The sequence below is a fragment of the Suncus etruscus genome, chromosome 1 (assembly GCF_024139225.1).
Source record: "Suncus etruscus isolate mSunEtr1 chromosome 1, mSunEtr1.pri.cur, whole genome shotgun sequence".
Classification (NCBI taxonomy): domain Eukaryota; kingdom Metazoa; phylum Chordata; class Mammalia; order Eulipotyphla; family Soricidae; genus Suncus; species Suncus etruscus.
In genome coordinates this window covers 162,937,011-163,081,189 of record NC_064848.1, presented here as the reverse complement: position 1 = coordinate 163,081,189, position 144,179 = coordinate 162,937,011, and the positions used below count along the sequence as shown (strand labels likewise).

The 144,179-nt window shown below is 43.6% G+C and overlaps 1 protein-coding gene across 3 annotated transcripts; it reads left to right on the top strand.

Annotated features, from left to right (window-relative positions):
• Nucleotides 1–24,559: 24,559 nt before the first annotated feature.
• RHOT1 (ras homolog family member T1) lies at nucleotides 24,560–105,855 on the top strand. Of its 3 annotated transcripts, none has more exons than XM_049771588.1 (20): nucleotides 24,560–24,636; nucleotides 52,764–52,822; nucleotides 56,383–56,464; nucleotides 60,272–60,315; nucleotides 60,994–61,047; nucleotides 61,184–61,236; nucleotides 64,814–64,922; nucleotides 65,416–65,517; nucleotides 69,242–69,340; nucleotides 70,699–70,807; nucleotides 71,503–71,623; nucleotides 74,875–74,959; nucleotides 75,290–75,435; nucleotides 78,778–78,878; nucleotides 79,844–79,974; nucleotides 82,397–82,480; nucleotides 85,211–85,330; nucleotides 87,977–88,179; nucleotides 91,484–91,606; nucleotides 104,772–105,855. In XM_049771588.1, the coding sequence occupies exons 1-20, from the start codon at nucleotides 24,561–24,563 to the stop codon at nucleotides 104,887–104,889; spliced, it is 2,019 nt and encodes a 672-aa protein (XP_049627545.1). In that variant the 5' UTR covers nucleotide 24,560; the 3' UTR covers nucleotides 104,890–105,855. The 3 variants fall into 3 exon arrangements, with proteins under 3 accessions (XP_049627545.1, XP_049627556.1, XP_049627565.1); XM_049771599.1 differs by lacking the exon at nucleotides 104,772–105,855 and adding an exon at nucleotides 94,149–94,241; XM_049771608.1 differs by lacking the exon at nucleotides 91,484–91,606.
• Nucleotides 105,856–144,179: the final 38,324 nt, after the last annotated feature.

Below are 144,179 nucleotides of genomic sequence, written 5' to 3'. Positions count from 1 at the left end.
TTCCAGCCCGCCAGCCCCTGTTCAAGCAATTCTTTAATTGTAGTCTTACTATATATATTTTATATATGTTTATAAATATATTTGGGGGGAACCACACGCGGTGATGCTCAGGAGTTACTCCTGGCTATGCGCTCAGAAATTGCTCCTGGCTTGAGGAACCATATGGGACGCTGGGGGAATGAAACCGCAGTCCATCCTAGGTCAGCCGTGTGCAAGGCAAACACCTTTCTGCTGCGTTACTGTTCCGGCCCCTAGTCTTACAAAATTATTAACCACCCTCTTAAGATTTCTGTAATATGCAAAACCTAGCTTTGCTGCTAACCTATGTGCAGCCATACTAAGAGTTAATATTACAAATTCAGCTCAATGAATGAACTGAAACAAGGCCAAAAATAACAAACCCCAGTCTCTGGAACCTGACCTTACAAGCACATACTAGATCCAGATGGCCAAATACAAAGTGCAGAGTGGCCTCAGAGGGCAGAAGAACATATGAACTGAAAACTTTCTTGAGTCTGTAAAGATGACATTTTCTTTTTCTTTTCTTTTTTCTTTGTTTCTTTTTTTTTTGGGGGGGGGGGTCACACCTGGCAGCACTCAGGGGTTCCTCCTGGCTCTACACTTAAAAATCACTTCTGGCAGGCTCAGGGAACCATATGGGATGCCGAGATTCTAATCACCATTCTTCTGCATGCAAGGCAAACGCCTTACCTCCATGCTATCTCTCCAGTCCCGATATATTTTTTTTACTAAACATACAGCTTAACCTACAATTTTGTCTGATAACAGTATGAGAACTAATAGTTTTAAAGGTCAATTATGGGGGGCCAGAGAGATAGCACAGCGGTAGGGTGTTTGCCTTGCACGCAGACAGGTGATGGTTCGAATCCTGGCCTCCCATATGGTCCCCCAAGCCTGCCAGGAGCGATTTCTGAGCACAGAGCCAGGAGTAATCCCTGAGCGTTTCTGTGTATGACCCAAAAATAAATAAATAAATAAATAAAGGTCAATTATGATTCTGAAAACCCCCCTAGACCTCCATTGAAAATGAGTTGTGAGGAGGCCGGAGAGATAGCATGGAGGTAAGGTGTTTGCCTTGCCTGCAGAAGGTCGGTGGTTCAAATCCCGGCTCCCAATATGGTTCCCCGAGCCTGCCAGGAGCGATTCCTGAGCATAGAGCCAGAAAAGCATAGAGCCAGAAGTAACTCCTGAGCACTGCCAGGTGTGACCTCCCAAAAAAATAATAATAATGTTTCTAAAAATAATGATAGTAATAATTTTGGGCCCAGAGAGATAGCACAGTGGTGTTTGCCTTGCAAGCAGCCGATCCAGGACCAAAGGTGGTTGGTTCGAATCCCGGTGTCCCATATGGTCCCCCGTGCCTGCCAGGAGCTATTTCTGAGCAGATAGCCAGGAGTAACCCCTGAGCAATGCTGGGTGTGGTCCAAAAACAAACAAACAAAAATATATATATATATATATATATGAGTTATGAGGGGCTGGAGCAATAGCACAGCAGTTGGGCATTTGACTTGCATAAGGCTGACCTGGGATTGACCCACGTTTGACCCTGGCATCCCATATGGTCCCCTGAGCCTGCCAGGAGTGATATTTGAGCATAAAGCCAGGAGTAACCCCTGAGTGCCACTGGGTGTGGTCCCCCAAACTAAAAATGACTTGTGAACTATTGGGGTCATTTCCATGTTTTGTTTGTTTATGGGCCACTCCCGTTGATGCTCAGGGGTTTACTTCTGGCTATGTCCTCAGAAATCGCTCCTGGCTTGGGAGACCAGATGGGACGCTGGGGATCAAACCAAGGTCCTTCCTGGCTCAGATGAGTGCAAGGCAAACACCCTACCTCTGTGTTATCACTCAGGCCCCATTGGAGTCATTTCCTAATGAAGGGCAACCCCAACATTCTGGTAAATAAAGGGACTCATATTCCATATCATTTCTGAGTGTCTGGTCTCTGTCCCATCGCCAACTCCTGCACCCACCTTTCTTAAGGGGACCCAATGAATTCCCTTAGTGCCACCTGCTCAGACAGCCTGTGACATCTAGCACCCAACAGTTGCAGCTCAATGGAAGGTAAACTGTCATTCTGTTTCTTTGCTTTATTAATTTTTTTTTAGATGCCTGGATCAGACCTCATTTAGGGTGCCCAGGACCCCTTGGTAAAGAAAGACGAATTAAGACAATGAGAAGGTATATGAGTAAAAATGGGACAAAGCTGCTCTAGGGGACAAATTCTAATGTTTTGAAGTTCATGTTAAGAACTAGGGGATCTAAAATTAGTCAGCAACAATTGCAGGAATTTTAAAACTTTGTGCAGAAAGTCAGCCCCTGGTTCACCGAGGCAGGCAGTTTAAACTTAGAGGACTGGAAAAAAGACCAGACTGGAAAAAAGTAGACAAAGACATCCGTACGTTTTACCAGCAAAACGGACCCAAGGAAGTTTCCATTATTGTCTTTCTAGTTGGGACACAGGTCAGAGATATTATGGGTGATAGGACTGAGCTAGAGTGCTTAGCTCAGAAAACTAGGTCAGAGGAGCAGCCTCTATTACAGAGGTCAATTAAGATTTACGACACGGTGCTTGAGAGGGACCCTGCAGAAAGCACTCAGGAATGGCTAAAAGATCAGGACGATGAGGAATTGGAGGCCCTTAAATATTATGATGATCTATTTACCAGGGCCTCTGCTCCTCCCACATACCCCCTTATGCAAAAGACTCATTCCACTGTGGACCTGCTGCCAAAGACTTAATATTATTACGCCCTTTTTCGGCACAGTTCAAGAGGCTCATAGGACAGGTGATTTGGAGTTTTGTTTTGCATTACTATGGGGGTATGAAGAGGAGGACCCTACGTGGAATCCTTTGCCCTTAAAAATACTGAAAGAGGGGCTGGAGAGATAGCATGGACGTAAGCTGTTTGCCTTTCATGCGGAAGGACGGTGGTTTGAATCCCGGCATCCCATATGGTCCCCTGTGCCTGCCAGGGGCGATTTTCTGAGCATGGAGCCAGGAGTAACCCATGAGCGCTGCAAAAAAAAAAAAAAAATACTGAAAGAGGGGCTGGAGAGATAGCATGGAGGCAGGGCATTTGCCTTGCATGAAGAAGGACAATAGTTCAAATCCTGGCATCCCATATGGTCCCCTGAGCCTGCCAGGAGCTATTTCTGAGCATAGAGCCAGGAGTAACCCCTGAGCACTGCCGAGTGTAACCCCCCCCCCAAAATACTGAAAGAGCTTGAACAAGCAGTTAAAAATGTTGGGCCTTCCTCCCCATATGCCACAAAATATAGAAAATGTAGGATGCAGATGGATGACCCTTTAGCAAATGGCTAAGTTTGTGCTGGCCCCTGTGCAATATATATTATGAAGAACTGAGTATGAGAATCAAGCCCGAGCACTACTTCAACAAAATCTGACAGGAACCGAGTTGAAGAAATAACACTCTCTGCCCTTTTAGGAAGAGATGATTATGACATCCCCCAGAAACAAATAAAACCAGGAAAGCTTGTCTTGTGAGAGATTTCAAAATTGGCCGTAGTGTCCTGGAGAAAAATACCATCTCCAGATGCAAAAGGCACTGTCTTGGCAGGAATTAGGCAGAAAGCCGATGAACCCTATGAGACATTCATGGCTAGACTACAGAGAAGCCAGAGAGCATGTGGGCCTGTCTCTGAGGCTTCTGATTTACTGCTAAAGCATTTGGCTTTTGAAAATGCTAACCCTTCCTGGGGCTGGAGAGATAGCATGGAGGTAGGGCGTTTGCCTTTCATGCAGAAGGTCATAGGTTCGAATCCCGGAGTCCCATAAGGTCCCCTGTGCCTGCCAGGAGCAATTTCTGAGCATGGAGCCAGGAGTAACCCCTGAACACTGCTAGGTGTGACCCAAAAACCACACACACAAAAAAAGAAAATGCTAACTCGTATTGTCAGTCCCTCATATGTCCTATATTCCTATTCATAGGACTAGGAGACTTTGAGATTATGTTAGAGCCTACATGGATGCCAGTCTCTCTATTTTAAAGGAAGTAGTTTTTGAGCAATATGTCAAATGAATGAAAGGCGGTGAGGGAGGGTCTAGGTGTTACTCTTATGAGCAGGTTGGTCATTTTATCAGGGAATGCCCAGAAAAGGAAAATTTGGCTCCAAAAAGTAGTTATGAGCAGGAACCTCCTGGGCCTTGCCCTCGCTGCATGAAAGGGAAACATTGGGAGAGAGATTGCCAATCTAAAATTCATAAGGATGGCATGACTCTGAGAGGAAAGAGGCAAAAAACTAATCTTGGAGCCATCCCCAGGCCCTAAGACAAAAAAAGGGGAATCCACCTCCAGAGCCCACCCTCCACCCCCCAGTAATTCTTCCTCAGAACCTCTTTCTTCTGTAGATAGGGAAGCAGCAACAGCAGGCAGAGGGAAACAGAACAGAAACTCCCCATGGAAACTTTTTGACTTGCCCCATGCTTTGCCCAACATCATGCTTTAGACCTGTCCACAAGCCAGGATTACATCGTTCCTGCTGACTCCCAAGTAAGACTGAGACAGGAGTTTTAAGTCCTTTTACCATAGGGAACTTTAGGACTCATTCTAGGGCAAAGCTTTGCCTCTATAAGGGGTCTTCAAATTATACTGGGAGTTAACGATTCGGACTTCCTTGGAAAAATTAAAGTTATGGTGCAGTCCTTATCTAAGACTCATAATCCAGATTCATAAGGGGCAGTGAATAGCTCAATTATTGTTATTGCCATATTTTTTTTTTTTTTTTTGGTTTTTGGGCCACACCCGGCAATGCTCAGGGGTTACTCCTGGCTGTCTGCTCAGAAATAGCTCCTGGCAGGCACGGGGGACCATGTGGGACACCGGGATTTGAACCAACCACCTTAGATCCTGGATCGGCTGCTTGCAAGGCAAACACCGCTGTGCTATCTCTCCGGGCCCGCCATATTTCAATATACCTAACCCCACCCTTAAGGAAAAAAGAGGAGAGGTGCTGTGACCCCTATCAATTTCCTCATTTCCCTGAGTATCTCATGGTGATTGTAAATACAGGCAGCCAAGGCCTCTCAAGCTTAGTACCCTCCCTTAGCCGAGGTCTCTGGGCTAGAGTCCCTTACACAGGGGTCATGGCATTATCTATGGAAAATTTACAGGCAGTAGAACAATTGATGTCACTGTGCTGCCTTGGAGGTCATTTGTTAACAAAGCCATGGAGGGTGGAATAGATACAAGTCTGGCTGGACTATTGTGAAAGTGTGTGTGTTGGGGGGGGGGGATGATATAGAGATCCATTTTGAGATGCCACCTTTGAAGGTAGCTTTTCAAAGAGGCCATTTTGGCAGTTAGGAAGTGGTGTGAGGAAAAAGAAAGGTAAATCTAAACTGCCTTCTCTGCAACTTGCCTGCTATGATAAATCTGTGCTATTTCTGACTGTCCCTAGCACCTAGCACAGAGCCTCCCACATGGTGAATACAAGAAAAACTTGTTAAATGACTGAATAAGCATGATGGCCTACATAATGTCGCATGTAAACAATTCTGTAGGACTGGGGATATACCTTAGCAGTATAGCTCATATCTTACATGTGTGAGACTCTGTGATCAATGCCCAGCACTAGAAAAACAAAACAAATAAGCAACAGAACTCCTTTTTATTTTTGGGCGGGGGGCTTATACCCAGCTGCACTCAGGGGTTACTCCTGGCTCCACACTCAGAAATTCCTCCTGGCAGGTTCAGGGGACCATATGGGATGCCTGGATTCGAACCACTGTCCTTCAATATGCAAGGCAAATGCCTTACTTCCATGCTATCTCTCCGCCCCCCCCCCCTTTTTTTTTGTTTTTTTTGGTCACATCCGGCAGCGCTCAGGGGTTACTCCTGGCTCTACGCTCAGAAATCGCCCCTGGTGGGCTTCGGGGACCATATGGGATGCCGGGATTCAAACTACCGTCCTTCTGCATGTAAGACAAATGCCCTCCCTCCATGCTATCTCTTCGGCCCCAACAAAAGAACTCTTATTTTCTACTTTTTTAAATATTTCTATTACCGTGGATGACTTTTTTTTCCCTGTATACAGGTATTTGGGCTACACAAGCAGTGTTCATGGCTTGCTCTTGGTTCTATGCTCAGGGATCACTAATGGCAGTGCTTGAGTAACCCTATGTAGTGCTGTGAATTGAACCAGGTTTGGCCTCATGGAAGGAAAGGACTTTAATCACTGTAAAGTCTCCTTTGCTCCAGCTGACATTTGTTGTTGTTGTTGTTGTTTTGTTTTTTTTTGGGTCACACTCTGCAGCGCTCAGGGGTTACTCCTAGCTCTACATTCAGAAATTGTTTCTAGCTGGCTCGGGGGACCATATGGGACGCCGGGAGTCAAACCATCGACCTTCTGCATGTGAGGCAAACGCCTTACCTCCATGTAATCTCTCCAGCCCCTAACTTTTTTTTTCTTTGTTTTTGGGCCACACCCGGTGGCTATGCGCTCAGAAGTCACTCCTGGCTTGGGGGACCGTATGGGACGCCGGGGGGTATTGAACCGCAGTCCGTCCTAGGCTAGCGCTGGCAAGGCAGGGACCTTACCTCTAGCGCTACCGCGCCAGCCCTTTGACTTTTTTTTAAATGTGGCACAAGAAATCAAACTCGGAACCTCATTCATGGAAGGAATCCCCTCCTCCATCTATTTTATTTAAAAGAAATAATTATTAAATTAACTCTGACACTATACAAAATATGGTCCTGCTTAAATTCATTCACTTTATAATGTTTTACATTTTAATTTTATTTGCATTGTTTTCTAGTTTCTGGGCAATACCCAGGGATGCTCAGGGGTTACTCCTGGCTCTGCACTCAAGAATCATTCTTGGTGGTGCTTGGGGGCCACATGGGATGCTGGGGATTCAATTCTGGTCTACCATACGCAAGGCAAGTACCCTATTCATTGTATTGTTGTTCTGGTCCTATTCTTTGTATTCTTATCTAATATTGACCCATTAAATTTGGGAGTTTTTTGGGGGGAAGTCATACCCGGTGGCACTCAGTGGTTACTCCAGGCTCTGCACTCAGAAATCGCTCCTGGCAGGCTCAGGGGACCACATGGGCTGCCGGCGATCAAACCCAGCTCAGTCCTAGGTTTGCCACGTGCAAGGCAAACACCCTACTGATGTGCTATCACTTCAGCCTTGATCGATTAATTTTTACTCAATTAAAAACCTCACAAACCCTCTTTTCTGTTGAGCCTGCCTAGACACTCCAAGATCTATAATCTCTCCAGGACCCACACCCGGTAAGATGTCTCCACCCAACGCATGTGGGGCCAATTCCTGCCGTGTGATTGGGTACCCAGAGACTTATAAAGCACTGTGGGCCTGCGCTCCGCTTCACTCTCCAGCCTCGCTCATCTTGTAACCCCTGAATTCCATTTCTGCACTGTTGTGTATGTAAATATTTTGGGGGATTACTATGTTGCTCACCCTAATCTGATTAGGTGATTGTGCCCTACCCTAGGGTGTGACCTGGCATTCTGCCCCCACCCCAGGGTAGGACCTGATTCTGCTTCCACCATTGGTTTGTATCTGATCCCACCATTGGGTGGGACCTGACTCTGGACTATAAGAGCAAGGGTCTGTGGAAGGCGAGAGGCTTTTTGCTGGCTGGAACTGAATCGGAGTCTTTGGACTTCAGTTTTGTCCATCCGAATAAAGCAAATATTTCCACGAGCCTGATTGTCTGCGAGCTGTTTACCCGCCGTTTCACCTCAGAACCGTGGGCTAGACAGGGTGGCAGACACGTGCTCCGAGCTGGAAGAAAAGGGCCTCATTCTCCATCCCTCCATCAGTCAACCTCTTCAGGGGCTGTCCTGCTACATAATGACGCCCGGACAGGGACCTGAACCCTGGACCCTCAGATCTGTAAGTGAAATATTTCATTGGAAATTTCCTATGCTGACCATCAAATGGTTTCTGTGGTTAGTCATGTGGATTTTACCACCCTTAGTCTTACGCATTGGTGCTCTAGTATACAAGTGGATCATTCCATTTTGTTTAAAACTAATTGGTTTTGATCTAAGGACAATCACTGCAGTTGGATGGTTGTGGTCTATATTTCAAATGAAAAGTGTAGTGTCTCTAGCCATCATAGTTTGTGGAATTTCTGTGTTGACTAACGTTATTATTATGAGCATAGTTATTTGCTGTTATTTCTATTTAGGAAATAGAAAGTGTAGAAATGGTGAGGCTAAAACCAGTATAGATAATAAGGAAATTTATCTGACGAAAACTCAGACCAAGGTGCAGGCTGACGAATCCAGCCCCCACCATCAACAATATAGAAATTTTTGCTGGAAGAAAAACAACTCAGAATGTTAAGCCTGATTCTAGTGAATTGCTTGACAGTAGTGACTCAGATAATGATCTACCTCCAGTGCTAACTCCACGAAGTATGCCTCCTTCTAGTCACAAAATTGAATCGCAGAGCAGAGCAGATTCAAAAAATGAACCACATGCTCAGTCTCAGAGCTCTATTCAGAGTAATTTTGCTAATCAGGCCTTATCCCCTATAGACGGGGTAAATGTTTCTAACTATGTACCCTATCAGATGGAAGAATTAGATCGGTTTAAAAGATCATGTAAAGAAAATGGGCCAAAATCGCCATACAGTGTGGAGTTATTAAGACTTTGGAGTCATAACTCATCTTGGACTTTGTATGATTTTAAAAGAATCGCTGAAATATGCCTGTCATCTAAACAGCGAACTGAATGGGAAATGTACTATTCAGAAGGCGTAAAAGCTAAATTATATAGTCCGGATGGTATGAAAAAGCAAGTGGCAGGTGTTACTCTATCGTATGAATTATTGATGGCAGAAAATCAATTTGCAAATATTCAGACACAAGCAGCTTTACCTAAGGAAATCTTAAATTTAATCAGGGAGATTGCATTGTCAGCATGGGAAAAAATTGATTCTAACAGCATTGGTAGAGGAAACTTTTTAAAAATTACCCAAGGCCCTTATGAGTCATTTGCAGAGTTTGTAGGTAAGATTAAAGATGCTCTGAAGTTACAGGTGGAAGATGAGGAGATTAGAAACTTCCTAGTAAAATCTGTGGCCTATCATAATGCAAATTCAGCCTGTAGATTAGTATTGAATACATTAAATGAAAAGTCAGATCTGAATGATTACCTTTATGCCTGCCGGAATGTCTATGTGGAACCCCAACCCCCACCCCACTCAGACTCAGTACAAACCTTCCCAGTTACCAAGGGAACAATGTCTTACTCCCCTCGGGGACAGAACACTTTCCGGAAACCAGGTCTTTGCCCAAAATGCAAAAGGGGTCGCCACTGGGCGAAAGATTGCAGATCCAGAAACCTCATTAATAATAACCTAAGTAGAGGTTTCAACACAGTCCCCAGGAGGCAAATCGCCTGCTACCATTGTGGAAAACAGGGACATATCAAAAGAAATTGTCGTCTCCTTATAAATTCAGCTCCCCAAGAACACACATACAAGATGCAGGGAAACGCCCACAGGGCCTCCCCCCAGGCCCTTCCAAATCAGGGGCAAAGTTCACAGACAATAATCCTTCCAAGCCCAGCCCAAGAAAATTCATCACGATAAGGGAATTAACCCACTCTACTTCAGGGAGTGCCGGATTAGACATATTATGCCCAGAGGACATTACAATTTACCCAGGAGCATGCCCTTACATGTTAGAAACTGGCATTGTAGGCCCGCCACCCCCAGATACCATGGGTTTGATTCTTGGCAGAAGTTCCCTCAACATAAAGGGTATATCAGTAATCACTGGTGTCATTGACTCAGATTCCATGGGAGAAATCATTGTAGTTATTACTGTACCAGTTACATGGACCTTTAAAAAAGGAGAAGCGATTGCCCAGATAGTAATAGTGCCTTATGTCAAATTTGGGACTTCAGATAAGACTAGAATTGGAGGTTTTGGAAGCACAGATCCGGGTGCTGCTCAAAACCCAATCGTGGCTCTGGTTACTAAATGTAAAGATGAACACCCAATGATCAAACTTCACTTGGAAGGCAAACCCTTTGATGGAATGATAGATACGGGTGCTCAGGTTACCGTAATTTCTGATAAAGAATGGCCAGAAAATTGGCCTCTTCAGGAAATCCCGTATTCCCTAGAAGGAATAGGAGGCCTGAGTTCCTGTCTGTTGAGTACGAGGACTATACTATTTTACGGCCCAGAAAATCAAAAAGCAATAATCAGACCTCACGTGGGCCCATTTTCACCATCCCTGTGGGGCCGTGACCTACACAAACAGTGGAAAGCAGAATTCCACATCCCATTAGCTCCAGAAGAGTCCGAACCTTCTTTTGATTTAAAAACCCAAAATTTTTAGTGGGGGCCACTACCGTAAAAACACCAGCACCAATAAAAATAAAATGGAAATCTGATGAACCAATTTGGACAGGTCAGTGGCCCCTTAAAACTGATAAATTAAAGGTGCTGACAGAATTAGTGGAGGAACAGCTAAGTTTAGGACATATTGAACCATCTTTTTCTCAATGGAATTCACCTATATTCACTATAAAAAAGAAATCCGGTAAATGGAGACTTTTGATGGATCTTAGAGCTATAAATTTATCCATGATACCTATGGGCAAATTGCAGACTGGTTTACCATCACCTGTAGTTATTCCAAAGGAATGGCCACTAATTATAATTGATCTGAAAGACTGCTTCTACCATATTCCTATCCACCCAGATGATAAAAAACGTTTTGCATTCTCAGTTCCTTCTCTCAATAATACCCATCCCTGCAGATGTTTCCAATGGACTGTTCTCCCCCAAGGCATGCTGAATTCCCCAACCATGTGTCAGTTTTTTGTAGATAAGGTTTTGAGCCCTGCTCGTGAAAAATTTCCTCAAGCCATGATATTTCATTATACAGATGATATCTTGCTCACAATGAACAACGAAACAGATTTACAGGAATTATACTCTTATGTTACTGACTGTTTACAAACATCAGGACTGAAAATAGCTTTAGAAAAAATACAGATAATGCCACCGTATCAATATTTGGGTTTTATTTTGGACCGGACGTCTATACGTCCACAAAAATTTTCTATCAAAAAAGAAAACCTCAGAACGCTTAATGATTTTCAGAGACTTTTAGGTGACGTAAATTGGCTCCGCCCTGCACTAGGAATCCCAAATGCAGAGTTATCTAATCTGTTTAAAACGTTGGAGGGTGATCCTGCTTTAGATAGCCCGAGAAATTTAACAACAGCTGCAAAAAATGAATTGGACATCTTCTTGAGCAGATTACAAAAATCGTTTCTCTCAAGATTCATCCCAGGAGAAAAGGTATTACTGTTAATCTTCCCTACTATAGAAACCCCCACAGGGGCCTTGATGCAACAGTCAGGACCTTTGGAATGGGTGTATTTACATAACAAACAACCTCGCTCAGTTGTCCCCTACTTACAACTGATTTCAGAGATTATTATCAAGGCAAGACTCAGATCTATATCTTTACTAGGTTTTGATCCAGATATAATAGTTTTGCCAGTACCAAAAAAGGAAATTGAGTCAATATTGCCAATTAATGAATCTCTACAAAGGGCCCTCTCAGATTTCACAGGAGAAATATCCTCCCATTATCCAGCAGGAAAAATTTGGGACTTTTTAAAGAAAACTCAGTTTGTTATTTCTTCAATTGTTCGGGATTCCCCTATTCCCAATGCCAAGGTTTTTTACATTGATGGATCCCAAAATGGAAAAGGAGGAATAACTGGAGACAACATTAATATGACCATAGATACCAAATATAAATCTGCACAGAAAGTTGAATTAGCAACGTTAATTTACCTATTAGAAAATGTATCTGAAGCCATGAATATAGTTTCTGATTCTTTGTATGTGGTAAATTTATGTCATGTGATAGCCACTGCATCCCTTAATGCTAATAACCCGATCATACAGGACTTACTTAAACAATTACAGCAGCTTCTTCAAAAACGAACTGAGCCCATCTTCATCACACATATTAGAGCCCACTCAGGTCTTCCAGGACCTATGGCTCAAGGAAATAAAACTGCTGACTTGCTAGCAATGCCTATATTTAAATCACCTATAGAGGAACATTCAGCCCTACACACAAATGCTCGCCGTTTACATGTGAATTACCAAATTCCATGGAGGCAAGCTAGAGAAATCGTAGAAAACTGCAACGTATGTGCACCGTTAACAAAAAAGACTCACATAGCAGGAGCAAACCCAAGAGGCTTACAGTCTAACGAACTTTGGCAAATGGATATAACTCAAACAGATTTATTTCCAAGGAAACCTTATCTTCATGTTGTGGTGGACACTTATTCTCGGTTTATGTGGGCAATTCCCATGTCTTCTCAAAAATCTAAGGCTGCTTGTAGTTTTCTTTTACAATGTTTCTCTGTGATGGGTATTCCATATTCTATAAAAACTGATAATGGGCCAGCCTATGTTAGCAAAACTTTTGAATTTTTTTGTAAGGAATGGCAGATAAGACATCTCAGAGGAATTCCTTACAATTGTAGGGGACAGGCCATTGTAGAAAGGACTCACAGAACCTTAAAAACTCAATTGCAAAAAAATAGAAAAAGAGGTTTACCACCAACGGATTTGCTGTCTTTGACTCTTATCACACTAAATTACTTTAACTTACCCCAAGGGGAAAGCTACACTGCAGCGGAAAGACATTTTAAAGAAGATATTCAGAGACAAGAAACAACCCATAAACCTATTTGGATCAAGGAGGATGAAAAATGGATAGCTGGCTATCTTCTCCTAAGAGGAAGGGGTTATGCCTATGTTTCTATAAATGATGACCCTCCCAAAAAATTTTGGGTTCCATTACGTCTTGTTAGAAATCGGGCTAGCACAAATGATCAGGTTCAGACTACAAACTCCCCTTCAGAGAAAAAACAGAATACTTCAGACACTAACAGCAGTAATATTACTAAGGTCTCTGGGGCAGGGAACGATTTAGCTGTCACACACCATACAATGAGTGAGACAGATGGTAGTGATAAACCCTTACACTCCGAGATGCAAAAGGAAAGACAGGAACCTGTCTTAACTGGGCTCCAAAATATAGGAAACTCTTGCTACATGAACTCAATATTGCAATGCTTGTATAATATTTCAGACTTAACTCAGTATTTTTATAAAGATCATTATAAAAAGGATATTAACAAGAAAAATCCGATGGGGCATGAAGGTAAATTAGCCGAAGAATTTGGTCGGCTCATCAAAACCATGGGAAATGGATTTCATAGATATATTAACCCTGAAAGCTTCAAAGTAACAATTGGTTTACTTAATGACCAGTTTGCTGGACACAATCAGCAGGATCCTCACGAACTACTGATGTTCCTAATAGAGGGATTACATCAGGACTTGCTTACTGTAAATCTAATGACAGACAAAACTACACATCTCATGGGAAATGAAAATTATGAACAATTTAGTCCAGAACACCAAAAGGCTCATAAATCTATTATTTATGATCTCTTTCAAGGACAATTCAAATCTATACTCCAGTGTCTCACTTGCCACCAAAAGTCTGAGGTTTATGAGACATTTGTTCATTTGTCTTTGGCTGTTACATCTACAGATAAATGTACATTACAGGAATGCCTCTCTGAATTTTTTAAAGAAGAAGAATTAAGAAATGACAACAAAGTTCTGTGCAACAGTTGCAAAAATAGAAGGGATTTTTCAAAGAAAACGTACTTATGGAAACTGCCACCAGTACTTATAATACACTTGAAACGTTTTGCTTTTGATGGCAAACAAATAAAAAAATTGCATACTTATGTAGATTTTCCTTTAGAAGACCTCAATTTAGAGGAATTCACTTCAGAGAATAAAAGCAAGATTAAGAAATACAACTTATCATCGGTGTCAAACCATTATGGTAAAGTTCACTATGGACACTGTACTTCATACTGTAAAATTGCTGCAAAACAACACTGGATCAATTTTGATGACAAGAAGATCAAAAAAGTCCCTAATACATTGGTGAAATCCACAGCAGCATACATACTGTTTTATATTTCTTAGAGATCTACAATGAACACCAGATAATCATTTTACTTCCTTATCAGTTGCTATTAATGCTCTAGGATTCTTTCCACAGGCATGATCAATGAATATAGATTGAAAATCATGAATCCCCAATGTGTTTCCTTGTAGGATGGATTTATGTCTTAATTTCATTATTGCTCTAGGTCTCAGTTAATCATGAAATTTTACAAATTAATTTAGTCAAGGTTCACCTGAAAGAGAAATTTCTCATCATATTAATGTTGTTTTTCTTTCTAGGTATACTCATTTAACGACTTTCACTCTTTTTATTTTAACATCATTGCTTTATTTCCCTCAATTTAGGTTTTAAGACGCTTACATAATGATAATTTTAGGTGGACTTTCTTCACAGTGCTTCTTGCCTATGATTGATTATCATAAAGTTACTGTTATACAATAACTTTGTATATATACTGATATACACGTATAGTAGAGTTGTCCATGTTTGTATTATGCATGAAATTCTCTTTCAGATCTGCTAGGCAAAACCATAAAAAAAAAATTTTTTTTGTGAATTTGAAATGATTTATCTAAACAATTGCCGGCTATTACATTTTAAGGAGCTTTTAATTGATTCAGCTGAATTCTCTTTTCTTTTGCTCTATTTTGGATCCTTTCCAACAAATATTTTTTAGTATGAGTGAGTGTTATGGCCATATTTTTTGTGAAGTCTGTGTATGTATGTCTTGTTTAGTGTCTGTCTGTTCTGCATATTTTGTATATAGTTTCCTTTTTCCTAACTTTATCTTCCCCAAATTAGTCTTCCTTATCCTTCCTTCTCTCTTCCTAGTCCTTAACATTTTAATTTTCAGGATTTCACATGTGCAACCCATCTCCTTCACCCACAACTACAAGCTTCCTGATCTCGGCGGGAAGAAGAAATCCATGACTGTTGGAGTTTTACACCATATATGCTGCAAACTTGTTGGAAATGAAGCCACCTGGGATTTGTGTCACAATGTAACACCAGAGAAAAGATCCATGGACAAGACCCACAGTCTCTGGATCCCAGTTAAACTGTGCTGTCTGAATTTCTGGTTTTCCATCCACATACAAAATGCTATTGTTGACCGTTTCTACAATGGCTACCCCAAGATTGCACCAATCCCAAAGGAAATACAGAAGCCCAACCAACTTATGATGTAATGATGTAACGCTTGGGGATGCCCCAACACATGGATGACTGTACTGGCCTTCCCTCTTCATTCAGCTTGATGTTATCTCCTGTACAAGGCTTCAACCGGCTTTTCCAGACCCATCAAGTGTCTTCTGCCGGTCTTTTTGGAGTCCCAGACCCCTCATATTTACACATTGGTATTGAACTCTGTAGAAATTACATCTGTTGTTTTTCCTATAACTGTAATCCTTTGAAGTTATGTTTGGTACTACGCTTCTTTTGACTATCGTAATTAATGTTTTTCTATTTTAGTTTTTAATATTAGGAATCGATGTTGTATTACATTAAGGTTTTGCTTTCTTGACTTTAGGTTTGTGAGTTATATACTATTGTCTATAATTTCCCAAATGATATTTTTGTCTGTTCTCAGGGTTTTTTGCGTGGGCGCATCATAGGCAAAATACTAGGTTTATAGAAGGTTCCATCCATTTTGGATGGGCCCTCAAGTTGTTTATTTACACAGGGAGGGTCTCTGCCTTAAACATTTTGTTTTGGTTTGTGACTTAAGCTCCCATCTATAAATAGTCGACATCAATTTCAGACATCTTATGGACTTCAGACCGGATTAAGAACTTGGACTAAGTTCAGATATCTATTGATCATCATTGCAGTGGCTCCCCACTGTGCAGAGGGTGTATGTGCCACTTCTTCCGAAATAAAGGCCTAGTTCAATGCCCTCAAAGATGGGCTTTCTGGTCTACCTGAACTTGAATAAAAATGGAGCTGGAGAGATAGCATGGAGGCGAGGCGTTGGCCTTTCATGCAGAAGGTCATTGGTTCAAATGCCGGTATCTGCCAGGAGCGATTTCTGAACGTGGAGTCAGGAGTAACTCCTGAGCACTGCCAGGTGTGACCCAAAAACGACCACCACCACCACCTACAACAACAACAAATAAAGAAAAGGTGCTTCTTCTTGCCTGCTACACAACCTTTCTGGTGTCTCTTCGAAAGATCTATGTACGTCTTAGATTTATCTTCTCAGGAGCTTGTAGTTGATTCCTTGATACATGTTTCTGGTTTTAGACACCCTGTGCTTAGGTTAGAAGTTTTTCTTTACATTTTCCTGTGATGCGCTTATGCAAACAGCCGCTCTTTTATTATTGACTAATTTTTCTTTTAATAATTGTAGACAATATTGTTTGTTTACTAAAAACAAAAGGGGGAATTGTTGTGTATGTAAATATTTTGGGGGATTACTATGTTGCTCACCCTAATCTGATTAGGTGATTGTGCCCTACCCTAGGGTGTGACCTGGCATTCTGCCCCCACCCCAGGGTAGGACCTGATTCTGCTTCCACCATTGGTTTGTATCTGATCCCACCATTGGGTGGGACCTGACTCTGGACTATAAGAGCAAGGGTCTGTGGAAGGCGAGAGGCTTTTTGCTGGCTGGAACTGAATCGGAGTCTTTGGACTTCAGTTTTGTCCATCCGAATAAAGCAAATATTTCCACGAGCCTGATTGTCTGCGAGCTGTTTACCCGCCGTTTCACCTCAGAACCGTGGGCTAGACAGGGTGGCAGACACGTGCTCCGAGCTGGAAGAAAAGGGCCTCATTCTCCATCCCTCCATCAGTCAACCTCTTCAGGGGCTGTCCTGCTACACTGCACATTTTAAGAAGCAATCTACAGCCTTGCCAATGGAGTAATTGTGCAGTACACCACCATGTTTACAGAAATCAAGAGGGCTCCTCTAATAATCTAAAAAGTAGGAAACAAATAGGTATCCTCTCAAATAAGAAGTTTAGAGTAGAATTATGGAAAATGTTCAGGGAGCTCAAAAAAAAAAAAGCATCGATAGACTTGACTGGAGCAAAATTAAGCATCAAGAAGATTTGTCAATTGAAATTAGAAATTTTCACACTGAACTAACAGATAAGAAAAACTGAGCTTATGTAAGTGTTGCCAGGCACGGGGTTTGGGGAGACCCCATGCTGGAGCCTTTCTCCCTAGCCTGGGGAATGCTGGGAGGTTTGGCAGGCCCCATAGCCTACCCCCTCTTTTTCCCCTGGACTCCAGGCCCTACCTGGGTGTCGGCTCAGGTGGCCAGAAGTAGGCTCAGGTGGACTCTTAGTAGTCCTCAGGCTTCCCCCCTCCCTCCATACTCCAGGGGGGAGGTGCATGGGGAGGAGGGTGGGCAGACATCTGGCTTCTGGTTTCCTCCTTGATTCTGGAGACCAGCTCTTGCCAGGTATGGGGTTTGGGGAGGCCCCATACCGGAGCCCTTCTCCCTGGCCTGGGGAGTGCTGGGAGGCTTGGCAGGCCCCAGCCATCCTTGTCTTTTTCCCCTGACTCCAGGCCTTCCCTGGGTGCCAGCTCAGATGGCCAGAAGTGGGTTCAGGTGGACTCTTAGTGGTCCTCAGGCTTCCCCTCACCTCTCCCTACACTAATGGAAATGCGCTTTGGGAGGAGGGCGGGCCATTCTAGTACTGGTATATGTTGGGACAGTCACTGGAAATTTTTTCTCCTTGTTTTCCTATTGATAGTATTGTATGCATATATTTTATATATCCATAACATCCATCTTGTATTGTGACCTTGATACTGCCCTACAAAAATCATTTCTAATATTTTACTACCTTAGTCCCAACCCTTATTTCCCCCCATCTTCCCATGTAGGTGAAGCTCATGACATGAAGCTCACCACATAGAGTGATAAGTGCAGTTAGAGAAATAACTACACTGAAAACTATCATAACAATGTGAATGAATGAGGGAAAAAGAAAGCCTGTCTTGAGTACAGGTGTGGGTGGGGTGGGGAGTAGATAGATCTGGGAAATAGGTGGTGAGAATCCTGCACTGGTGAAGGGAGGTGTTCTTTACATGACTGTAATCATACAACTACAATTATATTTGTAATCACGGTGTTTAAATAAAGATAATTTATTAAAAAAAAAAAGAATGTGCACTGGTGAAGGGGAATGTACTTTTTTTTTTTTATTTTTGGCCACACCCGGCGGTGCTCAGGGGTTACTTCTGGCTGTCTTCTCAGAAATAGCTCCTGGCAGGCACGGGGGACCATATGGGACAATGGGATTCAAACCAACCACCTTTGGTCCTGGATTGGCTGCTTGCAAGGCAAACACCGCTGTGCTATCTCTCCGGGCCCCGAATGTTCTTTTTTGTAACTAAAACCCAACCACAAACATGTTTGTAATCATGGTTCTTAAATAAAGATATTAAAAAAATAAAATAAAAAACTCACAAATTGGGCCCGGAGAGATAGCACAGCGGCGTTTGCCTTGCAAGCAGCCGATCCAGGACCTAAGGTGGTTGGTTCAAATCCCGGTGTCCCATATGGTCCCCCGTGCCTGCCAGGAGCTATTTCTGAGCAGACAGCCAGGAGTAACCCCTGAGCACAGCCGGGTGTGACCCAAAAACTAAAAAAAAAAAAAAAAAAAAACTCACAAATTAAAAAAAACTCACAAATTTGGAGCTGGAGAGATATTATGGAGGTAGGGTGTTTGCCTTGCATGCAGAAGGATGGTGGTTTGAATCCCGGCATCCCATATGGTCCCCTGAGCCTGCCGGGAATGATTTCTGAGCATAGAGTCAGGAGTAACCCCTGAGTGCTGCTGCCCAGTGTGACTCAAAAACCAAAAACCAAAAAAAGAAAAAGAAATGGTCTCAGTGGGGCTGGAAAGATAGTACAGCAGGTAAGGCACTTGGCCTTACATGTGACTGACCTGGGTTCTATCCAAGCATATCATATGATCCTCTGAGCACTGCCAGGAATGATCCCTGAGCACAGAGCCAGGAGTAAATCCAGAACACTGCCAGATGAAGTCCAAAACCAAACAAAAAAATTCAATTTCACTTGAAGGTATTTGTTTTATAGTCTGTATCTGAAAGCAGCTTAGAAAATTAAAAAATAGAACTGAATGTGTCTTCATCAATAGATGAAACTCTTGTCTAGAAATTTCTTTTCAACATTGTTAATTATACTCAAATATCTTTTAATAAGTAGTTGTGGTGAGTGATGTGTCTTCCAGCCAAGTCACACAAACGGATTCTCTGTCCTCTAGAGACCTACTCATGTGACTATTGCAAAGGATATGATTGTTTGAATATAGCACCAAGAATAAGTATATTAAAAACAAGATAAAATATGGAGTCCATATCAAGGCATTGACCTTTTCTACTTCACCAGAGTGGGATTGGCAATAAAGGGAGACTTCTTGAAAGAAACAGGGAACAAAGTTGTAGAGAGTGAAGTGAGGAATGGGAGACAAAGATGGATGCTGCTCTGGGTTCAACTTGAGAAATCCAAGATAGATGGAGGAGAAATGTGGGACTGAAGCCAACTCAAGCTTTGTTTGGCCTCCTGCCCAGGACTGTGTTTAACTCACCAATCAGAGTCTAGCCTCTTTTTCCACCCACTGTTGGTCACTTAACACATACTCTATCTTCCACCCTTCAGGACTGCCACTGGAACTGAGTTTTCTACTGTCCTGAAACTCAGAGAGAGGTCCTGTGGCAAATCCTTCCTCTGATAGGCATGAAAGATAGACCCTTCTGGTTTCTGGCAAGAGTATTTGGTTCAGAACTCCTAGTGTTCCTGTTATGGCTTGAGGAAGATTGAAATCTTTAAGGGAAGAGATCCTTCCTTATATTCCAGAGGAAAAATTTTTCCAGAACTGTCTAGATAGCAATCTGTCCTCTTGGCTTTCTCCAATCTATTTCATATACAGTCATCAATCTGAACATTCTCCACAGTGAATTTCACTGCCAACGACACCGTCTTCTGGCAGATGTCTGACTGCAGTGTGTGTGTGTGTCATCTTGTGACTCAGAGAGCCAAGCACACATTTCTTATTTCAATCTTTGTTATTGATCCAACACTTCTGTATAACTGACCATATACCAGGCACTCCTGTAAGAGTTTTCTAGTCTCTTAACTTATTTCGCCTTTATAACAACACCAGTGAGGTATTAACTTCCTTTTGGTTGATGACACACAGAGAGAGGGTAGGCAACTTTCCCAATGAGCCCTGGGTAGCAAGATGCAAAGCTGAAATTCAGATGTGGGCGGGCTGACTCCAGAGTTCCTGCTCTTATCCACTGAGCAAATCTGTCTCCAAGATAACTCTAGAGTGATGGGTGACAGCTGTCTGATAGCATTAGCTGAAGTCAAGACAGGAGGTCAGAACTTCAGAGGGATAACTGATTATGAAACAAAGAGGATCTATAAAAAGAAAATGATATGGCCTGGGTGGTACAGTCTGCCATTCAGACCCTCTCTCAGTTATTGTTGTCTAATTAATATTAATTCATCATGCTGCCTGATCAACATACTTGTCTCCTTTCTTCAGCCCTGGGCCTGTTTTTATTTTTAGTGGTTTGTTTTCTTTTTGGACCACACCTAGTGACGCTTAGGGGTTACTTCTGGCAATGTGCTCAGAAATCACTCCTGGCTTGGGGGACCGTATGAGATACTGGGGGATCGAACCATGGTTTGTCCTAGGTTAGTGCGTGCATGGCAAGCGCCCTACCTCATGCACCACCACTTTAGCCCTGAGTCTGGTTTGTTTTGTTTTTGGGTCACACCCAGCAGCTCTCAGGGGACTCTTCTGGCTCTACGCTCAGAAATAGCTCCTGGCAGGGTCTGGGAACCATATGGGATGCCTGGATTCAAACCACCATCCTTCTGCATGCAAGGCAAACACCCTACCTCCATGCTATTTCTCCAGCCCCCAAATCTGGGTTTTTGATTCAGTTTTATTTCCTCCTTTATTCAAAAAGCTTGCAGTATTATTTCAGCCATGTTCTCTCCAAATAAACTCTTCTTCCTCTCCTTTTTTTTTTTTTTTTTTTTTTTTGCTTTTTGGGCCACACCCAGTGATGCTCAGAGGTTACTCCTGGCTATATACTCAGAAATTGCTCCTAGGGGCCGGAGAGATAGCATGGAGGTAAGGCATTTGCCTTTCATACAGAAGGTCATCGGTTTGGATCCCAGTGTCCCATATGGTCCCCGTGCCTGCCAGGAGCAATTTTTGAGCATGGAGCCAGGAGTAACCCCTGAGCACTGCCGGGTGTGACTCAAAAACCACAAAAAAAAAAGAAAGAAAGAAAGAAAGAAAGAAAGAAAGAAAGAAAGAAAGAAAGAAAGAAAGAAAGAAAGAAAGAAAGAAAGAAAGAAAGAAAGAAAGAAAGAAAGAAAGAAAGAAAGAAAGAAAGAAAGAAAGAAAGAAAGAAAGAAAGAAAGAAAGAAATTGCTCCTTGCTTGGGGGACCATTTGGGACGCTGGGGGGATCAAACTGCTGTCCATCCTAGATTAGCGTGTGCAAGGCAAATGCCCTAGCACTTGCGCCACTGCTTCGGCCCCATTCTTTTCCTTCTGTGTTCTATAGTTATGGCAAAGTTACATAGAATTAACATTGTCATCACGGGACTGGAGAGATAGCACAGCGGTAGTACGTTTGCCTTGCACACAGCCGATCCAGGACTGATGGTAGTTTGAATCCTTACATACCATATGGTCCCCCATGCCTGCCAGGAGCGATTTCTGAGCATAGGGCCAGGAGTAACCCCTAAGCACTGTGGGTGTGACTCAAAAACCAAAAGCCAACAAAAACATGGTCATCAATGCTGTGCAGAACTCCTAGGGTCAAGAACTCTACCAAGACTTGCCTAATGCCCTAATGAGTTTGGTTCTCTGTAAAGATGGGGAAGTAAGAGGGAAGGTGTGAAAAGAAAAAGAAAAACATTAAAAAAATATTTCATGGGCCCGGAGAGATAGCACAGCTGCGTTTGCCTTGCAAGCAACCGATCCAGGACCAAAGGTGGTTGGTTCGAATCCCGGTGTCCCATATGGTCCCACGTGCCTGCCAGGAGCTATTTCTGAGCAGACAGCCAGGAGTAAACCCTGAGCATCGCCAGGTGTGGCCCAAAAACCAAAAAAAAAAAAAAATTTCATATACTTTCATAGGATTCTCAATACAACTCTGTGAGGTAAAGGCTGGGATAGTTGAAGAAATTGAGACACAGAGAAATAATGTGACTTGAGCCAAGTCAGGGTTCAAATCTCAGCTATGCTGTCTTTTTTGTCAACTCATGATATTTTTCTGGTTTGGGAGCCATACCTGGCAGTACTCAGGAGTTACTCCTAGCAGTGCTCGAGGGACCATAAGGAATGCCAAGGTTTGGACCTAGTCAACTGCTGACAAATCAAATCCCCACCCTCTCTACTATCACTTCAGGCCTATCCATTCACTTTATCTGAAATCATCTTGGACTATAGCCAAATTATCTTCCAGGAAATAAAGAGGAAAGTCTGTTTCCTTACATCAGAGCATGTTCTGGGTTTTCAGTTTTTTACTTATATCACTAAAATGGTTAAACAACTGTTATAAACAACATATTTGCCTGAAAGCCTGTGGATTCCAACTTTTCCTGGAACTTGACAAGGATGATAGCTGAGATCAATAGTGTAGGAACTGAGCCTGGCACATGTTTCACAAGCATTAACTTTTCACAACCCACTGAAAAGTCCTTAATGACTGTTGCAGGAAAAGGGACAGGCATGGAGAAATGAAAGATCTAAGTCAGGCTCTCCTAACTGTTAGATGATGAACTCTAGATTCATAGCAGCCAATTTTGTTTGTTTGGGGATTACATTCAGCTGTGCTCAGGGATTGCTCCTGAGAGCTGAGTGGGATGAGCACTGGGGGCCAAATATGTAATTCTGGAGATCAAACCATGTAGGCAATTTGTCAGCAGTTTCTGATTCCTGTGCTAGATCTCACAACTTCTAGGAGAAAGCGGGATTGGCATTAGACACATTTCATTCTCCCTATTATTTATATGTAATGCTTCAGTTATTTAAAAAAGATATATATCATGCTCCCTTCACGTAGTGCCAAACATTGTTGTAGCACTGGGAAGGTAAGTTACAAACTTTACAAGCTGGAAAAGTTATGAGCAATTAGGTATTTGCCTTGCAGGTTGCTGATCTGGGTTTGATCCCCAGAACCCGCCAAGCCTCTCCAAAAGTGAGCATAGAGTAAGTTCTCAGCCCTGAGCACCACCATGTGTGGTCCCCAATGAGAAACAAATCAGTAAATTTATTATCTAGTGCTGCTTGTATGCCCTCTGGGCAAGCCTGAAAAGAGGAGTATATAAGACACCCCCAATTTAAACAGTAAAGAGATATAGAAGTTATTTAGGATGCTACAAAGAAATCATTCTGTTTATGTTGATGGTATTTTATTTTGTTTATTTTATTTATTTTTTGGTTTTGTGGCCACACCCGGTGAAACTCAGGGGTTACTCCTGGCTCTGCGCTCAGGCTTGGGGGACCATATGGGACGCCGGGGATCGAGCCCAGATCCGTCCTGGGTCAGCCGTGTGCAAGGCAAACGCCCTGCTATCACTCTGATCCAGATGTTTGTTGTATTTTTTTTTGGTTTTTGGGTCACACCCGGCGGTGCTCAGGGGCTACTCCTGGCTGTCTGCTCAGAAATAGCTCCTGGCAGGCACAGGGGACCATATGGGACACCGGGATTCGAACCAACCACCTTTGGTCCTGGATCGGCTGCTTGCAAGGCAAACGCCGCTGTGCTATCTCTCCGGGCCCCCAGATGGTATTTTTTAAAAAATGAACAAAAAGCGAAAAGCACAACAACACCTCATTACTTAGAATCATGTACCTGTCACAGGGAGAATGTCAATAGGGCTTTGGAGAGCGAAAAGGAGCAAATCCTGAAGCCGATCACTCTTTAATCAGGCCTCTTTGTAGGCTAAATCCGACCAGGCTGAGTTGCAAACCTGCCAGAGAGGTCACTGCACTCTCGGGGTTGGTGAGTCGCCCTGAGTCACCGCCCCGCTCCAGCTGTGTGACCTTGGGGACCAGAAACGTCTTGCCCCTTTTCTATTAAACATACAGAGTCCGTGCAGCAGATGTGCCCCTCAATGCCCCATCCCCTAAAAGCCTAGCCCCAGCTGGGGTCCCTGCGCCAGGAGAGAGGGCCTAGAGGCGCGCGGGGGAGGGTTTCCGAGGCTGCACTTCCACGCTCCGGCCAGCGGGGGCGCTACACCGGTTCGGCGCACGTTCAAGTTCGCGTTCGCGTTCGCGTTCCGCAGGCGCTTGTCCCTCGCGGCGTCCCGTCCGCGGCGCCCGCAGAGCCGGAGGAGGAGGTGGAGGAGGAGGCGGAGCGGCGCTGTCGGGCCGGGGAGCGAGCGGGGAGCAGCCGGGGCGGCGCGGCGGGCCCGGGCGGGGCGGCGGCGGGGGAGGCTGGCAGCGCGGGCACCGAGGCGCCGAGCGGCGGGCGCTCCATGCGTGCGGGCCGAGCGCGGCCCCTCCGAGCCGGCGCCATGAAGAAAGACGTGCGGATCCTGCTGGTGGGAGAACGTGAGTCCCGGCGCCCGCCGACCCCGGGCCTGGGAGGGAGCCGCCAGCCTGGGCCTCCTGCGGCGGCCGCCTGGCCTGGCAGCCCCCTCCCGGCTCCCAGGTCCCCGCTAGCTCCTAGGGACCCCCGGCCTAGGCTCCCCACCCCACCCCCAGGGCCCCTTCTTGCCCCTCCGAGCCCTTCCTGTCCCCCCGGCCTCGCTCGGGCCTTCCTTGCACACCCTCCTCTTTCTTGCTCTGGTTCTGCAGCGAGATCTTGGGGGATCTCCCGGGTCCCCGCCTGGCAGGTGCTGGGACGGGCCGGGGTGGCGTGAGCCTAGCTAGGGGGAAGGGCGCCCAACTCTGGGCTCCTGGGCAAGGTCAGGTTTCTCTCTCTCTGTCTCTCTGTCTCTCTCTGTCTGTCTTTCTGTCTGTCTGTCTCTCTCTCTCTCTCTCTGTCTCTCTCTGTCTCTGTCCCTCTCTTCCCCCTGTGTCTCTCTCTGTCTCTGTCTCTCCTCTCTTCTGTCCCTTCCTCTTCTATATCCCTCTTACCTTCTCTCTCCTCTCAATCTCCTTTCTGTGTCTCTCATTTCTTTCTGTCTCTCCCTCTCTCTTCTCTCCTCTTCTCTCTTCCCTCCTTCTCCTCCTCCTTCTCCTCCTCCTCCTCCTCTTTCTTCTTCCTCCTCCTCCTCCTCCTCCTCCTCCTCCTCCTCCTCCTTCTTCTTCTTCTTCTTCTTCTTCTTCTTCTTCTTCTTCTTCTTCTTCTTCTTCTTCTTCTCTTCTTCTTCTTCTTCTTCTTCTTCTTCTCTCCCTTTCCTCTCCCCTCTTTCCTTCCCTCTCTCCCTCTTTGCTCTCTCTCCCTCTCTTCTCTCCCTCTTTCTCCCTCTCCTCTCTCTGCTCTCTCTTCCTCCCTCTCTCTGCTCTCTCCCTCCCTCTTTCTTTCCCTCTCTCCTCTCCCCTTCTCTTTCTCCCTCTCTCCCTCCTCTCTGCTCTCTCCCTCTCTGCTCTCTCTCTTTCTGCTCTCTTTCTTCCTCCCTCTCTCTGCTCTCCCTCCCTCTGCTCTCCCTCCCTCTTTCTCTCCCTCGTTCCCTCCTCGCAAGCATTCTTCCCCGTGTCCATTGACATCCCAAGTATGAAGCTGTTTCTTGAGCGGTTTTTGGTAGTTCGGCATTACATTCGCTCCTGATAACACTGTTTCTTTCCTCCAAAAAACTTGGACTTACCGATTCCCAGTTAGGTTCTCCGGATGAATGATGATCTAGGGACTGTCCTTTCGTTGAGAAGCTGTGGTGGTCCTCAAGGATGTTTACCCCGCCTCTTCTTTCTTAGTAGTATTGATCCCAGAGCCACTCGGACTTTGATTTTAGGAGACACAAGAAAAATCCAACATTCTCCTGCACACTTTAGAGCTCTGTAGAGTTCACCTTTTTGAGGCCACCCATAGAAGAGCGTTGTAAATAGAAAAAGACTTATTGATAGTACTGGGCAAGTTATATGAGTCAAGCCCTAGAACTAAAATAAAAAGAAAGTGGGCTGGAGTGATAGCACAGCGGGTAGTAGGGCGTTTACCTTGCACGCAGCTGAGCCGGGATGGACCCAGGTTCGATCTCCAGCTTCCCATATGGTCCCCAGAGCCTTCCAAGAGCTATTTGTGATCACAGAGCCAATTGTAACCCCTGAGCGCCAGCTGTGGCCCCAAACTCAAAAACCATAAAATGAAAAGAAAGTGGGCTGAGGAGGATGCTATTGTTTATTTTCGAGGCAATGCTCTGCCTTGCTCTTTTGAAGTTTCTATTCTAATCTCCTGGTCTCTGCTAGGAAAAAAACCTCCACTTCATGGGGACATGCTTATTGGGAAGAAAGCAAGCATATCCCCTCCCTTCTAAGATGCTCATTGATATGTCTGTTCAAGTGCTTTTTGGAGAAAAGGTCTTTAGAATCAGAATTTAGGAGTTAGCCAGTGCTGACATTTGTTTTGCCTTAGTGAATTTGAGTCTCTATAACTGTTTTTTTTGGGGGCCACACCCGTTTGATGCTCAGGGGTTACTCCTGGCTAAGTGCTCAGAAATTGCTCCTGGCTTGGGGGGGGGGACCATATGGGACGCCGGGGATGGAACCGCTGTCCTTCCCTTTCCTTGGCTAGCGCTTGCAAGGCAGACACCTTACCTCTAGCGCCACCTCACCGGCCCCAATATAACTGGTTTTATTATTTTTTTTCTAACCATTTTGGATCATACCTGGCAGTGCTTAAAACTTGTACTCCTGCCTCTGTGCCTAGGGATCACTCATAGTGCTCAGGGGACCATGCTTGGGATCATACCTGGCTGGGTCATGTGCAAGGCAATTGCCCTACCCATGAATACTCTCTCAAGGCCCTGTAACTGAATCTTAATCTGAATTTGCATGAACTTTTTTGTTTGTTTTTTGGGCCACACCAGGCAGCGCTCAGGCTTTACTTCTGGCTCTGTGCTCAGAAATTTTTAAAATTGAAATTGTTTTGGTGTTTGGACCATGCCAGGTATTGCTCAGGTGTTACTCCTGGCTCTTTGCTCAAGAATCATTCCTGTGGGTTTGGGGAACCATATGGAATTTTGGGGGATGAACCCAGGTTGGCTGCATGCAAGGCAAATGCCCTACTTGCTGTACTATCGCTCCAGTCCCAATTTTAATACTTTTTTGTTTTGTTTTATTTTGAGTCACATCTGGCAGCACTCAGGGGTTACTCCTGCTGAATGCTCAGAAATTGCATATGGGATGCCGGAATTCGAACAACCGTCCCTCTGCATGAAAGGCAAACACCTTACCTCCATGCTATCACTCCGGCCCTGAATAATACTTTTTTAAAATTTTTATCAGTAGATTGGTTCGTTGTTGGGTCATACCAACGGTGCTCAAGGGTCACCCCTGGCTCTGCCCTCAGAAATCGCCCCGGCAGACTGGGGAATCACATGGGATGCTAGGAATTGAACCCAGCCCCTCCTGGATTGGCTGCATGAAAAGCAAATGCCCTACTGCTGTGCTATCTCTCCAGCCCTAATTTTATTTTATTTAACCAGCTATCATGTGAAAGTTTTTTATATGTAAAAAGTGTTATTTAAAATATGCAATTTTAGGACTGGAATAGTATACAGGTGCTTGCCTTGCACTCAGCTGATTCAGGTTTGATCCTCAGCATCACATATAGTTCCCAAGCACTGCTGGAAATAATCCCTGAGCACAAAGCCATTTTGCTGTTGGTTTGGTTCTATAACTTGGGGGGATATTACTGGTAATTTTCAGAGGACTGTTTGGTATATAGGATCAAATTTGAGCTTTTTTGCAAGGAAAGAGCCTTATTTACTGTCCTGTCTCTCTGGCCATTGGTAGTTTTCTCAGTGCTTTTCTTTTTTCTGGGTGTTAGTGGGGTAGTTGGGCCACACCAGGCGGTGCTCAGGGTTACTCCTGGCTCTGCATTCAGAAATGGCTCCTGGCAGGCTTGGGGGACCATATGGGATGTGAGTCTGTTGTGTGCAAGGTAAACGCCCTACACACTGGTATCCCTCAGGCCCCACAGTACTTTTTTCTGGTGCTGCCAGACTGATCCTGAAGCAACCATATAGCAGCAGCTTCATTCACTGCATGTGGTGGTAGTTTTGAACTGTTTCAACAGTTGGGCTGTGGCGATAGCACAGCGGTAGGGAGTTTGCTTGCATGCGGCTGACTCAGGATGGACTCCGGTTCAATTCCCGGCCAGGAGCAATTTCTGAGTGCAGAGGTAGGAGTAACCCCTGAGTGTAACTGGGTGTGGCCCAAAAAGCAAAAAACAGTTTGTTGATTAAATCTGTATTATACTGGGGCCAGAGAGATAGCACGGAGGTAAGTCATTTGCCTTTCATGCAGAAGGTCAGTGGTTCGAATCCCAGCATCCCATATGGTCCCCCGTGCCTGCCAGGGGCAATTTCTGAGCACTGAGCCAGGAGTAAACCGAGTGCTGTCGGGTGTGACCCAAAAAGCAAAACAAACAAACAAAAAATCTGTATTATACTTTTTGTGTGAATGAATCTTTCCTTAACCTTCTTCTAGGCATTCATGATAACTAATTGTTTATTTTATTATTGAGTGCTATATTTCAGAGAAATTAGATTGTATGTATAATATCAGATAAGTTAGACTATGAATTTTTAATTATTATTTTGGGGGCGTCACACCTGGTGATGCTCAGAGGTTATTCCTGGCTATGTGCTCAGAAATCGCTCCTGGCTTGGGATCATCTGGGACACTTGGGGATTGAACTTCGTTCCATTCTAGGTTAGTGCATGCAAGGCAAATGCCGTATCACTTGTGCCACTGCTCCGGTCCCTAGACTGTATACATTTTAAGACTTGTGCAAAGAAAGCCAAAATGACACCTTTCTTTTTTTTTTTTTTTGGTTTTTGGGCCACACCCTGTGACGCTCAGGGGTTACTCCTGGCTATGCGCTCAGAAGTTGCTCCTGGCTTCTTGGGGGACTATATGGGACGCCGGGGGATCGAACCGCGGTCCGTCCTAGGCTAGCGCAGGCAAGGCAGGCACCTTACCTCCAGCGCCACCGCCCGGCCCCATGACACCTTTCTTTAATTATCTTGATTGTTAAGCATATTGAGCACCATTTACACTATCATTGAATACTCACAAGTTGGAACCTAGAGCGATAGAACAGCCTATAAGGCACTTGCATTACCTGTGGCTGAACTGGGTTTGAGTCCTTGCATCCTATATGGTCCCCCAAGTCTGACCAGGAGTGATCTGTGAGATCAGCTGAGCACCTCTGGTTGTGACTCCCCCCATTAAAAAGTCAATTACCATTCTTAAAATAAACCAAAATTGTAAAATTCTTTAAAAATACCACCTCATAAAACTTTTTTTAAGTTATAATTTTTCATAATCAAATTAATTGACCAGAATTTGTTAACTAGATTTGCATTAATATACTTAGAAAATGCCCTGGGGGGGCCAGAGAGATAGCATGGAGGTAAGGCGTTTGCCTTGCATATACAAAAGGTCGGTGGTTCGAATCTTGGCATCCCACATTGGTCCCCTGAGCCTACCAGGAGCGATTTCTGAGCATAGAGCCAGGAGTAACCCCTGAGCACTGCCGAGTGTGAACCAAAAACCAAAAAAAAAAAAAGAAAGAAAGAAAGAAAAGAAAATGCCCTGTGGGGGCTGGAGAGATAGCATGGAGGTAAGGCATTTGCCTTGCATGCAGAAGGATGGTGGTTCAAATCCCAGCATCCCATATTGGTCCCCAAACCTGCCAGGAGCGATTTCTGAGGGTAGAGCCAGGAGTAACCCCTGAATGCTGCCAGGTGTGACTCAAAAACCAAAAAAAAAAAAGAAAGAAAGGAAGGGAGGGAGGGAGGGAGGGAAGGAAGGAAGGAAGGAAGGAAGGAAGGAAGGAAGGAAGGAAGGAAGGAAGGAAGGAAGGAAGGAAGAGAAAGAAGGAAGAGAAAGAAAGAAAGAGAAAGAAAGAAAGAAAGAAAGAAAGAAAATTCTCTGTGGGGACCGGAGAGATAGCATTGAGGTAAGGCGTTTGCCTTACATGCAGAAGGTCGGTGGTTCGAATGGTATCCCATATAGTCCCCAAAACTTCCAGGAGTGATTTCTGAGCGCAGAGCCAGGAGTAACCCCTGAGCGCTGCCAGGTGTGACCCAAAAACCAAAAAAAAAGAAAAGAAAATGTCCTGTGAAAATAAAATTAGTGAGGCCCTTATACCCTTTATTAATTTACTCTTTTTTTTTTTTTTTTGGTTTTGGGCCACACCTAGTGGTGCTCAGGTCTTATTTCTGGCTCTACGCTCAGGAATCATTTCTGGTGGTGCTTGGGGGAATCATCCAGGATGCCAGGAATCAAGTGGCTTGGCCTGAGCAAGGTATTGCTCTGGCTCATCCCTTTAACCCTTTAAATCATGTGGCTACATTGAAAGTGCACACTTTGTTTTAGTGAAGTCTTATTTTAAAATTAAAGTGGGATATATTGGTCTTCTAGTTGGATTTTATGTGAGAATGCAACTGTTACTTTACAGATGAGTCCGATCACTTTTAATTTGTTAGAATGTAATTAGTTTATCATTGAAACCTCTGCCAAACTAATTCAAGTTGCAGATGATTCTAAACTGGACTTCTAAAACATCTCATAGCTGAGTGCCCTGCTTTAAATTCTTTCTATTTTCTCTAGAACAGAGTCAACGTAAACTATTGCAGGGGCAGGAGTGATAGTTCTCACTTCTCTGCCAGTTTATTCACTTTTTCTGTCATTGGGTTTAGAGAATTAACTTTATGAGGGCAGGGAATTTGTCTTATTTATTTCTGTATCCTTAGTACATAGAATAAGCCTGACACAAATTAGTCAATTAAATAGTTTTTAAATGAATAACTCCAAGCTAGTTCTGTTTATTCAAAGTTTGTTTCCTCAACTGCTAATCTTAATCATAAAAATGTGATCATTCTTCTCTCTTATAACTGATGGTTGTTTGTTTTGAGGCCTATAGAATTAGAGGGTTTGTTGGGGCTAGAGGAATAGTTTAGGGGGTAAGATTTTTGCCTTGCTTGCTGATAGGGGTTTCTTCCCCAACATTGCATGCTAGGAAGAATTTCTATGTGCAAAGAACACTGCTCAGAAGAATTTCTGTGTGCAAAGTCAGAGTAACTTCTGAACACCACCAGGTGTGGCTGAAAAACAAACAAAAAAATTGATTTGAGGGTGTGATACCTTTTTTTTCCCTTTTCTCAGAAATTGCCCCTGGCAGGCACAGGGGACCATATGGGATGCCGGGATTCAAACCACTGTCCTTCTGCATGAAAGGCAAACGCCTTACCTCCATGGTATCTCTCTGGCCCCTTTTTTCCTTTTTCTTAGAGATTCGCTGTTCTGTCTTTTTTTGGGGGTGGGGGTGGGGGTTCACACCTGCAGTACTCTGGGGTTACTCCTGGCTCTGCGCTCAGAAATCGCTCATGAAAGGCTTGGGGGACCTCATGGTATTTGAACCACCGTCCGTCCTGGAATAGCTGCGTGCAAGGCAAAAACACCTTACTGCTGTGCTGTCTCTCCGGCCCCTCTGTTCTGTCTTTAAAGTAGTGACTTACAGTGACATTGCCATGGGTGTTTCATGTCTTTGCAGCCAGGAATTATTGTCCTTGCCAAAGGAGGTCAGCTTTTCCTTGAAACACCAGAGGCCATCTTAGATATTTGAAAGGGATGGGGAAAGATTCTTTAGGTATAAGTTAGTATTTATTTTAGAAAAACTTGAAGTGGCTCCTTTAAAAACCAAATTGCTCTCTATTTAGATTTATTTATGTACTTGTTTATTAAGGTGTGTGTGTGTGTATATATGCGTGCACGCGCGCATGCACCACATGGGCCATACTCAGAACATACTCAGGTCTGGCAAGTCTCAAGGACCATATGGAATGTCTGATAATTCAACCTGGGATGGCTGTGTAGAAGGCAAGCATCCTATCTGCTGTGCTGTCTAGTTCTGGCCCCTGATCTCTATTTTGGTCTTTGTTGGAATGGTGTTTGAAGAGTATTTGCTTCAATTCTAATTATACTCTGTTTAATACCTTGTTCAAGTATCCCTTTTGTAAACAAACAAATATTGAGGATAGTGCTTTTTTTCATTTGTTTTGTTTTGGGGCTGCACCCAATGATGCTCAGGGGTTACTCCTGGCTCTGTGCTCAGAAATTGCTCCTGGCTTGGGGGACCATATGGGATGCAGGGGACCGAACCCAGATATGTCCTATGTCAGCCATGTGCAAGGCAAATGCGGTACCACTGGCCCCAAGAGGATGGTGGTTTTGAGTCACAGTGTCTTACCCACTCTGGCCCTGGTTTAAGCATCCTTAACCCTAGTCAGTTTATTTTGAGTCACTGTTACATGTGTATTGAAATCTATTTTCCACTCATTTTTGGTGAATATTGAGACATTCCCCACCATGGGTAACCAAAACTCTGGTGACCAGGTGGGCATTAGTTTGAAGCTGGACCCCTATTGGACACTACTTTTAGGAAAAGAGCATCCTGTAGCATTTGTTTTGTCAAGTCTACTTTATCTGCATATGGTTGATGAACTTTTCCTTAGAACAATGCTTGACTATTTCTCCAGGGCTGAAGTTTTCCACATAAAATTCTCAACTAAAGTCACTATCCTTCCCGAGTACTCTCATTATGTTAATTGAGGAAGCACTAACAAGGTGTCATAGAGAAGCAGATACAAATGAGAACTTGTTTCCTTTGCTGCTTGAAACAAAGTACGTTATCATTAAGAAAATTAGCCAGAGTGCTGGTAAGGTGGTAATTGGAAGCAGAGATTGTTCTGCTTCATGCCCATTAGGAATTTGTTGTCATTTATAGCTGGATATACAAAAGATGTGATAGAAAAACAAATAATTTGTCTTTTAGACAAAGATAATTCGTTTTATTGTGAAGAATTACATTTCTCTGGATGACCTACTTAAAAGCATGGAGCTTCAGCAGATCTGTGGCATATCGTGTTGAGCTGAATCAGAAGGCCTGTCCTGAGGGATAATTATGGCTGTGCTTTTTGTTTTAATATTTTACTTTTCTATTTCTCAGACAAAATAGAGGAAATAGAAACCCTTGGGTGATTAACAAGGGGTCATTATTTTGACGTTAGGTCATATTCATATCAAATGCATTTATGCTTACAGATATTATAGAGTATTTTATAAAATTTTATTGTAACAAGGCAAGGTATATTTATATATTATTTTATTTGATATAAGTTAGAAGTTAGTAGAAAAGAGCTTAGAGTTTTTTTCCTTTGTGGAAAACATTTTTATATTGTCGGGAGCAGTTTAAAAATGTTAAAGCTTGCTTTGCACGTGGCCAATCTAAGTTTGATTTCTCTGCATCCCACATGGTCCTCAGAACTTTGCCAGGAGTGATTCCTGAATGTAGAGCCAGGATTAACTCATGAATTCTGGTGAATATCTCCTGAGATTGTTCTTCTCAGCACTTCTCCTAGGGACAGTAAGGATGCTGTAGTCTCCAAAACAACAACAAAAAAAACCCCACAGGGGCTGGAGCAGTAGCTCAGCAGGTGGGACATTTGCCGTGCACGTTGTCCACCCATGTTCAATCCCCGCCATCCTATATGAGCCTTGAGCCTTGAGCTTGCCAGGAGTGATTTCTGAGCACAGAGCCATATAACCCCTGAGCATGGCCGGATATGACCAAACCCCCCCCCCCAAAAAAAATAAACCCAACAAAATAAATAACTAAAATTGTTCTGTTATTTAAAGAAAAGTGAAGTATTTTGAGTGGCTGAGAAGTGGCACAGTGGGCTAGAGTGCATGCTTTGTGTGCAGGAAGTCCATGTTTGATCTCTGGTTCCTTGAGTACCACTAGAATGACCTCTTACTAAAATATTTTAAAAATATAATATTCTAAAATGATTTCCTTATATTTAAGGAATTCATTTATTTCTCAATTTAATTAGTTTTAAAGAGATTACTTTGGGGCCAGAGTGATAGCATGGCAGGTAGGGCTTTTGCTTTGTACATGACCAACCTGAGTTGAATCCCTAACATCCCACATAATCCCCCAAACATGGCCAGAAATGACCCCTGAACCCAGACCTCTGAGCCTGGAGCCAGGAGTTACCCCTGAATATCACTGAGTGAGGCCCCCAACCAAAATAAATAAAAAAAAAGTATTTTTAATTAAATTAATTTATTTCTCTGGTTTTGGGGCTATATCTTATAGTACTCAGGGGCAGAATTTTAATTTTAAATATACTACTTTTTTTGTTTGATATTCTCTCTTGAGGTTAGATAAGCCATAAGCCTTAAAGGAAGCAGTATGTCAATGAAACACACACATAGAGCGATGCTCAGGGAATCACTACAGAGGGCTTGGCGTGCCAGGGATCAACCCAGGTCAGCTGCATGCAAGACAAATGTCCTGCTGCATTATCTCTCTGGCTCCAATAAAGCATTCTTTAAAGTATATTAGATGAAGTAGTTACCAGGTCATAATATTCCCAGTTCGCGGTAATCTGTCTCTTACTCTAGTTCTAGATTTCTTTTGTGGGGGTGGATTGGTTTTGGAACCACACTCAGTGTATTCAGAGTTTACTACAGGCTTTGTGTCAAGGATCATTTTTTGGCATTGCTGAAAGAACATTCTATAAGTGGTACCTGGCTTGCCTGCTGTACTCTTCTCAGGCCTGGACTTATTTTTTTGGAGGGGGCGTTTGGGCCACACCCTACAACGCTCAGGAGTTACTCCCGGATCTGCCTACAGAAATTGTTCCTGGCAGGCTTGGGGGGGACATATGGGATGCTGGGAATTGAACCTGGGTCCATTCTGGGTTGGCTGCATACAAGGCAAATAAATGCCCTACCTCTGCGCTATCACTCTGGCCTCTGGACCACTCTTTAGTCTTTGGGCCACACCCAGTGGTGCTCTGGGGTTACTCCTGGCTCTGCACTTGAAATTACTCCTGTTAAGCCCAGAATCAAACCTGGGTCCATCCTGGGTTGGCGAACTTCTTTTTTTTTTTTTTTTTCGGTTTTTGGGTCACACCCAGCTGTGCTTAGCGGTTACTCCTGACTCTGCACTCAGAAATTGCTCCTGGAAAGCTTGCGGGGGGTGTGTGTGTGTGTGTGTGTGTGGCATATGGGTTGCCTGGGATTGAATCTGCGTCTGTCCTTGGTCAGCTGTGTGCAACCAAACACGCTACCACTATGCTAACACTCTGGACTTCTTTTTAAATTAAGTTTCTTGGTTTTTTTAATGTGAAAGAGAATTGTGGTGTTTTTGTTTTTATTTTGGTTTGGTTTTTGGGCCATATCCAGTGGTGCTCTGGGGTTATTCCTGGCTCTGTACTCAGAAATCGCTCCTGGCTGACTAAGGGGCCATATGGGATGCTGAGGAATCAAACCCAGGTTCGTCCCGGATTGGCAGTATGCAAGACAAATGCCTGACCACTGTGCTATCACTCCAGCCCCTTTTGTTCTTTGGACCACAGCTGACTCAATGATCTGGGTTACTCCCAGCTCTGTGCCTGGGGATGATCTCTGGCATTGCTTTGGGGGACTCTAGTACAAGAGATAGAATCTTGGGGCTCCTACATGCAAAGCATGTGCTACAGCCCTTTGAGCCACCTCCTCAGATCTTATGTTTTTTGTTTTTTTTCTGAAGAATATGTCCAGTTATTTCAGAAACAGAATAATCAAATTATTTTGTTGTAGTGAGTGCTAACCTGCCTCATATTCTTCAACAGAATGAAGGAGAATAGGAATGAGTAAATGAAAAATCCCACCCAGCCATGTTCTGTGATTTGAATTGTTCAAGTTGGATTGTGTTCCTGCTCTTTGATACTGCTGTCTTGTTTGTGCTTATGATGGAAGGGAATCAAGCACTTTAGTTAGAATCTTTCCATTGAGGTGTGTCTTTGCCTTTGCTGAGGTGTGTCTCTACACATGCCCTATTGGACGGACCAGGCCCAAGTTTGTACTTTGGAAGAAGTTTCTGCTACGCTGACAGCTCGAACTGCCCTGATGACCTGAACTGTGAAGAAATCTGAATTTCCTCAGACTTAATTTGTTTTCTCTCCTGTGAATAGTGAACTATAGAGACTTCATGAGAAAAGCAAAAAGGAACTAAGGCCAGAAAAAGTTCTAATGAGTTCCAATGAGGCCTTTTTTTCTTCTCAAACTCACTTTTTTTGGGAGAAGAGGGTGGCTCTCCCAAGTGGTGTTTAGGAAGCACAGAAGTGGGGCTTGAAGGTGTATGTCACTAAGTATTCTTTCCCACCCAGGCTAGCAGTTCATTGCTAGGGCCTGAGGATGGGGTGCTGCGAGGTAGTTCCCCTGTGATGTCAGATATTACCCAGGCCACTCTGGCAATGCTTGGGGTCTCCACGTTGCACACAGTGATTCTGATGACCAAGTGGTAACAGGGATTGGCTTCATTCCCTGACTGGAATCAGCTGCCTGCAAGACATGCACCTTACCCCCTGTAGAAAGAGAAGGCCAGGGAGAAAACTCGAGAGAATTGGAACACATACTTGGTAATGACAAGGTCTAAGGTTTAATACCTGGAACTGCATGACTTCTGCCGTATGTGTCCCTGGAGGTCCCTACTACCACTGGGGAGGCGGAAAGAAAACGGGGACATGACTCAGTGGTACAGTGCTTCCCTTGCTTGATCCCTGGCACTGGAAAAAGAAAAAAAACCCTAACAAAAAAAAAATCAGAAAAACGGAAGAATGAATTGTAAGGGTTGTAAATGTAAGAGTGGGTCTTAGAGGAAATGGGGCTCATCTGATGAAGGCCTGAAGTTTGCTGAGGGATCCTGAGTGAGTGATTTTGGAGCATCAAACCCATATTTTAATTTTTGGGAAACTAACAGTTCTTTTAGTATGGTAATTGATTTAATTTTTTTGGGTTTTTTTTTGGGGGGGGGCACACCTGGCAGTGCTCAGGGGTCACTCCTGGCTGTCTGCTCAGAAATAGCTCCTGGCAGGCACGGGGGACCATATGGGACACCGGGATTCGAACCATCCACCTTTGGTCCTGGATCGGCTGCTTGCAAGGCAAATGCCACTGTGCTTTCTCTCTGGGCCCAATTTTTTATTTTTAATTATGAGAACAGAGATGCAAAGAAAGAGGACAAGGTAAAGTTACACTGGAGATTTAATTTTATCATTGTGCTTAATCTTTTGATTTGTGGGTTCAAAATGAGATAGGATTGGGGGCTGGAGCAGTGGCACAAGTGGTAGGGTGTTTGCCTTGCACGCACTAACCTAGGACAGACTACAGTTCCATCCTCCAGTGTCCTATATGGTTTTCCAAGCCAGGAGCAATTTCTGAGCACATAGCCAGGAGTAACCAGAGCGTCACCTGTGGGGCCCAAAAACCGAGAGGGAGAGGGATATTTCTAATGTATGCCCCAGGGGGAGAGGAAAACTGGAGATATGTGGCAGGAAATGGAAATGATGGTGAAATTCTTGTTCTTTCTGGATAGCTCAGTAGCTGATAGGAAAGGTCTTTTTACCAAGGACGTGTTGGAAATCCTTGCCTCAATATTCCATAGACACAACGCTGTCTTTTATCTTCTCCTTCATTGTTACTGCTTTGAGGCGGTCATGTGGCTATGGTGCTGCACACTAAGTTGTGATTCTTCTCAGACGTTGCATGTTGTGTGTTGCACAGGCACTTGCAGACCCACCCAGCTTGGTAGGGCCAAGCTGGAAGCCGTTGTGACTCAGGGTGAAAGGGAGTCATTAAGACAAAGCTACTAGGTTGGTGTCTTTGGGCATTATGACACACACTGAGAAGGATTAATTTAGAGATTGGAATCCAGAGCGTCATTTACAAGCTGTAAGAGAAAGGTGTCCTGAAGCTTCTGGATGAGTGTGGTCTTGACAGACCTCTTGCTTTTTAGCCACTGGCCTCCAGGTCTGTGAGAATAAATTTCTGATGTTTTTGTGTTTTGGAGGCCATACTCCCAACTCAGTCCTAGGGACCCCTCTCCGCAGCGATCGGGAACTATGCATGCAGCACTGAGGCTACAACTCACACAACTTCATGCTTGCAAGTCGAGCTTTGTTGATTCTACACATCTTAATTGATTGTTCATTTTCGTCTAGCATTCAAAGAAGGCCTTCTCTCATTAATATCTTTGAGACTCCTGGAAATAGATCTATCCTTTTTCTTGCCTTTCCTACTCCCTTACTGTTTTGAGGGGAGCTGTTATTGGGAAATACCCAAAGACTCTTGGGAACTATTCTTGGTTCTGTGTTTGGGGATAAAGCAGTGCCAGTGATTGAACTGAAGTTAGCTGCATGCAAATGCCTGAAGCCCCTATACTATCTCTTTGGCCCTCTCCTTACTCAGCTCCCCTAATTTTTTGGGGGGCACACCTGGTGGTGCTCAGGGGTTGGTTCTGCACTCAGGTATTATTCCTGGCAGTGCTTGGGGAACCATGTTGGATGCCAGGGGTCAAATCTGGGTCAGCCATGTGCTAGGCAAAAGCCCTACCCGCTGTACTATTTATTGCTCAAGCCCCCACCACTTCATTTTTTAGGTTGGTTTGTTTTTGCTTAATTTTTTGATCTGTGGGTTAAAAATGAGATAGGTTTTGGGGCCGGAGCAGTGCCACAAGCAGTAGGGCCTTGTACACGCTAACCTAGGATGGGCCATATTCGGCTGTGCTCAGGGATTCCTACTGGTTCCGCACTCAGGAGTCACTCATGATTGAACCCTGGTCAGCCTTGTGTAGGGCAAGCGCCTTACCCACTCCGTACCTCCCCTTTTCCCATATTCTTTGAACTGAGACTCCAGTGGCAAGTACAATCCCAAGACTATCTGTACTTCGTTTACAACTGTCCACAACCCCTTCCCTGCCATGGCCCATGAACTCAGGAAAATGCTGAATTTAAGGATTTTCTAAATGAATAGCCAGTTGAAAGGTTTTTGGAAGAAGGAATCCGCCACAGGAAATTTTGGGGGTGGGGGACAGTGCCTGGGTTGAAACCCTGGCTTTACATATAAGTCATGCACTTTATGACTGAGCACAGGATCTTTTGTCCCTTGAAGTCAGGATGTGGCACCTTTCCTATTTGTTATATGTCATCACCCATGATACACTGCTGAGCTTTGATGCTAGAGCTTTCATATGGAGCCTCATAGCTTTGGCATCATTGATTAAATCATTGGCCGCATAATGACTTCCCTTCTCCCAGGAAGTTGTGGGGTGGAACTGAAATTTTTTTTTGGTTTTTTTTTTGGGGGGGGGGGGTCACACCCGGCAGCACTCAGGGGTTACTCCTGACTCTACACTCAGAAGTCGCTCCTGGGGGCCGGGCGGTGGCGCTGAAGGTAAGGTGCCTGCCTTGCCTGCGCTAGCCTTGGACGGACCAAGGTTCGATCCCCCGGTGTCCCATATGGTCCCCCAAGCCAGGAGCAACTTCTGAGCACATAGCCAGGAGTAACCCCTGAGCGTTACCGGGTGTGGCCCAAAAACCCCAAAAAAAAAAAAAGAAGTCGCTCCTGGCAGGCTCAGGGGACCTTATGGGATGCTGAGATTCGAACCACCGTCCTTCTGCATGCAAGGCCTTGCCTTCATGCGATCTCTCCAGCCCCCCTGACATTTTTTTAATAAGACCTTTATTAAGCACCATGATTACAAACATGAATGTAGTTGGGTTTCAGTTATAAAAAGAACACACATCACCTTCACCAGTGCAACATTTCTACCACCAATGCCCCCCATCTCCCTCCTTCCCCACTCCCGGAACTGAAATTTTTAACACTCTCTTCACATGATTAGTGTTAATGGAAGCCATGTCCCATTCTAATGTGATCTAGGCACTTCACTTAGCACAATGAGTCACCTCTTTAGGATAAACTCAAGGATGATTGAGAGGCCCCTGAATAGAACAAAGGGCTCTCCTAAAATGTAGGAATTTCCCAGAGATTTTTACTGGCTGTGACAAGAGCTGGGGAAAAAGACCAGATGCATTCTTTGTTATGTCACACACACTTGTAATAGTATTTGAAATTTCAACCTTTTTTTTTTTGTTTTTGTTTTTGTTTTTGTTTTTTTTGTGGTTTTTGGGTCACACCCGCCAGTGCTCAGGGGTTATTCCTGGCTCCAGGCTCAGAAATTGCTCCTGGCAGGCACGGGAGGACCATATATGGGACGCCGGGATTCGAACCGATGACCTCCTGCATGAGAGGCAAACGCCTTACCTCCATGCTATCTCTCCGGCCCCAATTTCAACCTTTTTTAATATTTATTTACTTTTTATTTTGTGTTGGGGGAGCATCTTGGTGATGCTACAGACTAACTCCTGACTGCTCAGGGGAACATACACAATGCTAGGAATTGAGCAAGGGTTGGCCAGAGTATAAGACCAGCACCTTACCTGCTGTACTGTCTCTCTGGTCCCATTGACTTATTTTGAAAATTTTTTACATTCCTCCTCATTTCATTATTATTACCAGGGTCACCCATAGGCTTGACTGAGGTGCCAGCTGTGGAGTTGGTACATCATATTGTGGGGTTTGTTCACCTGTTCTTCAGGCTCACTGAGGTTGGCATGAGTCACAGTTGTGGTGCTTGCACCATGCCTACCTGACGTTTCTCTTTCTGGCTGTCATGTTCACACAGATTTTTGACTTTTGGTATTTTTCAGACCTTTTGGAGTGCTTATGTAAACCTGGCTGTGGAAATGCAGAAAATCGCTCCTGGTGCCAGGGATTGTGGATAGCAGTGCTGCCAGGATTGCGTCTGGTACACATGGGTCATTGAGATCTGAGACCATGACCTTGGCCTTAGATACATATTTTTGTTTGTTTTTGTGCCACACCCAGCAGTGCTCAAGGATTACTTCTGATATGCACTTAGGAACTACTTCTGATGGTCCTTGGAGGACCATATAGGATGCTGAGAATTAAATTGGGATTGGCTATATGCAATGCAAATGCCCTACCTGTTGTACTATTGCTCTGGTCCTAGATTTTTTTTTTTTATTATTGTGTCAGCTGGGGATGGAACTAGGGTTAGCTGCTTGCAAGGCATCTTGCCTCCTGTCTCTTTGCCCCTCTGCATTCATAGTTTTATGTTTTTGGTTTGTGGCCACACCCAGTAGTGCTCAGGAATCACTCTTGGTGGTGCGTAGGGAACCATATTAGTTGCCTGGGATCAAACCTGGGAAGCTATGTGCAAGGCAAGTCCCTTATCTGTTGTGTCATCTCTCTAGCTTCATCCCACAATTTGCTCACTTCTCTGTTCTTGGGCATTTATATAAAGTATGCAGCACAAGTATTGTTTTGTTTGTTTGTTGGTTTGGTTTGGTGTTTGGGCCACAACCAGTGGCACTCAAGGGTTACTCTTGGCTTTACTCAGAAATTGCTCCTGGCAGGCTCAGGGGACCATATGGGATGCCTGGAATAGAACCCAGGTTCGGGGCCGGAGAGATAGCATGGAGGTAAGGCGTTTGCCTTTCATGCAGGAGGTCATCAGTTCGAATCCCGGCGTCCCATATGGTCCCCTGTGCCTGCCAGGAGCAATTTCTGAGCCTGGAGCCAGGAATAACCCCTGAGCACTGCCGGGTGTGACCCAAAAACCACAAAAAAAAAAAAAAAAAAAGAACCCAGGTTCATCCCTGGTCAGCTGTGTGCAAGGCAAACACGCTACTGCTGTGCAATCTCTCTGGCCCCCCACAAGTATAGTTTTAAAGACTATGCCCAATGGTACTTGGAAAATACTAGGTAATTTTTGTGGGACCCTGCATTTTTGAACTTGAACTCAGGGCTTTGGACCAACCAGGCATGTGCTCTTGCACTTGAGCTGTCTTTCTGGTTTGAGGTTATGGTATTTTAAATAATATTACTGTGTGAGAGGAGAAATGTTTATCATGGTTTATTATTATATGAAGTTTTCTGTTGTTTGGAAATTGAGGTCTATCATTCCTTAACACCACCAATGTACCTTTGTCCTCTTGACCTTTAAAAACGCCATTATTTCTCATCTGTTTTTCTTCCCTCCCTCTCTACTCTAGTCCTTTCCTTCTCCTCCCTATATTGTGAGTTCAAGGATGATCTATGTAAGTCCCCTTTGACCATTGCATTCCTTTTTTTTTTTAGTTTTTGTCCACACCCGACTATGCGGTGCTCAGGGGTTACTCCTGGCTGTCTGCTCAGAAATAGCTCCTGGCAGGCACGGGGGACCATATGGGACACCGGGATTTGAACCAACCACCTTTGGTCCTGGATCAGCTACTTGCAAGGCAAACGTCGCTGTGCTATCTCTCCGGGCCCGCATTCCTTTTTTTTTTTTTAATTTAATTTTTTATTATAACACCATGATTTACCAAGTTGTTCATAGCACAGTAATTTTAAACATTAAATCTTCAACACCAATCTCACCTCAGTGTTACCTTCCTTTCACCATCGTCCCCAGTTTTCTTACCCTATAAATTCCATACCCACCACATAGCCTACCTCCTTGCAGGTACAGACAATTTATATCGTTTGTAGCACATAGTCTGGCCCAACCTGAGAAGGTTCAGCTGCTCATACTGTTTGAATTTAGTCCCAGCTGGGGTATGTAAGGTGTGGTGCTGGGTTGCTGTGGGTCTTGCAGAAAGGGGAATTTGTTCCCACTCATTCTGAGAATGCCACAGAGGTATCAGCCCAGATCAGACTATCTGGGAATATTGGCAGCCACAGGTCTTGGTTGAGGAGCATCACTTTTCTCAATCACAGCATTCTGAAGGGAATGGTTTTTCTGTACATCCCTCCCGTTTTGGGGCCTCACCCAACATGCTTAGGGGTAACTAGGTCTGCACTTAGGAATCATTCCTGACTGATTCAGACCCCCTATCAAATGCCAGGGATTGAACCTGGGTGGCTGTGTACAAAGCAAGCACCCTACCCACTGTACTATTGCTCTGGCCCCAGAAAAAATTTTCCTATAGTACAAAGCAAAGTAAGGTAGCAGAATTTCAGAAAAAGAAAACAACATCTCACAAACTTTGCAGTGATACTGGCTTTAGGCAAGTTTGTGAGTGGCTGCTGAAACAGGTAGAAGTTTGATTTAAAAAATATGATAGAAATATTTGAGGATATGTATGCACATAGTCTCAAAATATCTTCTCACAAGAGACTACCTAAAAAAGTGAAAAGAATTAAAGTGAAAAGTCTTTCACTGTACAGTTAACCTAGCAGACACTACTACCCCCTGTAGATGATGACGACTAACTTGGCTGGTATCTGGGACAAACTGAAGTCCTTTCCTTCTGCTCTGACACACTGAGAAAGTCACAGTATCACTTCTTGAGTATTCTACCCAAAATGCAAAAAGGAATGAGAATCCTCTTAGTGAGATTAAGGAGATGTAACCTGGGTCAGGGAGATAGCTCAAAGGGCTAGGGCCCATCCCTTGAGTGCTTGGCCTTGTGATCCACTCCTGGCACTGCCTGGCCTCCACAGCATCTCTGAGTGTTGCATTGGTGGGCCCCCACCAGTATGAGTTCAAACACCATAGCATTGTGGATCCAGGCACTGGTCTTAATACCGCACTCTTCAGGCCTGTGCCACTGGAAATGGCTCCTTACTCGCCACGATAGAGGCTACCACCCAAAAGACCATAACAACCAAATAGAATAGAATGATTTCTGTTTTCTACAAAGGATAATAGCAAGACAAATGGTGAGATTATTACATATAGATTAGGTAAAATTTTGTGTTGAAATATAGAAATTCCAAGTTGGGGGATCTCTTTGGCAGTGCTTGGGAGTCCAGACAGGGGCCACTCATTGTAGTTGGTGGGCTTGAATGTTAGAAAACAGCAAAGCTCAGTGCCTTGCTGATGTCAGTACTGATGTCTGCCAATAATGGTAGGGATAGAATTTTTTTAGTTTTACTTTTTGGGACCATACCTGACAGAACTCAGGGCTTACTCCAGGTTCTGCTCTTAGGAATCACCCATGGCGGGCTCAGGGGACCAGTGGGATGCTGGGAATTGAACCTAGGCCAGCCTCAGGCAAGGCAAGTGCTCTATCCACTGTACTATTTCTTCAGTCCACTCAGAATTTTGTTTTGTGTTGTTTTGTTTTTTTTGGGTCGCACCCAGCAGCACTGGCTCTGCACTGAGAAATCGCTCCTGGCTGGCTCGAGGGACCATATGGGATGCTGCAATTCAAATGGCCTTCCTTGAACTGTTGTCCTTCCTGAATTGGCCGTGTGCAAAGCAAACGTGCTACCGTTGTGCTGTCTCTCTAGCCCTGTTGTGAGGATTTTTTTTTAAGTAAAAATATATTTTTTGGTGGCGAGGTGACCAAAAAGAACCATTTTTTTTTTGAAGTATCGAGGAAGATGAGGGAGGGGTTAAGAAAGAGTAAATAGTAGCATGCTCAGGAGAGATCATGAGCTTCTCCTAAGGTGAAGAGAGCCCTACCAGCATGAAAGTAGGAAAGTCCACATTTCAAGGACAGTGAGGACCACATGTACTTGGGCAATACATGTGGCCTCAATTTGCTTTTTAATAGTTTTGGGTTTGGAGCCAAACCCAAAGATGCTCGGAGGTTATTCCTAGCTCTGCCTTCAGGAACAAGGTGGAGCTCAGGGAACCATATAGGATACCAGAAATTGAACCTATTTTGGCCACATGCAAGAGAAGTGCCCTTCCTAATATACTATATTGCTTTGGCTTTCTTTTTTCGTTTGATTTTTTCTGGGGGGGTCACACCCGGCGGCGGCGTTTAGGGGTTACTCCTGGCTCTACACTCAGAAATTGCTCCTGGCAGGCTCGGGGGGTGGGGGGGACCATATGGGATGCCGGGATTTGAATCACAGTCCTTCTGCATGAAAGGCAAACGCCTTGCCTACATGCTATCTCTCCGGCCCGGGTTTCTTTCTTTTTTTTTGGTTTTGTTTTTGGGCCACACCCTGCAGCACTCAGTTTACTCCTGATTCTATGTTCAGAAACCACTCCTGGCAGGCTTGGGGAACCATATGGGATGCTGGTGATCGAACCCAGGTCTGTCCTGGCTGGGTCTACTGCATGGGTGGTAGGACAAAAAGGGAGGAGTAGGGAGGATCGAACCCAGGTCTGTCCTGGCTGGGTCTACTGCATGCAAGAAGGCAAACACCTTTCCGCTGTGCTGTGTCCTTTCAATTTTTTTTTTTTTTTTGGTTTTTGGGCCACACCCTGTGACGCTCAGGGGTTACTCCTGGCTATGCGCTCAGAAGTTGCTCCTGGCTTCTTGGGGGACCATATGGGACGCCGGGGGATCGAACCGCGGTCCGTCCTAGGCTAGCGCAGGCAAGGCAGGCACCTTACCTCCAGCGCCACCGCCCGGCCCCTCAAATTTTTTTTAATTAATTTTTTTCCCCTGATTTTTGGGTCACATCCGGTGATGCTCAGAAATTGCTCCTGGCAGAGTAGATCTCATCCATCGAATCTTGAACCCTGGATCCCAGTCACAGAAATGGCACAGTCCTTCACAACAGCTGCAAGTAACAAACCCCATCCAGGACAACCTTATTACTGCTGGAACACCAACGAGTGCCAGCTCTAATATGATATCCTGACAACGAGGAAAAGGGGAACAACTTGACTTAAGAGCAGGTTATCCTGGCCCTCTAGCCACTGATAAGACAAAATCAGAAGACTTGTCACCCGCTGGTAGGTCCAAAAACCAAGAAAGCGATTTGCAGAGGACTGGCTGCTAGAACCATGACCAGACTGTATATATCTTGGGACCAATAAAAAAGCCCTAACCTGGGCCGGGCGGTGGCGCTAAAGGTAAGGTGCGCCTGCCTTGCTTGCGCTTGCCTTGGACGGACCGCGGTTCGATCCCCCGGTGTCCCATATGGTCCCCCAAGCCAGGAGCAACTTCTGAGCACATAGCCAGGAGTAACCCCTGAGCGTTACCGGGTGTGGCCCAAAAACCAAAAAAAAAAAAAAAAAAGCCCTAACCTAGGGTTTGAGCTACGACCTGCACAACAACCATGATCCCAGTTCCAAAGGTCTGGCAGAGACCATTGTAACGGAATGGGGCTTCTGGAAACACAAGGAAAGGCATTATCCTAGGTGCCATCCCAGATTTAGTGCCAAGACCAAGACCAACAACCACAGAAGATGGACTAAAATGATGTTGATGGAACAGAACTTCTACAACCACTAAGACTGACTTCATCATAAGTCCCACCCCTGTAACTGTGCTGATACTGAGATCGCTAGATACAGATGACTCACTATATCATCCAGGAAGAACCAGAAGCCTCCCAAACATCACAAATGGACCACCGGGAGAATAAAGGATCATGAACAGAGTCTATAGTGGATCCCATGACAATATACTCCAAGGGCGGAGAAACCCCATACATCTTAGGCCATGTGAATCCCTTTTTGAATGACCCCAATATTTACTGTGCCTGGGCAGGGGGAAAAATCTTGTTTATTTTTCATATATTACTTTTTATCTTCATGTACTACTATTATCATTTTATTTACCTATTTATTTTTGGTCGATTTCTTTGTTTTAGTGTGGTTATTGAAGTTATTGCCCCATTTATCTTTTTATCTTTTTTTTTTTCTTTCTTTCAGATTTTTGGGAGGCACCAGGCAGCGCTCGGGGATTTTTCCTGGCTCCGGGCTCAGAGATTGCTTCAGGCGGGCATGAGGGACCATGTGGGGCACCAAGATTCAGGCCGATGACCTCCTGCATGAAAGGCAGACGCCTTGCCTCTATATTATCTCTCTGGCCCCTTCTTTTCCCTCTTCATATGCTATGCCATGGTGCCTATCTCAAGATCGAGGCGTTTTTTTTTTTTTTTTTTTGGTTGTGTATTTGTTGGTTTTGTTCTGTTCTGTGGTGCTTAGTGTTCGCGTTGGAACTCTTAATAGATATTTGACACTGCATTTCGTAGGGGTCGAGTGTTTCACCTTCTTTTTCTCCTTCGCCTCTCAAATCGATGACGAGAGCCTCTAGAAGAATTTTGCTTATTTCCGGCATATTAGACTTTTACCCCAGTTTATCACTTTTCTCCTCTTCAAACAAAACCACATAATTTGAACTACCTTCTCCTGCCTCCTAACTAGAGGGGGAAATAAAGGAGGCATCAGGACCAAACAGGTGTAAGACTACGAAGTAATAGGATAGGTACAGAGGGGACCACATAGTCTAGCAGCCCTAGGGGTGAGGGAAGAGGATATGGGTGGTAGGACAAAAAGGGAGGAGTAGGGAAGACAACCCGGTGATGGGAATCCCCTTTGATCTTATGTAAATATGTAACTAAGATATTATTGTCAACAATATGTAAGCCACTATGATCAAAATAAAAATTATGTTAAAAAAAAAAAAAGAAATTGCTCCTGGCAGGCTTGGAGGACCATAAACTTCCATGCTTATAATGTTTTATTCTGCTGCTTAAGTTTTGTAAAAGACCCTTTGAGCCCAGCCTCCTAAATAGACTACATTTCCCACAAAGCCAAGCAAAAGGAATTAATTATTTTTCTTTTTGATCCTGACATCACCAAATCATGAAACCTGATCTTCTGAGGAGGCATGGTAGTGGGCAAGTTGGACTTGTACTTGCATTGGGTCTTTTTAGGCCTCTCCTATAGAGTTGGTGTTTTTTTGGGTTTGGGGGGTTTTTTTGGTTTTTGGTTTTAGGGCCATACCCGGTGACTCTCAGGGGTTACTCCTGGCTATGTGCTCAGAAATCGCTCTTGGCTTGGGGGACCATAAGGGATGCTAAGGGATCAAACTGGTTTGTCCTAGGTTAGTGTCTAGCCAGGCGAACGCCCTACCACTTACACCACTGCTCACGCCACTGCTCTGGCTGGCCCCTCCTGTTGAGGTTTTTTTTGGGGTTTTTTTTTTTTTTTGGGTCACACCCAGCGGTGCTCAGGGGTTACTCCTGGCTGTCTGCTCAGAAATAGCTCCTGGCAGGCACGGGGGACCATATGGGACACCAGGATTCGAACCAACCACCTTTGGTCCTGGATCGGCCATTTGCAAGGCAAACGCCGCTGTGCTATCTCTCCGGGCCCAAGTTTTGTAGGATTTTCTTCAGTTCCCATATCCTGTGACATTGGGCAATCTGCAGCTTTTTTTTGTTTGTTTTTGGGTCACACCCGGCAGCGTTCAGGGATTCCTCCTGGCTCTACGCTCAGAAATCGCTCCTGGCAGGCTCGGGGAACCATATGGGATGCCAGGATTCAAACCACCGTCCTGCATGCAAGGCAAATGCCTTACCTCCATGCTATCTCTCTGGCCCCATTGTTGTTGTTGTTATTGTTGTTTTGGTTTTTGGTCCATACCACATGGCACTCAGGGGTTGCTCCTGGTTCTGTGATCAGATATCACTCTTGGCTCAGGGGACCATATGAGATGCCCAGGATTGAGCCTGAGTCTGTCCAGGATAGCCACCTTCAAGGCAAACACCCTACCACTGTGCTCTCTTTCCGGCCCCTTGCTTGCACTTTTAGTTGAGGCAGACAAGTGGTGATTGATGGGGGTTGTGGTGCCAACACACGATTATCATCAGAGATTGCACTTTCCTGGCCATGACATTTGCACATCTTTTGAAGTTAGATCTAAATTTTTTTAAAAGAAGTTTTATCAAATCACTGTGAGATAGAGATAAAAAGTTGCTAATAGTTGGGTTTCAGTCATAAGTGCTCCAACATCCATCTCTTCATCAGTGTTCATTTCCCTCCACCAATTCTCCCAGTTTCTCTCCCACACCCCACTTTTTAACATGAGCCCCAGACATGCAAAGCATATACTCTAGTCCTTGAGTTCTCTGCTGGCCTTTGGACTCAGTAACCACTGACAGAAGCCATTTGAACAGACTGATAGACATTAAGACTCTGAAGACCCCTGTTAACCTGCCTAGTCTCTGCCTACTCAGGCAGGCCCAGCGGGTGTAGTGCCCCTTGTGGGTTGTTTTCACTGAAACATTTTCATTGATTAGTTCCTATGGCTTGACTCCTATTTCATTCACCCTTCTAATCATTCAAAAAAGAAACTGTGTATCCCTGGCATCTCCTATGGTCCCCTGAGCCTATCAGGGATAATTCCCTGAATACAGTGCCAGGAGTAACCCCTGAGCATTGCCCTGTGTGCCCCCTGCCCTAAAAAAGATAGAAAAGAGGGGCCAGAGAGACAGCACAGTGATAGGGCGTTTGCCTTGCACTCAGTCAACTCAGGAGAGGTGGTTCGATTCCTGTTATCCCATATGATCCCCTGAGCCTGTCAGGGGCAGTTTCTGAGTGAAGTCAGGAGTAAACCCTGAGCATTGCCCTGTGTGCCCCTCTCCCTACCCCACCTCCCCAAAAAAAGAGAAAAGAAAATAGAGATAGGACTTTTGAAGTATAGTTTTCGTTTTGCGGCTGCACTTCATAGGGATAATTAGGGACTTACTGGTGTGGTGCTTGGAGTTCTCTCCAGCAGTACAGGTGATTGTTGCTGTGCTGGAGATTGAACCTGGGCCTCCTACATGCAAAACTTGTACTAGGCCTCTTCTGCTATCTCTTGAGTTCCTGTGACTTTTCTTTTCCTTTTTTTGGGGGGAGGGTTGGTTTTTGGGTCACACCCTGAGGCACTTGGATTATTCCCTCCTGGTTCTGCACTCAGAAATCACCCCTGGCAGGCTCAGGGACCATCTGGGATGCCAGAAATCGAATCCGATCAGTCCTGGGTGGGTCATGTGCAAGACAAATGCTCCACTGCCATGTTATCTCTCTGACTTTCTTTGTACAATTTATTTTCTGGTTTTTGAGTCACACCCAGTTGTGTTCAGAGCACATTCCTGATTGAGTTCAGGGATCACTTTTTTTTTGGGGGGGGGGTGGACCACACCGGGTGATGCTCAGAGGTTACTCCTGGCTATGTGCTCAGAAATTGCTCCTGGCTTGGGGATATGGGACGCCGGGGGGGATTGAACCATGGTCCGTCCTAGGCTAACGTGCACAAGGCAGATGCCTTACTGCTAGCGCCACCATTCAGGCCCCAGCAGGCATCACTCTTGATAGAGAACTCTGGGAACCATATGGGGTGCTAGGGATCAATCAAACCTGGATGGCTGCGTGCACGGCAAACACCCTACCCGTTGTACTCTCCTTGATAGTGCTGAGGCCTCCAAAGCTGCACTCGGCAATGCATGAAGAAGGATGTGGTGCAGGGAATCAACCCGGATCAGGTTAATCATGATGCTATCTCCGATCCACAAAATAAATATATTTAGGGATAGGGGTTTTGGTCTATACTTGGTGGCACTTGGGGAACTCCTGGCTCTGTGCTCAGAAATTGCTCCTGGCAGGCTTGGGACCATGTGGGATGCCGGAATTCAATCCACCATCTGTCTTGAATCAGCGGCATACAAGTCAAACACCCTCCGTTATGCTATCTCTCCAGCTCCTGCAACACTTTTTGTTTGTATTTTTATTTTGGATCCACACCCCATCAATGCTCAGTGATTACTCCTGGTTCTCACTCAGGAATTACTCCTGAAAGTGCATGTTTGGGATCAAACCTCTATTAGCCATGTGCAAGGCAAATGTACTATCTCTCTGGCTTTTGCAACATTGTTTATAAAAGGGAAAAATTGGGAATAGACATTGTTAGATTAATTATGGATAATAAATAATTATGATTAATACATTAGTAAGAATAATTACAGTTAATAAATTATGACAATCATACAATGAATTCTTTTTTTTTTTTTTTGGTTTTTGGGCCACACCCGGCCTTGCTCAGGGGTTACTCCTGGCTGTCTGCTCAGAAATAGCTCCTGGCAGGCACGGGGGACCATATGGGACACCGGGATTCGAGCCAACCACCTTTGGTCCTGGATCGGCTGCTTGCAAGGCAAACGCCGCTGTGCTATTTCTCCGGGCTCATACAATGAATTCTTATACAATTATAGAAATAATATTGGAAGCTTTTTTCGGGGGTGGGGAGTTTGGGCATTACTTAAGGCTTACTCCTGGTTCTTTGCTCAAATGACTATATGGGGGGTGGGGTGGGGCAGGGAAAGGAAGAAACCCGAGAGAGACACAAGCAGAGTAAATGTCCTACCCACTATACTATATCACTCCAGTCCCTGAAAACTTTTTTATTTGTGGGGGGGCCACACCCGGTGACTCTCAGGAGTTACTCCTGGCTCTGTGTTCAGAAATTGCTCCTGGCTCGGAACCATATGGATTGCCAGGAATTGAACCCAGGTCCATCCTAGGTCTGCTGCATGCAAGGCAAATGCCCTACTGCTGTGCTATCTCTTCAGCCAACCCCACCCCCCAGGAAGCTTTCTTTTGGGTTTTGGGGCCAGGAAGCTTTTCTTTCTTTCTTTTTTGTTTTTTTTGGGGTTTTTTTTTTTTTTTTTTTTGGTTTTTGGTCACATCCAGCAGCACTGAGGGGTTACTCGTGGCTCTATGCTCAGAAATCGCTCCTGGCAGGCTCGGGAGACCATATGGGATGCCGGGATTCGAACCACCGTCCTTCTGCATGCAAGGCAAACACACTACCTCTATGCTATCTCTCTGGCCCCAGGAAGCTTTTTTAATGCTAATAGTAAATGGATTTATTCATTACTATTTTGAGTTGGAAGTACTAGTGGGCTTGTGTTTGGGGGACCATGTGGTGGCTCGGTATAAAACTGGGATTGGCCATATGCTAGGCTTTCAGCAACTAACCACACCATCTCTCTAGCTCTATCATTATTTAAAAAAAAATTTTTAACTGATAAACCCTACAAGACTAATATGTATCATATTAACGCTTTACTTGTGTTTGTCAGTTTGCAGTTCAGGGGTATTAAATACTTTGTACGTACTGTATTTTCTGGCATATAAGACAACTGAGTGTATAGATGCCCCCTACTTTTCCTGTCAAAATATAGGGTTTGTGCTATATTTGCCAAATAAGGCTACCTCTTTTAATGCACATCAAATGGAAATTAAAAAAACGTAAGAGAAAAAGAGTATAACCCTCAAAGGTTAACAGTCTATGTTTAATAAAGCTAGACTTTGGAGTGCCAACAATCATTTTACATTTGTCATTTGTAGTGAGTGACTGTGATTTTTTAATTGTGATCTACATTGAGAGCAGGGAGAGGGGGCTCCTTTAGGAGCAGCTGTCTGGGGTGCAGTGATTAATATGACAGCTAGAGGGAGACAGAGTGCCTCCTCTGTGTCCCATAAAAACTGAGCACCAGGGCCCGGAGAGATAGCACAGTGGCGTTTGCCTTGCAAGCAGCCGATCCAGGACCAAAGGTGGTTGGTTCGAATCCCGGTGTCCCATATGGTCCCCTGTGCCTGCCAGGAGCTATTTCTGAGCAGACAGCCAGGAGTAACCCCTGAGCACTGCCGGGTGTGACCCAAAAACCAAAAAAAACAAAACAAAAAAAAAAAACCTGAGCACCAGAGGACTGAGCACCCGAAAGCCACATACCCGGCATTGGCACTCGTTAACTCAGCTCCTCTGTGTGCCCTGAAAGATGAATCAGGACCAGCAGAGGACTGAGTGATAACACCTTGCAATTGAATGTTTCAGATTGTCTCTGCTTTTAACCATAGATGTTGTGGTTGCAGAATTTAAAATTATGTAGAACCAAAACAGTATTAATAATTGTTGTTCCTCCCACAGCTAGAGTTGGGAAGACGTCACTGATTATGTCTCTGGTCAGTGAAGAATTCCCAGAAGAGGTAACTATTTCTCTTTCTCTACTACATTTAAAAAACTATCCAAATCAGGTTAACATGCAGTCAGTGTTGCCCTATTTTGTAGGTGTTTCTTCTTGAGTGCTATGGCTTTTAATTGGTAGGGAACAGAGATGTATTTCCAGAGAGTCCTGTGGACCCCTAGGGCCACCCTAGTGGTGTTTGGGTTTCTTGCTTTGCCAGGAATTGAAATTAGAACCTCTGCATGCCAGACATGTGCTCCAGGTTTTTTTTGTTTTTGTTTTTTTGGGTCACACCCGGCTTCGCTCAGGGGTTACTCCTGGCTCTATGTTCAGAAATCACTCCTGGCAGGCTCGGGGGACCATATGGGACACCGGGATTTGAACCGATGACCTTCTGCATGAATGGCAAACGCCTTACCCTCGATGCTATCTCTTCGGCCCCTGTGTTCCAGTTTTTTGAGCTTTTTCTCCTACTTTGAGAGTTGGAAGTTTTTTAAGGGGTGGGGGCACACCTAACTATGCTCAGGCTTTACTCTTGACATTGCACTCAAGGATCACTTCCAGTGGGCTTGGGGAACCATATGGGGAACCATATGGAGATTGAACCTGATTCGGCCTCTTACATGGCAAATGCTGAACCCAGCCGTACTATGGTTCCAGCCCCAAAAGTTGTAACTTTTTTTTGTTTGTTTGTTTTTTGTTTTTGTTTTTGTGGGTCACACCCAGCAGTGCTCAGGGGTTACTCCTGGCTCCAGAAAATCGCTCCTGGCAGGTTCGGGGGACCATATGGGATGCCGGAATTCGAACCAATGACCTTCTGCATGAAAGGCAGACGCCTTACCTCCAAGCTATCTCTCCCACCCCACTTTTTTGGTTTTTGGGCCCACACCTAGTGATGCTTAGGGGTTACTCCTGGCTATGCGCTCAGAAATCACTCCTGTCTTGGGGGACCATATGGGACTGAGGTCCTTCCTGTGTCAGTCGCATGCAAGGCAAACACCCTACCATTGCGCTGTCGCTTAAGCCCAAGGGTTGTAACTTTTAAAGGAGTTCATATTAGTTTATAAGAGCTATTATTGTATAAAATGTAGGAGAAAGAATTAAAACTAGAGCTCACTTGAACTAACTCCTTTGCTACTTTAGACCTTGGCTACATCACTTGTTAGCTGTGCACTTTAGTTTTCACACTTATAAAATGTGAGCTGAAAAAAATACTACAGAGGGGCCAGGCGGTGGCGCTAGAGGTAAGGTGCCTGCCTTGGTAGGACCGAGGTTCGATCCCCCGGCATCCCATATGGTCCCCCAAGCCAGGAGCAACTTCTGAGCGAATAGCCAGGAGTAACCCCTGAGCGTTACCGGGTGTGGCCCAAAAACCAAAAACCAAAAACCAAAAAAAAAAAAAAAAAATACTAAAGATCATGTAAGCTAGTTTTTTCTACTTTTTTTGTTGTTGTTGGTTTGGGTCACATCTGGCAGCACTCAAGTCATACTCCTGCCTCTGTGCTCAGAAATTGGTCCTGGCAGGCTCGGGGGACCATATGGGCTGTCGGGAATCGAACCCGTGTCCGTCCTGGGTTAGCCGTGTGCAAGGCAAATGCTCTGCCACTGTGCTATAACTCCGGCCCTTTTTTCTACATTTTTTTCTGACCATGGCCCCCTTCTGACCTATTCCTTTCTGTGAGTGTCCCTTCTTACCAGTTGGTCTTGTAGATTTGTGGTATTTACATGAAGTTCATCTGTGGCTTCTTTGGATTATATTAGTTGCCCACAGGCCTGCTGCATACAAGGCAAATGCCCTACTTAGTGTATATACTATTTCTCCAGCTCCAAAGTTACTCTTTCTTTTCTTTTACTTTTTTTTTGTTTGTTTTTTGGAGCCATATCTGGCATCGCCCAAGGGTTACTCCTGGCTCTGCACTCAGAAATCACTCCTGGCAGGTTTGGGACTATATGACATGCTGGAGATCGAACCAAGGTCGGCCTTGACAAGACAAACATCTGACCACTGTGCTCCAGCCTCAAAGCTATCTTTCTTAGAAGTAAAATGTTAAAAAAAAAAGAAGTAAATATTCCTTGAAGTCAAATAGGTTAAACAGAAGAACATTCCTCCAGATGAAGTTAGATCTGGATCCCAGCCTGCCTCCATTCCCTGACATTCTCCAGTCTTTTTTGTTTGTTTGTTTGTTTTTGGGTTACACTCAGCAGCATTCAGGAGTTACTCCTGGCTCTGTGCTCAGAAACCACTCCTGGCAGCCTCAGGAGACTATATAGGATGCTGGGAATTGAATGCTGTCAGGTTCAGCAGTGTGCAAGGCAAACGTTCTACCACTATGGTATCACTCTGGCCCTATGTAAATCTTATGTATCCAGTCAGTTAGCTTCTAGAGGAAATGAAAATTTTATTTATTTGAGAATGTTTTTAGGTTAAAATAAATTTCATTTGTAAAATATCGCAAGCCTTCAACAAAATAAAAGGAAAGATTAAATTTTCTTTTTTTTTTTTTTTTTTTTTTTTTTTGGTTTTTGGGCCACACCCGGTAATGCTCAGGGGTTACTCCTGGCTATGCGCTCAGAAGTCGCTCCTGGCTTGGGGGACCATATGGGACGCCGGGGGAATCGAACCGCAGTCCGTCCGAGGCTAGCGCAGGCAAGGCAGGCACCTTACCTTTAGCGCCACCGCCCGGCCCCTCTTTTTATTTTTTTTAAATTTTGTTTGCTTATTTTAATTTTTGATTTTGGGGCCTCTCCCAGTGGCACTTCAGTTACTCCTGACTCTGAGCTCAGAAATTACTCCTGAAAGGCTTGGGGAACCATATGGGATACTGGAGATCGAATACATGCTGGCCATGTGTAAGGCAAATCCCTATCTACTGTGCTATTATTACTCTGGACCCTCTTTTTGGATTTTGGACCATACCTGACTGTGATAAACTCTTATTCCTGGCTCTGTACCCAGGGATCACTCCTAGGGACTTAGGACCATACATAGTGCCAGGAATAAAACCTGCTGGCTGCGGGCGAGCACACTGCCTACTATACTATTTCTTCAGCCCAAGAAAACAGCAAATTTTCAAAATTTTTTATTTGAAACACCAAATAAATTTTTGGTTTTAGACTGGGTCATATGTGAAGTATCCTTAATATGTCCTGTGCTAGTGCAGACGAAAATATGTATTTTTAGGGTCTTTTTTAATTTGCTTGCTTGCTTGTTTTGGGGTCATGCCAGGCAGCACAAAGGGGTTACTCCTGGCTCTGTGCTTAAACATTACTCCTAGCAGGCTTGGGGGACCACATGGAATGCTGGAGATTGAACCCACATACAAGTCACATGCAAGGCAAATGCCCTACCCAGAGCTATGGCTCTCGCCCCCGAAAATATGTATTTTAAAGATGTTTTATCATATAGTTATAAAAATATTTATATTTGTTGCAAAGCACAAAAATCATAATTTAAACTTATAATACTGTTAAGAATAGGTATAGATGGAAGGGATTCATAGAGGTAAATTTATTTGATCTGCTAAATTTGATTGATAGTAACCAAGTGTTTCTATTTTTTTTTTCTCTTTATTGGGGACAAAGGTTCCTCCCCGGGCAGAAGAAATCACCATTCCAGCTGATGTGACCCCTGAGAGAGTTCCAACACACATCGTAGATTACTCTGGTAATGAATATCCACTTACATCAGTTTAGGGTTAATTTAATTGTTCACAATATAAGTACCTGAACTTAAAAAAAAATAATGTCAGGTGGGGCCAGAATGGTAGTACAATGGGTAGAAAACCTGGTCTTATGGCTGACCTGTGTTTGATTTCTGGCATCTCATATGGTCATTCAAGTACTGCCAGGAGTAATTCCCAAGTGCAGAACCAGGAATTACCTCTGAGCAGTGCTGGGTGTGGCCCCAAAACAAAACAAAACAAAACAAAATGTTCAGAGGGCCAAGGAGATAGAACTGCATAGATTCCGGCCGAAGAGATAGCACAGCTGTGTTTGCCTTGCAAGCAGCCGATCCAGGACCAAAGGTGGTTGATTCGAATCCCAGTGTCCCATATGGTCCCCCGTGCCTGCCAGGAGCTATTTCTGAGCAGACAGCCAGGAGTAACCCCTGAGCACTGCCGGGTGTGGCCCAAAAACCAAAAAAAAAAGAACTGCATAGCTTCGGGGCATAGAGATCAAACCCAGAGTGGCTGCATGCAAGGCATGCTCCTTACCTGCTATACTGTCTTTCTGGCCCCTAAATGATCATTCAGAATCCCTTTATTTTTCCTTCCAAAATCCTATAAGACTTCCATTTTAGAGTTATCAGTTCCTGCTTTACTAAGTTGGGTTCCATAATAATGAAAAAGAGGAAAGGATTAATAAATGACATATTGAGGCCAGAGAAATATCATGGAAGTAGGGCATTTGCCTTGCATGCAAAAGGATGATGGTTCAAATCCCAGCATCCCATATGGTCCCCTGAGCCTTCCAGGAGTGATTTTTTTTTTTTTTTTTTTTTTGGTTTTTTGGGCCACACCCGTTTGATGCTCAGGGGTTACTTCTGGCTAAGCGCTCAGAAATTGCCCCTGGCTTGGGGAGACCATATGGGACGCCAGGGGATAGAACCATGGTCCTTCCTTGGCTAGCGCTTGCAAGGCAGACACCTTACCTCTAGCGCCACCTCGCCAGCTCCAAAAGAAGCTAAGAGGTTGGGATGACCTTTTTTTTCCTGTTTATTTTGTTTTGTTTTTCGGGCCACACCCATTTGATGCTCAGGACTTACTCCTGGCTAAGGGCTAAGAAATTGCCCTGGCTTGGGGGGACCATATGGGACACCGGGATTGAACGCGGTCCTTCCTTGGCTAGCGCTTTCAAGGCAGACACCTTACCTCTAGCGCCACCTCTCCAGCCCTGCCAGGAGTGATTTCTGAGCATAGAGCCAGGAGTAACCCCTGAGCGCTGCTGGGTGTGACCCAAAAACAAAAACAAAAACAGGCATATTGGATTACAGACATGGTATAGGAGGTAAGGCATTTGTCTTGCATGTGACTGCTTCAGCTAGCCCTGGCTCTTTCCCTGGCACCACAGATGATCTTCCAAGCATTAGAGGGTGTATCCCTGAGACCCGAGCACTTTCAAGGTGACCCAAGTAATCATAGGGCCCAAACAGCACTGCATCGGTAGCCTGTATTGAACCACTGACCCAGTTGGTCAAGAATCGCTGTGGAGACTCAGAGATAGTACAGCAGGTAAGGTACTTGCTTTGTACGACTGACCCAGATTCAATCCCATGTGCCCCATTGAGCTCCCAAGTTCACCAGGAGTAATCCCTGAGTACAGAGCCAAGAATAATTCCTGAGCATAGCTGAATATGGCCTCAATTAATATTTTGGTGCTAGGGATTGAACCCAGCACTCTGGAGTATGTGTGAAGCAGATGTTCTATTGCTGAGGTGTATGCCCATTCCTGATTATTTATGTAAGTAATAACTGGCTTTTTTGAGAGGAAACATTTACATGTTATCAAATGGGCATCTAAATAGGTGTCAATAATTATTTTGCTCTTGGTTTATTTGCTTCTTCATCGTAAGTATATCATTCTTAGTCGTGACGTGCCCTGTGGGATTTTGGCACATTCACCCATTGATATCATTTTTAGCCAGAGATCTGAGATAAAAGGAATTCTTGTTTTGTTTTGGTTTGGTTTTGGTTTTGATTTTGGGGTTACACCACATGATATTCAGGGGTTACTCTTGGCTCTGCATTCAGGAATCACTCATGGTGGGCTTGGGGACCATATGAAATGCTGGAGGTCAAACTCAGATTGGCTGCATGCAGGGCAAGTGCCCTCCTTGCTGCACTATAGCATTGGCCCATTAATTTTTTTTAATGGTTCTGGGTTTGAATTCAGAACTACACACATGCAAGTCATGTGTGAGCCACATCCCTATATCTGAAAAGGGCATTCTTTTTGTTGTTTTTTTGGCTACATTGGGTAGTGCATAGGGATTACTCCTGGCTCTGTGCTCAGTAATCACTCTTGGTGAAGTTTAGGAATGCCAGAGATTGAACCCAGGTCATCCAGGTTTGTGCAAATCAAGTGCCCTACCCACTACACTATTGCTCTGGCCTCCGGGAATTCTCTTTTTTTTTTTTGGAGGGGGGAGTGGATTTGTTTTTTGGGACATGCCTGTTGGTATTTAGGTTTTACTCCTGGCTCTGCACTCAGTGATTAGTCCTGGCAGAGGTAAGGGAATCATATGGGGTGCCATAGGTCCAACCTGGATTCATCTCATACAAGGCAAGCACCTTATTAACTATACTTACTCCAGCCCCTGGAAAGAAAATTTGTTTGTTTGTTTATTGAAAGCACACCACACCAAGCAATGCTTAGCAGTTACTCCTAGCTCTGCACTAGGAAATTACCTCTGGCATTGCTCAGGAGTCTATATGGGATGGGGCATGCAAGGCAAATGCCACACCCACTGTTTTAATGCTCTAGCCCAGTGGTCCTCAAACCACAGCCTGTTTTGTTTCTTCACTTCAAAATAAGATATATGCAGTGTACATAGAATTTGTTCATAGTTTTTGTTTTTACTATAGTCTGGCCCTCCAGCAGTCTGAGGAACTGGTCCCCTGTTTAAAAAGTTTGAGAACTACTGCATCTAGCCCTTCCCCCCCCTTTTTTTAATAACATGTTTTTAATCATATCACTGGGAGATACAGTTACAAAGTTGTTTATGATTGAGTTTCAGTCAAAAAGTGTTCAAACACCTATTCCTTCACCATTGTGGAAAAGGAATTCCTGACTCGTTGGTTATGTTCTAGTTTTGCTTCTGGGACCAAGTTTCTATTTACTTTATCTTCTATCTTGATCTTACGTTTACCCAGATTCTTAACTTGATCTTACATGCTTGTATAGCTTCTTTGTTCAGGCTTCTGATTCTTCAATACCCTGTCTTCTAGCTGAAGAGATTTTTGTTTGTTTTATCTTTCAGATGACCCTTTTAAAACTCTAGAATAGATGCCAACCTAGATCTATTACAAAATACTTACTACTCTTCCACACTTGAGCCATTCTCATACAGACATGTCTGCGGTGTTGGCCCGCTTCCTTCTCAGAGTTTCACACTTGCCTTCTCTTTGTCCTAGACTTTGTCCCCTAATGTGGCTGTACACCATGTAAATGATGTCAGCAGTAAGGGATACTTTTATGGCTATTTAAAGGGGTATCACATGAGTTTTTCTTGGCCACTATTTTTTGTTTTGTTTTGTTTTGTTTTGTTTTGGGGCCACACTTGCTGGTTATAAGGACTTACTCCTGGCTCTGCACACAGAAATTACTCCTAGCTGGCTCAGGGGACCATATGTGATGGGGGGGATCGAACCTGGGTTGGCCATGTACAACATACGCTACCCTTTGTGCTCCCTGGTTGGCCATTTTTATGAAAACGTTTTAAATAAATATTTTCTGACTTTGTTATTTGTAGAAGCAGAACAAAGTGATGAACAACTACATCAAGAAATATCACAGGTGAGTTTTGGGGAATTATTTTTTTTAATAACTATTTAAGCACCATGGTTACAAACATGATGGGGTTAGGGAGATCACACCCAGCAGCACTCAGGGTTACTCCTTACTTTGTGCTCAGAAATCGCTCCTGACAGGCATGGGGGACCATATGGGATGCCGGGATTTGAACCACCTTCCATCCTGGGTCAGCTGCTTGCAAGGCAAACACCCTACCGCTGTGCTATCTCTCTGGCCCAATTATTATTATTTTTATTTTTGGTGGGAAAAGATTGGTGATTCTGAGCATGCATTTTTTTTGTTTGTTTGTTTTTGTGGCCTTACCTGACGGTGCTCAGGAGTTACTCCTGGCTCTTTGCTCAGTAATTGTTCCAGGCAGTCTCAGGAGACCATATTGGATGCCAGGGATTGAACCCAGGCCTGTCCAGGTCTGCCAAGTGCAAGGCAAACGCCTTACTGCTATGCTATCACTCCAGCCCTAGAGTGAAACTTTTTCATTTTTTGTTGTTATTACTGAGTTAGAGTATGTGTTTTTGTTATAAGTTCATAATAACTGTGCTCTTACAGGACTACCATGTATGTGTGTGTGTGAGAGAGAGAGAGAAAATTTTTTCTTCCTAGAAACATACATATTTTGTGTGTTTCATTTTATTAAAAATAATTTGTTTCTTTTTCTTGTAGGCTAATGTCATCTGCATAGTTTATGCTGTTAATAACAAACATTCTATTGATAAGGTATGAATATACACTATAGTTAAATTTTAATGGGGGTACTTGTACAATTGATCCTCAGGTTAGAATTTTAGAGTTCCAAGGATAGAAATTTTTAGAGAGCTTTATCACAACTTAATCTTATTAACTTTGATTTTAGGTAACAAGTCGATGGATACCTCTCATAAATGAAAGGACAGACAAAGACAGCAGGTATTCTTTTTTACTCCCAGACTTTGTACATTTAGATTTCTGAAATAGTTTATTGAAAATCTGTAAACCTACATTCACTTAGATCCACCAATGAACATTTTGCCACATTTGCTTTAAAGTAAGGTTCATCTTACATACCTTTTCGGGAAGGAATAACTTGAAACTGCATATATGAACAAAGCAGAAAACAGGTCTGATACGGTATTGATTCTCATTCCATACATAAAATATTTTGTTAATTAATTTCACAGTTTCTACTTTCTTTGCATGCTTTGCATGCTGTTAACCCTGGCTATCCCTGGAATCTCATATGGCCCCCGAGCACATCTAGGATTGATCCTTTAGTACAAAGCCAGGACTAAGCCCAGAGCATAGCCATGTATGGCCCAAAAGCAAAAAAATTTTAAAAGATATATAGGATAAAAAGAGAGGTTCAGTGAGAAAGATGCTTTTCTTGTACAAGACAAACCTTCATTTGGTCCTAGGCACCCATATATGGTGACCTAAGCCTCACTTCGAATGATCCCTGAGCACAGAACCATTATTAGTGGATTGGAATGTTGCTCATTGTAGAACACCTGCCTAAAGTCCTGGGTTTGATCTCTGGTAACATACACACACACACACACACACACACACACACACACAAATACATGTGTGTATGTGTATATAAATAGATAAGAGAGTCTAGAGAGATAATACAGCAGGTACTATTAGGTTTGAGCTCTGATTACCATATGGTTCCCTGAGCCAGAAGTGATCCCTGAGCACAGAACCAGGAGTGGTTCCAGGGGAACTTACATAAATACAAAAGTAGAAAGACTACTATGTGGGCCTGGAAGGTGGCGCTAGAGGTAAGGTGTCTGCCTTGCAAGCGCTAGAGTAGGACGGACCATGGTTCGATCCCCCGGCGTCCCATATGGTCTCCCCAAGCCAGGGGCGATTTCTGAGTGCATAGCCAGAAGTAACCCCTGAGTGTCAAATGGGTGTGGCCCAAAAACCAAAAAAAAAAAAAAAAAAAGAAAGAAAGACTACTATGATAAATCCCTCTGGATACACCCATCAGCTTCAAGTTACCAACTTTTGGCCAGGCTTCTTTCTTTTCTTTTCTTTTTTTTAGGCCACATTTCGATATGCTTAGGGGTTACTCCTGGCTCTGCTCAGGAATTACTCCTGGTGGTGCTTGGGAGGCCGTATGGGATGCTGGGGACTGAACTTGGGTCTGCCACATGAAAGGCAAATGCCCTACCCACTATACTATCACTTTGACCCTTCTTTTATTTCTGTTTAAGTAAAAACGGGTTTTTACCTGAAGGTAGAGGATAAGAGAGAGTAATGTGCTCTTCCAAAGGTGGAGAGAGGGGCCGGGCGGTGGCGCTAAAGGTAAGGTGCCTGCCTTGCCTGCGCTAGCCTTGGACGGACCGCGGTTCAATCCCCCGGTGTCCCATATGGTCCCCCAAGCCAGGAGCAACTTCTGAGCACATAGCCAGGAGTAACCCCTGAGCATTACCGGGTGTGGCCCAAAAATAAAACAAAAAAAACAAAAACAAAAACAAAACAAAAAAAAAAAAACAAAGGTGGAGAGAGTCCCTGGTACACATCTCAGAGTTAAAGCAGAAAAGTCCACATCTTGAGGGGAAATGAAGGCAACATTTGTGCAAAGAAACCTTTACATGAGCTGGCAACATACACGCACAGTGCCAATATATGGGCCCAGGGAGCACATGTACCTTATTTTTTTTGGGGGGGGGGGCACACCCATTTGATGCTCAGGGGTTACTCCTGGCTATGCTCTCAGAAATCATCCCTGACTTGGGGGAACTATATGGAACTCCTGGGGATTGAACTGCAGTCCATCCTAGGCTAGTGCTTGCAAGGGAGACGCCTTATCTCTATAGAGTGCCACCTCTCCGGCCCCATCCTTCTTCCTTTTTTTTGGTTTTTGGGTCACACCCGGCAGTGCTCAGGGATTATTCCTGGCTCGAGTCTCAGAAATTGCTCTTGGCAGGCACGGGGGATCATATGGGACGCCGGGATTCGAACCGATGACCTCCTGCATGAAAGGCAAACGCCTTACCTCCATGCTATCTCTTCGGCCCCATTTTTTTTTTTTTAAGCTTCCACTAAGGTAATTTTGAGGTTCATGGAAACAGTACATTAGATGTGGTGGTTGCTTTTTAAGCAGTTGATCCTCAGCACTGAGTATGATTCCCCCAAGCACCGCCAGGTGTGGGCCCAACCCTCCGCCCAATAATCTCAAGAACTTCATGTCATACCATAAATATTTCTATATCTCTAAAATATGGCCAGTGACTAATGTGTGTGTATATTTCATCCACACCCAATGATGCTTAGGGGTTACTCCAGGTCCTGCACTCAGTAATTATTGCTCCTGGCAGTGATTAGAGACCATATGCGATACTGGGGAAATGAACACGTGCAGAGCAAGTGCCCTACCATAATTCTGGCCAACAGTAACTATATTTAAAATAATTATTTTTCTATTGAATCACCATGAGATACAAAATTTAAAAAGTTGGGCCGGAGAGATAGCATGGAAATAGAGCGTTTGCTTTGCATGCAGGATTGTGGTTCGAATCTCGAAATCACATATGGTCCCCCGAGCAATTTCTGTGTGTAGAGCCAGGAGTAACCCCTGAACGCAGTTGGGTGTGACCCAAAAATCAAGGAAAAATAGAATTTGTTTATGGTTGAGTTTCAGTTATAACACTGTAATAACTTTAAGGTTTTTGTTTGTTTGGTTTTTGGTTTTTCGGGCCACACCTGTTTGATGCTCAGGGGTTACTCCTGGCTAAGCGCTCAGAAATTGCCCCTGGCTTGGGTGGACCATATGGGATGCCAGGGGAGCGAACTGCGGTCCTTCCTTGGCTAGCGCCACCTCGCCGGCCCCAACTTTAAGTTTTAATAATATCTGAATGGGCAGGGAAATCTTTTTTTTTTTTTTTGGTTTTTGGTTTTTGCTTTTTGGGTCATATCCTGTGACACTCAGAAATCGCTCCTGGCAGGCACTGGGGACCACATGGGATGTCAGGATTCGAACCATTGTCCATTCTGGATTGGCTGTGTGTAAGGCAAACGCCCTACCATTGTGCTGTCTCTCTGGCCCTGTCTTATGTTCTTTATTCTTAGTACAGAGTCAGTTTTGGGGGCTTTTTTTTTTTTTGGTTTGTTTTTGGACCACACCCAGTTGCACTCAGGAGTTACTCATGCCTCTTTGCTCAGAACTTGCTCCTGGCAGGCTCTCAGGGTACTATATGGGATGCCGGATATTGAACCTGGATCTGTCCTGGGTCTGTTGCAAACACCTTACTGCTGTACTATCGCTACCAGCCCCAGTACCAGTTTCTAGCAGTAATCAGTAAATATTTGAACTTACTGTTGAATATGAAAATGAACTTATTGAATATAAACTTATTGTTTAATAGGCTTGAGCTAACTGTAGTAGAATATTTGTATTGGGGAGATTAAAATTTGTGTTAGAATGGATTATTGTTTACATTAAATGTGAATATAACATTTTCCATCCCTGTTACTCAATATGCATTGCTCACTTTAGGTTGCCTTTGATACTGGTTGGGAACAAATCTGATCTGGTGGAATATAGCAGTATGGAGACCATCCTTCCTATTATGAACCAGTACACAGAGATAGAAACCTGTGTGGAGGTATGCCTGTTCTCTCATTTGGTTTTCTAAGTGTTGTTGATCTCTGACATGGAAATTCAGAATAGGTGGGGAAATGTAGAATGAAATATGGGTCCTGTTTTTTGGGGGGCGGTCACACCTGGTGGCACTCAGGGGTTACTCCTGGTTCTGAGCTCAGAAATCGCTCCTGGTAGGCACGGGGGACCAGATGGGATACTGGGATTTGAACCACTGTTGGTCCTGGATCAGCTGCATGCAATGCAAACACCCTACCGCTGTGCTATCTCTCCGGCCCCAGGCCCTGTTATTTTTGAAAGTTGTGTAAACCAAGTAAAACTTGAAGTTGATCTCTAAGCTTTCTGTAGGCATAAGTATCAGCATAGCCACAAAGAAAATTGCATGTTTTAGTTTCTTCAAGTGATATTATTACGTAATACTGTATGTTGCTAGTAGAAAGACTTTTAATTCTGGTCCTTATTTCCATAGTATAAAGCTTTTAAACTTTTTTTCCCAGTGCTCAGCAAAAAACCTGAAGAACATATCTGAGCTATTTTATTATGCACAGAAAGCAGTTCTTCATCCTACAGGGCCCTTGTACTGCCCGGAGGAGAAAGAGGTGAGTCCTGACCCTGGCCCCACCAGAAGACTATGTTAGTCAGTATTGGAAAGTGTCAGTCTAATTCTCGTGTTGTGGTTATTTTTACTATACCTACTAACACTTCAAAGGTTTGTTGTTATTCTTTAGACCCAGGCATACTGGTGGTGCTCAGGTGCTGTTCCTGACTTAATACTCCAAAATTACTCTGGATATGGCTTGGGGGACCACACAGTGCTGGGACTCAAACCTGGTCCTCTTACACACAAAACATGCATTCCACCACTGATGTGCCTTTTGGTTCCCAGATCCATTCCTTTATGTCTGTAGAAGACTGCTTTTGTGCTCCAGAGGTAGCGTTCAGTAGTTGCAACAGATGTAGCATTTGTCTCTTATTGCTACTGTACACTACTAATTGCATGGATGGTTGTTTTTTGCTTCATTATTATTTTTTGCAAAGGGGCCCACATCTGACAGTTCTCAGGGCTCATTTCTTGGCAGTGTCGGGGATTGAATCCAAGTCTCCTGCATGTTGCATGCTTTGCACATGCACTGGCCCTTCAATCTAGCTCTGACCCTTCACAATTATTGAAAATACCTGACAGCATTTCAGGTACCATGTGTACCATGCAGTAGGATATTTTTAATTTTGTATTACCTTTCATGCCAACACAGGAAAATAAGCAAATTTTTATATTTCTTTTGTTGGGGGAAGCAGCAGTGCCGAGATCAAACTCAGGGCCTCACACATACAAAGTAAGCACTGTGTCACATCTTTGGACCACAAGGAGGCCTTTTTGTTATTTTGGGGGCCACATCTGACTGTGCTCAAGGCTTCCTCTAGACTCTGCTGAAAGATCACACCTATCTGTCCTCAGAGAACCCTACCTGGTGCCAGGGATCAAATTTGGGTCAACCATATGCAAAGCAAGTACCTACTAGTTGCATTCTCTCTGCATACCATTTTACTATTCCTGAAGCCCTAAAGGAGATCTTTAAAATTTGTTTGGGGCTTTTTGGGGGGGACCACACCCGACCATGCTTAGGGTTTCCTCCTGGCTCCGTGCTAGAAATTGCTCCTGGCAGACTCAGGGGACCGGGATGCCGGGAATTGATCCTAGGTCTGTCAGGTTTGGCTGCATGCAAGGCAAATGCCCTACCACAGTGCTATTGTTCCGGCCCTATTTTTGGTTTTATGGTCACACCTAGCTGGTTTACTACTGGCTCTGTGCTTAGCGATTCTCAGGGGATCATATGTGATGCCAGGGATCAAACCCAGGCCAGCCAGTACAAGACAATTGCCTTAGCCTATGTACTCTTTCTAACCCCTAAATAGGTTTTTAGTTGACAAAGCGAATAGATTTTCTCAGCTCACACTATTGCTCTAATATCAGATTTTTGTTTGTTTTTGGGCCACACTTAGGGGTTACTCCTGGGTCTACACTCAGAAATTGTTCCTGGTAGGCTCGGGGGACCATATGGGATGTCGGGATCAAATCCAGGTCGGTCCCAGGTCACCTATGTGCAAGGCAAATACCCTACTCACTGTGCTATCGCTCTTGCCCCTAATATCATTTTAGTATTCACTGCAGATGCAAAGAACATTCCCATATTTTGTAATATATTTGACTCTTGTTAAGGAGTTCAATTGTAAGTGATTAATTTGCTATGTAATGATATGCTAATAGTACAAATATCAAGAAAAGAATTTAATATAACGCAAAGTACCTTTTATGCAATGAATGTTCATAATTAAAATCTTATGTTCATAATTATCATTATAGACAGCATGTATATGTGTAAAGTGACATTTTCAGGCATGAAATATAAAATATTTAAAATCTCATTTCAGATAAATATTTACAGTCAATCTTCATAATAAAGAACTTTACCCTTTTGGGTGGGATCCACACTCGTGCTCAGGGATTATTCCTGGCTCTGTGCTCAGAAATCGCTCCTGGCAGGCTTGGAGGACCATATGGGATACCGGGAATTGAACCCGGGGCCATTCCCAGTCAGTCACAAGCAAGGCAAATGCTCTACCGCTGTGCTCACGCCCCCAACTTAGCCTGTTTTTTAAAAAAAATACTTAATTTTGAACTCTATTAAGCAAAATAATTCCACTTCTAAAAATTCTTTTCTCCTTAACAGACTTATGTAGCAAATTCCTACAGAATTATATGTATAATTTATTAGTAAAATCTTTGTAGAAATTTAGTTCTCAGTTGCTCTGTAAGTATCATGTAGGTACATGATAACCTTCATTTTGTCTGTTGGCCCTCAAAGCCAATAGACTTTGCTGTGTGTCTTATAAAGTAGTGCTGATGGGCTGGAGATAGCATGATAGCATGGAGGTAAGGCATTTGCCTTGGCATGTGGAAGGACGGTGGTTCGAATTCCGGTATCCCATATAGTCCCCCAAGCCTGCCAGGAGTGACTTCTGAGTGTAGAGCCAGGAGTAACCCCTCAGCGCTGCCGGGTGTAACCCAAAAATCAAACAAAAAAAAAGTAGTGCTGAGTGTAAATACTTATTCTGAGTTGAGTCTTTATTTGACCTCATTTATTATTGTTCCTTAATCTTGGCTTAACCATTTCTTAATTGAAATGCTTCTAACTTTGCTCATCATTTAATATGTCCTAGTTAGCCTCATAGTAGTTACTAGGAGTACTTGTTTAAAATGATTCCATTTTGATTCAGCCAACTGTTGTTACCTTATTATCAAAAAACTTGGACAACAGGCTGCCACTCTAGAGCTCACTCTAGAGTTCTGAACCTAGTGGTACATCACGTCTCCTGTTAGTTTATGGTTAATTCTTTTTTCTTAGGCCTATTATTAGATCCGCTAATCCGGTAATCACTCCCCATCCACAGTCCCATGTCTCTAATCCTGTAAGATGAAAGCACCCACCACCACCTGTCATTTGTTCCTTACATGGACCTGCCCGAGGTAAAAATAAAATTCTCTTAATTTTTAGATACTGTACTTTGTTTTACACAAGTTCAAGCTTCTAGAGTAAGCTTGCACCAGAATCTTTCGGAAAAAAATACATATTTGAGTTGGAATCATCAGATTGTTAGATATTAAACGTTTTGGGTGATGGGATGAAGAGGTAGAGACTAAAAGTAACAAAACAGCAGTGAGGTGTAGTAATGGTGTACATCAGGCCATAAAGCTTAACAATGCTGAAATCACGTTACCTATATATAGTAATTATGAAAAATGAATACAAAGGAATATTGAAATTAAAGGTTGAACTGTCAGTATGTTTTCTGACATGGCAATCAGCATGATCTGTAGTGTCTTCTGCTTATCTAACCACGTGTACTAGAGGTGCTTGTGGAATTGTACAGTTGAGTGTGCAGACGTTTAGTGATTCCTATGTATACTAATAGCTGTAAAAACCAAAAACCAAAAAAACGACCAACTTTTTCTACAGGAACCAGAGAGATAGTACTAGAAGTAAGGTACTTACCTTGTCATATGGCACTGCTTTAAGTACGACCCTGATTTGATCCCTGGCACTGCATATGGCCCCTGAGCATCTCCTGGGGTTGCCTCGAGCTCTGTGATGTGTGTCCCAAATTCCACCCCCACCACTCCAAGAGACTTAAGTATAAAAGAAAATAACTTTTAGTTTCTGTGGTAATTGGATTTGAGGTTACAGAGTTGATAGTTAAAGTAGTCAGAATTATTCTGATTATTATGAAAAAGTTAATCAATTTTATTTTCTTACTGATTTATAGATGAAGTCAGCCTGTATAAAAGCCCTTACTCGAATATTTAAAATATCTGATCAGGATAACGATGGTACTCTCAATGATGCTGAACTCAACTTTTTTCAGGTAACTCACTTTTATTTAGGACTTCTATCTAGATCTTTGTGCGTGCGTGTGTATGTGAGAGAGAGAGAGAGAGAGAGAGAGGGAGGGAGAGAGAGAGAGAGAGAGAAGCTATACAGATGTATTAGTTTAAAGTGAGAGAGAGAGAGAAGCTGTACAAATGTATTAGTTTAAAGTTGGTAAATATGGGGCCAGAGCAGTGGAGCAAGCCGTAAGGCGTCTGCCTTGCAAGAGCACTAGCCTAAGATGACCGGGTTCAATCCCCCGGTGCCCCATATGGTCCCCCAAGCCAGGAGCGATTTCTAAGTGCATAGCCAGGAGTAACCCCTGAGCATCACCTGGCCTCCCCCCCAAAAAAAAGTTGGTAAATGTGTTTTTTATTTTATTTTATTTTTATTTATTTATTTATTTATTTTGTGGTTTTTGGGTCACAGCCGGCAGTGCTCAGGGGTTATTCCTGGCTCCATGCTCAGAAATTGCTCCTGACAGGCATGGGGACCATATGGGACGCCGGGATTCGAACTGATGACCTTCTGCATGAAAGGCAAACGCCTTACCTCCATGCTATCTCTCCGGCCCCATGTTTTTTATTTTAATAAAAAGTATCTTTCATATCAGGTGTTTCAGTCTTTTAAGACTTATACATAGAAAATGAGAAGGTTCTTTGATAATGTCATTTCATGGCTACATTTTGTCTTCCTAAGGAGTACCTGAAGTCTGAACTGAGTTATTTTCCTTTTTTTTTTTGGGGGGGGGGGAAGCGGGGCTTGGGCCACACCTGGCAGCGCTCAGGAGTTACTCCTGGCTCTATTCAGAAGTCACTTCTGGCAGGTTCGGGGGACCATATGGGATGCCGGGGATTGAACCCAGGTTCGTTCCAGGTTGGACGCATGCAAGGCAAACACCTTACCTCTGTGCCATAACTCCGGCCCCTTTCCTTTCTTATTTTGTTAATTATAGTTATATAAAGATCTTATTTGGGGGGGGGGGCAGAGAGATAGCATGCAGGTAAGGCGTTTGCCTTTCATGCAGAAGGTCAGTGGTTCGAATCCCAGCATCCCATATGGTCCCCTGAGCGCCGCCAGGTGTGACCCAAAAATTTAAAAATAAAAGGCTCCTGGCTCTACAACTCAGGAATCATTTTCTGGTGGTGTTCAGGGGATTGTACGGTGGTATGTCAAGGATTGAATCCAAGTTGACATTGTCAAGGCAATTTTCCTCCCCATTGTACTAGGTTGCTCTGGCCCCAGAATTTTTTTTTTTTTTTTTTGTAATGCTACTATGTAATACTGTTATATTTATTTTGTACTTTTAATGCTGCTTTTAAATATGGTGTTTCTTTTCTGTTATTGTTACTTTAGAGAATTTGTTTCAACACTCCATTAGCTCCTCAAGCTCTGGAAGATGTCAAGAATGTAGTGAGAAAACATATAAGTGATGGCGTGGCAGACAGTGGATTGACGCTGAAAGGTTGGCAAAGGATGTTTCCCCTCTTTTGAAAGTAATTTTTTCAGACTTTTGGCAGGAGTTAAAGAGCCTTGTTTTATCAGTGTATATAAATGTATCTGACATATAATTTGGCTATTTAAGAACTGGACGAACAGGTTGTTGGTGTGGATTATCCTTACTTTCAGCCTAAATTAGAAGTTGGTAAAATTATTGGATGTCATATATGCAGAAGTTTAAGAAAAATACACTCCTTAAAAATGATTTATCTTTAAGGCTTCCTCCTCATAAGATCCTTGTAATAGAAATTATTTTTAGGGAAAATATTTTGTCTGTCAGCCAGATTTATCAACTACAGAATGTTCCCCATGCAATAGATTATAGATCCGTAGTGAAATAAATGATATTGAGTACCCAGAATTTTTTAATAGAAATAAGTACAGAGACCTTACAAAACAATTTAGTTTTTTTTTTTTATTTCTTGAGATGCCCTTTATCCCAATCCAATCTTGCTGACCTTGATATATAGGTGAGATGATTTTGAAATCAACTGTTTTGTGGAGACAGTGAGCTTTGGTTTGTTTTGAATTTCAATGTGCAATTAGTATATGTAAACGCAGGAGTGCAGCTTAGTTTGTTAAACATTTTCTCTCATAAGACCTTTGTAAGCTCCCCCCCCTTTTTTTTTAACATCAGCTTTATTTACTATTTTATTTCAGGTTTTCTTTTTTTACATACACTTTTTATCCAGAGAGGGAGACATGAAACCACTTGGACTGTGCTTCGAAGATTTGGTTATGATGATGATCTGGAACTGACACCTGAATATTTATTTCCCTTGTATGTACCTTTGAATTTCTAATTGATTTTACTTACCAGGTACTTTTCATTTTTAATTGGCACATAGCAAGTTACACTTGGAATTACTCGGGAAGGGGTATAGATGTATACAGAAGTTTGTAGAAGTGTCTCATCCTCATTCCTGTTGGCATTTTAGGCTGGATAATTGTTGCAGTTTGCCCTAACCATTAGGATATGCATTTAGCATATCTTTAGATCCAGCAATACCTCCCCAGTTTTGATGACTGAAGATGGCTCTAGAGAATGCCAAAATCTCCCCAGTTGATTTATAGTGTGACTCAAAACTTTTCCATGTTTTCTTGTGGGGAATATAAGTATCTTTTCAAATTTTATCTTGCTCTCTCCCCATTGTTTGTTTTGTTTTAGCAAAACACCCTTAGCTGTCTGTGTAAATAAGGGTTGAGAAAAACTCTTATTGAGGAAGCAATGCATTATTTGTTTGGATTCTTGGCCTATTTATCATGTCTAAGTGAAACTTTCTTTGTCAAAGTTAATAAATAATTTCCTGGTTTTTTTGGAGGGTGGGGAGGGCACACCTTGTGACGCTCAGGGGTTACTACTGGCTATGTGCTCAGAAATCACTCCTGGCTGGGGGATGGAAACAAGGTCCATCCTGGGTCAGCTGCAGTCAGGGCAAATGCCTTACCACTGTGCTATCACTCTGGCCCCATTTTCCTGTATTTATTTTTTAATAATTTTTATTGTGATCAACGTAAATTACAAGTCTTTCACAGTAATATTTAAAGTACATAGTAACATTGAATCAGGGATATTCCCACCACCAGTGTTGTCCTCCCTCCAACCCTGTTCCCAGCATCCCCCTCGTTTGCCCCCCCCCCCCGGACTGTTAGTATAATTGGTCCCCTCTGTATAGCTTGTTGAAGATTGGGTATCGATTCTGTTGTCTTTGACTTTGGGTTTGGTGTTTAAGTCTGATCTTTTTTTGTTTCTACTCTGTTCATATGACTGTTTGATTTTGTGATCATCCATTTTTTTCCCTCAATTTGTGAGGTAGAACAAGATGATTCAAGTTATATGATTCTGTTTATTTTCCTGTATTTTTTTTTTTTTTTTTTTTTTGTGGTTTTTGGGTCACACCCGGCAGTGCTCAGGGGTTATTCCTGGCTCCAGGCTCAGAAATTGCTCCTGGCAGGCACGGGAGGACCATATATGGGACGCCGGGATTCGAACCAATGACCTCCTGCATGAGAGGCAAACGCCTTACCTCCATGCTATCTCTCCGGCCCCTATTTTCCTGTATTTTTTAAAGAAGCATATATTGAATGAGACGGGCTGGAATTTTAATATAGCAAGTAGGACTTTTGCCTTGTACGCAGCTGAACGCAGGTTCAATCTCTGCCATTCAAAATATTCCCCCGAGCTCCTCTAGGAGTAATCCCTGAATAATGAGCCAGTAATAATCCCTGAGCACAGCGAAATATAGCTCCCAAATAGGAAATATATATTAAATGAATTAATTTCTCCCAGGACTTTCATTTATTTCCTATGCTATTTATATAGATAAATTTTACAGATGGCTGCTTATTGTTTTTCAAATCTAACAGTACAGTTTTTTTTTGTTTTTGTTTTTGTTTTTTTAGTTTTTGGTTTTTGGGTCACACCCAGCAGTGCTCAGGGGGGTTACTCCTGGCACTATGCTCAGAAATCGCTCCTGACAGGCTCGGGCAGGGGTCCTCAAACTTTTTAAACAGGGGGCCAGTTCACTGTCCTTCAGACTGTTGGAGGGCCAGATTATAGTAAAAAAATTATGAACAAATTTCTATGCACACTGCATATATCTTATTTAGAAGTGAAGAAACAAAATGGGAATAAATACAATATGTGGCCCGTGGGCCGTAGTTTGAAGACCCCCTGGGCTCGGGGGACGATATGGGATGCTGGGATTCGAACTACCGTCCTTCTGCATGCAAGGGAAATGCCTTACCTCCATGCCATCTCTTCAGCACCAGTACAGTTTTTTTCATTTTGTCTTGGTTTTTGGGTCACACCCAGCCATGCTCATGGGTTACTCCTGACTGTGCACTCAAGAATCACTTCTGGCAGGCTCAGGGGACCATTTGGGATTCCAGGGATCAAACTCAGGTTGACCACATGCAAGGCAAGAGTCCTACCCACTGTGTTATTGCTCCGGTTCCAGTAACGTAGTTATGGCTTTGTTAATTACATTACTATCTCTATTTCTTTATGTTCTCTGCTTTTGATTTACTGAATAGCTTCCTTGGAGCACTATCAATACATTACTAGATATTTAAATACAGATTGGGCCATGTCACTTTTCTTCAGGACAGGATAAAATCCTAGCCTTTTTTTTTTTTTTTTTTTTGGTTTTTGGGTCACACCTGGCGGCGCTTAGGGGTTATTCCTGGCTCTGCGCTCAGAAATCGCTCCTGGTAGGCATGGGGGACCATTTGGGATGTCTGGATTCGAACCACTGTCAATCCTGCATTGGCTGTGTGCAAGGCAAACGCCCTACCACTGCGCTATCTCTCCAGCCCCAAATCTTAGCTTTTTTGAGTTTTAGTTTGGGGGCCAGTGCACAAAGGTTTACTCTGTCCCTGCATTTAGGGATCACTTCTAGCAGGGCTCAGAGATTTTATGTGTTGCTATGGATTGAAACTTGGTTGGCTGCCTGCCTGCAGTATTATATCTCTGGCCCTAAATTCTAGCCTCTTTATATTGCAGAGATCATGCTCCCTTTTTTTGTTCTAAAAGCAAAAGCTAGTTACAATCTACAATCATGTTTTCTACTCCAGATCTTTGCCAGTCTTTTTTCCTTTCATCTCAACTGAATTGATGCCTCTTATTGATCAAATCTCAGCTCAGACAACTGTGTCTTAAGTACTGACACCTTCCCACCCCCAGGCTAGAGAGATCCCTCTAGAGATAACAGGGGCCATCTGGGATCCTTAGGTCACCCATTTATCTGGTTCTGTTGAGACAGCAATGGTATTTATTTGTGAGCTGTCTCCCACTTGAAAGTGATTCATTAGACATAGAGACTATCACTTTGGAATAAGCATTATGACAATTCTTTGGAGGAATGCCTTATCATCTGGTGATTCCCTGGAGAAAATCTAAATGATTCCTGAAAAGGTATTTTATAAATAATGTTGTCCCACAAAAAAAGACTTCATTGCAGTTTTATATTCCTATCTTAAAGCTTGATATGGGATTAATGATTTATTATTCTCAACATTTTTCATCAACAGATTAAAAATACCTCCTGATTGCACTACTGAATTAAATCATCATGCATATCTGTTTCTCCAGAGTACCTTTGACAAGCATGATTTGGTAAGCTTTTAACTGCATTTTTCATGACAAGTGGTAAAATGTTTTTCCGTGAGCGATTTAACTCTATTTCTTTCACTATGGATTGCTTTTGTTATGTAGCCCAAAATTATGCAAAATTTTTTGAAAAGACTAGCAATTAAGTTGAAAAGAATCTGGTTTCTGATCGACAGTTGCATAGAATATCTAATATATGAAGGAACTTTGGGTCATGGAATGTAAAATTTGATAGGTTTGAGAAGCATAGAAATAATTGAGGAAGTGTCCATTGTGTTTAGGAAGTATAATCTTAAAAGATATCTAACATCTGTCTACTTCTTTGTGTACCTGCAGGATAGAGACTGTGCTCTGTCGCCTGATGAGCTTAAAGATTTGTTTAAAGTTTTCCCTTATATACCTTGGGGACCAGATGTCAATAATACAGTTTGCACAAATGAAAGAGGATGGATAACGTACCAGGGATTTCTTTCCCAATGGACGTGAGTATAGAGTTCTTTTTTTTTTTTTTGGTTTTTGGGCCACACCCGTTTGACGCTCAGGGGTTATTCCTGGCTATACGCTCAGAAATCGCCCCTGGCTTGGGGGGACCATATGGGACACCGGGGGATCGAACCACGGTCCATCCTACGCCAGCGCTTGCAAGGTAGACACCTTAACTCTAGCGCCACCTTCCCGGCCCCGAGTATAGAGTTCTTTCCTTTCAAGCCATAGCTAGCTTAGAATGATGGGACTTCATCATCACTTTGTAAGTTTTGTATAGTTTATGAAGTGTTTCTGTCATAACTGCTGGGAATTATGATCTCTAAATTCATCTTTAGATATTTATAAATTTGTCAAGCACTATTTATTTTTGGAGCATGTATGAGAAGAACACAAGTCATATAACAAAACTGAACTAAATTCCTTATTTTTTTCACCTGGGGCTTATGCCCATATGTGGTGCTGGGATTCAAACTTGATAAGTAAATTACTTAGTAGCTGTACTGTCTTTCCGACCCCCAAACTGAACTAAATTCTAATATTTTGTTGTTGTTGTCGTTGTTTTGGGTTATACCTAGAGATGCTTAGGTTTACTTCTAAGATACAGGCTCTCTGCTCAGGAATTATTCCTAGCAGTGCACAGGGGACCATATTGGGATGCTGGGGATTGAACCCCCATCAGCCATGGGCAAGGCAAGCGCCTTACCCCCTATATAGTACTGTTGCTCTGGGCCAGTTCTAATGCTATTTTGATTAAAGGAATTAGAAAGCTCATTGCTATTTTATAATTCTTATATTTGCAGTATATAGGAGGAACTTATTTTTCTTTTTCTTTTTTTTTTTTTTTTTTTTTTGGTTTTTGGTTTTTGGGCCACACCCGGCATTGCTCAGGGGTTACTCCTGGCTGTCTGCTCAGAAATAGCTCCTGGCAGGCACGGGGGACCATATGGGACTCCGGGATTCGAACCAACCACCTTTGGGCCTGGATCGGCTGCTTGCAAGGCAAACCCGCTGTGCTATCTCTCTGGGCCCGAACTTATTTTTCTTAATGCTGCAGAATTACTTTGAGGTTTTTTTTGTTTCTTTCTTTGCGGTGGGGGTCACATCCAGAAGCGCTCAGGAGTTACTCCTGGCTCTTCACTCAGAAATGAGGGACCAGAGCCAAAGAGATAGCACAGAGGTAGGGCATTTGCCTTGCTTGCAACTGATTTGCCTTGCTCGCAACTGATTCAAACAGATGATGGTTTGAATCTCGGCATCCCATATGATTCTCCATGTCTGCCAGGAGCAACTTCTGTGCACAGAGCCAGTAGCAACTTCTATGCACAGAGCCAGGAGTAACCCCTGAGTGCTGCCAGGTGTGACTCCAAAATAAAGAAAAAAAGAAATGAGGGACCATGTGGGATGTCAGGGATCGAACCCAGGTTGATCACCAAATGCCCTATCCACAGTGCCCCTGTGTTTGAGTTTTGTTGTGTTTTTTTTATTTGTTTTTTTTTTTTTTTTGAGCCACACCCTGTGGTGCTCAGAGATTATTCCTGGCTCTGCACTCAGGAATCACTCCTGCAGGGTCAGGGAACCATAAGGGATGCTGGAGTTTGAACCTGGGTTGGTCACGTGCAAGACAAACACCCTACCCATGGTGCCATCACTTCAGCCCCAGAGTTTTTATTGTTTTTAGTGCACCTTTGGACTTAACAAATACTTTGTCCACATTCTTGTTACAGTGTAATTGACAGATGCCAAGGAAATCTTCTGGTTATATTCGATAACAGTTACTTTATTCCTGGTGAAATTTTCAACACAAGAAGATAGACTTAATTTAGGGACTTAGGAGATAGTACAGAGAAGTCGCTTGCCTTCCATGCTACCTACCTTGGTTCAGTCTTTAGCATTGTATATGATCTCCTGAGCACCACCAGGCTCACTCCTGAGTGTGCCCCAAAGGACACCCCTTACTTCCCCCAAAAAGGAAAGACTAATTTAGGACTGGGGAATGGATCAATGGCTAGAGTACGTAGCAATCTTATTACATAAAAAATATGCCTACTCTTACCAGCACTCATTGTTCATCTGTGTGGTTTGCTCTCTTTAGGTAGAAGGAGTAGATTTAGAAGCCCCATTATTTTTACCCTTCTTTTTTTTTCCCCTCAGAATAGCATATAGGGCTAGAAAAATAGTACAGGAAATAATGCCCTTTGCCTTGCATGCGGCTGTGGTGCTCATGACCTTGGTTTGAATCTCTGGTACCGTCTAAGTCCCTTGAGCACTACTAGATTTAGGCCAGTGAGTGCTTCTCAATTATTTTCTGCCATGCCCACCTAGGAATAAGAAAACATTTTTCACGATCCCCTCCCCCGCACGACTGTAAATAGTATCTTTATTAAGATACTGTAAACAGTGTCTTTATTAAAAAAAATTTTAACCTGCAAAACAAAAATATTTAAAATAATTTGCGCTGAGTTTTTAATCGGAGGTGATACCTGGATTAATGACTACAATGAGCTCGTTTTGTAATGCATAGCTTTTCGAAGCGGGGTTTGAAGCAGGACACAACAACTCTCAGCTCCAGAGACCTACAGAAACATAAACACGGGGCTTAGCTTGTTATGGCAATGTGTGCCGAGGTCAAACGCACCTCCCTTTACGGAGCCTCGAGCCCCCCTGAGAGGTGTGCCCCACTATTTGAGAAGCACTGATTTAGGCTAACCTTATTACCCCCTAAAAAATTACCGGGGGTAGAGCTATAAAGAACTAGAGAGCATGTACAGGGATTCAGGAACTAGCTTGCCTTCTATGCAGCTGACTCTCCTGCATCAAATAGGAAAAATCATGATGGACACATAACTAAAGCAGTCTGACAGAAACTTGGGTTCAGCTGTGATGTTATTTGAACTGTTCAAATTAAGAAACTTGTTTCTAGGGCCGAAACAGTAGGGCAGGGGTCTCAAACTCAATTTACCTGGGGGCCGCAGGAGGCAAAGTCGGGGTGATCCTTGAGTGCAAAGTCAGTAGTAAGCCTTGAACATTGGGGGGTGTGACCCAAACAACTAAAACAAAACAAAACAAAAAAAGATTCCTCTAGGGCAGGGCCACAAAATGTTGTACGGAGGGCCATTTGGGCCACGAGTTTCAGACCCCTACAGTAGGATGTTTGCCTTGGCCTTGCATGCAGAAGGACGGTGGTTCGAATTCTGGCATCCCATATGGTCTCCCAACCTGCTGGGGGAGATTTCTGAGTGTAGAGCCAGGAGTAGCCCCTGAGCACTGCCGGGTGTGACCAAAAATAAAAACAGAAAAGAAAGAAACTTGTTTCCATTTTAAACTCTGACCTTTCCCAGGCTCACCACCTATTTAGACGTGCAACGATGTCTGGAGTATTTGGGCTATCTAGGCTATTCGATTCTGACTGAGCAAGAATCTCAAGCTTCAGCCATTACAGGTAACTATCTGATTATCTCCAGCACAGTATGAGAAAAGCTTTTTAAGACTAGGTCTTCTTTGGAAGTTAGGGCAATTTGGCTGCGACATCTGTCACCCCCTTAATCACCAGAGTTGATTCCACCGAGTCCACTGATCTGGCTTGTTGGGTGAGGGTTCCCTTCTTCCCTTGCTGTTTCTCTTTTTTACCTTTTTTTCTTTTGGGGGGCTTCGACCAGCAGTGCTTAGAACTAGCTCTGTACTGAGAGATCACTCCTGGTGGGGCTTTTTAACCATCTGGATCAAACATATTCAAGGCAAGCACCCTGCCCACTGTACTATCTCTCTGGCCCAATTTTTTTTCTTTTTTTTCTTTTTTTTGGTTTTTGGTTTTTGGGTCACACCCGGCATCGCTCAGGGCTTACTCTTGGCTCTACGCTCAGAAATCACTCCTGGCAGGCTCGGGGGACCATATAGGATACCAGGATTTGAACCACTATTCTTCTGCATTCAAGGCAAATGCACTACCTCCATGTGATCTCTCTGACCCCTCTGGTCCAATTTTTTAGGATATTTTCTTTTCCATTTTTTTTTGGGGGGGGCCACACCCATTGGTGCTCAGGGGTTACTCCTGGCTCTGTGCTTAGAAATCATTCCTGTCAGGCTCAGGGGACCAAATGGAATGCTGGGAATCAAACCCATATTTTTCCCAGGTCTTCCATGTGCAAAGCAAATGCCTTACTGTGCTATGGCTCTGGCCCCCTAGGATATTTTCATTATAAAAATAGGCTACTTAAATTATGATGAAATTATTGATGTACAAAAAGTTCACTTTATAGCAAAATTCCAAAAATGATCTTTTTTTTATTTCTTATGTAGTTTGAGAAACACACTTCCAAACAATGTGTTAGTTAAATACTATAAGGTGATAAGCAGCATTTCCATATTTTGTAAAAAGTGAAATGTCTATTTTTTCCCTCTTTGCAGTAACAAGAGATAAAAAGTTAGACCTTCAGAAAAAACAAACCCAAAGAAATGTGTTCAGATGTAATGTAATTGGGATGAAGAACTGTGGGAAAAGTGGTGTTCTTCAGGCTCTCCTTGGAAGAAACTTAATGGTGAGAACTCAAAATAAATAGAACTTTATACAAAAATAGTAAGTAAAACATGATTTGGTTTTTGGGCCATACCTGGTTGTGCTCAGGTCTTACTCCTGACTCTGCTCCAGGATCACTCCTTCAAGGCTTGAAGGGGCCAGTGGGATGCCAGGGATTGAACTTGGGTGAGCTGCATTAAAGACAAGTGCCCTTCCTGCTGTACTATTACTACAGCTCTAGCTATCATGTCTTATTAGGGAGTTTGTACTACATCCAGTTGCAGAAGCTCATGCGACCCAGGGCTGCCAGGGTTGCAGGCTGCAGATCCCCAGTGCTGCCAGGCCCATTCTGCAAGTCTTGAAAGGGTCCATGAGGCTTAGCTGCCAGATGTGGTCTGGATCCCACCTAGGAATGTGAACTTGTAGTAACTGCCCACCCTGGACTGAGAGAGAGGGAAAAGAAGAAACTTTTTTTATTCCTCCTGGTGTCTGAGGCCTGCTGCTGCTGCCCAGAAATTCCAGAGAGAGGGAGAGAGATGAAAATTCATTGGCCAGGGGCCAGAGCCATAGCATAGCGGTAGGGCATCTGTTTTGTACATGTCCAACCCCGACCCAGGTTTGATTCCCGGCCAGGAGCGATTTCTGAGCACAGAGCCAGGAGTAACTCCTGAGTGCTGCCGGTTGTGACCAAAACTGAAAGGAAGGAAGGGTGGAAGAGAAGAAGAAGAAAGGAAGGAAGGAAGGGAGGGAGGGAGGGAGGGAGGGAGGGAGGAGGGAGGGAGGGAGGGAGGGAGGGAGGGAGGGAGGGAGGGAGGAAGGAAGGAAGGAAGGAAGGAAGGAAGGAAGGAAGGAAGGAAGGAAGGAAGGAAGGAAGGAAGGAAGGAAGGAAGGAAGGAAGGAAGGAAGGGAAAGAGAAAGAAAAAGAAAAAGAAAAAGAAAAAGAAAAAGAAAGTTTCTTTTTTTTTCTTATATCTTTATTTAAACACCTTGATTACAAACATGATTGTGGTTGGGTTTCAGTCATGTAAAGATCACTCCCCTTTCACCAGTGCAATATTCCCATCACCAATGTCCCAAATCTCCCTCCTCCACCCCACCCCTGCCTGTACTCTAGACAGGCTTTCTACTTCCCTCATTCATTCACATTGTTATGATAGTTTTCAATGTAGTTATTTTTCTAACTGCACTCATCACTCTTTATGGTGAGCTTCATGTAGTGAGCTAGAACTCTGTATGATCTCTCTAGCCCCACATTATTTTTCAAAATGTAATTAAATATTAATTAACATACATGTGAAAACACCTAGTACAAGTGTTTGACCTGAACTAGAGAAATACCATACTGCATTGAATAGATGATAGTTTAGATATTTGAATGTTACTGATACTTACACATAACTAATTCTTCTGCTACTCCCTTAAGTATGGCAATTAATGTCTCTCTAGATATCAGACCAAATTTTAGTATATTGAGAACTGCCAGCAGGTGGCTCTGGAATACTGCAAATAATATAATTACTTCCTTTCAGCTACTACTTTCAACTGAATATAGAGTAACAAATGCTTTCTATTTCTTAGATTTTGAGAGCTAAACTCTATACAGTATTTCCTTTGCACTGATAAATAATATGTATGTTGGGATAATGCCCAATTTGGAATTTATATTTTGGCTACCCCAAAGTCCTAAACTTACAGTGAGGTCACTCTTTGCAGGTGTTAGATGCTAGATTTCTTTTTTTTTTTTTTTTTTTTTTTGGTTTTTGGGCCACACCCGGCGGTGCTCAGGGGTTACTCCTGGCTGTCTGCTCAGAAATAGCTCCTGGCAGGCATGGGGGACCATATGGGACACCGGGATTCGAACCAACCACCTTTGGTCCTGGATCGGCTGCTTGCAAGGCAAACACCGCTGTGCTATCTCTCCGGGCCCAGATGTTAGATTTCTAATGGATCATCTGCATGAATGGTGCTTGCCTTCACCTCTGTACTATCTCTAGCCCAACAAATGCCCTCCTTTTCTTTTTTTTTTTTTTGTTTGTTTGTTTGGGGGCCACTCCCATTCATTGATGCTCAGAGGTTACTCCTCTGAGTAACGTACACCAGTTTCATAAGGCTAGGGTCCTATCTGCTGGGCTATATTGCTCCAGCCCCTTGAATTTCTATATTTAAAACATTATTGTATATACATAGGGTATATGTTGTGTGAAAACTACTAACATTTCTTACTATACATTTTTTGGGGGGAGGGGGGGTTTTGGGTTTTGGGTCATACCCGGCAGCACTCAGGGGTTACTTCTGGCTCTATGCTCAGAAATCGCCCCTGGCAGGCACAAGGATACCGGGATTTGAACCACCATCCTTCTGCATGAAAGGCAAACGCCTTACCTCCATGCTATCTCTCCGGCCCCATCTTACTATAAATATTGAAACATTTTTTGTATTTTCAGAGACAGAAGAAAATTCGTGAAGATCATAAATCCTACTATGCGATCAACACTGTTTATGTGTATGGACAAGAGAAATATTTATTGGTAAGAAATTCTCTGGCATATAAAGATTATGAATTATTGTGACCCTTTTCAAAAAACTTTGAAAACAGTGAGGGATATATATATATATATATATATATATATATATATATATATATATATATATATATATATATATATATAATTTTTGGGTGATTTCCTTTATGTAAGTCAGTTGCAATTAATCTTTCTTTTCCTTAATCTGTGTGTGGTCATGACATGGGAGTAGATATAAGTAAAAATTTATCTAATTTGCTTGTTTAATTGTATGTTATTATATGCTTGCTTACATGCTTAATTGTCTATTAGATCAGAAAGTAAAATAGAGGCATGTTCTCTGCTTCCCACATCACAATTAGCAAAGTGTACTCTCTCTCCTCTCTGGCACTCTGCATTTTCCTAAATAAAACTATTTTACTTTAAAAAAAAATAGGGGCCAGAGTGATAGCACAGCGGTAGTGTGTTTGCCTTACACAAGCTGATCCAGAACGAACCTGGATTCGATCCCTGGCATCCCAAATGGTCCCTCGAGCCAGGAGCAATTTCTGAGCACAGAGCCAGGAGTAACCCCTGAGTGTCACGGCTGGGGCTCAAAAAGCAAAATAAAATTTCTTTGCAGGGGAGCTGGAGTAGTAGTACAGCGGTAGGGCATTTGCCTTGCAAGCAGCTGACCCAAGGATAGACAGGGGTTTGATCCCCGGCATTCTATATGGTCACCCGAGCCTGCCAGGAGCAATTTTGAGCACAGAGCCAGAAGTAACCCCTGAGAGCTGCTGGGTGTGGCCCAAATAACAAACAAAAAAATCTTTGCAGCTTTATGTTAAACCTTGTCTAACAACAAATCTTTTTTTTTTGGGGGGGGGGGGTTGGGGGCCACACCCGGCATTGCTCAGGGGTTACTCCTGGCTGTCTGCTCAGAAGTAGCTACTGGCAGGCACAGGGGACCATATGGGACACCGGGATTCGAACCAATCACCTTAGGTCCTGGATCGGCTGCTTGCAAGGCAAACGCCGCTGTGCGATCTCTCTGCTCAAATCTTTACTTGTAAATTTAGTTTTAAAAAAATTTAGTTTAGGGGCCGGGAAGGTGGCACTACAGATAAGGTGTCTGTCTTGCAAGCACTAGCGTAGGACGGGTCGTGGTTTGATCCCCTGGCATCCCATATGATCCCCCCCAAGCCAGGAGTGATTTCTGAGCACATAGCCAGGTATAACCCCTGAGCGTCAAATGGGTGTGGCCAAAAAAAAACAAAAAACAAAACAAAACAAAAAAATTTAGTTTAACATTTTGTATACTCAGTAAATATTGCTGGCTTAATTTTGTTTCTGCTCTTACATACTGCTAACTTTCATGTTTCTCAGTATCCCAGCTATGATAATATTTTGTTAGGTATAAACTTGACTTCTGACTACACTTAGCTTCTCTGTGGGGATACACAATCTTAGTCTAACACAGTACTGAACTTGACTCTTTGATCATAGCATATTCTGAGTGAAATATTTCTTCAGAAGTTTTATAATAAACTTTGAAGTTTTTGTTTGGGTTTTGAACCAGACATTTCTTGGCAATCGTGTCTGGCAGTGCTCAGGGAACAATATGCTATGCTAATGATCAACCCAGGCCTTCTGTGGGCAAAGCATCTGCTCAGTTCATTTAATTTTCTCTCCAGCCCCTTCTAATAAACATTGAAGAGTAGTCAGTGGAGTAGATCAAAATGACCTTACTGTAAGGTCTTGTATTTTTGTAAGATCCATGTATTTTTGTTTTGTTTTATTTTGGGGTCACACCCAGTGACGCTTAGGGGTGACTCCTGACTGGGGGGCCATATGGGATGCCAGGGATCGAACCCAGTGCCATCGTGAATCAGCCACATGCAAGGCAAACGCCCTACCGCTATCACTTCGGGCCCCAGAGCCTTGTATTTTTGATTGGTGGGAAGAAAAAGGGTAATGTTAGAGTAAGAAAATAAATCGAGGAGGCCGAAGAGAGAGCACAGTGGTAGGGTGTTTGTCTTGCATGCGGCTAACCTGGGAAGGAAACCGGTTCTATTCTCAGCATCCCATATGGGCCCCCAGCCTGCCAGGAGCGATTTCTGAGTGCAGAGCCAGGAAATAGCCCTGAGCGCCACTGGGTGTGCCCCAAACCCAATCAATCAATAAGTAAGGTTTAAAAAAAATGTAAAGAAATCTGGGAATCATATGAGTGCAAATTTTGTCTAAAGGTGCTTATCTTGCATACAGCCAACTCAGATTTGGTCTCCAGCACCCCATATTGTCCTCTGAGCCCACCAGGAGTGATTCCTGAGTACCGAGCTAGGAGTAATTCCTGAGCATCACCAGGTGTGGCCCCAAAACCAAAAAAATAATTTTTTTTGATGATTTATTAGATACATTCAATAGAATACTAAGTATCAAACCTGGGTTGACAGCAGGCAAGGAGATATACTGTCTCTCTGGCTTGACTTAATATACTTAATATGTCTTCTTATGAATAGAATGTAATGTAATGTGCTTTACATGCATGCCAAATGCCTCTCTAGGCCAAATAACTAGTATTTTTTAATTCATGTAAGTACAAGATAACTTGTTTAGCTATAGTTCCTACTTCTGAAAATGGCATGAGAAGTTATCCTTAACTATTTTTTTATTGCAAAGTCAAGGTAAGTAATAAAGCATTATGGCTTTCATTATAAAATGATACTATAATGTGTTTATGTTTCTCTTTTTTTCAAGTTGCATGATATCTCGGAATCGGAATTTCTTACTGAGGCTGAGATCATTTGTGATGTTGTGTGCCTGGTGTATGATGTCAGTAACCCCAAATCCTTCGAATACTGTGCCAGGATTTTTAAGGTTTGTTGCTCTTCAGTTCTATAGATAACTAACTTTATATAGAGTTAATGGAATTATACTGTGTCTTTTTTAATTTTATTTTTTTGGGTTTTTGGACCACACCCCAGGGTGCTCATGGGTTACTTCAGGCTCTTCATTCAGAAATCACTCCTGACTCAGGGGACCATATGGAATGCTGGGGATTGAACCTGTGTCTGTCCTGGGTCAGCAGCATGCAAGGCAAATGCCCTACCGCTGTGCTACCACTCTGGCCCTTTAATTATTTTTTTAATTGCATCACCATGAGATACATGGTTACAAAATTGTTCACTGTTGGGGCTGGAGAGATAGCATGGAGGTAAAGCGTTTGCCTTTCATGCAAGAGGTCATCGGTTCAAATCCCAGCGTCCCATATGGTCCCCTGTGCCTGCCAGGAGCAATTTCTGAGCATGGAGCCAGGAGTAACCCCTGAGCACTGCCGGGTGTGACCCAAAAACCACAAAAAAAAAAAAAAATTGTTCACTGTTGAGTTTCAGCATTCCCAGGTGTGGCCCAAAAACAAACAAAAAATTAGACAATATAGTAGAATGTTAAGCATCCATTAAAAATAATAACTTTAAACTAAAAAAAAAAAACCAGAAAATTCATGTGTATACATATATAATACATGTCTATATACATATGCATACTTGATCTGTATGTATCATACATATATAGGAGGACCTGTTAAGCCATTTCTTTTTTTTTTTTTTTTTTTTTTGGTTTTTGGGCCATACCCGTTTGACGCTCAGGGGTTACTTCTGGCTATGCGCTCAGAAATCGCCCCTGGCTTGGGGGGACCATATGGGACGCCAGGGGATCAAACCGCAGTCGGTCCTACACTAGCGCTTGCAAGGTAGACACCTTACCTCTAGCACCACCTTCCCGGTCTCATTTCTGATAGAGCTCAGGGGCTACTCCTGGCTTTATGCTCAGGAGTTGCTCTTGACTCCTTTTTTGGGTAACTATATGAGATGCTAAGATTGAACAGAGGTTGTTTTCATGCAAAGCAAATACCTTAAGCTCTGTACTAGTTCTCTAGTCCCTCAGTATGTTTTAAATTTTTTGTTGTTGTTGTTTTGGTTTTTTTTTGGTTTTTGGTTTTTGGGCCACACCTGGCGGTGCTCAGGGGTGACTCCTGGCTGTCTGCTCAGAAATAGCTCCTGGCAGGCACGGGGGATCATATGGGACACCGGGATTCGAACCAACCACCTTTGGTCCTGGGTCGGCTGCTTGCAAGGCAAACACCACTGTGCTATCTCTCCGGGCCTGAGGACCCCTGTTTTAAAATAATGGTTATGGGGCTAGAGAAATAATACGATGGGTAGGATACTTGCATCCCATATGGTCCCCTGAACCCATCAAAAGTGATTTCAGAACTCAGAGCCAAAGGTAAGCCCTGGACACTGCCAGGTGTAGCCTAGAAACTGAAAAATAAAATGTTATTTACAATGGGAGAACTGATCCACATAACTGAGTTTGTTGGGGTAGGGAGAATATTGGGGATCCTGGACAGAGTTGGGTTCACTGATGATGGGTATAATGTTAGAATATTTACATGTGAAATCTTCAATGTGTATATGTTTTTTGGTGGGGTTTGGTTTTGGTTTTGGTTTGGTTTTGGTTTTGGGTCATACCTGGTGGTGCTCAGGGGTTACTCCTGGCTCTGTGCTCAGAAGTCACTCCTGGCATGTTTGGGGGATCATATGGGATGCCGGAATTCGAACTGGGGTCCATCCTGTATTGGCTGCCTGCAAGGCAAATGTCTTATTATTGTGCTATCACTCCACCCCCTATATGTATATTTTTTATTAAAAATAAAGTAATGATGTCCAGCAGAACTGCAAAATGCAAGTACTTAAGGATTTGAGTATGAAAATAGTATGCTTTAGGATAAAAGGCTATTATTTCCTTTTCCTGTCATTTTATTTGTTTTGGGCCACACCCAGCAGTGCCCAGTGCCCAGTGCTTACTTCTGGCTGTGCTCTCAGGAATCACTTTTGATGGGCTCATAAGACCATATGGGGTGTAGGGATTGAACCCAGGTCAGCTGCATGCAAGGCAAATACCCTATTGTATCATTATTCCTGTCCCTATTATTTCTTTTCAATTTGTGTCTGGGGTCGTGGAGCAGTATTATAATTACATATTATAATACTGCCGGGGATGCTACTGGAGATCAAGCTCAGGGCTTCATGCATCAAGTATTGCATATTGCAGTGTGGGTTTGTTTTTTTTTTTAATTCAAAAATATGTGGTTTTTTTGTTTTTGTTTGTTTTTTCGGGCCAGGGGTTACTCCTGGCTAAGCTCAGAAATTGCCCCTGGCTTGGGGGAACCATATGGGATGCCAGGGGATCGAACCTCGGACCTTCCTTGGCTAGCGCTTGCAAGGCAGACACCTTACCTCTAGCGCCACCTCCCCAGCCCCCAAAAAGATGTTTTTAATGGTAATGGCAGCCTCAGCCTTATGCAGCGGGTCCTAGTCACTGCCAGTCTTTACCACTTAAGCCCTACTTTCTCCTTCAAATTGGATACTTTGCCTAGCCAGAGAAGAATTTTAATCAAGTTTAATTAAACTTGATCCATTTTGTACTTATCAAATTTGGTGTTATTTTCTTATGTCATAGCAACACTTTATGGACAGCAGAATACCTTGCTTAATCGTAGCTGCAAAGTCAGACCTGCATGAAGTTAAACAAGAATACAGTATTTCACCTACTGATTTCTGCAGAAAACACAAAATGCCTCCACCACAAGCCTTCACTTGCAATACTGCTGATGCACCCAGTAAAGATATCTTTGTTAAATTGACAACCATGGCCATGTACCCGTAAGTACTTGCTCTGCCTTCATTTCCTATGCATGTTTCACAATAACATTGCACGCCATTTTTTAGCCATAATGGTAGAATCTTTGTCATGGAGAAGTTGTTCAGCAACAGAAAGAGTCCTTGTAATGAGAAGGAGCAAATTGAGCAAATGCTGGTTTGGTTTGGATGCCCTGTTAAAATGAAGGAGGGCTTCTGACAATTTGTATCATTTTGATCAGGTTATAACTTGTCTTACTAGGATGGTATAATAAAAACTCTGTCCTTCAGGGGCCGGAGAGATAGCATAGAGGTAGGGCATGTGCCTTACAACCAGAAGGATGGTGGTTCAAATCCCAGCATCCTATATGGTCCCCCGTGCCTGGCAGGGGTGATTTCTGAGTGCAGAGCCAGGAGTAACCCCTGAGCGCTGCCGGGTGTGACCCCCAAAAAAAAAAAAAAAAAAAACAGCCAGCATAAAAAAAGCTGTGGTTACTTACTGCAATAAAATGAGTTTGGCATCATGGTGCTTTATACTTATAGAGTATTTCTATAAGTAAACAAAATTTTCATTTTTAAATTTATTTTGTTGATAATTAACCTTGAACATATGAAAGACATTAATATCTTTTTTAGATTTTTGTTTCAATATGGGCATGTATTCCAGTTCAAAGTATAATGTCTTTTTTTTAAGTGCTGTGAAAAAGTAATCATAATTGGAATTCCTACCATATAAATGTTTCACATTACATTATGAGCCACATATTTTATGTACATTTATAATATATCCACACATGCATGTGACTAGCACATAACTGGTCATTTTTGTAGTTTACTAATTGCCTTTAAATTGCATGGTTCTTTATGGCATTCTTCTCCAGTACTGTTTATAAGTTCTGTTTTGTAGCAAGACAGTTCTTCAGGCAGTGCGTTTCTCAGGAATTTGCTTAAAGTTTAATATTTTGTTAGTCTCTAAATTGGTTTTTTTGTTGTTGTTTTTGTTTGTTTGGTTTTGGGCCACACCCGGCTGTGCTCAAGGGTTACTCCTGGCTCTGTGCTCAGAAATCACTCCTGGCAGGCTCGGGGGACCATATGCGATGCCGGGATTCGAACCCAGATTTGTCCTGGGTTGGCCATGTGCAAAATAAATACTCTACTGCTGTGCTATCACTTCGTCCCTGTTAGTCTCTAAATTATTTTTCTTATAAAAGCGATAGTTTAGTATAGAGTAATGCACATTGCTATAAGCTAAGGGTTTTATTTTTGTTTTCAGAAAAGTATTGATTTATAGATTTTTCAAATCAGGGTTAACTTTACTGCTATTTTATTACTACAACTTTTGTTTTTGAGACTCACCTAGCCGTTCTCTGGATTATGCCTGGCTCTACACTTGGTTCTCATTCCTGGCAGTGCTCAGGGAGCCATATGGAAAATTGAGGATCAAACCTCGATGGGCCACTTACAAGGCAAATGCCCTACCTACTGTGCTGTAGCTCTAGCCCCACTAACACTTTTTTAAAATGCAGTAAACAACCCCCTTGAAATTCTAATTGTATTGGAAGGCAATTCATTCCTATTAATATAAGTGAAACCTTATGTATGTATTACCTTTGCTTTAAAACTCTCACGTATGTTATCTGCAGAGAGCATCATTACAGAGACAGACTCTCCCGAGACATGGGCAACCCTGATAGAATAGAGAATTTGAGAAAAGTCTGGGTCTTTCTAAAAACTGCTTTGTAAGTTAATTTTTCCTTATGACTTCTGTGACGTTTTGTTGATTATTTTCTTATAGGGTGACCAAAATCTTTCATGCTATAATTAATTCTTAGTACAGAAACGCACTGCTTGATCCAGCTTACAGCCCTGTTGTATATTATGGTGTCTTTTTTTTTTTTAAACTATAAATGCACTCTTTAAATCTTGTCAATAACTGCAATTGTGCTTTTAGATTTGCATCTTTCAAACTCTTTCCTGCATTGCTGTTCAATGTGTGTATACGTGTGTGTGTGTGTGATAAATGTACATACACGGACACTTGTTTCTACAGTTAACCCCCAACTACTTCTCGTGAAGCATCTACCTGTTGCTAAGCATACTTTTCATCCCTCCCCTTTGATGAGCAAAGCCTGTGTATGTTGAAGAGTCAGGTTTAATTGATAAAATAACAAATGGATTCCAGTATGACAGCTGGCAATGACTTAGCAGTGGTATGTTCATCATCGCAAGTTTTTACAAGGATTATTTTGAGTCTATCATAGTTTAAAAAAAAATTTAATTCTTGTTTTTCTTCATGTTGGCAATTAGGCCTTGCTGAGATGCTGCTAATCTCCACAACTATGCCACCGTGTGCTGTGATCTCATCAGATCTCACAAGCTAAACCAAGTCAGATTGGGCCAGTCCCTTGACTGAGAAATCTCTAAAAATTGTTCAGGTGTTATGGGAAGTGATGGCATTGATTCTGAGCGGGTTCTGCGCCAGTACCTCTTCAGGGGTGATGTGATGGCTTTGTATGTCTGAGTGACTCGCCACTGGGTAGTCACTGGAGACCCCCTACTTTATTGTGAGGGCACAGGTAAAATGGGCTACTCCATGTGCCTAGACCAATTAAAGCTTCATTCATTCAGAAAGGAGTCGGAAAGACTCCCAAATTTCACACCTTCCTTGTATCAGTTGGGTCCATTGTTCATATTTACATCCTAGTCCGGAGTTTTATTCTATCATACTTAGCTGCTGTGTTTTGGTAGCTGATGAATCAATCCTACATTTTGCTCAAGTGGAAATTTATGAAGCACTTTGATTTCCTTCCTTTGGGAGCCAGGGTGCTTGATGAATTAAAGACGATATTGTTCATATCTCCTCAGGCTTGAATATACTCGTCTTTGACTCTTGTGTCTTTGTCACCCTTCTCCTTCCTGGTTTTTAGGCATGTGTGTATGCTGAGGGAGGAGGAGGAAGAGGGATTAAGTGTTTTTTTTGGTGGATGCTATGGCAAACTCAGTTTTTCTTTTTTTATCAATTTAGATGAGGGTGCCATCTATTGCTGTGCATATTTATTTCACTAAAATTCTTATAATAATTCCATCCCCTTCCCGAAAAAGCAAAAGTGCTAGCCTGTTTTCCTCAGATGTTCAATAGGGAAGGAGGAGGGAGCTGCTGCTGTTTATTATTTTTGGTGAATGTGGAACTCTGCACAACTCTAGCATGCCCCACACTACTTTCCTTAGTGTTGCTTGTGCCTAGATTTTTTTTTAAGTCGGCACACCCTGACTTATACCATATTTGTAAGTAAGAACTCAACACTTGTCCTTCTGTGTGTTTTCGCAGCCATGCCCGGTTACGCTGTATGTGCGCCTGCAACAGGTGTACATTTTGCATCTGTCAGAACTTCCTCAACTCAGACTTGCTGCAATCTGTAAAGAACAAAATCTTCACTGCAGTTCTTAACAGGTTCTTAACTTTATTTACTGGGTACCAGGCATTCTGTTAAAATACAAAAGAAAAAAGCGGATGACTACTATGACACAGATACTCACTACAAAGACGACAAGCTGGCTGATGCCCAACTAACTGCCACTAAAATTCTCACTGTGGTGACCATGTTTAGTTTACATTCTTAATATTTTAAGATTTATAGATATATAGAGGGGACTAGAAAATACGATTTCAGTTCCTCCCTCTCTTCCTCTTCCTGCCCCTCCTGCTCCCCTTCCTCCTCTCCCTCCTCCTCTTCTTTCTCCTGCTCCCCTTCTTCCTGCTGCCCCTCCTGCTCCCCTTCCTCCTCCCCTTCCTCCTCTCCCTCTTCCTCTCTCTTCTTCCTCCTGCCCGTCCTCCCTTTTCTCCTTTTCTCCCTTTTCTCCTCTCCCTTCTCCTCTCTCTTCCTCTTCCTGCCCCTCTTGCTCCTCGTCCTCCTCTTCCTCCTCCTCCCCCTAAAAAGAAAAAAAGAAAAGATTTCAGTCTTTTTTTTTTTTAAGAAAGTTGAATGATCTCATTAGTGGATAATATGTATAGGGAGATTAAAAGCTTTTGGCTTGTAGTTACAGAAGTAGATTAGACTTTAGTCATAAGAAAAGACACACTAATTCCAAATGTTCTACTGTATTCAACTTTTCAATCAGTAGGGCGTTTGCCTTGCACATGCTGATCTAGGACGAACCGCGGTTTGATCCCCCGGCGTCCCATAGGTTCCCTAAACCAGGAGCAATTTCTGAGTACATAGCCAGGAGTAACCCCAGGTGTGGCCCCAAAACAAAAAACCCAATCAACTGATCCAAAGTATTAAAGTCCTACTATTATGAGTAGTACGTTCAGATGAAATTTTTCTCTATTGAGTTGGACTCAGCTATAGAGCTTTTGCCATTGCATGTGTGAGGCTCTGGATTCAATCCCTGGCATTGTCAGAAATTCTTTTCTATTATTGTACAATAGCACAATGAGTAGGGAACTTGTGTTGCATGCAGCTGGCCTGAGTTTGATCCCCAGCATACCATATGGTCTATTGATCCTGCTAGGAATGAACCCTAAGCATTGCCAGGGGTGGCAAAAAAAAATAAAATAAAATAAATTTTTTTCTCTGTATTGAAACACCTATAATTTACTTTTGAATACCTCAGTTTTTTGTTTTTAAGAATATAGTTTCTATACAACAGATAAGGTATTTGCTTTGCATACGGCCAGCCAGATTCAATCTCAGGCAGCCCATATGATTCCCCCAACCACCACTTGGAATAACTCCTGTGTGCAGAGCCTGGTGTAACCCCTGAGCATTGCCAGGTTTGACCCAGAAGCTTAGTTCAGTGGGGAGAACATGGCTTCTAGAAATGAGGATGATAGCCAGTTTTATGGATGTGACCCAGAAATTGGGGGGTGGGGGGTACACAACAGTTTTTAGAAATGAGGATAACAACCAATTTTATAGATGTACAGGAACATAGAAAATAAGGAAATATCAGTAGTACTCATTTTTTAAGTCTTTATAATGAAACCCAAAACATGAAAAAGCAAAGAATAGATTAAAAGATAAGGAAAAACAGTTAACAATAAAACACATGTGTATAGCTACATTCCCTCAAAGCAATAAACTTGGAAGATTATATTCTTATTCCAGTCAAGCTTCCTTTGTTTCATTTTGTGAGTATTTGGGCATTTCTATAATACTAATTCATATCCAGTATCAAATTTTACTTAAGAATGAATTGAGGTTTTTTCCAGTCATTCAGTTGTCATTGGGGCTGGACTTGATTAAAACTGATAATCATATTAAGTAATAAATTTTGGTTGAAAATGGGCTTATTATTTGATAGCTCTTGTGCTCTTCTTGAGGGTAAGACTCCAGTGGTTGCAGACATGTAAGATAGTGTGTCCACTAGCACTTAGTAAATGTGGCTAGTGATGTTGAGTCCAGATCACTTATGAGAGTCCAAAGTGGCCATGAATGTATTCTAAGAGTCTCTGAAACTAAGAATCCAGCCATCGAAGGCGACTGCTTTGAAGGGATTGCCAAGTTGGTGTGTAAGTGTTGTCTCTGTTGTTTGACCCTTTTAAGTAGTAACCAGGACAGACTGCTTCTCTCCCTGGTAAGTGTCTAAGATGGTGCAAGGCTAGTTCAAACCAAACAATGTTCAGGAGCTCCTGTGTTGGGAAAGTTAGTTGGAAAGTGTCAACAATTCTTCGGGCCTAACCTCCCATTAGAATGCCTTCCTTGGGCCCGGAGAGATAACATGGAGGTAGTGTTTGCCTTGCATGCAGAAGGATGATGGTTTGAATCCTGGCATCCCATGTGGTCCCCTGAACCTGCCAGGAGCGATTTCTGAGCATAGAGCCAGGAGTAACTCCTGAGTGCCGCAGGGTGTGACACCGATCCACCCCCCCCTAAAAAAAAAGAATGCCTTCCTGGGAATTATGTTTGTTGATGGCTTTTCTCATTGGAGAGAGATTTGCCTTTGCTTTAAAAAAAAATGGAATGATTTCCCTATAACCTTCTCTCCTTTAGTTTTAGTTCTGCCCTTTAAAACAACACACGACTATTCTACTCCCTCTTCAACATAGCAATCCTTCAGACATTTGAAGACGGCCATCATGTCTCCCTTAATTTTCTCTTCTTCAGGTAGAACATTCCCATTTCTTTCAGCCTTTTCTTGAATTAGAGGGTTTTGTAACCTCACCATTCCTGTATCCCTTATCTGAAAAAGTCCCTTACTTCTCAGAGTACCTCTTGAAAGGTGCTCTAGCATGGAGAAGTGTGCCCAGTTGTGTTCTGACTGGTCCAGAATTGGGGCAACCATCTTTTAGTTAATGCACCCACTATCTATTGCATGAATTAATTTTCTGGCAGCTCTGTTCCAGTGCTGATGCCTGTTAATCTTGGGGTTCATTGAAATCAATTTTTCCCTAAATGAAGTGCTATTAAAGCAGTAACTCCTCTCTAATTGCATATATGGTAGTTCTAGTTGACTTTTGGAATCAAAATGCATATACATAATGTACCTCTATTGAATGTCATTCTTAATTTTAATCCATTTGTTCTAGCTCAGTCATTTCAAACATTATTTTTGTCATTTGTCCCATTATATCTCTCAGCAGTGTGCTGTTTGCAAATTTGGTAGATGTGTCTTTTTTATCTTTCAAGTTATTCATAAAGATATTGAATACCCAGAGAGAGCGAAATGAAGTGATTCTTCTTTCTTTGTTTCGGGTCCCCACCCAGCAATGCTTGAGGGCTGTCCCCAGCCTTAAATCCATCAGTGCTAGGAGACTATGCAGTGCCAAGATTCAAACCCAGGCCTCTTACATGCAAAGCAGGTCAGCCCTTTTAGCTGTTTCTGTGATTCCAAATTGTTTTTATTTTAATTTTAGGCACCGTTGTTTACAATACTGTCAGTAATAGAGTTTCATGCATGACACAGTCCAGCACCACTCCTACCTCCAGAGCATTCACTTTCCTCCAACATTGTCCCAATGTTTATGTCATTCCCCCACCACTCCCCCACCCCAGCCAAAGACCACTAAGTCTTCTAGTTATTCCCTGGAGAATTCTCCTCATTGACACAGGTTGAGAGCTCTTGTGGAAAAATTATTCTGTCAATGAACATAATGTTATGGGGGCTAAAGAGGACAGTGAGTAGGGTTCTTGCCTTGTACACAGCTTACCCAGGTTTGATCCGTTACACTCCGAATATGGCCTCCTGAGCACTATTGGGTATATCCCCCTCCTCAAAGAAAAGATAATATATTATGGGACTGGAGAGATGCTGCAGAGGTAAGGCACTTGTCTTGTATGAGGTCAACCCAGGTTTCATCCCTGGCACCTTGTGATTCCAAGTACCACTAGGTGTGATCCGAAAAACCAAAACTAGGCTGCAGAGATTGTACAGCAGATAGGATATTTGCCTCTGTGCAGTCAAGCTGGATTCAATCCCTGGCACCCCATATGATCCCTATTGCAGAGTCAGAAATAAGCCCAGAACATAGTTGAGAATGGCCCCCAAAACAAACAAAAATATATGCAGCTCATTTTTATCTTATTATCTTAAGGTGGTTTTATAAAGAACTTTTTTTTTTTTTTTTTTTTTTTTTGGGCCACACCCGGTAATGCTCAGGGGTTACTCCTGGCTAAGCACTCAGAAATTGCCCCTGGCTTGGAGGACCATATGGGACACCGGGGGATCGAACTGTGGTCCATCCTAGGCTAGCGCAGTCAAGGCAGGCACCTTACCTCTAGCGCCATCGCGCCGGCCCCTAAAGAACTTTTTTTTTAAATAATGGAGTAATTTCTCAAATTAACTGGTAACATCATTTTGCCTGAATAAGAAGTTACATCTATGATATCTCTTATTCACAGTGAGCCTACTTAAGCTGCTAGTAATTAATGATCACAAACTGTGGATTTGTCTTATTTTAAAATCTTTTGATTATCCATAATTACAGAGTGTTTCAGTATCATCTTTAGAAATAACTACTGTTAAGTCAGTTTGATCAGTTTTTAGGTAAAACAGATTGGTTGTACTTTGATAGATGAGCATCCTAATTAAAATACTCTACAGGAGCCGGAGAGATAGCTTGGAGGTAGGGCATTTGCCTTGCATGCAGAAGGACAGTGGTTCGAGTCCCAGCATCCTATCTGGACCCCTTGAGCCTGCCAGCAGCGATTTCTGAGTGCAGAGTCAGGAGTAACCCTGAACACCGCCGGGTGTGACAAAAAAAAAAAAATACTCTACAGTAATTCTTGGGGAGGAAGTTACATTTTTATCACCTGTTCATAAATTAAAAGTAATTACTGGGGCTTACTAATTACTGGGGCCAGGGCGATAACATAGCAGTATGGTGTTTACCTTGCACAAGGCTGACCCTGTTTTGATCCCTGGCATCTCATATGGTCCCCAAAGCTGCCAGGAGCAATTTCTGAGTGCAGTGCCAGGAATAACCCTGAGTGATAACAGGTAAGGCCCAAAAAAAAAAAGAAAAAAAAATTTTTTTTGTTTTTTCGGGCCACACCTGTTTGATGCTCAGGGGTTACTCCTGGCTAAGTGCTCAGAAATTGCCCCTGGCTTGGGGGGACCATGTGGGATGCCAGTGCTCATGTTGTTACTCCTGGCTCTACGCTCAGAAATTGCTCCTGGCAGACTCGGGACCATATGGGATGCCAGGATTCGAACCACTGTCCTACTGCATGCAAGGCAAATTCCCTACCTCCATGCTATCTCTCCAGCCCCATCTAAATTCTTGATGTAGTTTAATATCTTGTTACTTAATTTAGACATCTTTTTTTGAAGAAAGAATTTTACTGTCAGAAGACCAAAATGAACTGTCTTTTCATAGAATCATCTTCTAAAGAAGATAGATTCTTAGACAGCTTAGTGTTAGAAATTTTTAATGTGAATTCTTAATATGATTTGGTAAAATACTGTATCCAAAGATGTGTCTTCTATATCCAAGGAAGAAGTTTTCATAAGAAACTTCTATTTAACATGTGTAAAGGTCCTTAGAAGGCCTTTCTTTAAACTTGAATGAATAGTTCTACATTTAAAAATCAACAGGAGGGGGCCCAGAGAGATAGCACAGCAGCGTTTGCCTTGCAAGCAGCCGATCCAGGACCAAAGGTGGTTGGTTCGAATCCTGGTGTCCCATATGGTCCCCCCGTGCCTGCCAGGAGCTATTTCTGAGCAGACAGCCAGCAGTAACCCCTGAGCACCACCAGGTGTGGCCCAAAAAACAAACAAACAAAAAAAAATCAACAGGAGGGGCCGGAGAGGTGGCGCTAGAGGTAAGGTGTCTGCCTTGCAAGCGCTAGCCAAGGAAGGACCGCGGTTCAATCCCCCGGCGTCCCATGTGGTCCCCCCAAACCAGGGGCAATTTCTGAGCGCTTAGTCAGGAGTAACCCCTGAGCATCAAACAAGTGTGTCCAAACAAACAAACAAACAAACAAACGAAAAATAAAATAAAATAAATAGAAATCAACAGGAACGGGACTGAGAGATAGCATTGAGGTAGGGTGTTTGCCTTGCATGCAGAAGGTCGGTGATTCGAATCCCAGTATCCCATATGGTCCCCTGAGCCTGCCAGGAGTGATTTCTGAGCATAAAGCCTGGAGTAACCTGTGTGCTGCCAGGTGTGACCCAAAAACCAAAAATAAATAAATAAACAAACAAGAATGTGGGCCGGAAAGATAGCATGGAGGTAGGGCATTTGCCTTGCATACAGAAGGACGGGGTTCGAATCCTGGCATCCCATATGGTCCCCCAAGCCTGCCAGGAGCGATTTCTGAGCATAAAGCCAGGAGTAACCCCCTGAGCACTGCCGAAAAAGAAAAATCAACAAGAACTTCTGATAAGTTGCTGCTGCTTGTAATTTTAAAAAATTGACTCTTTAGTTTATTACAGGACATAATCAGGTAGGATTTTCCTGCTGTCATCTTTAAGTATTAATTGTTCTCCTGTGTCTGATAGCATCAGTAAATGTTTTGAAGCATTGGTGATATGGATGTACACAGATATCCTTTCAAAGGTCTACTACTATTTAGGCATGCACATTTAACAACTTTCATGTGTGGTTTTTTTTTTTTTTTTTTTTGCAATTCCTCTTTGCTGGATTCTATATATTGATTTCTTAGCCTATTTTGATAAGTATCTTATTAAAATTAACCTGTCTTCTAGTTCAGATAATATCATTATTAAAAGTATTATCAAGAATGAAATTATTGAAATCAATATTTTAAAAATACTTTAGGCAGAAACTCCAAAAGGTTAAAAGCTAGAAGGTTGGGGCCTCGGTGATAATAGGTAGACAGGGCACTTGCTTTGCATGTGGCCAACCTGAATATGATCCCTGGCACCACATATGGTCTCTTGAACCCTGCTAGGAATGATCCATGAAGCTAAACACATTTCCACCCTACCTAGGCTTGATTACTTATGTGGGTTTTTCTTTTTTCTTTCTGGCTTTTGGGCCATACCTGATGATGCTCAGGGGTTACTCCTGCTCTGAGCTCAGAAATCGATCCTGGCTTGGGGGACCATGAGACCCTGGGGATCAAACCGAGGTCCATCCTGGGTCAGCCATGTGCAAGGCAAATGCCCTACTGCTGCGATATCTCTCCAGCCCAATTACTTATGTTTTTTAAACTATATCAGCCCTCCCTCCCCCCCGAGGTGGATTGAATCTGGGCAATAATAAAAATTATATTGGGTGGGACAGAGAGATAGCATGAAGGTTGGGTGTTTGCCTTGCATGCAAAAGGACAGTGATTTGAATCTCGGCATCCCATATGGTTCCCAGAGCCTGCCAGGGGGCAATTTCTGAGCATAGAGTCAGGAGTAACTACTGAGTGCTGCTGGGTGTGACCCAAAAACCAAAAAAAAAAAAAGTCATACTGGGAAGGAAAGGTGTTTCTCCCCCCTCCCCCTCTCCCTCCCCCTCTTTCTCTCTCCCTCTCCCTGTGAGTATTGAGGATAAAGGTGTTTGCCTTGCATGTGGCCAACCCATATTATATCCTGTTATTGCATTTAGTTCCCTGAGTCCTACCAAGAGTAAATCCTGAGCATTGTTGGTAAGGCCCCAGAAAGCCAAATTCTTAAAAAAAAGTTCAATGGAAACAAAATATTTTTAAAATACAAAATTATTTTGGAGATCTTAGTATAAGCTTTAAGATATGTGAATTGTGAGTATAAAAATATGGGCTAGGGAGATAAATCAAAGGACTAAAGTGCATGCTTTGTCTGTAGGAGCCCTGGTTGACCCCAAGACCAAACAATAAGAAAGTTATATTTGTTGGGGGCTGGTGAGACTACAGTAGGTAAGGCTTTGCATGCAGCTGATCTGAGTTCGATCTTCAGCACCCCATCTGGTCTCCTGAGCACAGCTAGATGTGGCCCAAAAAAGTTATATATGGTATCTATTAGCTCTGGTTACATTAGGTTGCATAAATTACACTTAAGCAGGACTTCTTCCAAGTACTGACTAAAAAGTAATGACTAAAACTTAATGCCACATAGAAGCCCTGGATTCAATTCCTGGGTCTAAAAAATAATTCAAACCTGAAATCCATATGTGAATGGAATTATAAAATTAGAAGTACATTTATATTCATGCAGCCTTTGAGTTGTGTTTGGAGAGAAAAGTGATGTGATAATGAAAAAGATGAATTTTATATTTATTTCAGAAAAGTTGTTTGTTAGGAGAAATAAAAGTGGTTGGGGCCCAGCGGTAGTACAGCAAAAGTACAATTTGCTTTGAACTCCGTTGACCCAGATTCAATTCCTAGCTTCCCATATAGTTGCCTGATCCTGCCAAGAGTAATTTCTAAGTGCAGAACCCCTAAGTGCCATTGGGTGTGGCCTAAAAACAAACAAACAAAAACATGATTGGCTCTTCTACAGTATTTAGTCTGTAATTTAAAGCAAAGTTAAGGGGCCAGAGCGATAGCACAGCAGTAGGGTATTTACCTTGAACGTAGCCAGCCCGGGTTAGACCCAGGTACTATTTCCGGCATCCTGTATTGATACCCCGAGAGTGCCAGGAGCGATTTCTGAGTGCAGAGCAGTAAATCCCTGAGTGCTGCCGGGTGTGGCCCAAAAACTGAAGGGGGGAAAAAGGGCAAAGTTAATTGGTAATAGTAATAATAATTGGGCCAGTCTGAATTCCACCTCTTTCTCAAATTCTAATTTTTTTTTCTTTTAGTTTTTGAGTCACACCCAGCAGCGCTCAGAGGTTACTTACTCCTGGCTCTACACTCAGAAATCACTCCGGGCAGGCTCGGGGGACCATATGGGATCCTGGGATTCAAACCACCGTCCCTCTGCATGCAAGACAAATGCCCTACCTCCATGCTATCTCTCCAGCCCTCAAATTCTAAGTTTTACAGATTTTTGGGTTTCTGCCATTAGTTTTATAACCAAGATATAAAGTCATGTTATAAATTATAAAATTCCCTGATTTGGACATAACTAGGTTGGGATTGATTTTATCAGGCCCTTTAGAACTTGATTGCTTTGTGTTTCAATATGAATGTAACATTCTTGGGTTTGGTTTGAGTTTGTATTTTAGGTCATACCTGGTGGTGGTCAGGGTCTTTCTTGGCTCCGTGCTTGAGTGTCACTCCTTGTGATGCTCAGAGGACCATGTGGTGACAGAGCTCGAACCAGGATCTCCCACATGTAAAGCATATACTCAGCCTATATGTGCTCTCCGGCCTCATTTTTTTTATTGGTTCAGTACATTGAAACATAAAAATTTTTTTTTTTTTTTTTTTTTTTTTTTTTTTTTTTGGTTTTTGGGCCACACCCGGTGACGCTCAGGGGTTACTCCTGGCTATGCGCTCAGAAGTCGCTCCTGGCTTGGGGGACCATATGGGGCGCCGGGGGATCGAACCGCGGTCCGTCTCCTAGGCTAGCGCAGGTAAGGCAGGCACCTTACCTCGAGCGCCACCGCCCGGCCCCGAAACATAAAAATTTTAACTTTTAAAAAAATAGTTACTACAAGTTGCAGATTTAGGCAAAGCATTAGTGTGTCTTTAAGGCGTTCTACGCAAAAATACTGGACTTTGGTTACTCTTTTTTTTCCCATGTGACTATTCACATAAGCAGTTCTAAATTTGACTCTTTACTGTCTGAATATTGCAAAAAAAATTTTTGCTTTATTAATGAGCAGCCTTAGGAAGCCCTGAGCTCTCACTCAGGTGTCAGAAGCACTTCTCCAGTAGACTCAGCTTTCAGCTTTTCTAAGCCCAATTGTCATTATCCTGCACATAGTTTTACTCCTAAGAACCCAGGAGTTCTGACAAGCTTTAAATGCTTAATTTAGATTATATTCTAGCATTTATTTTGTCATTATTCTTTTTCCTATAGAGATAGTGCTGAAACTAAAGAATCTTACTCCACACAGAGAAGGAAGATGTGACTGGTTTATCAGTAGCTTTTTGTTTACACATATATACATTTTGGGGGTTTTGTTTGTTTTGGGTTATATCTGATTGTGTTCATAGGCTATTTTTTGGGGGGGAGTTGGACCACACCCAGCAGTCTTTAGGGGTTACTCCTCGAAGACTCAGAACCATATGGGATGCCCTGAATCGAATCTAGGTTGGCCATGTGCAAGGCAAACACCCTACCCGCTGTGCTATTGCTCTGGCCCCTGTTTATTATATAGGCTATAGCTTAGGGGATTATAACTACTATTTTAAAATGTGCATATAAGTCAGAATATATTATTTTGTGGATAGAAATATTGTCTTTTTTGTTTGTTTGTTTGTTTTGCTTTTGGAGTTTTGCTCAGGAGTTACTCCTGGCTCTGTGCTCGGAAATCACTCCTGGCAGGCTCGGGGGACCATATGGGATGCTGGGATTCGAACCATTGACCTTCTGCATGAAAAGCAAACACCTTACCTCCATGCTATCTCTCCAGCCCCGTAATATTGTCTTAACACCCAGCAAAAGAGCTATTTAAGACAGGTCCTAGATTGAAAGAATATCAGCAATTATTTTTCTTTATTGTAAATGATTACAGCCATCTGAATTTTGGTTTTTATTTTTGGGAGGATGGGTGAGGTTGGGCCACATCTGGCTAAGCTTAGGGATCACTCCTAGTGGTGGACCTTATGAGGTGCCAGACAGATGTCAGCCATGTGCAAGGCAAGCTCCTTAACCTCTATACTAGCTCTCTGGATCCTATTACATCACAGTCCCAATCTTTTTTCTTTTGATAAGTTAAAAGAAATACTATAAACAAGTTAATCCTGAATGAATAAAGATGCATGAAAATTAGGGACCAAAACCTGTGTTCTCACTTTAAGTTCTAATCATGAAGATGTGAACTTTGCAAGTCTTAGGACAGGTCCTTGACTTCTACAAATTTAAGGTATTGGATTCAGTTTTTCAGGGGTTCGTATTATAATTTTGAGTAGTCTGAATTTAGCACCAGCTATAAACCTCATTTTGATTCAATGCTTACAGTCACCACACACCATCAGGTACTGCTACAAGTACTGGTTTCATAGGCTTCATTCAGTGGTTTAGGTATACCAAGATTGGCCTCTGAGTGATGGACAGATGCACATTTGTGCTGTGTTTGGTATCCCTAGGCTTCCTTAGCTCAATGGTTGTTCTGTAAAAGTATATGCAGGTGGTTAAGTTTGGTGATTTGCTATATAATACATTTATTTTAAATGTAGAAAGCAGGAGATGCTTCAAATAGGGTAGCAACTCAGTTTATGTGTGGGTATATAATTGATAGATGTTATTTTCAGTTCCCTTCTTTTGTGAGCTCTACTGTGAACTGCAAACTCTGTGCCTGTGTGTAAAAGGTTAAGAGCCCGGGTAGCTGAGTGGGGTGCCATGCTGTTAACAGACGACGAGGGCAGTATTACCCACCAGGTGCACGCTGTCAACTCCGTAGAAGATTCCATCTTCATGGAGTCCTCTCGTGGGCCACTTTTTCTTGAAGCCAGGTAACCTTTCTCATGAGCGGTGCTTGGCCATGGTGGAGTTTTTCCTCTCGGAAAAGCTGAAACCTAAGTATTCTCTTCCCTAATTTAAAAAAAAAAAATGCCTGCCAGAAGAACTAACTCACGAGATGGAATGAACTGTGTTATCAGTGCTTTGTAAAATAATCATTACATAAAGGAATGTTTCTTTTTTTAATTAAAAGTGGGGAGGATAATTAGTGTGTGCTGTGTATAGTTTTGTGTTGATGAGCAGCATGAGCATTCTGGCTTGTGTCCTAGACTTATTTCTAGGGTTTTTGTGACAACTAATTTTGTGACAACTTTTACTCTTTGACTATGACCAAGACACGTTAGTTTTGTATAGTTTATATTCTTGGCACTTAACTCTTTTGCATATGTCAGTGTGTGACTCTTAATATCTGACTCTTCCTCCAATTTGGCTGAACGTAGTTGGAAAAATACCTAAAAGATTTTCCATAAGTTCTTAATTCTATATTTTTTCTATACCACCTCAATTGCCATTTGAATAGTGTTCCAACCTTTGCTTTAAATCTTTCTCATTTTCATGGTAAGCTGTCATACTTGAGACTCTCGGGGTGCTATGCAGTATTATATCTGCGCATGCTCACAGTCTCTGGTACAGGCTGTCTCTGTTCTTGTCAAACATAATACAGCTTCTTTTATGTCATTGACCTTCAGTCCATCCTGTTAACATCCTTCAGTTGGGACCATTACCACTGCCTGTCCAACTAACAACAGGGTTTGGTGTTTCCTTGTTTGTTGCTTTTTTAAAATCAAGAGCCAAATTAATATAAGCGTGTTAAATCTCACTCCTCTCCCTTTGGGATGATTTGGTAAACTTTTATGGGGATCAGCATTTTCAAAGTAGACTTTAAGCATTACTCTTAGAAAAGTATTATCACTTGTCACTTCATTGCTTACAAGCTAGTTTGGGATGGGACACTGTATAATAAGGTCCTGAAACTGGCCTCACGTTGTGAAATCTAAGTCTTGCCTCACAATGAAACATCTTGGTGGGGCCCGGAGAGATAGCACAGCGGCGTTTGCCTTGCAAGCAGCGATCCAGGACCAAAGGTGGTTGGTTCGAATCCCGGTGTCCCATATGGTCCCCCATGCCTGCCAGGAGCTATTTCTGAGCAGACAGCCAGGAGGAACCCCTGAGCAATGCCAGGTGTGGCCCAAAAACCAAAAAAAAAAAAAAAAAAAAAATCTTGGTGGCATTACAGAGGGAAGGTTGATTTGTCTAAGTTCCCTATTTCACATGTGAAGAAACTTATAAAATTTTCGATGATATTGGGGCTGGAGAGATAGTACAGCAGGTGAGGTGCTCGCCTTGCTTGCAGCCAACCTGAATTCTATCCCCAGCACCCATATAACACAAGTCGGGTATGTCCCAGGGAAAAAAATAAGATGTTAATAATTCCTTTGTCATAGCTAATTGTAAAGACATTTGTCTTTATTAATGCCTACGTTTTGTCATAAGGTAATAAGTAAGCAGTATATAGGTTAAGTGATTCTCTTGATCATTTTTTTTATAAGCACTACTGTATGCAATTAGCCTGACAAGTGTGGTAATACTTGCCTAAAAGTACACTGCTTCCTAACTGGTGTTTTTATACTAACCGTTCTTTAAACATTAATTATATCTTCTGACTGCAGGCACGTGACACAAGCTGACCTCAAGAGCTCCACGTTTTGGCTTCGAGCAAGTTTCGGTGCTACTGTGTTTGCGGTTTTGGGCTTTGCTATGTACAAAGCATTATTGAAACAACGATGATTAAAAAAATACTGGCCCTACCAAAAAAAATTAATTTTGTGTACATTCTGAATGCTTTAAATTCCGCTAGAAATATTGAGATATTTATACATGCAGAGTTACTTTATTAATATTTGTAATTCATGCATAAGAGTATTTTAATGATAGTTATAACTTCAGTATTGGCTAACATACAGAAAGAAAACAGCTTCACAGCCAAACTAAAATGGCTAAATTTCAGAGGCCAAAAGGGACTATTTTGTAAATAATGTACATATTCAGGCAAGATATGGTCTCCCAAACTGAGTTCTAGAAAGTATGTTTCTAGACATTTCATGGTATTTAGTGCGCAGTTGGCTCATGCCTAGGTTTAAGTCAGCTCGGAGATTACATTTACTCATGGATCACTTATTTATTTCACATTTACTCCAAATGATCCTTCGGGTTCTTTAGGCACAACTTGCCGTTTTTCTCTCCATTTTTAAAAATAAACGAATCAGTGTCTGCTTACCAGCGCAGTTTTCTGTTAGTCACGTAACGGTAGGCCAGCCATGAAGCCATCGTACCTGGGACCAGTGCAGCCTGCGGGGCTCTCCCATCCAGCAGGAGTAAGCCCCAGGCCATTAGCAGAGGTGTCACCTATGAGATTATGTTGCTTCCTTTGTCAGTATGTTGAATTTTATAGCCCTTTCAATCAGATGAGGAAAACAATTTGTATATTATCAATGTTTTTAGTTTAAATAAACAGTCATCATTACTATTAAATTTCTTCCCAAAGTGTAAATCCTTCTATAATGGCTGTGTCTATTATAGTATGTCACAGTAATTGCATGTGTAATAAAGTGTTCTATATCTGGCTAGGATAACCTAGAAGCAGCACTTTTTTAATGGTAAAATAAATCTAATGAATATAAACTCATGATAAACCTATTTTTTCCATCATTGACCTTTTCAAGTATTTAAATAAATAATTGCTGTGTACTGTGATCTGGAGTTTTTGTCTTACAAAGTAAATGCTTCTGTACATACGTGAGTTAAACTCTAGTGTCTGTCTTCCCTACCTTGAAAGTTCTTTTGGGGCCCAGCAGTGCTTAGAGCTACTTCTTTTTTTTTTTGTTTTTGTTTTTTGGGCCACACCCGGCGGTGCTCAGGGGTTACTCCTGGCTGTCTGCTCAGAAATAGCTCCTGGCAGGCACGGGGGACCATACGGGACACCGGGATTCGAACCGACCACCTTTGGTCCTGGATCGGCTGCTTGCAAGGCAAACGCCGCTGTGCTATCTCTCTGGGCCCTTAGAGCTACTTCTTGCGGGGTGTTTTATGGTCTTTGTTGCTGTTATCAGGGAACCAGGGATCAAACCTGAGATGCGCTTTTGCTTCAACCCTATGGGTCACTTCCTTGGGCCCTTAAAATTGGTTTTTCTTTATTGGTTTTTTGTTTGTTTGTTTATTTTGGGGGCCACACCCAGCAGTGCTCCTGGGTTACTCCTGGCTCTGTGCTCAGAAATTGCTCCTAGCAGGCTCGGGACCATTTGGGAATCAAACTCAGGTCCATCCCAGGTTGGTTGCATTCGAGGCAAATGCCCTACTGTTGTGCTGTCACTCCAACCCCTAAAAGTTGTTTTTTGTACCAAAAAAAGGTAATACTCATTATGTAAGTAGACAAGAATGATTTGTATACATAAGAGGACGTCTGAGCCAGAGTGGCAGTACAGCAGAGAAGGCGCTTGCCTTGCATTTGAGGTAAGTCCCCAGTATCCCATAAGGTCCACTACCACCCATCAGGAGTAATTGCTGAGCATGGCTAAGAATAAGCCCTGAGGGGCTGGAGAGATAGCATGGAGGTAAGGCGTTTGCCTTTCATGCAAGAGGTCATCGGTTTGAATCCCAGCGTCCCATATGGTCCCCCGTGCCTGCCAGGAGCAATTTCTGAGCATGGAGCCAGGAGTAACCCCTGAGCACTGCCGGGTGTGACCCAAAAACCACACACAAAAAAAAAAAAAGAATAAGCCCTGAGCATATGTGGTCTAAACACACGCCACTGCCACCACTAAGAAAAGAGGAAAACTTTTCAGAAAATCATGATTATTTATCTTGACACCTAATTTGTACATTTTTTCCTTTTTATTTTTTTCATTTAGTTTTGTTTTGGGGCCACATCTGGCAATACTCAGAAGTTATTCCTGACTCTGCACTCGGGAATTATTCCTGGCAGTGCTCAGGGGATCATATGGAGTGTAAGGGGTTAAACCCAGGTCAGCCAAATGTAAGGCCTGTGCCATACCTGCTATAATATTGCTTTGGCCCTTCTTTTCTTTTTTTCTTTTTTTTTTTTTTTTTGATTTTTTGGGCCACACCCATTTGATGCTCAGGAGTTATGCTCAGAAATTGCCCCTGGCTTGCGGGGACCATATGGGACACTGGGGGATCGAACCGCGGTCCTTCCTTGGCTAGTGCTTGCAAAGCAGACACCTTACCTCTAGCGCCACCTCGCTGACCCCCCCTTCTTTTTTTTGTTCGTTTTTTTTTGGGGGGGGGTCACACTCAGCGACACTCAGGAGTTACTCCTGGCTCTGCTCTCAGAAGTCGATCCTGGCAGGCTCGGGGGACCATATGGAATGCCAGAATTCGAACCAGGGTCCATCCTGTGTTGGCCAGGTGGAAGGCAGGCACCTTACTGTTGTGCTACTGTTCTTCTTTTTTTGGGGGGAGTCACACCCGGCAACACTCAGGGGTTACTCCTGGCTCTACGCTTAGGAATCATTCCTGGTAGGCTTGGGGGACCATATGGGATGCCAGAATTCAAATCACCATCCTTCTGCATGCAAGGCAAACACCCTATCTCCATACTATCTCTCCAGCCCTTATTTTCTTCTTTAGCATTATATTTCCCCCTTTTACTATTCAAAGTGACATTTTCTAATAAGTTTTCATTCTTCAGCTAGTAACAGCATAACTAGCTGGAATTTTTTTTGTTTGTTTTTCTTTTTTGTTTTTTGTTTTTGGGCCACACCCGGCAATGCTCAGGGGTTCCTCCTGGCTGTCTGCTCAGAAATAGCTCCTGGCAGGCATGGGGGACCATATGGGACACCGGGATTCGAACCAACCACCTTAGGTCCTGGATTGGCTGCTTGCAAGGCAAACACCACTGTGCTATCTCTCCAGGCCCAGCTGGAAATTTTTGAATATATGTTATTTTTACATGTATACTTTATTTCTCTCCCCAATTTTATTGTAAATTTGAGGAAAATAAAACAAGCAAAAATTTGTTGATTGCATTGGTACATCAGGTAAGGTGCTTGCCTTGCACATGGCCAACACAGATTCTATCCCGAGAACCCCACATGGTCTCCTCTGAGTTCCACTGGGCATGATGAGCATAGCTAGGTATGGCAAAAAAAAAAAAATCTGGCCCAGAGCGATAGCACGGTGGTAGGCCATTTACCTTGCACATGACTGACCTGGGACAGACCAGGATTTAATTCCTAGCACCCCATATGCAAACCCCCCCACCCCAGACTGCCAGGAGTGATTTCTGAGCACAGAATAACTTCTGAGCACTGCTGGGTGTGGCTCCACCTCCCTACACACACACACACACACACACACACAAACACACACAAATCTATGGATTCGGGCTTCAAAGCAGTGAGAGGTTAGGAGGCTATACCTGGTGGTACTCTGGACTTACTCCCTTCTCTGGACTCAGGAATCACTCCCCATAGTGCTCCCAGAACCATATGGGATTCCAGAGATTAAACCTGGATCAATCACATGCAAGACAAGAACCTTATCCGCTGTACTATCTCTCGACCTCTTTCACTCTACTGAAAGTTCCCCCATTTCCTGATACATTCATTGGTTCCACAGTTTCCAATGACTGTTCTTTGTGTGTGTGTGTGTGTGTGTGTGTGTGTTTTGGGTCACACCCGGCAGTGCTCAGGGTTATTCCTAGCTCCAGGCTCAGAAATTGCTCCTGGCAGGCACGGGGGACCATATGGGGCACCGGGATTTGAACCGATGACCTCCTGCATGAATGGCAAACGCCTTACCTCCATGTTATCTCTCCGGCCCCGACTGTTCATTTTTTACCTTCCTATACAAACTGAAGTAGTATTTTGAATAGGTATGCCTAATGTTGTATTTGTGAGCAACAGAAGAAAGAAGATAGATTGCCAAAGTTGAAAAGTAGTATGTGGACCGGAGCAGTGGCACTAGAGGTAAGACGTCTGCCTTGCAAGTGCTAGTCTAGGATCAACCGCAGTTTGATTCCCCGGGGTCCCCCCCGAGCCAGGAGCGATTTCTGAGTGCATAGCCAGGAGTAATCCCTGAGCATCAACGGCTGTGGCCCAAAAACAAAACAAAATCAAAAAATAGCATGCATGTGTCATGGCCAAAAGGAATACATGCATTTGGCCTACATGCAGCTCACCCTAGTTCCCTGAAACTGCCTGTGAGCCCCTAAGCACAGAGCCAGGACTAGTCCCTAAATACCATCGAATGTAGTCCCAACACCCCCCTCAAAACAAGTGGTGAATTTCCGTATGTGGATTTTATGCATCTTTCCCTTGAAACTGCAGTGTCATATTCATAATCAGTTTGAGCAGTAGCCCTGCTGTCTCTTGGCTGCTCTGGCCTCCTCTCAGTACTGGACTAAGTGGGGTGCCAGGAGCGGGCAGCAACTCACTGAATCAGTTTAACCTGTGTTCAGGCACATGCATACACTTGTCTCATCCCCTCTAGAAATGAAAGAATATGGAGAAATATATGCATAAGTACAGTGGCCAGCTTTTGGCATTTATAGTCAGAAGGTGCAACTACTTTGAGACTAAAGGATTAAAAGAAAATCTTATAGGGCACACATCGAATGCCCTTGTAAATGTTCAATTCTGAAACCGTTTTTGCTATAATTTTCATGCTCATTGTGTCAACCTGAAGAGAAGGGTGTGGGCCTGTGGCATTACAGGAGAACAACTTCACTAGAGTGACCAGGACTTGTTTTTTGGGTTGTTTTGGTTTGGTTTGATTTGGAGCCATATCCAGCAATGCTCAGGGTTTACCCCTGGCTCTGGATTATTCCTGGTACTAGTTATCAAACCTAGGTCAATTGCATGCAAGGCAAGTGCCCTGCCTTCTGCACTGTCCACCCAGCTCAGCACTCATTGGCAGAGCCTGTGGACACAGCCCTGAGAGTCCATTTGGAGAACAGCATAACCACCCTGAAAAGCCCTAGGAAGTAGGGTGAGAGGTCTGGGGCGGGGATGAACATCAGTTATCAGAGAAAGGCATCATAGAGGAAGTGAACCATTTTGCTAAAGGTGAGCACCACATATCCCAATCCCTCAATTTCACATACTTCCCCCCCCCAAAAAAAAATAACCACGCCAGGAGTAATCCCTGAGCACTGCCAGGTGTGGCTTCAATTCCAAAACAATTTAAATATAGAAATTATTCTTCTTAGAGAGGTTATTAGCCAGATAACTCATCCCTTTTATAATAGGTGAAGGCGAGTTATTAAAAATATACCTCTGATCGTTTTGAGATTTGGAAAGAAAAATTAAGTTAGAAAAATTTTAAAACTGTTATGGTAAGGCTATATCTGGAGGGGAAAATGGGAGGTGAGTTGTCCCAATTTTTTTTTTTTTTTTTTTTGGTTTTTCGGGCCACACCTGTTCGATGCTCAGGGGTTACTCCTGGCTAAGCGCTCAGAAATTGCCCCTGGCTCGGGGGGACCATATGGGACGCCGGGGTATCGAACCGAGGTCCTTCCTTGGCTAGCACTTGCAAGGCAGACACCTTACCTCTAGCGCCACCTCGCGGGTCCCACCAAATTTTTTTTCTTAGTTGTAGGCTACATCCTGTGGTGCTCAGGGGCTGTTCTTGGCTCTGTGCTCAGGAGTGATGCTCAGTGGACTGGGATTTGAACCAGAGAAGTGGTTGATGCAGCCATGTACAGGTCAAGTGTCTTACATTGTACTGTTTCTCCAGCCTGAACTACTGTTCCACTTTTGTTTTTGGTTTGTTTTTGTTTGTTTTTTTTTTTGGTTTTTTTTGGGGGCACCACACCCGTTTGATGGTTAGGGGTTACTCCTGGCTAAGTGCTCAGGAATCGCCCCTGGCTTGGGGAGACCATATGGGACTCCGGGGTATCGAACTGCGGTCCTTCCTTGGTTAGCGCTTGCAAGGCAGACACCTTACCTCTAGCACCACCTTCGCCGGCCCCTTTTATTGTTTTTGTTTTTGTTTTGTTTTGTTTTTTTGGTGTTTTTTTGTTTTTTGTTTTGTTTTGTTTTGTTTTTTTTGGGTTTTTTTTGGTCACACCCGGCAGCGCTCAAGGGTTACTCCTGGCTCTATGCTCAGAAATCACTCCTGGCAGGCTTGGGGGACCTTATGGGTGCCCGGATTCGAACCGATGACCTTCTGCATGAAAGGCAAACACCTTACCTCCATACTATTTCTCTGGCCCCGCTGTTCCACTTTTAATGCTGATATTCTCCTCAAAACATGGTAACTGGGCAACCTAGGACTCATCTCTGATTGCTTCATAATCTGGCACTCACCAGAGCTATTTTCTAGTACCTTATCCATGTTTGTTTTATATAATTGGAGCCCCTGGAAGGTTTGGGGTTAGACAGTACAGAAGGGAGAAATAAGTGCTCGCCTTGCACACAGTTGATGGATATTCAATCCCAGTACCACATATAGTTGCCTGAGCACCACCAGGACTGATCCCTCTGATCCTTGAGCACAGAGTAAGGAGTAGCCCCTGTATAAAACTGGGCATGGCCCAGGTCCTAAGTGCTTCAGATAAAACATTAAGCACATGCCTCATGCATGTGAAGCCCTGGGTGTGATCTTGGACACGGAAAAATAAAAGTGTTTAATTTGAAGTTAACTAAACTCTAGACCAGGATTTCTCAGCCAAAAGCCATATACCACACACCCCTGTGATTCCCCCCAGAATATTTCAAGGGAAGCATAGGTGAGATTTGTGTAAACGGGTCAACTGATGGAACAAGGAGGTCAGGAAGGAAACAAGATCTGAAGTGACCAGAGGGGAAGATTGAGAAGCGCTGGTCTAAACAGTAATCAGCAGACCTGGGAAGGAGAATTGACTGTGCGTAGTGGACAGGATAGCATGAGAATACATCTACTTTCAACTTTAAAAATCACAGTTCCGGGCCGGAGAGATAGGATGGAGGTAAGGTGTTTGCCTTACATACAGAAGGATGGTGGCTCGAATGTCGGTATCCCATATGGTCCCCCGAGCCTGCCAGGAGTGATTTCTGAGCAGAGAGCCAGGAATAACCCCTGAGCGCAGCCGGGTGTGACCCCAAAACCATAAATAAATAAAAATAAAAGACAGCTCCAGGGGGCCAGAGAGATAGCATGGAGGTAGGGTATTTGCCTTGCATGCAGAAGGACGGTGGTTTGAATTCCCAGCATCTGAGTGACTTCTGAGTGCAGAGCCAGGAGTAATCTCTGAGTGCTGCTGGGGATAGCCCAAACCTCCCCCCTCCAAAGGAAAAAAAAACAAACAAACTTTGACATATCTGGAACCATAGAGATAATGAAGCTCACTTTTTTTTTGGGGGGGGGGCATTTACACCTGGCAGCGCTCAGGGGTTACTCCTGGCTCTACTCTCAGAAATCGCTCCTGGTAGGCTTGGGGCACTATATGGGATGCCGGGATTTGAATCACTGTCCTTCTGCGTCTAAGGCAAACGCCTTACCACTGTGCTCTCTCTGGCCCCGAAGCTTACTTTTTAAGCCCTTGTTCTTCCTTGAACATGTACCTTACTTGCTTGTCTGTATTTATTTACTTATCTCCCCTCTGAGAAAAATGTGTTCTCCCTTAAACACATTCTTCTCTGGGCCAGAGAGATAGCACAGCGGTGTTTGCCTTGCAAGCAGTCGACCCAGGACCTAAGGTGGTTGGTTCGAATCCCAGTGTCCCTTATGGTCTCCCGTGCCTGCCAGGAGCTATTTCTGAGCAGACAGCCAGGAGTAACCCCTGAGCACCACCGGGTGTGGCCCATAAATAAACAAACAAACAAACAAAAAACAAACACATACTTTTCTCTCCTTCACATCTTCCTAAATAAGTTTCATTAAAGGAGACAGTGGTTAAGGTGCTTGTCTTGAATGCAGATAATCGAGGTCTGATTCCCCGGCACCCATATCATCCCTTGAGCACCACCAAGAGTGAGCCATGAATAAACCCTAAGCACCACTAGGTGTGGCCCCAAAACAAAAAATAGAAAATAAGATTCAATAAAAACCACCTTGTGGGCCCGGAGAGATAGCACAGCGGCGTTTGCCTTGCAAGCAGCCGATCCAGGACCAAAAGGTGGTTGGTTCGAATCCCGGTGTCCCATATGGTCCCCCGTGCCTGCCAGGAGCTATTTCTGAGCAGACAGCCAGGAGTAACCCCTGAGCACTGCCGGGTGTGGCCCAAAAACCAAAACAAAAAAACCAAAAAAAAAAAAACCACCTTGTGGGGTAGAACACTAGCATATCAGTGTTCTTTTGTATGCAGGAGGCCCATATCATTTGCCTTGCACACAGCCTTCCTGGGTACCCAGCATCCCATATGGCCCCCCAAGCTTGCTAGGGATGATTTCTGAGTGCAGAGCCAAGGAGTAAGTAACCTCTGAGGACCACTGGGTTGGCCCAAAAACTACAACAAATTTTTTTTTTGTTTTTTGGGTCACACCCGGCTGCGCTCAGGGGTTACTCCTGGTTCTACACTCAGAAATTGCTCCTGGCACGCACGGGGACCATATGGAATGCCGGGATTCAAACCACTGCCTGTCCTGGACTGGCTGCTTACAAGGCAAATGCTCTACCACTGTGCTATCTCTCTGGCCCCTACAACAAACTATATTGCTTCACTAAAAAAAAAAAAGAAAGAAAGAAAGAAAGAAAACTCAATGGACTGAATTCATCTTTTGTATGCAGGAGGCCCAGCTTTGGTCCCAAGAGATATGATTCTTGAGTACAGCGCTGGAAGTAGCCCCTAGGTGCGAGTCACACACAGCCACATTCAAGAGAATTTTGACATCTGTGTACCAGGAAATAGTTCAGTGGGCCAGAGCACACACTGCATGAGGGAGTTCCCAGCTCCATCCCAACTCCACATGGTCACAAGGAACAACCCCTAAGCACTGTGAATATGCACCAAAAGAAAAAGTTTTGATATTTTTATCACTGAAAAGGGTTAAAGTTGGAGAAGCAGGTTTTCTGAGAATCTGTCATTTCCACGGGCATCATGCTTTCACTTCTAGAACTGTCTCCAGGTAACGAGACAGGTCTATTTGGAGCAGTGCAGGCTCAGTGGGAAGGTTTATTCCAGGTGCAGATCATTGAAACAAGTAAGGACGGAACCATTCTAAAAGCACGACGATTTTTTTTTTAGAATATATAAATTCTCTAATTGAATCGCCATGAGGTATAGTTACAAAGTTGTTCGTGATTGAATTTAAGTCTTAAGATGTACCACACCCTTCACCAGTACACATTTCCTGCCACATATTGTTACTGACCATGCTTATCACTTTGTCTCCTTTCCGCACCCAATTCCTGTCCACAGTGATCATTTCAAACTATCATTGATCATTGTCAGGGCCGGAGAGATAGCACAGCGATAGGGCGTTTGCCTTGCAAGTGGCAGACCCAGGACCGATGGTGGTTCAAATCTCATCCCATATGGTCCCCCGAATCTGCCAGGAGCTATTTCTGAGCATAGAGCCAGGAGGAACCCCTGAGTGCTGCCGGGTGTGAACCAAATACAAAAACAAAAAAAAAATCATTGTCATAGTGGTTCCTTCTCTGCCCACCTGCACTCCCCCGCTATTTGTGGCAAGCTTCCTACCATGGACTGGTCCTCCTGGCTCTTGTCTCTATTATTTCTAGATATTAATACTATGCCATCTTTTTTTATATATCCCACAATTGAGCACTTTTTTTTTGTTTTGTTTTTGTTTTTGGGCCACACCCTGTGACGCTCAGGGGTTACTCCTGGCTATGCACTCAGAAGTTGCTCCTGGCTTCTTGGGGGACCATATGGGACGCCGGGGGATCGAACCTCGGTCCGTCCTAGGCTAGCGCAGGCAAGGCAGACACCTTACCTCCAGTGCCACCGCCCGGCCCCGAGCACTTTTTTTTTAATGTTAAGTTGCTAAATTTTGAAAAACTAACTCGGGACCGGAGAGATAGCATGGAGGTAAGGCGTTTGCCTTGCATGCAGAAGGACAGTGGTTCAAATCCCAGCATCCCATATGGTCCCCCGAGCCTTCCAGGAGCGATTTCTGAGCATAGAGTCAGGAGTAACCCCTGAGCGCTGCCAGGTGTAACCCAAAAACCAAAAAAAAAAAAAAAAATAGAAAAAGAAAAAAATAACTCACTTTTTATGTGTGGAAGAATACCTTGGAAGAGAGGATTTAACAGAAGGAAAAATAGGATAATAAAAGTTTTATCACTAAATGATTTTTTATTGTACTTATTTAATTGGCCCCTATAAATCCTATAATTCAAGCCTGCCACTTCTGTATATTGTCTAGAGGCTTGCTTTTTCTCTTTGGTTTTGGAGACAAATGAGATGATACTTGAGTAACTGAGAGTGTAACCATCAACACTTTTGTGTGTGTGTGGCCACATCCTTTGTTGTTCAGGGTTTATACCTGGCTTCTTGACCATTCCTGATAGAACTCAAGGGAGATTATAGTACTGGGATTTGAACTGGGGTTCACTGCATGGAAGAAAAGTGCCTTAACCCCTGTAGTACTGTTTCTCTACTAGTCCCTTATCAACATATTTTAATTTAGCCAAACTTGGGCTGAGTAATAGCACAGTGGTAGGGCATTTGCCTTGCAAGAGGCCCACCGGGGTTTAATCCCCAGCATCCCATTTGGTCCCCCAAGCCTGCCAGGAGCAATTTCTGAATGCAGAGCCAGGAGTAATCCTTGACCACCGCTGGGTGTAGCCTAAAAATCAAAAATTAATAAATAGGGGCCACGGAGAGATAGCACAGTGGCGTTTGCCTTGCAAGCAGCCAATCCAGGACCAAAGGTGGTTGGTTCAAATCCCGGTGTTCCATATAGTCCCCCATGCCTGCCAGGAGCTATTTCTGAGCAGAGAGCCAGGAGTAACCCCTGACACCGCCGGGTGTGGCCCAAAAACCAAAAATAAATAAATAAATAAATAAATAAATAAATAAATAAATAAATAAGGGCCAGAGATAGCATGGAGGTAAGATGTTTGCTTTGCATGCAGAAGGACAGTGGTTTGAATCCTGGCATTCCATATGGTCCACCGCGCCTGCCAGGAGCAATTTCTGAGCGTAGGGCCAGAAGTAATCCCTGAGTGCCAGCGGGTGTGACCTAAAAACCAAAAAAATTAAAAATAAATAAATAAGGGGCCGGAGAGATAGCATGGAGGTAAGGCGTTTGCCTTTCATGCAGGAGGTCATCGGTTCGAATCCCGGCGTCCCATATGGTCCCCTGTGCCTGCCAGGAGCAATTTCTGAGCCTGGAGCCAGGAATAACCCCTGAGCACTGCCGGGTGTGACCCAAAAAAACCACAAAAAAATAAATAAATAAATAAATAAATAAATAAATAAATAAATAAATAAATAAATAAATAAATAAATAAATTTTCCAAGGCAAACACACTACCTCCATGCTACTCTCCGGCACCCCTTCTTGTCTTTTTTGTTTGTTTTTTAGGTCACACTTGGTGATGCTCAGGCATTACTCCTGACTATGCGCTCAGAAATCATTCCTGGCTTGGGGGACCATATGGGACCGGAAGATCTAACTGCAATTCGTCGTGGGCTAGTGTATGCAAGGCAGATGCCTTACCACTTGCGCTAACACTCCAGCCTCATCCCCTCTTGTCTTTTTAAAGTGTGCCTTTTTTTTTGTTTTTTTTTTTGTTTGTTTGTTTTTGTTTTTGGGTCACACCCGGCGGTGCTCAGGGGTTACTCCTGGCTGTCTGCTCAGAAATAGCTCCTGGCAGGCACAGGGGACCACATGGGACACTGGGATTCGAACCAACCACCTTTGGTCCTGGATCGGCTGCTTGCAAGGCAAACACCGCTGTGCTATCTCTCTGGGCCCAAATTTTTGCATTAATTTTTTTTTTTTTTTTTTGGTTTTTGGGCCACACCCGGTGATGTTTAGGGGTTACTCCTGGCTATGCGCTCAGAAGTCGCTCCTGGCTTGGGGGACCATATGGGACACCGGGAGATCGAACCTTGGTCCATCCAAGGCCAGCGCAGGCAAGGCAGGCACCTTACCTCTAGCGCCACCGCCCGGCCCCTGTGCTTTTTTTTTTCTAACTACTCCTTATTTTCTGGCTTCAGAAATCTATCCAGGCAATCTTTGTACTTCCCAGCCATCAACCTGAACTTTTTCTCTTCCAGGATTGGAGAAATATACAGCTGGGAAGGTGTACCAGAGTTTAATTCCCGGGACTCATGATTCCCTGAGCCCCATGAGTGACCCCTGAGTGCAGAGCCAGGAGAAAGCCCTGAATGTTACCTAAAAAGCAAAACTAAAACAAACCAAAAAGAAACAAATACTTGGCACTTCCTGTGTTTAAAAAACTTGGTAACAAAAATCTGGAAAGAACTTATGTCCAATAACAGATGATTGGATAAAGAAACTATGAAATAGTACTCAGCTATAAGAAAAGATGAAATCATGCAATTTGCTTCTATGTGGATGAATCTGGAGAATATCATGCTGAGTGATGTTAGAAGGGAGGGTGGGCCTGGAGCAATAATACTGGGTGTAGGGCATTTGCCTTGCACCCTGGCTGACCTGGGTTTGAGCCCACCCATATGGTCAGAAACTTCCTGCCCACTCCACCCCCACCCCTGGAACCTACAAGTAATTCCTGAGTACAAATCTGGGTGTAGTCCAAAAAACATATCAGACTATAATTTTGAGCCAAAGCAATAGTACAGTAGGTAGGGCACTTGCCTTGCAAACAACTACCTGTTAGCTGGACTCCCATCATTCAATCCCTTGCACCCTATATGATCCTTGAGTCTGGCCAGTAGTGATATCCAATACTGGTGATAGGATTGATGATGAGAAATAGTATGCCTGAAACTTGACTGTGAATAACTTTGTAAATCACCATACCTCAAAAAAAAATTTTTTAAGAGGTAAGTCAGAGATATAGCACTTGGTGGGTAGGGCACTTGCCTTACACATGGTCAACCTGGGTTTAATCCCCGACATCCCATATGGTCCCCTGAAACTACCAGAAGTGATTCCTGAGACAGGGACAGGAGTTACCCCTTTACATTGCTGGGTGTGGTCCCAAAACAAACAACAATAAATTATGATGTAAGGATATTTGCCTTACATGTACTCTAATCAAACTCAATCATCTAGCACCCCCAATATAGTCCCAAGCTCTGCCAGGAGTGATCTCTGAGTAGAAAGCCAGGAGTAAGTTCTGTGCACTGCCAGATATGGCCACATGCGGCTCTTCACACTTTTAATTTGGCTCTTCTGTGTGCCGGAGGGCCGCTCCAGGAGTCAGGACTCCGCTCCTAGCCTCTGTCAGTGCGCGCCCTGTGTGGCTCTCAAAATAAATTTCAATCGTGGTTTTGGCGAGATTTGGCTCAAATGAAAAAAAAAGGTTGCCGACCACTGATAGGGTCGGGAGATAGCTCACTATTTTACCACTACTTTAGTTACTGCAGGGTAATCCCTGAGTACTGCCAGGTGAGGCCCCTAAATAAAAACAACAAAATGTTGGGTTTGGTGTTGTGAAAAATAAAGATGAAATAGTTATCTTTAGAATATAGTATTAGAAGATAATCTTCAGGGCTGGAGAGATTGCACAGCGGGTAGGGAGGGTTTGCCTTGCAAGCAGCTGATTCGAACAGACAGTGGTTCGAATCCTGGCATCCCATATAGTCCCCCTTGCCTACCAGGAGCAACTTCTGAATGCAGAGCCAGGAGTAACCCCTGGGTTACTGTGCCGGGTATGACCCAAAAACAAAAACAAAACAAAAAAAGATAATCTTCACAGTAGAAAAATGATAATAATTATAAATAGAGGGGCCAAAGAGATAGCACAGTGGTAGGGTGTTTGCCTTGTATGCAGAAGGATGGTGGTTTGAATCCCGGCATCTCATATGGTCCCCGATCTTGCCAGGGGCGATTTCTGAGCATAGAGCCAGGAGTAGCCCCTGAGTGCTGCCTGATGCGACCCAAAAACAAACAAACAAAAAAAGAATTATAGAGAAAAGTGACAAGAGTTTAATCTAAAAGGCAAATTTTTTCCATTTGAAAACAAAAATCCAAACCTTTATAGAGGAGGTTGTATTCAACTTAAACGTTGAACAATTCATAAATGAGAAGTATTTTGTTCTCTCAACTGAAGGAGGTTAAGTATGTAAAAGCCAGTTCTCTGGAGCTGGAGAAAAGCAGTCCCTGGGTACAGGGAATTTTTCAGGCATAGTATGTAAACATTCAGATAGGGGCAAGGTGGCTCACGAGGCTAGAGTACATGTTCTACACATGGAAATTGATGTTCAGTGACTTCTACTAAGAAAAAGTAGGTAAGCCTGTTTAAGGGGTCAAAGACATATTACAGGTGGCAAGGCACTTGTTTTGCTGACTGGTTCCTTTTACAAAAAAATCTTTAGAGCAATAGCATATTGAGTAGGGCATTTGCCTTACACACGGCCTACCTAGGTTCAATCCTCGGCATCCCATGTGGTCCCTCAGGTCCACCAAGAATGATTCCTAAACACAGAGCAAGGACCTTGACCTCTGATGAATTTTTTTTTGAGGGGGAACAACTCATTGGTACTCATGGCTTACTCCTGACTCTGAGCTCAGGAACTATTCCTGATGGAGCTCAAAGACTATATGCAGTGCCAGGTATAGAAACTAGGTTGGTCACATAAAAAGCAAGTGCCCTCCCCATTGTACCATCTCTTTGACCTCCCAAAAATTTTGTTTTAATGTCAAAGTAACAGCTGGATTAAGAACAGATAGTAGGGGCCGGAGAGTTAGCACCAGGCAAGGGCATTTGCCTTGGATGCAGAAGGACGGTGGTTCGAATCCTGGCATCCCATAATGGCCCCCTGAGACTGCTGGAGGCGATTTCTGAGCCTGGAGTAGCCCCTGAGTGCTGCCAGGTGTGACCCAAAAACCAAAAAAAAAAAAAAAAAAGTACAGCAGATAGGGTGCTTGCCTTGCACAGAAGTAACCCAAGTTCCATCCTTAGCATTCCATATGGTTTCTTGGATCTGTCAGGAGTTATTCCTGAACACAGAGCTAGCCTGAGCATATATGTATATGGCCTTCCCAAACATAATGAAATAAAATAGCAACTAGATTTTAAATATACCACAAATAAATGTTCTTGGGCTGAGTGATAGCCCAAGTTGGTGCATATATTTTGCATACAGAAAGCCTGGGTTCAGTCCCTTGCCTGGCACAGTCCTTCAAGCATTTCTGGGATGAATCATTGAGCATGATCAGGTATGGTCCAAAGAATAGAAAAAAAAAATGCTTGCAATAGTTACAGTCAACCTCGAAACAACATGTGTATGCATACAGTGCCCAGCTAGAAGGGAGGGCAGAATAGCAGAACTGTGTTCTAAGGCAAGTGCAGATGCTACATCTTGCAGCCCAGTCAGTCTGAATTTTGCCCTTTTGGGGGCTTGATTTTTGGGGTCATACTTGATGGTGCTCCATGGCTCTGGGCTCAGTAAGCACTGCTGGTGGGCTCAGGGGACCATATGGGATGCTGGGAATCCCAGCTAGGTTGGCTGCATGCAAGGCAAATGCCCTACCTATGTGCTATTGCTCTGGCTCCAGATGAATTCTGCCGTTTTTTTCTTTTGGACTCTCTTTGTATAGTGAGAGTTGGTTGCCCTGAAATGACCTTTAGAGCTCCAGTAAAATAGTTCTGTATGGTGTGCAGACAGAAGAACTTGCCTACTCGGCCAAGATTCATTCCTGCTCAGTCAAGTTTTAACTAACTTATTGTTTTTAATTTATTATTTTGAGGTTTTGGGATTACTCTTGACAATCTTCAAGTTTCCTTACTCCAGGCTCTGTGCCTATGAATCATTTCTGGCAGGTGTATATGGTGCCAGGGATCAAATCCAGGCTAGCCACATGCAAGGGAAGTGCCCTACCCTCTATACTATATTGCTCTGTCCCCCTGACAAATGTTCTAGTTAACTGACTGGCTCTTTGTGGTTCATAAATTTATAAAGAGTAAATGTAGTGTCCAAAACAATAGTACAGCAAGCAAGACATTCTTGCACACAGCCGATATGGGGTTCAATTTTCAATGCACCTATTTGGTCTCCCAAGACCCATGAGGAGAGATCCCTGAGCACAGAGTCAGGAATAAACCCTGAGCACTACAGATGTGATCCAAAGACCAAAATCAAACAAAATCAAGAAAAGAAGGTGGGCCCGGAGTGATAGCACAGTGGCGTTTGCCTTGCAAGCAGCCGATCCAGGACCAAAGTGGTTGGTTCGAATCCCGGTGTCCCATATGGTCCCCCGTGCCTGCCAGGAGCTATTTCTGAGCAGAGAGCCAGGAGTAACCCCTGAGCACCGCTGGGTGTGGCTCAAAAACCAAAAAAAAAAAAAAAAAAAAAAAAAAGAAAAGAAGGTTCTGGAAGGTGTGAGAGACAACACACTACATATTGCATCTCTGGATACTTGTTGAGAGAGAGAAGTAAGTTGCTTTGGTGCTCATCCATTCTAATAGTCTGTTCTTTTTTTTTTTTTTTTTTTTTTTGGAGGGGTGGGTTATGACGTGGACCATACCCAGTAGCATTCAAGAGCTTTTCCTGGCTACGTGTCACTCTCAGATGAGTTTGGGGGGAAGTCATGTGTAAGAGATTGAACTGGGATTGGCCATATGCCAGGCAAGTGCCTCAACTTCTATACTATCTCTGACCCCATAACTAGTTCTTATGCTGTATTTCTATAAGGATTGACCTCCATCTGCTACTTCCAAGAAACAATCTAAGTGCTATTCACACTGTATTTTTAATTACGTTTTATAAATGTACTGACTCAATACTTTAAAAGCCATATACACAAATGATTTAATATGGTATACATCTGGATATAAATAAGACACTGCACCCACCCTCCCCCAATTCCAGTACTATCACACTATGGGAACGATTCCCTTCACCCATATTTCCCTCACCCTTTCTTTCTAGTTACCAGTTTTCAGAGTCTCAGAGTTATTTCTGTCATGGTTTTCCATGTTTGCTCATTATTTATATTTCACCAGTGAGTTAAGCCTTCCAGTCGTCTTCATTTCCTAAATTATTTCCCTCAACAGTTTCATCCATGTAGTTGCCAGAGGCACTGTTTCTCTGTGTATTTACTTGTTTCTGTTTTTGTTGAGGTTTTTTGTTTGTTTGTTTGGTGGGGTGGGAAGATACCTGGCAGTGTTCAGCGGTTACACCTAACTCTGTGCTCAGGAATTATTCCTAGTAGTGCTCCAGTGGCCATATGGGATGCTGGAGATAAAATCTGGGTCAACTGCTTGCAAGGCATCCCTACCCACTATATGATTGCTCTGATCCCTCCTCTCCCCCCTTTTTATAGGGGGGGTTGAATTACACCCAGTAGCGCTTGGGGGTTACTCCTAGCTCTGCGCTCAGAAATCATTCCTGGCAGGCACAGGGATCATATGGGAAGCCGGAATTCAAACCACCATCCATCCTGGATCTGCTGGGAGCAAGGCAAATGCCCTATCACTTTGCTATCTTTCCAGCCATTTCTCCCTTTTTGGTAGCAGAGATATCTTTTTAAAGTTACAGTCAGCTGTCAGGTTCATTTAGATGGAGCCCATGTTTGGCTATTGTGAATAATGCTGCACTGAATAGTAGAGGTGCAGCTATTTCCAAACCCTTGTTTCCTTTGGATTCCTTTGGAGAGATGTGGAATTGTTGGATCACGTGGTATTTCCATTTTTGTTTTCTAAAGAAAGCAGCAGACCATTTTTCATAGTGCCAACACCCTTTTGCAGTTCTGCTTTTGTTTTGTTTTGGAGTCACACTTAACAGTGCTCGGAATTACTCTTGATTCTGCACTCAGGAATCACACTTGACATGCTCTAGGGACTATATAGGGTTCTGGGAGTCAATCCAGGTCAACTGTGTGGAAGGCAAACTCTCTACCCACTATACTATTGCTCCAACTCCCCCTTTGCAGTTCTGCTCACATTGTACTCACACTGCATTTTTACTGAAGACCTTTGGAGCAGGAAGGAAATTCCCATTAACTTTTAGTCCAGGGATTGAGAGACACGGGTTAAAGAACCAGGCAGTCTACTGTCACCTGTCTCACCTTAGGTCAGTTGGCAGAATCTGAGTATTTGATGGGGGGCTCCATTTTTTTCTTTCTGTGTTAATAGATGCTTACTGAGCTGGAAAGATAGTATACCGGGTAGGACATTGCATGGAGCCAACCCTGGCATCCCATACACTTTTCCCTGAGCCCACCTGAGCACAGAACCAGGAGTAACCCATAAGACCCCCCCAAAAAAATAGATGCTTACAAAAGAGTATTATTCACCCATTCACTAATGAGAGAGTTTCTTTTCCCCTCTAGGAGTGTGGTTTGGGGCCACTCTTGGGATGCCAAGGATCTAACCTTGGATGGCCACATGCAAGGCAAACACCTTTACTAATTATACTACTGCTCTGGCCCGAGCTCTGTTGGGCAACTTCATGTTCTTGATTTCATGTTTCTTCCCTGCTTTCTTTTATTTCTGGAATTCTGAGAGCTATCGTTTCCACACATCATTATTAAGGAGGAGATAGAGAAACATTCCCATGGTAACAGTTTCATCTCAAAATATCTGAATGCTATTAGCTGTCTTCCCTCTCCAGGGAAAAGACGAGATTTTTTTTTTTTTTTTGTCTTTCTCCTCGAAGAGTTTGGTTGACAGATTCTCTTGACACTGCAGGGAGGCCGCTCGGATCAGGGAGAGACAGAAAAACCCAGAGAGCTAGAGTCGTTTCTTAGCTGACTCCACTTTCTGAACAAATTGGAAGCATTTCAAAAACTCAAAATTCTGGGGCCGGAGAGATAGAATGGAGGTAGGGCATTTGCCTTGCATGCAGAAGGATGGTGGTTCAAATCCCGGCATCCCATATGGTCCTCCGAGCCTGCCAGGAGCAATTTCTGAGTGTAGAGTCAGAAGTAACCCCTGAGCGCTGCCGGGTGTGATCCAAAAACCAAAAACAAAAAACAAAAACTCTAAATTATGTGACTCTCACACTGGTTACTAGAGGAAGCTGTTGTGAAAATACCCAGTCCTAGCATTAAAGCAGTGGGGAAGGGCCCGGAGAGATAGCACAGCGGCGTTTGCCTTGCAAACGGCCGATCCAGGACCAAAGGTGGTTGGTTCGAATCCCGGTGTCCCATATGGTCCCCCGTGCCTGCCAGGAGCTATTTCTGAGCAGACAGCCAGGAGTAACCCCTGAGCAATGCCGGGTGTGACCCAAAAACCAAAAAAAAAAAAAAAAAAAAAAAAAAAAAGCAGTGGGGAAGGCACTTATCTTGCACAAGGCAGACAAAGGTTTTATTTCCCAGTATCACATATGGTCCACCTGAGCACGGCCAGGAGTGATTCCTGAGTGCAGAGCCAGGAATAACTCTCTCTCTCTCTCTCTCTCTCTCTCTCTCTCTCTCTCTCTCTCTCTCTCTCTGGGCCCACCCCCACCCCAGACCATACTCTCTTCCTAGAGAGTATTATGGATGGAGCAAAATCTAGTGTCTGTTCCCATCAATGCCAGAGATGCAATGGTACAAGAAATTCTCGTTTGTTTGTTTTTTTTTGGGGGGGGGGGTCACATCCGGCAGCACTCAGGGATTACTCCTGGCTCTACACTCAGAAATCGTTCCTGGCAGGCTCAGGAATTGCTCCTGGCAAGCTTGGGGGACCATATGGGACGCTGGGATTAGAACCACTGACCTTCTGCATGCAAGGCAAATGCCTTACCTCCATGCTATCTCTCTGGCCCCAGTACAAGAAATTCTTAAACTTTGTAGTCAGGTCATGCTTTAGGACTGCCAAGGAATAGCTCACACAGAAGCAGAATGACATTTGTCATAAGCCTGGGCATAGTTATCTATCTCTGCTAACAAATGACGCCAACTCTGGGCAGCTTCAGATAATATTTGTCATCTCGCCTTTTGCCTGTGTCAAACTTGAGGCCATTTAGCTGACAGGCTCACGTTTTTTTGAGAGGTTGCAGTGGGATTGTCAGTTAGCTATGTGGTAGTAGGGAGCATAGTTATCTGAAAGCCTGACTGAGGCTGGGTGGTGCTTCCCAACACCACTTGCCTACACTGCTCTTGTCTGGAGCTTCTTTTCACCACAATGTTTCTCCCTAGAGGGCAGCTTGAGTACCTCTCTATTGCATGTTCAAAATACCTAGAAATATCCCAAAAAGTTCCATGTAATGTAATCTCCCCCTTAGAATCTTTCCAAACCTAACAAGTTATTGGGGCCAGTGTGATAGTATTATACCTGCTTTGCACTCAAACAACTTGGTTTTATCTCTGATACCACATGGATACCTGTGTCCACCAAGAGTGAGAGGGTAGAGCCAGGAATAAGCCCTAAGCACTACTGGGTGTGACCCCCAAAACAACTTTTTATTTTTTGCTTTTTCATTTTTTGTTTGTTTGTTTGTTTGTTTTTGGGTCACACCTGGTGGCATTCAAGAGTTACTCCGGGGGCCAGAGAAATAGCATGGAGGTAAGGCGTTTGCCTTTCATGCAGAAGGTCATTGGTTCGAATCCCGGCATTCCATATGGTCCCCCGAGCCTGCCAGGAGCGGTTTCTGAGCATGAAGCCAGGAGTGGCCCCTGACCGCTGCTGGGTGTGACCCAAAAACCAAAAAGAAAAAAAAAGAATTATTCCTGGCTCTGCGCTCAGAAATTGCTCCTGGCAGGCTCAGGGGACCATATGGAATGCCAGGATTCGAACCACCATTTGTCCTGGGTCAGCTGTGTGCAAGGCAAATGCCCTACCGCTATACTATCTCCGTGGCACACCTTTTCACTTTCTTGATAGTGGCCTCTCAAGCAGATAATTTTTTATTTTGATGAATTCCAATTTATTGTTTTTGTTTTGTTTTGTTTTTCGGGCCACACCCGTTTGATGCTCAAGGGTTACTCCTGGCCAAGCGCTCAGAAATTGCCCCTGGCTTGGGGGGGACCATATGGGACGCCGGGGGATCGAACCGCGGTTCTTTCCTTGGCTAGCGCTTGCAAGGCAGACACCTTACCTCTAGCGCCACCTCGCCGGCCCCCACCAATTTATTATTTTTTATTATTTTTATTTATTTTTTGGTTTTTGGGTCACACCCAGCAGCGCCCAGGCACTACTCCTGGCGCTATGTTCAGATATCACTCCTGGCAGGCTCGGGGTACCATATGGGATGCTGGGATTCGAACCACCATCCTTCTGCATGCAAGGCAAATGCCTTACCGCTGTGCTATCTCTCCAGCCCCTCCAATTTATTTTTTTATTGTAATGCTGGTGTTTCATTAGACATAGAACCCATGTGTAATAAAAAGTTATCAAGATTTACACCTGTGTCTTAGTTTTTTGTTTTTTTGAGGGGTGGTAACCTGGTGATTATCAGGGGTTACACCTGGCTCTTCACTCAGGCATCACTCCAGGCAGACTTGGGGGGAATCATATGGGGAGCCAGCGATCAAATCCTGGTCAGTTGCATGCAAAGCAAACATCTTCCTACCTGATGTACTGTTATTCTAGTCCCCACCTATGTCTTAGATTTAACATGTAACTTCCACACTTGGAAGTACATTGGAGTAGAAAGGGGCTACTCCAAGATCAGTATTCAGAGAATGATGCTGTGATGGGGATTGAACTCAAAACACTGCCTGCAAAGCACTGCTGACTGATCACTACTAAGTGATCTTCCCCACCTTTACACCTACTTTCCCTTCCTTCCTTTTACTTTGGGCCACACTTGGAGACGCTTAGAGCTTGCTCATGGTTCTGTGCTCAGATATCACCTTAGTGAGGCTCAGGAGACAATATCCAGTGCCAGGGATTGAATCTGGGTCATCCATGTGCAAGGTAAGTGCCCTACTCACTTTACTATCTTTTTTGACCCCCAAAATCTATATTTTCTTTTTTTTCTATATTTTCTTTTAAGAGTTGTTAACATCTCTGTTCAGGTCTTTGCACCACTGTGAAGTCATTTTTTTTTTTTATTATGTAAGCTAAGAGCCTACATTCCTGTGTGTATGTTTTCCATTTGATGGAATGGTGCTTCTTATTGACTATATTTGGCACTCTTGTTGAAATCAATTTGCCACAAATATAAAGGCTTATTTCTAAAAAAAAAAATAGACTTATTTCTCAGTTCTTTTTTATTAATGCATATATCCTTATATACCATATATCATATACCATATATCCTTATATCAGTAATGTACTATCTGTTCTGTATTTTTAGAACATTGTTTTTAGAAATTAGGATGCCTGGGGCTGGAGAGATAGCATGGAGGTAAAGCGTTTGCCTTTCATGCAAGAGGTCATCGGTTCGAATCCCAGCATCCCATATGGTCCCCTGTGCCTGCCAGGAGCAATTTCTGAGCATGGAGCCAGGAGTAACCCCTGAGCACTGCCGGGTGTGACCCAAAAACCACAAAAAAAAAAAAAAAAAAAAAAAAAAAAGAAATTAGGATGCCTGAGGACAGAGCAATAGCACAGTAGGTAAGGCACTTGCCTAGCACACAGTTGACTAGGGTTTGATCCCAACACCTCAACCCAAACCCTCCAGGAGTGGTCCCTTTGTGCAGAGTCAGAGTAAGCCCTGAGCACTGCTAGGTAGAGTTCTCCCTCCAAAATAAATAAATACTAAAAACAAAATGAGAAGGTTTGGGAGTAGGGTCCCAAGACATAGTACAGCAGATCAAATACTTACCTTTCATGCAGCAGACCTGGGTCCAATCCCCAGCACCTAAGACCACCAGGAGTGATTCCTGAGCACAGAGCCAGGAGTAAACCCTGAATACAGAGCCAGAAGTAGGCCCTAAGCAACACCAGGTGTGACCCCAAAGCAAACAAACAAAAGTTTGTGGGGGGTTGAGAGCCACACCTAGATGTACTCAGGTCTTACTTCTGGTCTTATCTCTGAGGCCCCTGAGTTATTGTAACTTTACAATAAAATTTAAAGTCTGAATATTGTGAGTCTTCAGTTCTGTCCTCTTCATTGCTTTTGCTACTCTGGATTCCTTTATTTCCTTACGAATTTTAAGATTAGCTTGTCAGTTTCTGCAAGGAAAAAAGAAAAAAAATGAAAAGCCAAGTCATATTTCAATAGGCGTTGCTTTGAGTCTGTAGATCAATTTGGAGTATATTGCCATCAACAATGTTGTCTTATTTTTTCATTTTTGTTTTGGTGCTGGGGCTCAAGTCTAACACCTCATACATGCAAAGCCTTTATTATTCTCTGTACTATATCTGGGTTCAGTTATACTGTCTTATCAACATAGTCAGGTATCTTTCCATTGATTTAAATCTTCTTTTCTGTCTCTTAACAGTGATTTGTAGGTTTTAATGTACACGTCTTTTTTCCTCCTTGGGTAAATTTATTCCTAAGTATTTCATTCCTTTGACACCCCTGTAAATGGAAATTGTTTTTAGTTATTCATTGCTAGTATATAGAAGTACAATCTGTGGGGCCGAAGAGATAGCATGGAGGTAAGGCGTTTGCCTGGCATGTAGAGGGACGGTGGTTCTAATCCCGGCATCCCATATGGTCCTCTGAGCCTGCTAGAAGCGATTTCTGAGTGTAGAGCCAGGACTAACCACTGAGCACTACTGGGTGTGACCCAAAAAACAAAAAACAAAACAAAAAAAAAAATGTACAGTCTGAGTCAAGGAGGTACTTCAGTGGTAAAGTGCTTGCCTTGCAGACAAGAGGCATGAAACCGGGCCCGGAGAGATAGCACAGCAGCGTTTGCCTTGCAAGCAGCCAATCCAGGACCAAAGGTGGTTGGTTCAAATCCCGGTGTCCGGTGTTCGAATCCTGGTGTCCCATATGGTCCCCCGTGCCTGCCAGGAGCTATTTCTGAGCAGACAGCCAGGAGTAACCCCTGAGCACCGCCGGGTGTGGCCCAAAAACCAAAAACCAAAAAAAAAAAAAAAAAAAGAGGCATGAAACCTAGGTTCAATCCCAAGAAGAAACAAGGGAAGCAAGGAAGAAAGGGAAGGAGGGAGGGAAGATATCTAAAAGTCCTAGAGAATTCCTTATTCTTTTCTTTCTCTGACTCCCCCATTTCACTAACAAATCATATTTGTACTACCTTCATTATACAGATTCTTGGGGCAGAGTACAAGGGTTAAGGCCTTGCATGCAGCCCATTTACATACAGCCAACTTCGAGTCAATTCCTATCATTAAACACACACACACACACACACACACACACACACATCCCGGGGCTGGAGCAGTGACACAATCGGTAAGGCGTCTGCCTTGCACACACTTGCCTAGGACAGACCAAGGTTCTATCCACTGGCCTTCCATGTGGTCCCCCAAAGCCAGGAGCGATTTCTGAGCGCATAGCCAGGAGTAACCCCTGAGTAAACCCTGTGATCATTCCCCCCACACACACACACACACATTGCCAAGAGTGATCACTGAGCAGAGCCAAGAGTAGGCCCTAAACACATTAGAAGTGATCCCTGAGAATCTAACCAGAGAGTCAGGAGTAAATTCTGAGTATAGCCAGATGTGATCCCCAATCCAGAAGAATAAAAATTAAAATACAGAATGCAACCACTTCCCCCACAACCTCTAGGATTAAATGATCTCCCTGGTCTTTATCTAGCTGAGATTGTTGTGATAGGTTTCTAATAGTCTTTCTTTTTTGTTGTTGTTAGTTTTGTTTTTGGGCCACACCTGGAAGTTCTCAGAATTTGCTACTAGCTCTGCACTCAGGGGTCTCTCCTGGCAGGCTCCAGGGACTTACGGAATAGTGGGGATTGAACCCAGGTTGACCTATCAAGGTAAGTGCCTTACCTGCTGTACTCTCTCTGTACTCTCTCTCCATCTCTAGGTTAGGTTTTGTTTTGTTTTGTTTTGGTTTGGTTTGGTTTTGGGGTCACACCTGGCAGTGCTCAGGGGTTACTCCTGGTTCTATGCTCAGAAATCGCCCTTGTCAGGCACAGGGGACCATATGGGATGCCGGGATTTGAACCACTGACCTGCATGAAAGGCAAACGTTATCTCCATGTTATGTCTCTGGCCCCAAGTTGTTGTTGTTTTTTAATCATGGATAGATGTTGAATTTTGTCAGATGATTTTCTGCAGCTATTGCGATTATAATTTTTGTTTGTTAATGAGATAAATTACATTCATTTTCAAATGTTAACTTTGTGTTAAATAGAATTAACCCCTTATATTATAATGTATTGTCCTTTTTATATGTGTTAGTTGATTTGCCAACATTTTAACATTTTTGTTTCATTTTGTTTTGTTTGGGGGCCCAACCTGAATAAAATTAGGATATACTCCTGGGGAATATATGGAGTGGTCAGGATTGGACTAGATCAGCTGCCTGCAAAGCAATCACATTATCTGTTATATCCTCTCTCCAATCCTTCAAAAAAAATTTTGGAGGGTCACACCCGGCCACGCTCAGGGGTTACTTCTGGCTCTGCACTTAGAAATTGCTCCTGGCAGGCACAGGGGACCATATGGGATACTGGGATTTGAATCACCGTCCATCCTGGATTGGCTGTTTGCAAGGCAAACACCCTAACGCTGTGCTATTTCTCTGGACCCACTCTTCAAAAATGTAACAGTGTTTGATTCTCTTGTTATGAAAGATATGAATATAGGGTCTGAAAAGATAGTATAGTGGGTGGGTACTTGCCTTGCACACAAACACGAATTCAAGTCCTAGAAGTGATCCCTGAATCCAAATCCAGAAACAAGCCTTGAGCAAGTGTGCCCTCCTCCCACCCAACAAATAAGGAAATAAATATACAGGTGTGGAGATCGGAAGAGAGTATAGATTAGGGTTCATATGAGTCCAGCATCATTGCTTATTATGCCTGAGCAATGCTCAGGGCTTACTCCTTACTGTGCTCAGAAATCACTCCTGGTGGTGCTCAGGGATCCATATATGGTGCCAGGGAAGACACAGGGGGCAGGCCACATGCAAAACAACTGCCTTACCATCTATACTATCTCTCCAGCCCTGGGAAATTATTTTGTTTCATTTTTCTTTGGGGGACACACCCAACAGTGATCAGGGCTTTATCCTGGTTCTGCCTTAGGTATCACTTCTGCCTGGCTTAGGGGACCATGTGGAGTGTAGGGAATGGAACCCCTGTTGGGTGCATGCAAGAAAAGAGTCCTACCCACTGTACCATCTCTCTGACCATGCTAGGAAATTATCTTTTTAAATCATTTAAAAAATTTAAGTACTGGGGCTGGAGAGATAGCGCAGTGGTAAGGCGTTTGTCTTGCACGCAGCTGACCCAGGATGGACTTCAGTTCAATCCCCAGCAACCCATATGGTCCCTGAGGCCAAGAGCAATTTCTGAGTGCATAGCCAGGAGTAACCCCTGAGTGTCACCAGGTGTGGCCCCCTCCCAAAAAAGTAAAAGATTTAAGTACCATACACACACACACACACACACACACACACACACACACACACACACACACACACACATTGAGGTTGGCTTACACCCAGCAATGCTCGAAGCTTACTTCTGGCTCTGCACTCAGGAATTATATCTGTTGGTGCTCAGGGAACCATATGGAATGCTGGAGACCAAACCAAATTTAGCCTCCTGCAAGGCAAATGCCCTACTTGCTATACTATTACTTCGATCCATCATATATTAATTTTAATAATTTTTTTGGTTTTTGGGTCACACCCGGCCATTCTGAGGGGTTACTCCTGGCTCTATGCTCAGAAATCTCTCCTGGCAGGCTTGGGGGACCATCTGGGATGCTGGGATTCTAACCACCACCTTCTGCATGCAAGGCAAACACCCTATCTCCATGCTATCTCTCCGTTCCCCATATGTTAATTTTTTAATGTTATTTGTCCCTTTAGAAAGAGCCAAATTTGGGCCCGGAGAGATAGCACAGTGGTGTTTGCCTTGCAAGCAGCTGATCCAGGACCAAAGGTGGTTGGTTCAAATACCGGTGTCCCATATGGTCCCCCATGCCTGCCAGGAGCTATTTCTGAGCAGACAGCCAGGAGTAACCCCTGAGCAACACCAGGTGTGGCCCAAAAACCAAAAAAAAAAGAAAGAAAGAGCCAAATTCCTCTTTGATATAATTAATCTTCTTTTGAAGATAACATTTCCTAGAGGGAAGGTCTGCTGGTGATAAACTTTTATGTCTGAAAAGTTTTATTACATCTACTTTTTTCCCCTCCTTTTTTTTTTTGATTTTGGGTCACACCCAGCTGCACTCAGGGGTTCCTCCTGGCTCTATGCTCAGAAATCGCTTCTGGCAGGCTCAGGGGACTATATAGGATGCAGGGGTTTGAACCACCTTCTGCATTCAAGGCAAATGCCTTACCTCCATGCTATCTCTCTGGCCCCGGTAGGGCACTTTTCTTGCACACAGCTGACCTGGTTTGATAGCACCCATTATGGTTCCTTAAGTCCCACCAGGTCAAGAATAAACCTTGAGCACTGCCAGTTATGTCCTTACTTTAAAAAAAAAAAAAAAAAAACTAACATGTAGGGCTTCTTGTAAGACGAAAACAACTGGAAAGTTCTATCAAGGAGCAGCACGGTACATTTGTGTGTGTGTGTACACGTGCGACTCTGTCTTTTAAACCACAGCAGACAATAGTCAGTACTGTCATTAGTGCTCACAAGTCACTCCTAGAGGACCCTACAGGTCACTCCGTTGAAGGAGTAGGTATTAAACTCAGGCCTCCTGCATGCAAAATATGCACTGTGAACCAGTTGCTATCTCTCTGCATTCTACATTTGGGGGGGTTGTTTGTTTGTTTTTGGTTTTTGGGTCACACCCGGCAGCACTCAGGGGTTACTCCTGGCTCTATGCTCAGAAATTGGCCCTGACAGGCACAGGGGACCATATGAGATGCCGGGATTCGAACCACCATCCTTCTGCATGAAAGGCAAACGCCTTACCTTCATGCTATCTCTCCAGTCCCACATTCTACATTTATTAAGATTACCATGCCTATTGTGTTGAGAAAAGTCCAAAGATAGGTAAAAATACAAGCAGAGAGGCTTTAAGGAATTTTAAAAGACCTAAATTGAATTTGTAGAGATGAAATACATGATATTTAGATGAGCAATACTCTGGATATGATTAACAAAAGAAATGATTAGTGTGTGGCCGGGTAGGTGGCGCTGGAGGTAAGGTGCCTGCCTTGCAAGCGCTAGCCAAGGAAGGATCGCGGTTCGATCCCCCGGCGTCCCATATGGTCCCCCCAAGCCAGGGGCGATTTCTGAGCACATAGCCAGGAGTAACCCCTGAGCGTCAAATGGGTGTGGCCCAAAAAAAAAAAAAAAAAAAAAGAAATGATTAGTGAATCAGAAGACATAAAAATCAAAACTGTCTAAAGTTACATACAAAAGGGATGGAAAACTAGGTCAGGGATATATCATGCATACATACTCACACAGGGACCTGGATTTGATACCTAGCACTATATGCCCTCCAACACTAGTGGATGTGGAACTGGAGACCCTCTAACATCACTGGAGGTGATGCTAGGGGTTCCCAGAACTGGCAGGCCAGAGCATTTGGCCATCTGTTCCAGCTGGCTGAGTATCACCTGGAGTGGTCCCTAAACTCTTTGAGCATGTCTTAAACACCGGAAATAATAATGCCAAGGGGCTGGGAAGATCACACACCAGGCAGGGCATTTGCCTTGCATGCGGCTGACTTGGTTTTGATCCAGGGCATGTGGTCAACCTGGGTTCTATTCCCAACATCCAAGAATTTCCCCGAGCACTGAGCCAGGAGTAACCCCTGAGCACTGCCTGTGTGACCCCAAAACAAAAACAAAACAAAAAAAGAAAGATGTCCAAAAAAAAAAAAAGGGCCCGGAGATATAGCACAGCAGCGTTTGCCTTGCAAGCAGCCGATCCAGGACCTAAGGGGGTTGGTTCGAATCCCGGTGTCCCATATGGTCCCCCGTGCCTGCCAGGAGCTATTTCTGAGCAGACAGCCAGGAGTAACCCCTGAGCACCTCTGGTGTGACCCCCCCAAATAAACAAACAAACAAATAAATGAAATAAAATAAAATAAAATACAAAATATTTTTTGGTTTTTGGGTCACATCGGGCAGTGCTCGAGAGTTACTCCTGGCTCTCTACACTCAGAAATCACCCCCCGGCAGGCTTGGGGGACCTTATGAGATGCCAAGATTCGAACCACTGTCCTTCTGCATGCAAGGCAAACACCCTACCTCCGTGCTATCTCTCTAACCTCAAATAATTTTTTTAGGTCACACCCGGTGACGCTCAGGGATGACTCCTAGCTATGTGCTCAGAAATCTCTCCTGGCTTGGGGGACCATATGAGATGCCAGGGGATCAAACCGTGGTCCGTCCTAGGCTAGAGCTGGCAAGGTAGACATCTTACCACTCCACGCCACAGCTCTGGCCCCAAAATAAAAATAATTTTAACTAAAAACAAAATCTTTAGCCAAGGATGTAGCTCATGGACAGGGCATATGCTCCACATTTATGGGGCCCTGAGTTTCATCCCTGACACCATAGGAAAAAATGTAACCACTTCTCATGTAAGATTTTTTTGTTTTTGTTTGGTTGGTTGGTTTTTGGTTTTTGGGCCATATTTAGCAGCACTCAGGGGTTACCCCTGGCTCTGCACTCAGAAATCACTCCTGGCAGGCTCAGGGGACCATCTGGGATGCTTAGAATCGAACCCAGATCTGTCCTGGGTCTGCCACATGTAAGGCAAATGCCCTACTACTGCATTTTCTTTTTCTTTTTTTCTTTTTTTTTTTGGTTTTGGTTTTTGGGCCACACCCGGCGATGCTCAGGGGTTACTCCTGGCCGTCTGCTCAGAAATAGCTCCTGGCAGGCATGAGGGACCATATGGGACACCAGGATTCGAACCAACCACCTTTGGTCCTGGATTGGCTGCTTGCAAGGCAAACACCGCTGTGCTATCTCTTCGGGCCCCACCACTGCATTTTCTATACTGAATCCTTGCTTACTTTTTTTCTATAGAGCTATCATCACCATACATACTGTTTTCGTCTTTCTTTTTTTTTCTTTTTAATTTCTTTTTCTCCCGTTATTTTTTCTTTTTCTTTTTCTCTTCTCTTTCTTTCCTTTTTTTTTTTTTTTTTTTTTGGTTCACACCTTGCAGTGCTCAGGGGTTATTCCTGACTCTACACTCAGAAATCGTTCCTGGCAGGCTCAGGGAACCATCTGGGATGCTGGGGTTCAAACCACCATCCTTCTGCATGCAAGGCAATGCCTTACCTTCATGCTATCTCTCCAGCCCCTTCTCTTTCTTTTCTTTCCTTTTCTTTTTTTTTTCTCTATTCCTTTCTTCTTTTCTTTCTCTTTCTTTCCTTTTTCCTTTCTTTCTCTCTTCCTTCCTTCCTACCTTTTTTTTTTTTTACTTTTTTTTTTCTTTCTTTCTTCAACCAGCAATGCTCAGGGGTTAGGTTGCTCCTGAAATCCCACTCCTGGCAATGCTCTGGACCATATGAAATGCCAAGGATTGAACTCAGGTCTTTTTTTTTTTTTGCGGTTTTTGGGTCACACCCAGCAGTGCTCAGGGGTTACTCCTGGCTCCATGCTCAGAAATTGCTCCTGGCAGGCACGGGGGACCATATGGGATGCCGGGATTCGAACCGATGACCTTCTGCATGAAAGGCAAGCGCCTTACCTCCATGCTATCTCTCCAGCCCCTGAACTCAGGTCAACCATGTGCCAGGCATGTGTCCTACCCACTATACATTGTTCTAGTCTCATACTATTTTATAATATAATTTATTTTCTTAGCTTCAAGTCTTCCTAAGATGGTCAGCATTCTGAGGGAAAATTTTTATTTGTTTGTTTTTGATCACATCGATTGGTGCTCAGGGATAACTCTGCACTTAGAATTTTTTTCTGGAAAACTCAAGGGACAATATGGGACACCAGGGATCAAACCTGGATTGGCCGTGCATAAGGCAAATGTCCTACCTACCTACCTCCAGCCCTTAAGAATAGAATTTTTGTCTGTCTTGTTTAGTGCTTTACTTTTGGCTCCTAGCACAATACCTGGTGCACAGTAAGTAAAACGTCAGTTTGTTTGGTTTTTGAAGGGGTGGATCCATACCTACCTTAGAATTATTCCTGGCAGTGCTTGGAAGACCATTCGCAGTTCTAGGATAGAGCTGTGATCAGCCCATGTAAAATTAATCCCTCAACTCCTATACTCTCTCCCCGGCCTATACTCAGATGTCTGTTGAGTGAATATATTGATGAGAGTCTATCAACACAAGGAAATGGGGGAGTTGATATAATAAAAATGGAGAAAGGAGATAAGCATGGTTATTGACATGATTAAACAGCCCCCCCTTTTCACATATTTGGGGACTGGAACAATAGTACAGTGAGCAGGACTCTTTTTCTATGTGAACATAGCCAAGCTGGGTTTTGTCCATGGCATCCCATATGTTCCCTTGATTACCTCCAGGAGTGATCCCTGAGCACAGTCAAGAATAAGTCCTAAATCCCAACAGTATATCCCCCAAAACAACCAAATAAAAAAAACTATTCACTTACACATTTAATTCTCAGAGCCAAGATGTAGAGTATCATCATCCTCCTCATTACAGATAGAACAAAACTGAAACTCAAGGGGGTTGAGTAATAGTCACAGACACAGCTAAGTGGGAGGCCTGGGACTTCTCCCACAGCCTGTCTGCAGATGCCAGGAGGAAGGAGAGTCCCAGTCAGCACAGCCCTAAAGGCAGACAGGAGTACCTTGTGGCTGCAGTTCTGTTCAGAACCTGTTCCCTAGGGAAGGCACAGAGCATCCGTTCTGGACTGGGTACAAGCAGCTCCGTTACAGCAGCCAAAGAAAATCCCAGCATAGCAGCAGGAGCACCCCACCTGCACATGGCCAGGGCAGCCAGCAACTTATTTTTAGCTAGAATAGGAAAAGTGCCGAATATCTTCCAGGAGTGTTGGCAGCTGGCGTGCTGCTGATACAGCTGTGTTTATGTAAGCCCATGGCAGAGTGCAGGAGGAGGGCTACCTAAAGAGGCAGAAGGTGCTGAGTCCACCTAACCTTGTGGGCACGCTCATATCCAGGACCTTTTCCCGGGAAGTTTCAGGTCAGGAATTAATGCTGAGAGGCTGGAATGGTAGTACAGCAGGTAGGGAAATTGCTTTGCGTGAAGTCAATTGGGGTTCAATCTCCAGCATCCCAAATGGTCTTCCTAAGTCTGTCAGGTGTTGAGTACAAAGCCAGGAGTAATCCCTGGGCACTGCCAGGTGTAGCCCCCTAAAAAAAAGGGCTAGAGCAATAATACAGTGGCTAAATTATTTGTCTTGCATGCAGACAAACCGGGTTTAATTCCTGAGCACTGCTAGGAGTGATCCCTGAGCACAGTGCCAAGGCTAAACTTTGGGCACTGCAGATTCTGGGTTCAAAACCAAAAACAAACAAAAATAATTAGTGATGAGGGAGACAGTTATGAGAATAATCAGAGTAATTGTGACAGTGGTTCCTTAGATCTTTCCACTAATTTCTTTTCTCTTTCTGTCCCAGGAGTAAATAAAATAAGAAAAGCTCATTTTAAAAAATTGATGTTGATTTTTGGCACACACGGAGTGGTGCTTAAGGCTTACTCTTGGCGCTGTGCTCAAGGATTGATTACTCCTGATAGAATTGAGTCACCATATGGGATGCCAGAAATCAAACCTGGGTCAGCCATATGCAAGGCAAATTCCTTACCAGCTGTGTTACTATATTGCTTTAGTACCCCAGAAGCTTATTTAAATGGTGCCACGATTGGGGCTGGAGAGACAGCACAAAGGGCTGGAGCACATGCTTTCTATGTGAGAGCCATAGGTTCAGTCCCCAGCACTGCATGGTCCCCTGAGCACCACCATCAGCAATCCCTGACCACTGATCTGGGAGTTGTTCAAATACCTCTAATTGAGACCAAGAAATAAAGCAAAAAAAGGTGTAACTGTAAAGCCTCAAAATTCATCTAAGTTTGACCATTTCTTGTTTGTTTATTTTACATTAAGTCAGGATCTTAAAAACATTTCAGCCCAGGGCCTGAGAGATAGCATGGAGGTAAGGCCTTTGCCTTTCATGCAGAAGGTCATTGGTTTGAATCCCGGCATCCCATATGGTCCCCAAGTCTGCCAGGAGTGATTTCTGAGCATGGAGTCAGGAGTAAATCCTGAGCGCTGCCAGGTGTGACCCCCCAAAAAATAAACAAAACAAAAAAAATTTCAGCCCTTCACTTTCCTCCTTTGCAATTTATGTGAAGAAACCAGGACATTTGTCCTTCCTGTAGTTTTAACCACAGTCTGGATTTTTCTATTCACATCTCTATGGTGTCATTCAACCTTCTCCTCTGTAAACTTACTTGTTACCTATTCATTTATTTCCTTAAAATGGCAGTTGAGGGGCCAGAGAGATAGCACAGCGGTAGGGCATTTGCCTTGCAAGCGGCCAACCTAGGACCAATGGTGGTTCGAATCCTGGCATCCCATATGGTCCCTGGAGCCTGCCAGGAGCAATTTCTGAGCGTAGAACAGGAGTAATCCCTGAGCACCTCTGGGTGTGGTCCAACCCTCCACACACACACACACACACACACAAAATGGCAATTGAAATGAGAGGCTCAATCAGATTCAGGTTCAACTCCATGGCAAAAATACTGTGCAACTCCATCCATGAGGCAGAGACCTGCTTTCCTTCCGGGAGGATAGCGGCTTAGAGGCTTTGCCCCAAATGGTTAACAGGACCCGAGGACTTGGAAGGAACCAACGTGGCTCCAGGGCCATCTCATCTGTCCAGCTACCTAGGAAAGTGTCTCCTGAAAGGGTGGTGTGTGTGTGTGTGTGTGTGTGTGTGTGTGTGTGTGTGTGTGTGTCCCTTTCCCAATCATGAAGGCAATCCTGGAAGTGAGCCCTGTCTAGCCTGTCAGCCTGCTGGGCCTGGGCATTGTGTTGAGGGGCTCCATCCTGTAGGATGTTATAGCACATCTTCCTCGCTAGAGGACAGTGTGGCTCCAGGACTGTGTGTGTGTGTGTGTGTGTGTGTGTGTGTGTGTGTGTGTGTGTGTGTGTGTGTGTGTGTGTGTGTGTAGGGTTGAGGGATTGGGGACATCCGGGGTGCTGAAGATGGAACCTCAGTTGGTCTTGTGCAAGGTAAGCAACTCTTGAAAGCCAAACCCTTTGGTGTGTACTTATTAGGCATCATTAGTGTTTCCTGTGTCAAGAGGAAGAGGCCAAAGAGGTCAAATACAAAATCCTCTGACATTGGGGCTGGGAAGATAGCATGGAGGCAAGGAGTTTGCCTTGCATGCAGAAGGTCATTGGTTTGAATCCTGGCATCCCATATGGTCCCCCGAGCCTACCTGGAGCGATTTCTTTTCTTTTCTTTTCTTTTTTTTTTTTTTTTTTGGGCCACACCCAGCGATGCTCAGGGGTTACTCCTGGCTGTCTGCTCAGAAATAGTTCCTGGCAGGCACGGGGGACCATATGGGACACCGGGATTCGAACCAACCACCTTTGGTCCTGGATCGGCTGCTTGCAAGGCAAACGCCGCTGTGCTATCTCTCCAGGCCCTGGAACGATTTCTGAGCATAGAGCCAGGAGTAAGCCCTGAGCGGCGCCGGGTGTGACCCAAAAACCAAAATCCTCTGACATTGATTCCCATGGTCCAAAGGGGCCCGAGTAATAGTACCACAGGTACTATCACTTGATTTGCACAGGACTGACCTGGGTTCTATCCCCAGCACCCCATTTAGTCACCTGTAAATGATCTCCTGTAAGTGGATTTCCCTGTGCTGTCATTTTTGCTGACACTTTGATGCTGAAGAACCCTATGCAGTAAACATCGGGAAGGGGGCTAGGACTTTGTGATGGTATGGATGGCTCATTCCCTTTCACCCTGTTTCCCCTATGATCAAGATGGTGAGACATCTGCATAACTCAGGTTGCAACCATAAACCCACCCACCCTGAATACATGGTAACACCAAGTCAGAATTAGAGCCATACCTGGCAGAGCACATCTGTAATTCCTGATTCTGTATTCCTGCTGTGCACAATAGTGCTGAGAGCGCAGAGCACTAGAGAGAGAACCCACCTACAGAGCATGCAGTGCAGTCTTGTGAGCTTTTTTGCTGGCGACCACCATACATAGTTTCATAGAGAAAGACAAGGGCAGAAATATGGGCCATCATTGCAAAGGCACTGAGCCCTAAAATTTCTATGCTCATGTAGCATTTGATTTCAAATGTCCTTCTAGCAGTCTTATTTTCAAACCCACTGAACTCATCCTTATTAGTTCTTACCACAGCACTGTCAGTCCTGCCCTATATTCACCGTCTAAACAGCTCAAACAGGCCCCTACAACAGTCAAGGGGTAGGGTGTTTGCCTTGCATGCAGTCAATCTAGGTTCTATCCCCAGCATCCCATATGGATTCCCCAAGCACTGGCAGAAGTAATTCTTTTTTTTTTTTTTTTGGGGGGGTCACACCCTGCAGTGCTCAGGGGTTACTCCTTACTCTGTGCTCAGAAATCGCTCCTGGCAGGCACGGGAGACCATATGGGATGTCTGGATTCAAACCACCATCCATTCTGGATCGGCTGTGTGCAAGGCAAACACTCTACCGCTCTGCTACCTCTCTGGTCCCAGAAGTAATTCTTGAGTGCAGAGCCAGGAGTAACCCCTGAGCACTGCCAGGTGTGGCCCCCAAGCCAGAATTAATAAATAAAAATAGAGTCTAAGCTGTGTAATTAACTCAATGTGGTCAGTTACATAACATAGGACGAATGACAGCTGGCCACCCATTGAGTTGAGAGAACAAATTAAATGGCTTCAGCCTAGAGAGAAGATACAGGTTGCAGGTGTTTAAAGAAGCAGAGCTAGGAGCGCTTGCAGATCCATACTCAAAAGGTCCTTCAACCTCATATGATCTCAGCTTCAAGGTTCTGGGAAGAAAGGACAAGTGCGGATGTGCTTCAAGGCACCATCTCCTCCAGATGAGCCCCCAGTAATAAATGAACTCAGCCAGTGCCTTTGCTCCCCAATGAAAGGACCTCCCCTGGCAGACAAATGAGCCCTCTGCAAATATAATTGTGCCCCAGGAACCATCTGGCAAATGTGCCTGTTCCTTCAGTGTTTCTGGTGTTTCCCTGATTTGCAGCTCCTTTTTCTTGGATATAAATCATTGCAGCAAGCCAAGCCAACAGAACGTTTACCGGCACCTCACACTTTCCCTGAGCCTGGTTAACCTGGTGGCTCACAGCCGATGAGGCTGCTCACAGCTAATGGATATCTTGGATGTGTGCAATCCTCCTTGCTACTGCTCATGTGTATTTTAGAGTATGCAGAGCAGGCATGTAAGCTGCAGACCAGAACTGCAGCAAGCAGATCGAGAAGACTGTGGAGGGGCAGGAAGAATGGAAGGGAAGCATATTTCCCTTGCAGGACGCCCTTCACAGAGAAGGGGCAGGTTAACTCCATTCCTCTGCAGAGAACTTGGACAGCACCCTTGGGCACCACACAAGCCTCCACAGCTGGAACACAGATCACATGCTCCAGCTGCACCCAGGACAGCCACAGCCCAGCTGCTGACAAGCCAACCCCTTGCTGGGCCCCCCCCCTTTTTTTTTTTTTTTTTGTCAAAGCTACATTGCTCCTCTGACCTAGCCTGCTAGTGAGCAAGGTGAACGGGGACTCACCTTGGGACCACTGGATTCAGCTACTGGCTTCCAGTCTGCATCACAATTCTAATTCAGAGATGAGAGAAGGGTAAGAGAGAAAAGGGGAAGCTCTGGTTAGTTTCCCCTCTCTCTGAAATGGGCTTCAAGAACCGGGAGACCAAGCTGAATCCTCAACTCGTTAGACACACACACACACACACACACACACACACACACACACACACACACACAACCGGGAAGTGCTAGATTGTTCTAAAGGGCCAGGAAGGAAACAGTCAATGCAGAAACTCGCAGAATGTCACCATCACCCTAACAACTAACAACGAAGCCAGCCAACAGAGCCAACCTGGGCAGTTTCTATGCAGATTCGCACCTTCCTCTCGAGTATGCAGTTCCTTCTGTCTGGACCACTCCTTCCCTCATCCACCTGGTTCCCTCCTACTTACTCTTTCAAGATTCAGCTCAGCCCCATCTTGGATCCCTTTCTGAGCTCCCTGCTCCTATATGCTTGATCTCTGCTCAGTACCTGTCTGTTCTTGTGAGGAGGCCACACCCAGCAGTGCTCAGGGGTTACTCCTGGCTCTGCACTCAGGAGTCACTCCTGCAGGCTTGGGGGATCATATAGGATGATCAAATACAAGAATCAAATCCAGATCAGCAAGCACCTTACCTGTACTATTATTTCATAACATTATTATAGCTAGTATTATTATTATAGCAATAAGATCTCTATTATTTCTCCCAAGGGAGAGATTTTTTTTTTTAGCCTGTATTCCTTCCTCCTTGGCTTCAAGCTCCTTGACAACAGACACAAATTCCTCCAGCATTTGGTGGAGACTCTTTAAAAATGTCTTGGCTTTAGGAGGGGAAATCCAAAACAGAGTTTCACTCCAGCTAAAACTTTGGAGTTCCACCCACTGTTTCTCAAAAGACAAAACTGGCATTGGGAGATTGTCTTCTCCTGTGCCACAAAAAAAAAAAGAAGAAGAAGAAAAGAAGAAGAAGAAGAAGAAGAAGAAGAAGAAGAAGAAGAAGAAGAAGAAGAAGAAGAAGACGGAGGAGGAGGAGGAGGAGGAGGAGGAGGAGGAGGAGGAGGAGGAGGAGGAAGAAAAGAAGGGAAAGAGAAAAAGAGGAAGAAAAGGGAGAAGATGAAGGGAAGAAAAAGAAAGCAAAGGAGAAATAAAAAATAGTAATTGCCTTTGCCAGGGTCCCATGGCTGAATGGTGAGAATTTGGACAATTTTGGCCCATGCTCACTATTGTCCTAGTTCTTCTCTCAAGTACCAATAAATGGCAACCAAATCTGAATTTCAGTGGTCAGCCTGTAGGAAGGGTTGAGGAGAAATGAAGATGTTTCAGGGCCACAGCAGGAGGCAGGATGGTTATAGTGGTACCAAGTAAATTTTTATTGTTGCTTTTGATTTGGAATCACTCATCAAATCTAGGAGGATGGTTCTACTCCCTGGAGTACTTGAATCCATATAGTGTTGGGCATTGAAGCCAAGCCTCCTGCATGCAAATCATGTGTTCAGTCCACTGACCTCTCTTTGGCCTTATTGCTAATTTTTTTTATATAGGAGTCACTTTTTTTTGTTTTGGGTTTTCTTGGGGTGCTCTCTGCTCAGAAAATGCTCCTGGTAAGCATGGGGGACCATATGGAATGCTGGGATTTGAACCAACGTTGGTCCTGGGTCAGCCACTTGCAAGGCAAAATGTCTACCACTGTGCAATCTCTCTGGCCCCTCATAGGAGTCATTGTAAGTGGTGCTCAAGGGGCCTGCAGTGTTGGGATTAAAACCAGGGACTTCACAGTCCTGAGAGACAGTATAGCTGACCTTCATTTAATCCACAGTACCACATATGGTCCCCCAAGTACCACCAGAAGTAACCCTTGAGCACAGAACTTGGAGGAATTCCTGAAGTCAGCTTGTCTTACACATGGGAGACTCAGGGTAGATCCCCATTGCCACATTTGGTCATCAAAGCATACCAAGAGTGATTCCTGAGCACAGGACCAGGACTAAGCACTACTTGGTGTGATCCCCAAAACAAAATAAGAACCTTGAACATCTAGTCCAATGCATTTGGGGAAGGGGGATATACTTATTGGCTGAAATAGCTTAAAGGCTATCTCTCTGGGGCCGGAGAGATAGCATGGAGGTAAGGCGTTTGCTTTGCATGCAGAAGGATGGTGGTTCGAATCCTGGCATTCTATATGGTCCCCTGAGCCTGCCAGGAGTGATTTCTGAGCGTAGAGCCAGGAGTAACCCCTGAGTGCTGCCAGGTGTGACCCAAAAACCAAAAAAAAAAAAAGGCTATCGCTGAGTGACCATTGAGTGCGA

Excerpts from the sequence above, each read along its gene's own strand:
- RHOT1 (XM_049771588.1), top strand. The coding sequence starts at position 24,561 with ATGCGTGCGGGCCGAGCGCGGCCCCTCCGAGCCGGCGCCATGAAGAAA. Across the intron at positions 61,237-64,813 it reads AGGACAGACAAAGACAGCAG|GTTGCCTTTGATACTGGTTG; the intron begins GTATTCTTTTTT and ends TGCTCACTTTAG. Across the intron at positions 71,624-74,874 it reads CCTGAATATTTATTTCCCTT|ATTAAAAATACCTCCTGATT; the intron begins GTATGTACCTTT and ends TTTCATCAACAG.